General features: G+C 36.9%; 2 protein-coding genes, 5 long non-coding RNA genes and 1 pseudogene across 11 annotated transcripts; 4 read left to right on the top strand and 4 right to left on the bottom strand.

Annotated features, from left to right (window-relative positions):
• Positions 1-408: 408 nt before the first annotated feature.
• Positions 409-4607, bottom strand: LOC110893025. Its single transcript, XM_022140149.1, has 3 exons — positions 4530-4607; positions 3496-4486; positions 409-434 (listed from the first exon to the last, which is right to left on the bottom strand). The coding sequence occupies exons 1-3, from the start codon at positions 4605-4607 to the stop codon at positions 409-411; spliced, it is 1095 nt and encodes a 364-aa protein (XP_021995841.1).
• A 40124-nt stretch (positions 4608-44731) lies between these two features.
• Positions 44732-81977, top strand: LOC110895153. Of its 3 annotated transcripts, XR_004875204.1 has the most exons (8): positions 44733-44967; positions 45140-45213; positions 79050-79148; positions 79572-79649; positions 79724-79798; positions 80301-80491; positions 81062-81205; positions 81607-81977. It is a non-coding gene; the product is annotated as an uncharacterized LOC110895153 (long non-coding RNA). The 3 variants fall into 3 exon arrangements; XR_004875203.1 differs by having other exon boundaries at positions 44732-44967; positions 79572-79798; XR_002566924.2 differs by lacking the exons at positions 81062-81205; positions 81607-81977 and adding an exon at positions 80633-80872 and having other exon boundaries at positions 44735-44967; positions 79572-79798.
• Positions 81978-89634: 7657 nt separating this feature from the next.
• On the top strand, positions 89635-91024 carry LOC110896773. Its single transcript, XR_002568153.2, has 3 exons — positions 89635-89759; positions 90365-90421; positions 90784-91024. It is a non-coding gene; the product is annotated as an uncharacterized LOC110896773 (long non-coding RNA).
• A 1802-nt stretch (positions 91025-92826) lies between these two features.
• Positions 92827-95859, top strand: LOC110895154. Its single transcript, XR_004875202.1, has 5 exons — positions 92827-93031; positions 93455-93681; positions 94184-94374; positions 94945-95088; positions 95490-95859. It is a non-coding gene; the product is annotated as an uncharacterized LOC110895154 (long non-coding RNA).
• Positions 95860-101055: 5196 nt separating this feature from the next.
• LOC110892996 lies at positions 101056-102068 on the bottom strand (annotated as a pseudogene).
• Positions 102069-120216: 18148 nt separating this feature from the next.
• LOC110896776 (protein SPEAR4) lies at positions 120217-121969 on the top strand. Of its 2 annotated transcripts, XM_035981086.1 has the most exons (6): positions 120217-120487; positions 120584-120946; positions 121041-121166; positions 121283-121452; positions 121562-121712; positions 121793-121969. In XM_035981086.1, the coding sequence occupies exons 2-6, from the start codon at positions 120596-120598 to the stop codon at positions 121946-121948; spliced, it is 954 nt and encodes a 317-aa protein (XP_035836979.1). In that variant the 5' UTR covers positions 120217-120487; positions 120584-120595; the 3' UTR covers positions 121949-121969. The 2 variants fall into 2 exon arrangements, with proteins under 2 accessions (XP_035836979.1, XP_021999597.1); XM_022143905.2 differs by having other exon boundaries at positions 120217-120946.
• A 9152-nt stretch (positions 121970-131121) lies between these two features.
• On the bottom strand, positions 131122-132467 carry LOC110895155. Its single transcript, XR_002566927.1, has 3 exons — positions 132380-132467; positions 131712-131928; positions 131122-131582 (listed from the first exon to the last, which is right to left on the bottom strand). It is a non-coding gene; the product is annotated as an uncharacterized LOC110895155 (long non-coding RNA).
• Positions 132468-132550: 83 nt separating this feature from the next.
• Positions 132551-134601, bottom strand: LOC118484950. 2 transcript variants are annotated; one of them, XR_004875200.1, is made up of 3 exons: positions 134336-134601; positions 132705-132774; positions 132551-132622 (listed from the first exon to the last, which is right to left on the bottom strand). It is a non-coding gene; the product is annotated as an uncharacterized LOC118484950 (long non-coding RNA). The 2 variants fall into 2 exon arrangements; XR_004875201.1 differs by lacking the exon at positions 134336-134601 and adding an exon at positions 133256-133827.
• Between the last annotated feature and the right edge of the window lie 9578 nt (positions 134602-144179).

Raw genomic sequence — 144179 nt, 5'->3', positions numbered from 1 at the left:
AACTAATTTGTATATTTGTATATTTGTGTATATCAGAATAAAATCCAGAAATGGCTTCGAATGCTTATGGAATACATCTGGCACGTCGACAGCGGATGTTCAAGACACATGACTGGGTTGAAGGAACTGCTGAAGAACTTTCGCTTCATTGATGGTGATTTCGTATCTTCCGCTGGAGACGAGAAGGGAGGAAAGATTGTTGGTGAAACACCCCAACCCGAATAGGGCTGACGTGTCACTATTACAGATATCAAAAACCAAACTCAAGCCGTTTAACAAAAAAGAAGAAGATCCAAAAGACAACCAAAAGTTTCGAAAACAAACCAAGAATCCTAAGTATTAATTAATTCAAAATACAGAAATAAATAAAAGTCTTTATTCTAGAACCGCATTTTACTCTCATCATCACTAGTTCCCAACATTTCCCGGATTACCTGCCAACAAATAAGAAAACACAACAAAGAAAACTACGGCTGAGCCAAAGGTTGCCCAGTAACGAAAAAAATCAAATAGTACAAGTAAAGAAAGGACATAAAGAAAGAAATAAGAAATTTTTGAACACAAAGCCAAAACTGACGCTTGAACAAAAACTGAACATAATCTGAGGCAGAACATAATCAGACATACAAAGCATACCAGGCAATATTATTAACATATCAGATCAGAAACAGATATCAGAATATGTAACTACAAATAATAACAAGTACACCCATTGAGACGGAAACACCCGCGAGCCTAACAACCAAACAGGTACACAGCTAGCTTGTCCATGCACCTATGAGACGGTGAGTACGGTGTACACCCATTGTTCCATCTTCACAAACCAAACCAAACCGAACCGAACCAAACCAAACCAAACCAAACCAAACCAAACCAAACATGCTCGGGTGACAGAGTACAACAATTAAAGCTAACGAGAACATACAACAATGATTACAACTGCTAAAGTCTATTGCATGCTACTATGAACTTCTCAAATAATAAATGTAAAATGAAGCAACTAACGGAAACAACAAAATCCGTACTGCAAAGTAACGGATATGATAAAAAAATGCTCTGATGAGAAGACCAAGGAATCCGTACCTTAATTTAGCAATCAAAAGAGTTATCCCCAAAAGATCCTCTTCAAAACTTATGCAAGCCTATATCCCGCATTACGAGATCAGTTTATTATAGATATTTAATAAAATTCGTTCTTTAATTTCCGGACGACCATGGATTAAATGTAATTAATATAATTTATAAATACTGTAAGTCATAACTAAGATCGTCAATTCCTATTAGTTATTTTAAATCCGTATATATATCGATTACAGTAGATTAGTACTTGCGATATGATTTAGAATGAGAATATTATTTGTCGGAAAAAAAATATAAAAAAAACTATTGATGTATATTTCATAAAGTTCACCCAACTTAATAATTCTTTAACTTATACTCATATGCATAACATACTCACACATATCACCCACACATGACATAAAGTTTTCTCACACATAAACAAATGCAGACACACTACACACACATACATGCATATATTATATAACCCACATGTATTTACACATATGCATTACGTACATTATGTACATTATGTCTAACATGCATTTTCATTAGAGCATTAATGCACGCATTATATAATAATAATAATAATAATAATAATAATAATAATAATAATAATAATAATAATAATAATAATAATAATAATAATAATAATAATAATAATAATAATAATAATAATAATAATACCAAAAGACACACATGCATACACTCATATACTTTCGTAACACACAACCACAATTCAAGCACACATACTAAGAACACCTGCAACTCCATTTTAACACATACATACACATCTCATATACAAGAACACATGTTGCAAAGCATAACATACACCTATCAGCACCTACATCACTAATCCATGTTAACACACATGCATACAACCCAGTTTCGGAACACTTTCACTCTCTTCGTAACCCGCTAGCGATAACCCGAAACTGTTTATTTAAATGTTTAATTTCTTCTGATTAAAAAGGTTTTAGTTAGTTGTCCGGAGAATAGAAACGAGGTCAATTCCGCGTATCCATATAAATCACAAATACTTCGATTTGGTACCTTACTAGTCGAACAGAACCAATCGGAGACCAACGATGCAAAATTTCTAACCACCGAACGGAACCAAGCAAACGGCAGCAATGGTCGCGGGCTGCTGGTTGTGAATATTCAGACAGACTCGAACGGATCGTTAAGGCTACTTCACAGCGACGCTCCTGCTCGGAGGGTGTGGCGATGGCTGTTGGTATCGGAATGCGTTAATGCTTGTGAAACATGGTTAAGAGAATGAACAAAAGACGATTAACTGGTACCTACGGTTGCAACGGAACGGGTCAAGGAACTCGGATGGCAAATCTGACGGCGGCGGAACGAAGCTCCAGAGAGAGGTCACGGCGGAATACTACGGTACGGCGGTGCGGCGGTAAGGGGTGCGGCAGTGATAGTTTGCGTGGTTTTCTTTTTCGGAACGAAACAAGGTCGATGAAGAGGTTGAAAAAGAATTGTGGAATTGGTTTCTAGTTTCTAAATGGAGGCTTGATTTAGGTTTCTCATTTGACGGGATTTGTTATAATAATGGGAAGGATTCTTAATTGATGATAGAGGATGCAAACTGTAAATTGGACCTGTATATTTGACTAACTTAATCCTTATTTCTCATTTTATTTAGTTAATTATTATTATATGTATTTTTTTTTCGTTTGATAACAAGAAAGAAAAAAAACTAATTTGCAACTTTCAATTATTAAATTTAAACTTTATTGTGAACGTGTATGGTTAGTTATATGGAAGGAGGACATAGCTTATCTTATTTACTTATATTTTTTTATTATTCAGTTTTTTTTATTATAAAAACCAATTAACGTACAAAGTGTCGACCAATAGGCATAATGATTTATCGTATTACTTGTCTTATTTATTATATTAGGGTTGTAGAAGTTTCGTATGTTACAATTCTTCCCCCCTAAAAAAATTTCGTCCTCGAAATTGCTAAGTATGGATAAAGAGCAAAATTTAAACATATGCATAAGCTACGAAATTCAGGTATCATAGTTGTATAGCAAAACACCACGCACAAGAGCAAATTCCGAGTGACAAAATGACAGTTGGAGATGAACTTAAACTAGTGAGGACTTTTACGAGATCAGACAAAATCAACATATCAAACATCAGAGCAAGCAAACTGTTCAGATAGTGAGAACAGATAAAAGTCCAATTGGATGTTATGGAACGGAAAATGGACTATGTTCAAACTGGATAATCTTTATAAACATCAGAGATAACGTTGCCTCTTAAGGAGGTAGATATAATTAATGGGTACCCTAAAGTAGTGGGCCTAGTCATCAAGTACTTAGCAAGTAGAAGTGATATCACATATTGAGGCAAGAGTGTCAATTAGAGCATGCATATCACGTTAACTAATATGCAATTAACCGAAAATCATACCTGGGGTATTCGCTGCATCATTAGTAGCAAGTCTGGCATTTCCCCTAGTATTAGCTCTAGGGTTAAACTTAGGGCATTCTTTAACCAGGTGACCTGCATCTCCACAATTGAAACAGAGACGTTCCGCTCGGCGACAAACCCCGCTATGAGGTTTCCCACAAGTGGCACAAGGAGGGTCAAGATATTGTGGCAGGTTTTGTTTGTCTTGCTGTATCTGATTGTCGTAATTCCTGTTAGAACGGTGCCTACGGTCTCGAGATTGATCATTGCCACCTTGAAAAGAAGAATTACTCTGGTTATCTTCCCTTGGTCGCTTACGATTATCATCCAACGTCCTCTGGCGATGCTTCTTATCATTATCCAAGTTTTTGACCGCATCAACAATCTCATTAATATCAGCGAAACGAAGATTCAGAATAAACTTCCTATCACGGTCACATATAGCCCACTTGAAAGTGTTGGTTTGCTGCTCTAGCGTACATGCAGTCGGACCCAGAAAATTGACCAAACGACAGAAACGAGTTTTAAACTCCACAATAGGCTCATCGTCCCCCTGCATGATAGAGGAATACTCTCTTAGATATTCACTGCGGTCAGCATCAGTGAAATACTGCTGATAGAACAATGTGCGAAACTCATTCCAAGGAAGTGTGGCTGCATAATTATCTCCTCCACGAGCATTCTTCAAAGTCTTCCACCACCTATGAGCATCGTCCTCCAATTTGTAACTAGCAAGCCTGACTTTGAATTCGTCATTCACACCCAACACTTCAAAATTTTTCTCGATATGAGCAATCCAGTTTTCCGCCTCGACAGGAGTAGCAGCGGTACTAAACGATTTTGGCTTTAACTTTTGGAAGCGATCAAGCCAATCATGAATGGCAACAGGAGGATTAGCATTTCCGCCTTGAGGGTCGTTGTTGTTATTACCCCCTTGTGGTCCGTTGTTGTTATTACCTCCTGGTGGCCCGTTGTTGTTATTTTGCTGAAGCTTGCAACAAGTTAGGAACCAATCCCGCGATAGCCGTATTGACAGCGTTAGCAATGAGGGTCTCAATAGGGATGTCGTTATTCTCGTTACGTCGGTTGCTCACACTTCTTCTAGGAGGCATCTGAAAGGAGATATGTGTGAGAGGAGAAATTTCAAATTACATGAAGAAGAAACAGAGATATCCTAACCCGATGTCTACCCATTAACTCACACGTTTAATTATTAATATTAAAGTTTTCTACAGGAAGGAGCCTGGGCTCTGATACCATAACTGAAACACCCCAACCCGAATAGGGCTGACGTGTCACTATTACAGATATCAAAAACCAAACTCAAGCCGTTTAACAAAAAAAAAGAAGATCCAAAAGACAACCAAAAGTTTAGAAAACAAACCAAGAATCCTAAGTATTAATTAATTCAAAATACAGAAATAAATAAAAGTCTTTATTCTAGAACCGCATTTTACTCTCATCATCACTAGTTCCCAACATTTCCCGGATTACCTGCCAACAAATAAGAAAACACAACAAAGAAAACTACGGCTGAGCCAAAGGTTGCCCAGTAACGAAAAAATCAAATAGTACAAGTAAAGAAAGGACATAAAGAAAGAAATAAGAAATTTTTGAACACAAAGCCAAAACTGACGCTTGAACAAAAACTGAACATAATCTGAGGCAGAACATAATCAGACATACAAAGCATACCAGGCTATATTATTAACATATCAGATCAGAAACAGATATCAGAATACGTGACTACAAATAATAACAAGCCAAGTCATGTGAGACGGAAACACCCGCGAGCCTAACAACCAAACAGGTACACAGCTAGCTAGTCCATGCACCTATGAGACGGTGAGTACGGTGTACACCCATTGTTCCATCTCCACAAACCAAACCAAACCAAACCGAACCGAACCGAACCGAACCAAACCAAACCAAACCAAACCAAACCAAACATGCTCGGGTGACAGAGTACAACATCTAAAGCTAATGAGAACATACAACAATGATTACAACTGCTAAAGTCTATTGCATGCTACTATGAACTTCTCAAATAATAAATGTGAAATGAAGCAACTAACGGAAACAACAAAATCCGTACTGCTAAGTAACGGATATGATAAAAAAATGCTCTGATGAGAAGACCAAGGAATCCGTACCTTAATTTAGCAATCAAAAGAGTTATCCCCAAAAGATCCTCTTCAAAACTTATGCAAGCCTATATCCCGCATTACGAGATCAGTTTATTATAGATATTTAATAAAATTCGTTCTTTAATTTCCGGAAGACCATGGATTAAATGTAATTAATATAATTTATAAATACTGTAAGTCATAACTAAGATCGTCAATTCCTATTAGTTATTTTAAATCCGTATATATATTGATTACAGTAGATTAGTACTTGCGATATGATTTAGAATGAGAATATTATTTGTCGGAAAAAAAATATAAAAAAAACTATAGATGTATATTTCATAAAGTTCACCCAACTTAATAATTCTTTAACTTATACTCATATGCATAACATACTCACACATATCACCCACATATGACATAAAGTTTTCTCACACATAAACAAATGCAGACACACTACACACACATACATGCATATATTATATAACCCACATGTATTTACACATATGCATTACGTACATTATGTACATTATGTCTAACATGCATTTTCATTAGAACATTAATGCACGCATTATATAATAATAATAATAATAATAATAATAATAATAATAATAATAATAATAATAATAATAATACCAAAAGACACACATGCATACACTCATATACTTTCGTAACACACAACCACAATTCAAGCACACATACTAAGAACACCTGCAACTCCATGTTAACACATACATACACATCTCATATACAAGAACACATGTTGCAAAGCATAACATACACCTATCAGCACCTACATCACTAATCCATGTTAACACACATGTATACAACCCAGTTTCGGAACACTTTCACTCTCTTCGTAACCCGCTAGCGATAACCCGAAACTGTTTATTTAAATGTTTAATTTCTTCTGATTAAAAAGGTTTTAGTTAGTTGTCCGGAGAATAGAAACGAGGTCAATTCCGCGTATCCATATAAATCACAAATACTTCGATTTGGTACCTTACTAGTCGAACAGAACCAATCGGAGACCAACGATGCAAAATTTCTAACCACCGAACGGAACCAAGCAAACGGCAGCAATGGTCGCGGGCTGCTGGGTTGTGAATATTCAGACAGACTCGAACGGAACGTTAAGGCTACTTCACAGCGACGCTCCTGCTCGGAGGGTGTGGCGATGGCTGTTGGTATCGAAATGCGTTAATGCTTGTGAAACATGGTTAAGAGAATGAACAAAAGATGATTAACTGCTACCTGCGGTTGCAACGGAATGGGTCAAGGAACTCGGATGGCAAATCTGACGGCGGCGGAACGAAGCTCCAGAGAGAGGTCACGGCGGAATACTACGGTACGGCGGTGCGGCGGTAAGGGGTGCGGCAGTGATAGTTTGCGTGGTTTTCTTTTTCGGAACGAAACAAGGTCGATGGAGAGGTTGAAAAAGAATTGTGGAATTGGTTTCTAGTTTCTAAATGGAGGCTTGATTTAGGTTTCTCATTTGACGGGATTTGTTATAATAATGGCAAGGATTCTTAATTGATGATAGAGGATGCAAACTGTAAATTGGACCTGTATATTTGACTAACTTAATCCTTATTTCTCATTTTATTTAGTTAATTATTATTATTATATGTATTTTTTTTTCGTTTGATAACAAGAAAGAAAAAAAAAAACTAATTTGCAACTTTCAGTTATTAAATTTAAACTTTATTGTGAACGTGTATGGTTAGTTATATGGAAGGAGGACATAGCTTATCTTATTTACTTATATTTTTTTATTATTCAGTTTTTTTTATTATACAAACCAATTAACGTACAAAGTGTCGACCAATAGGCATAATGATTTATTTTATTACTTGTAGTATTTATTATATTAGGGTTGTAGAAGTTTCGTATGTTACAGTTGGAGTAGGAGATGTGGTGTCTGAAGCCCTCACGCTGGAGAATGTCAATTATGTTCCGGAGCTGTGCTACAACCTCATGAGTGTCTCACAAGTCTGCGATAAAGGAATATCGGTGCTTTTCAATGACATGGAATGCCTGTTCCTGAAGCCCGGTTATGTTGTTCCTGCAGAAATGATCATGCTCACTGCTCCAAGACAAAACAACACATACGTGCTCAACATGAAAAATGCCAAGACAAATGACAACTTGACCTGCTTAATCTCTAAGGCTTCAGAATCGGAGTCACTGCTTTGGCATAGACGACTGGGGCATGTTAATTTCAAAAATATGAACAAACTCTCTAAGTTAAACTTAGTTAGAGGTCTTCCAATTAAAGAATTTCCATTTTCTGAAAAATGTATTGCATGCGCCCAGGGAAAGCAGCATAAGAAACCGCACAAGTCCAAAGCAGTGAATACGATATCTGCACCACTTCAATTGTTGCATATGGATATCTTTGGTCCAATCAGTGTTAAAAGTCTTGCTAAAAGCTCTTATTGTTTGGTTGTAACAGATGATTTCTCTAGGATTTCATGGGTATATTTTCTTGAAGCAAAAAGCGAGACAACTGAAGTTTTAAAATCATTCATTCCGCTGATTGAAAACGTGACCAAACTAAAAGTGAAGTCTATCAGAAGCGACAATGGGTCCGAGTTCAAAAATCAGACCTTCATATCGTTCTGTGCAGAAAAGGGAATTCATCTCCAATACAGTGCGGCCAGAACTCCCCAACAAAATGGAGTTGCTGAACGCAAGAATAGAACGCTGATCGAAGCTGCACGAACTATGCTGGTGGACTCAAAACTTCCAATTATCTTCTGGGCAGAAGCAGTTAATACGGCATGCTACGTTCTAAACAGGGTACTCATCGTGAAACCTCATGGAAAGACAGCATATGAACTTCTCTTCAAAAGAAAGCCGCTTATTGACTTCTTCAGACCGTTCGGCTGTTCGTGCACCCTTCTTAACACACAGGAAAATCTCATCAAATTTGAAGCAGTGGGTGATATCTGCTACTTTATGGGATATTCATCCACACAGAAGGCCTACCGTGTTTACAACAAAAGAACAAAGATGGTGATTGAATCCTACTATGTCGATTTTCAAGAAGGAAACTACACCAACACCGGAAGTACTCCTGATTGGTTCTATGATGTGGGTGTGATCTTCAACAATTTTGAAATTCCGGAGGTAGTCCCAGACCATGAACCTGTTGAAGAAACTCAAGTTGAACCTCTGTTTGACTCATCCGACATTGGTTTAACTCCATTTACCACCCGTCTATCTCCATCAACTGCTGACCCGATTTTGGCGGTGAATGAAGCAACTGGTGACACTTCGCCTGAGAACACCCAAGAAAACGGTGCTTCTTCTTCACAGGCGAATGTGAATGAGCCAACTCAAGAAGATGATCCACCAGTGATTTATGTGGATGAACACTTCACCAACCTTCCGCAGCAAATAGAAACTCTGACAAATGCCGGATACAAGACAAATCGAAATCATCCTCTTGAAAATGTTATCAGCGCAGTGGAAGAAGGAGTACGTACACGCGGGCAGTCGTCAAGCATTAACAAAGGGTTATTTGCAGCTTTTCTGTCACAATCAGTTCCACGGGACATCGAAGACGCTATTCAAGACTCCAGTTGGGTTCAGGCAATGCAAGAAGAGCTATCTCAATTCAGGAAGCTTAAAGTTTGGGAACTTGTAGATTTACCTGAAGGAAAGTTTCCAATTGGCACTAAATGGGTCTTCCGAAATAAGATGGATGATCATGGGGTGGTGATCAAGAACAAAGCCCGATTGGTGGTACAGGGTTTTCGACAGGAAGAAGGAATCAACTACGAAGAAGTTTTTGCTCTAGTTGCACGACTGGAGGCAATCAGAATATTCCTGGCGTACGCTTCATATAGAAACTTCAAAGTTTTCCAAATGGATGTTAAGAGTGCGTTCCTGTATGGGAAAGTAAAGGAAGAAGTTTATGTATGCCAGCCTCCAGGGTTCGAAGATCCACATTTTCCAGGTCGCTACTTCAAGCTAGACAAAGCTCTCTATGGTCTTCATCAAGCTCCACGCGCGTGGTACGAGACTTTGTCCACATACTTGTTGGAGTGTGGATATACCAGAGGAAAGATCGACATGACTCTATTTACCAAAAAGATCGGGGAAGATGTAATGCTCGTGCAAATCTACGTCGACGATATTATCTTCGGGTCAACCAACGAGGCATTGTGCAGAGAATTCGAAACCGTCATGAAGGCGAAATTCGAGATGAGCATGATGGGAGAACTGAATTTCTTTTTGGGGCTAGAAGTGAAGCAAAAGGAGGATGGGATTCTTATTCATCAGGCTAAGTACATTCAGGACATTCTCACAAAGTACAACATGAACGACTGTAAAGTTGCAAGCACGCCATTCGCCTCTCAGACAGAACTCACCCTAGATCCTCAAGGAAAACCAGTAAACAAATCCTTTTATCGCTTAATGATCGGTTCTCTGATGTACTTGATGTGACACTCTAGGTTTTTCCGAACGAACACCTTGTAATATTTTGTGTATATAAATATTATTAAATGGAAATGTGACTTTTACATGATATGTGCGATATGTATGTAATATATATATATGTGTGTATGAGAGTCGAGACCACGACTCGCAACCACCCGGTTGCGAGTGGGCCGCTTGGTCCCGAGTGGGCCTTTGGGCCGTAACCGGTTTGGGCCGAAACCCTTAGCTTATGTTGGAACCTTGTATATAAACCCAACCTCCCCCTCATTCTTCATTCTTTAGTTACCACACTTCTCCTATTCTCTCTCAACTAGAAGCCCCAAACCAACAACATTCCATCTCTTCCAAATCTCGGTTCAAGCAAGGATCTCGGACAAGAACTCGGTCAAGATCATCCCTCGGACACTCCATCTTCTCGATTCCTTTCTCTTTGTTTTCGGCTCATTCTTCTTCCTCACAACCGGTTAGTGTTGTTATTATGTGCATGAGATTTATGTATGTTTATGAAACTAGAAATGCTTGATTAGTAGCATTATGCATGATTTTAGGATGATTGCGAAGTTTGACTATGTGTAAACTTTTATGTGTAAAATACTTGTATCATGTTCAAAATGACTAGTTGTATGTTCAAACTAAATGGTAGATAATTTGGAGATGAATATGGATTCTTATGACCAAACATGTTCTTGTATGGAAAAATGTTATTTAAAGAGGATGAACCTAGGATGGTGTATAGTTCATGAACTAGTTGGTGTGTGTTTCCTTGTTCTTGCATATTGATCTTGTTAAAATATGTGTGATTTTGGTTCATAAATGTATGGTATGTTTGAATATGAAAACCCTAGAATGATGAACTTGTGATGAACTAGTTGAATATGACTTGAAGATGTAAAAATGGCAAAGTTTGATCTAAGTTTACTAATATTCAGATTAGGCAAAGTGTTAGTAGAAACCTTATTGGTTGTTTCCTATCCTGGGTCTGAATTCTTGGTACAATTTGGACTGATGGTTCTGCATCATCACGTGTGCATGAAAGTGACAGCTTCCGACTCGCAACCACGGCACTACGACTCGAGACCACGCCGTTGCGACTCGCAACCAAAGCGTGACAACTCGAAACCACACGATTGCGACTCGAGACCACGCCGTTGCGACTCGCAACCAAAGCGTGACAACTCGAAACCACACGATTGCGACTCGAGACTACGACGGTTGCGACTCGCAACCACAACGTGACAACTCGAGACCACGGTTGCGACTCGCAACCATAACGTGACAAGCCGAGACCACCTGGTTGCGACTCGAGACCAGCTGGTTGCGACTGGGCTGTCCACTTTGGTTATTGGGCCATTATGTGTTATGGGCTATCTGTTGACTGGGTTATGTGTTGCTGTTGACTGCTTAAATGTTTAGGCCGGCCCAATAACCCCATGACTGTTTACTTGTATGCTATGTGCCAGTTATGTGTATAGATTTTTATGTGAATGCTTGTACACCGAACCTGACCTATACCGGTAACCATGTTAGGACGTGGTGACCAACGTGTTTGACAAGTAACATAAACCTACCGAGCAACCCAAGGTGAGTTCACAACTTAAAAGCATGCGTCCCGGTGGTTTGGGACACGAGACTAAAACAACCCTATCCCCTTGTAAAAGGGGATACCATTTACATTCCTTCCCTAGTTACTGGGAACAAACTTACTCTTCCTTCCCTTGTATTGGGAAACCTATTGGTTAATTACTGTTTATACGGATTGCAACTAACGGCACTAAACAAAACTCTATCACTCAAGTCCCTACTACATAATACCGATTAGTCGCCGGGGCCAGGCGAACGGGTTATTAGTTGATAGCGCTATTTAGGTTTTACCAGCCTCACACCGTGCCCTGGTTTGGGATCGGTCGTGAACTAATGTACTCAGGCATCCGTCAATGATGATAGAACATTGACATCGGGGCATCCTGCGGAAACGCAACGGTTACCTAGTGTTCGGTATTGGAAAAACAGTTTAGTCGCTAACTTTTGGGGTAGCTCCCCATGGCATGTATAAACGGATAAATTAACTGGTGAAACAAGTTTTTGGGTAATTAAAACTGGACAACTAGTGAACTCACTCAGCATTATTGTTGACCCCTTACTGCATGCCTTGCAGGTAACCGGTGACGAAGGAGCTTGCTGCTTGGGAATGAGTAGTGTCTGTCCACCCTTGTGTTGGGTGTTACCTTATTTTGAAATATGAACTTTGTTTAAACTGCTTTACTTATGCTTCCGCTACTTATTAACTGTTTGAACTTGAAACCTTAAACTCTGAACTTGATATTTGCTAATCTTATGGTTAGTAAGTATTACTTTTGTTAACAATTTAATTATTCGGTATAATTGGTGGCTGGATCCTGGTCAGTCACGCCCTCGAAGCGGGTGTTATCCGCAGGTGGATTTTGGGGGTGTGACAGATTGGTATCAGAGCCATTGGTTATAGTGAACTTGGTTTTAAAAAGGGGAAAATCTTTCTGGAGAAAACCAGACTATAACCCGTGACTCGCGACGACACTACACTCCAAGTGCAAGGCTCAACACTTTTGACCTCATAGCTCGGACCAGTGTTTACTTGTTTGCTTACTTTATGTTTCCTGTTTTACTGTATGTACTAGTGTGCCTAATTAGATAGATACACTTCTCTCTCTTCTATCTCATTCTCGTTACACTACGGCATCACACTCATACTGTGTTTTCTGGTTATGAAGACAATGAGTGGACGTGGAAGAGGAAACATCAACATGACACAGGCTCAGTTCACTAACCTGCTCAACACAGTGGCTGCAGCTTTCGCAGCTCACCCTATAGGTAAGCTCGTTGTTTTAGGATGTTTAGATCCTACCGCCACATCGTCTTTTCGCCTCTAAACCTATACGTTTCGCTTCTCACCCTATAGGTCAGCATGCACCTGCGCAACCACCAGTGTGTACTTTCAAAACTTTCATGGATTGCAAGCCTCTCCCTTTCAACGGCACTGAGGGTGCCATAGGTCTTCTGCATTGGATTGAGAAAATCGAAGCTGTTTTTGCTGTTTGCGAGTGTCCCCCTGCAAATTGGGTGAAATTTGCTACTGCTACGCTTGAAGGAAGCGCGCTTTCTTGGTGGAAGGCGCAGATTCAGATGTTTGGGTTGGAAACTGCTAATGCTACTGCGTGGGAGGATTTCAAGGACATGATAAAGGAGGAATACTGTCACCGGGATGACATCCACAAGCTTGAGAATGAGTACTATGAGCTCAAGATGGTTGGGTCGGAAATTGAAACTTACACCAAGCTGTCCAATGACTATGCTGCTCTTTGCCCAAACATGTCTCGACCCATGTATCGAAGAATCGAACTGTACATCAAGGGTTTGGCTCCAGAAATTCGAAGCCATGTGACTTCAGCCAACCACACTACCATTCAGCCGATCGTTCGACTTGCTCACAAACTTACTGATCAGGCCGTAGAAGAGGGCAGGTTGCCCAAAAGGATCAGTGCTACCGTTGGAACTTCTAGTGACAGTAAGCGTAAGTGGGAAGGAAGTCAAAGCAAGGATGCTAACCCCACTCAGGCCCCAGCACAGCAAAGGAAAACTGAAAACAACAAAGGCACTCAGCAACAGGGTGGCTACCGGGGAAGCTACCCTAAGTGCAACAAGTGTAACAGACACCATAATGGGGCGTGTAACAAGGGCCAGTGTCAGCGATGCCACAAGATGGGGCACGAAGCCAAGGATTGTAGAAGCCAGTTCCCAGCAAGACAGAATCAGCAACAACCTCCACAGCAACAGCAGCAGGGAAACGACCGAGCATGTTTTAAATGTGGGGCAACAGGGCACTTTAAGAAGGATTGCCCTGAACTGAATCAGAACCGCAACAATAATCAGGGAGCTGGAAACAACAATCAAAACAACAATGCTGGGAATGGTGCTAGAGGAAGGGCTTTTGTGATTGGAGCTGGTGAAGCAAGGAATGACCCCAACGTCGTGGCGGGTAAGTTCCTACTTGATGATCGTTATGTTTCTGTGTTATTTGATTCCGGTGCCGATGCTAGTTATGTGTCCCTACGTATTAGTAAGAAGCTTAAGCGTCCGCTTTCGTTACTAAGTTCTCCTCATATCGTCGAGTTAGCTAATGGTAGAAACATCGAGGCCTCACATGTTGTCAAAGGCTGCAAACTAGAGTTGTCTGGTCAGACATTTAATATCGATCTTTTCCCTGTTACTCTTGGAAGCTTCGATGTCGTTATTGGTATGGATTGGTTATCCAAACATCGCGCTGAGATCCTCTGTCAAGAGAAAGCAGTTCGTATTCCTCGCCGTTCTGGCAAACCCCTCATTGTACAAGGTGGCAAAGGTGGAGAAATCTCCGGCGTTATCTCTTTCTTGAAGGCCCAGAAGTGTTTACGAAAAGGGCACACCGCTATCTTAGCACTTGTCACCAACACGCAGGAAAAGGAAAAGAGGATTGAAGACTTTCCAGTAGTGCGCGACTACCCCGAGGTATTTCCTGAGGAACTACCTGGACTCCCTCCCCACCGTCAGGTCGAATTCCAAATCGAGCTAGCTCCCGGAGCAGCACCAATAGCTCGTGCACCTTACCGTCTAGCCCCCGCAGAATTGAAGGAACTCTCTAGTCAACTACAGGAACTTTTGGATAAAGGGTTTATTCGCCCTAGTTCATCACCCTGGGGAGCACCGGTACTCTTTGTTAAGAAGAAGGATGGCACGTTCCGAATGTGCATTGACTATCGTGAGCTGAACAAGGTTACCATCAAGAATCGTTACCCTCTCCCGCGAATCGACGACCTATTCGATCAGTTGCAAGGATCGAGCTACTATTCTAAGATTGACCTGCGATCAGGCTACCATCAGTTAAGGGTCCGTAATGAAGACATCTCCAAAACTGCATTCAGAACTCGTTATGGTCATTATGAATTCCTCGTTATGCCCTTTGGAATGACCAACGCGCCTGCAGTGTTCATGGATCTTATGAACCGAGTATGCAAACCCTACCTCGACAAATTTGTGATCGTGTTTATAGACGACATCTTGATCTACTCGAAAAGTCAGGAAGAGCATGAACAACACCTACGCCTTATCCTCGAACTCCTTCGCAATGAGCAACTGTATGCCAAGTTCTCGAAATGCGACTTCTGGCTTCGAGAAGTCCATTTCCTTGGGCACGTGGTTAACAAGGATGGGATCCACGTCGACCCTGCAAAGATCGACTCTATAAAGAATTGGCCTACCCCTAAGACTCCGACCGAAGTCCGCCAATTCTTGGGACTGGCGGGATACTATCGAAGATTTATCATGGGATTCTCCAAGATCGCTCAGCCTCTCACGACTCTTACTCAGAAGGGTATGGTTTATAAATGGGGTGAAGCTCAGGAAACCGCGTTTCAGAAACTAAAGGATAACCTCTGTAGTGCTCCTATTCTCTCGTTGCCTGAAGGCACTGACGACTTCGTAGTTTATTGCGATGCATCTATTCATGGGCTCGGTTGCGTGTTAATGCAACGCGAGAAAGTTATTGCTTACGCCTCTCGACAACTTAAGACACACGAAAGGAACTACACAACGCACGATTTAGAGCTGGGAGCAGTGATCTTTGCGCTTAAGATATGGAGACATTACCTGTACGGTACCAAGTGCACCATTTACACCGATCACAGGAGTCTCGAGCATATTTTCAAGCAAAAGGAATTAAACATGCGACAACGCCGATGGGTCGAACTTCTGAATGATTATGAATGTGCCATCAAGTACCATCCGGGCAAGGCCAATGTCGTGGCAGACGCCCTTAGCCGAAAAGACACTATACCAAAGCGCGTACGAGCATTGCAACTTACCATCCAGTCTAATCTCCCTACCCAAATCCGAAATGCCCAGATTGAAGCTCTGAAACCGGAAAACATCAGGGCTGAGTCCCTGCGAGGATCGAGGCAGCAGCTAGAACAAAAAGAAGACGGCGCCTACTATGTGGCAAGACGCATTTGGGTCCCACTTTACGGAGATCTACGAGAGCTTGTGATGGACGAAGCCCATAAGTCCCGTTATTCAGTACATCCTGGTTCAGATAAGATGTACCACGACATAAGGACTACTTACTGGTGGCCTGGCATGAAAGCCAACATAGCCGCTTACGTTGGCAAATGTTTGACCTGCGCAAGAGTCAAGATCGAGTATCAGAAACCAGCAGGCCTACTCCAGCAACCCGAAATCCCGAAATGGAAATGGGAGCAAATTTCCATGGATTTTGTTACGGGGCTACCTAGATCCCAACGTGGGAATGACACTATTTGGGTGATAGTAGATCGATTGACTAAGTCTGCACACTTTTTGGCCATTAAGGAAACAGACAAGTTTTCTACCTTAGCAGAAATCTATTTAAAGGAAGTAGTCTCCAGGCACGGGGTGCCAACTTCTATTATTTCCGACCGAGACGCTCGTTTTACTTCCGAGTTGTGGCAAGCTATGCACAAATCCTTTGGCTCACGTTTGGACATGAGCACCGCTTATCACCCGCAAACGGATGGGCAGTCCGAACGCACCATCCAAACCCTGGAAGACATGCTTAGGGCATGTGTGATCGATTTTGGCAAGAACTGGGAGAAGCATCTACCGCTGGTGGAATTCTCCTACGATAACAGCTACCACACTAGCATTCAGACGGCACCTTTTGAGGCATTGTACGGTCGTAAATGCCGATCACCTCTTTGCTGGGCGGAAGTCGGTGATAGTCAACTCACAGGCCCAGAACTGGTGGTAGATACAACGGAAAAGATTTCCCAGATCAGGCAACGCATGGCGGCAGCTCGTGACCGTCAGAAAAGCTACGCTGACAAGCGTAGGAAACCGTTAGAATTCCAGGTCGGGGACCGGGTTCTACTTAAAGTCTCACCCTGGAAGGGTGTGGTTCGTTTCGGTAAACGAGGCAAGCTGAATCCACGATATGTTGGACCATTCGAAATTACCGAGAAAATCGGTAAGGTTGCTTATAGATTGAACCTGCCTGCAGAGCTGAGTGCAGTGCACAACGTTTTTCACGTGTCTAATCTGAAGAAGTGCCTGTCAGATGAAACGCTCGTAATTCCTTTCAAGGAACTCACTATTGATGAACAGCTACACTTTACTGAGGAACCGATTGAGATCACGGATTGAGAAATCAAAACCCTCAAACGTAGCCAGATACCTCTCGTGCGAGTTCGTTGGAACTCACGACGCGGCCCAGAGTTTACCTGGGAGCGGGAGGACCAGATGAAGTCTAAGTATCCCCAGTTGTTCCCAAACGAAAACCCCAGCGCTGAAGCTACAACTGAATTTCGGGACGAAATTCCAAACTAACGGGGGGATGATGTGACACCCCGTTGAAACACGCTAGCGTGGCAGTGGCTGCCTTAACTTTCGGGACGAAAGTTCTTAAAACTTGGGGATAATGTGACACTCTAGGTTTTTCCGAACGAACACCTTGTAATATTTTGTGTATATAAATATTATTAAATGGAAATGTGACTTTTACATGATATGTGCGATATGTATGTAATATATATATATGTGTGTATGAGAGTCGAGACCACGACTCGCAACCACCCGGTTGCGAGTGGGCCGCTTGGTCCCGAGTGGGCCTTTGGGCCGTAACCGGTTTGGGCCGAAACCCTTAGCTTATGTTGGAACCTTGTATATAAACCCAACCTCCCCCTCATTCTTCATTCTTTAGTTACCACACTTCTCCTATTCTCTCTCAACTAGAAGCCCCAAACCAACAACATTCCATCTCTTCCAAATCTCGGTTCAAGCAAGGATCTCGGACAAGAACTCGGTCAAGATCATCCCTCGGACACTCCATCTTCTCGATTCCTTTCTCTTTGTTTTCGGCTCATTCTTCTTCCTCACAACCGGTTAGTGTTGTTATTATGTGCATGAGATTTATGTATGTTTATGAAACTAGAAATGCTTGATTATTAGCATTATGCATGATTTTAGGATGATTGCGAAGTTTGACTATGTGTAAACTTTTATGTGTAAAATACTTGTATCATGTTCAAAATGACTAGTTGTATGTTCAAACTAAATGGTAGATAATTTGGAGATGAATATGGATTCTTATGACCAAACATGTTCTTATATGGAAAAATGTTATTTAAAGAGGATGAACCTAGGATGGTGTATAGTTCATGAACTAGTTGGTGTGTGTTTCCTTGTTCTTGCATATTGATCTTGTTAAAATATGTGTGATTTTGGTTCATAAATGTATGGTATGTTTGAATATGAAAACCCTAGAATGATGAACTTGTGATGAACTAGTTGAATATGACTTGAAGATGTAAAAATGGCAAAGTTTGATCTAAGTTTACTAATATTCAGATTAGGCAAAGTGTTAGTAGAAACCTTATTGGTTGTTTCCTATTCTGGGTCTGAATTCTTGGTACAATTTGGACTGATGGTTCTGCATCATCACGTGTGCATGAAAGTGACAGCTTCCGACTCGCAACCACGGCACTACGACTCGAGACCACGCCGTTGCGACTCGCAACCAAAGCGTGACAACTCGAAACCACACGATTGCGACTCGAGACCACGCCGTTGCGACTCGCAACCAAAGCGTGACAACTCGAAACCACACGATTGCGACTCGAGACTACGACGGTTGCGACTCACAACCACAACGTGACAACTCGAGACCACGGTTGCGACTCGCAACCATAACGTGACAAGCCGAGACCACCTGGTTGCGACTCGAGACCAGCTGGTTGCGACTGGGCTGTCCACTTTGGTTATTGGGCCATTATGTGTTATGGGCTATCTGTTGACTGGGTTATGTGTTGCTGTTGACTGCTTAAATGTTTAGGCCGGCCCAATAACCCCATGACTGTTTACTTGTATGCTACGTGCCAGTTGTGTGTATAGATTTTTATGTGAATGCTTGTACACCGAACCTGACCTATACCGGTAACCATGTTAGGACGTGGTGACCAACGTGTTTGACAAGTAACATAAACCTACCGAGCAACCCAAGGTGAGTTCACAACTTAAAAGCATGCGTCCCGGTGGTTTGGGACACGAGACTAAAACAACCCTATCCCCTTGTAAAAGGGGATACCATTTACATTCCTTCCCTAGTTACTGGGAACAAACTTACTCTTCCTTCCCTTGTATTGGGAAACCTATTGGTTAATTACTGTTTATACGGATTGCAACTAACGGCACTAAACAAAACTCTATCACTCAAGTCCCTACTACATAATACCGATTAGTCGCCGGGGCCAGGCGAACGGGTTATTAGTTGATAGCGCTATTTAGGTTTTACCAGCCTCACACCGTGCCCTGGTTTGGGATCGGTCGTGAACTAATGTACTCAGGCATCCGTCAATGATGATAGAACATTGACATCGGGGCATCCTGCGGAAACGCAACGGTTACCTAGTGTTCGGTATTGGAAAAACAGTTTAGTCGCTAACTTTTGGGGTAGCTCCCCATGGCATGTATAAACGGATAAATTAACTGGTGAAACAAGTTTTTGGGTAATTAAAACTGGACAACTAGTGAACTCACTCAGCATTATTGTTGACCCCTTACTGCATGCCTTGCAGGTAACCAGTGACGAAGGAGCTTGCTGCTTGGGAATGAGTAGTGTCTGTCCACCCTTGTGTTGGGTGTTACCTTATTTTGAAATATGAACTTTGTTTAAACTGCTTTACTTATGCTTCCGCTACTTATTAACTGTTTGAACTTGAAACCTTAAACTCTGAACTTGATATTTGCTAATCTTATGGTTAGTAAGTATTACTTTTGTTAACAATTTAATTATTCGGTATAATTGGTGGCTGGATCCTGGTCAGTCACGCCCTCGAAGCGGGTGTTATCCGCAGGTGGATTTTGGGGGTGTGACACTTGACGGCCAGCAGACCAGACATCATGTGGGCAGTTTGTCTTTGTGCTCGTTTTCAAACAAATCCCAAGGAATCCCATGAAATTGCTGTAAAGCGCATCTTCCGCTATCTCAAAGGAACTCCGAAACTAGGGCTTTAGTATCCTAAAGATAGTAATTTTGATTTAATTGCATATTCTGACAGTGATCATGCAGGTTGTAAAGTAGATCGCAGGTCTGTATCAGGAGGATGTCAATTCTTGGGAAACCTTTTTATTTCATGGCAGAGCAAGAAGCAAACAACAGTATCCACCTCAACCGCTCAAGCAGAATACACCGCGGCCTACAGCTGCTGTTCACAAGTTCTTTGGATACAAAATCAGTTGCTGGATTACGGAATCAACATCATGAAGACTCCTATATTCATCGACAATGAAGCGTGTCTAGGAATTGTGAAGAATCCCATACACCACTCAAGAACAAAGCACATCGAAATTCGTATTCACGCAATTCAGGATGCTTATGAAAAGGGATATATTCAAGTGGTGCCAGTGGATACAACACAGCAACGGGCCGACATCTTCACGAAAGCTTTCGACAAAACCCGTTTCAACCAGTTGGTAACCTAGTTGGAAATGGTCAATTTCCTTGACTGGAAATGAATCTTGTGTTAAACGTCTATTAAAAAAAAGGGGCTTGTTGAGAGTAAAACAAGTATGGCAAAATGTCGCCCACCAAAAAGATTTTCTGTTTAAAATTTTATTTTCGGGCAAATGGACTCACGAAAATAAAGATTTTAGGGGGGATATTCAGAAAATCCTTGAAACAAATACTTATGTCTGACTCCTGTTAGAGGAAGTGATAGAAAATTGCTAACACTTTGTCACTTCTATCAACAGAATACAATATGAAATCGGGGTACCAAGCAACGACGTGTCGGTAGATTCAGCAACACCGACGAGTAAACTGCCGTTAGGGAGCAAAACAAAATGTCTACACAAGAATTCTGGCTTTTCTCAGGCATTACGCATCTCAGTGGGTAACACGTTGCGGCATATGGCTTAATGGTCTTGAATCTTGCGTTGACAGATTGCCAAAGTCTGAGATTTCGGGTCTTTATATTGGTATTTCATTCGGAGGATATCATAGTTGCTCTTCTGCTGCATCCAGATACATGCTGACCTAGACGCTATGATATTCTTTTAATAATAAGTGCCTTAAAAAAAGGGCCAAACCCTTTCTAATAAGCGCCATTTTTGGCCAAAATCCATAATAAGCGCCATTTTTGGCCAGAATCCTTTGATAGATTAGTTTGGCAACTCTGCTGTACGGTGGTACTGACCTGTTCGCCGAACTATCTGTCTTAGCCCTCGATAGCTCTTGGGATCTTTGTTGTACGAAAGTACAGACCTGATCTCCGTTCTATCATTGAAGAGAATGAAACCAATATACTCACCCGTTATGAGGAATCTTTGTGCATACCTTGATCGCGGGGGTATGTCCTGATATGGGACTCACGAGGGCGTAATGATTATATTCTCAATAGCTTGTGTGGGGGCCATCGAGGACTTGTCAATATTACCGAAAACATGATAAAAGCGCTCTCCGAAGGCATGTTGAAAGAAGGATGCATGGATTTAAGTGGACAAACATACTGGCAGTTTTTCTTGTGCCCTGGTTAGTAAAATAATAATAATATATTAAGAATTTGGCGAGTGTTGGCAATATGATCTTCTGCAGGTAAGTTCGACGAGCGTCAGATATTTCAAGGAAATCTGCATTAAATGGAACCTCCCAAAGCAAGAAATTTGAAGTTCGGAGTCAAAATGGCCCAATTTTTAGCAATATTGTAAATATTTCGAAATAAACAATGTTTTAAACAAAAATGGGCACGTTTTTCGAAAAAGTTTGAAATCAACGAGCGAAATTAAAAAAAAATGTTTGAAATTCTAACCCTTGGTGTCGCGGCCTCCGACCCACCCTGGACGGAGTCGGGGCCCGCGAGGCAGATTTCAGTGGTACCCGTGGTATTTAATTTATGCGACAGCGGAAGTCTTTTTACAACAGGATCTTTTCACCGGAAAATGCTCGTTTAATATATTACACAAAGTTTAAGGGATAAATCCCATAATTTACAATAAGTTGATTTCACACAGAGATCTTTATTTTCCAAAACATGTTTTATTCATTTATTTACACTGAGCCACTTCTCTGAGCTTGATAGTGCTTTACTGCACTTTTCCTGGATCACACAGATCACCTGAAACATGTTTGAAAAAGGTTTTGTCAGCGGGGAAATACTGAGTGAATCATTCCATTTTCTAAAACGACCCGTTAGTTATAAATTTACAGTATTAAGAGCGATTACAATGTTTCTATCAACCAATTATCAAGAATGGGTATTTGTCACTCGACCGGATCTGTGACTGTGGTCATATCACTATTGGTCCCGTTGCCCTAATAGTGACGGTTTACTCACACAGAGTAATAACTACTCACATAGAGTAATATTCACTCACATAGAGTGATAATAATAGTAATGTGCACAATACCCCACATACCAGCTGTAATTTGGTGATTACAAAGACTTAATCCCTGTAATTATAACCTTGAAAATAATTTGAGGTATTGTAATACTTACTCACAAACTGTGAGAAAACAATTTAAAAAGAAGAATGACTCACATTGCAGATTAACGAGCAATAGATATAAGCCTACTGATTAGCCTTGATTACACCTAGTTTAACACAATGCACACACAGACAGGTTAGTAACTAATACAGCAGTTACGACAATTCACGAGATTAAACCTTCACAACGATTAATCAGTGCAATACTCGATAATTCAATCGGATTCACAACGAATAACAGAGCATAGTCCGAATTCGAACAGCACTCTAATATTCAAGTCGAAATCACGACGAATAATCAAAGTACAAGCTCAATTGAGCAGCAGCTGGACTATCGTTGGATTAGTTATAATCGATCGGACGTTGAATCGTAATAGCGATCGAGTTATTACCCTGATTGCGGCAGCGTTTCGATAATCGTGTGTGTTTGTGAACTATTTCGTCTATATCTCAGAGAGTATTAAGAGTTGGGACGTCGAATGAACACCGAACTTCGAGTGCCAATCCCCTCTATTTATATCTGAAAAACACACTCCCTCGCGCCACGCGAAGAGACGGTTGTACCCGTCGCGTGGCGCGACGGGTCTATTTCTTAGCCTAGGTTGTTTCGTGTCCAAACTAGCCTTGGTGAGCAAGTTAAACGAATCAATTTCGTTTCTACAGCAATTTAGAAGATAAACATCACTAGGGTTTAACCCCCCTTGAGTTTTAGGGGCCCTGATCCTGATTTCGATTGTTACAAAAATTTTAGGGTTTACGCGGAATCACTTGGGTTTCTTAATTAGGGTTTTCTTATTACCTAATTACCATCTTAATTATGGATTTTAGTGGCAGTTGTTACATCCTCCCCACCTTAAGAAAAATCTCGTCCTCGAGATTTATTGGAATAAATGAGGATATTTGCGCTTCATTTCTGATTCTAACTCCCAAGTGTATTTTGGTCCTCTCTTTGAATTCCATTTAACCTTGACCAACACCAGTCGTTTATGTTTGAGAAATTTGACTTTTCTATCTTCGATCTGTAGGGGTTCTCTATAAACTTTAACTTTTCGTTCACCTCTACATCTTGAAGAGGTACTACCAGGGACTCATCTGATAGACATTTCTTGAGATTGGATACATGAAATACATCATGTACTCCAGCTAATTCTTCTGGTAGCTGTAAACGATAAGCTACTGGTCCTATTCGTTGAATCACGGGGAATGGTCCAACGTACCTTGGACTTAGCTTTCCTTTCTTACCGAAGCGTACTACTCCTTTCCAAGGAGAAACTTTTAAAAGTACTTTATCTCCTACTTGGAATTCGAGCGGCTTGCGACGATTGTCTGCATAGCTTTTCTGACGATCTCTGGCTGTTTTTATTCTTTCTTTGATCTGTGTTATCTTGTCAGTAGTTTCTTGTACAATTTCAGGACCTGATAATTGACTTTCTCCGATTTCTGCCCAACATACTGGAGTTCTGCACTTACGTCCATACAGTGCTTCGAATGGTGCAGCTTCGATACTTGAATGATAACTATTGTTATAGGAGAATTCAATTAATGGCAAATGGCTATCCCAATTACCACCAAAGTCAATTACACATGCTCGGAGCATGTCTTCTAGAGTTTGTATTGTCCTTTCACTCTGTCCGTCTGTTTGTGGATGATATGCAGTACTTAGATTTAGTCGAGTTCCCATTGCTTTCTGAAAACTTTTCCAGAAATGAGATGTAAAATGACTATCTCTATCCGATACAATGGAGAGCGGGACTCCATGTAGAGATACTACCTCGTCCACGTACAGTTGTGCTAACTTTTCCATGCTAAAGGTTTCTTTTATTGGTAAGAAATGAGCTGACTTGGTTAATCGGTCTACGATTACCCAAATCTCATCATTACCTCTTTTGGTTTTGGGTAACTTTGTAACAAAATCCATTGTTATGAGTTCCCATTTCCATACAGGCATTTCTAATTGTTGAAGTAGTCCTGAAGGTTTCTGGTGTTCTGCCTTAACTTGTGAACAAGTTAAACACTTGGATACGTATTCGGCTATATCCTTTTTCATTCCTATCCACCAAAAATTATTTCGTAAATCTTGGTACATCTTATTGTTTCCTGGGTGCATGGTATACCTAGATTTATGAGCTTCTTCTAAAATCTTATTTCTTAACTTTCCTTGCTTAGGTACCCAAATTCGTTTCTTATGGAATTTCCAAATTCCATCATTTCCTTGTTCTAGTTCTTTTAGGTAACCTTTCATTCCTTCAGCATCGTCTTGGATTGCTGTTTTCTGAACTTCTTTAATTTGTGCCATTAAATCTATTTGTAGATTTAACCTCAGAGCACGGACTCGTTTCTGTTTCTCATGGTACTTACGACTTAAGGCATCTGCGACTACATTTGCCTTTCCTTCGTGATATTGGATATCACAGTCGTAATCACTTAGCATCTCCATCCATCTTCTTTGTCTCATGTTTAATTCTTTTTGCCCAAATATATATTTTAAACTTTTATGATCTGTATAGACAGTAAACTTACTTCCGTACAGATAATGTCTCCAGATCTTAAGGGCAAAAATTATGGCTCCTAATTCTAGATCATGAGTCGTATAATTTTCTTCATGCTTTTTCAATTGCCTAGAAGAATACGCAATTACCTTCTTGCGTTGCATTAACACACATCCATAGCCTAACTTTGAAGCATCACAATATACTTCAAAGTCTTCTGTTCCCTCGGGTAAAGCTAAGATTGGTGCATTTGTCAACCTTTGCTTTAAAATCTTAAAGGCTTCTTCTTGTCTAGATCCCCATTCAAACTTAGCGGCTTTACAGGTTAACTTAGTTAATGGTACGGCTATCTTCGAAAAATCTTTGATAAATCGTCTATAGTATCCAGCTAAGCCTAGAAAACTTCTTATCTCCATAGCTGTTTGTGGAACTTTCCATTTTGTAATGGCTTCTATCTTAGCAGGATCTACATGGATACCTTCATGATTTACCACATGACCTAAGAATTGCACTTCTTGCAGCCAAAATTCACACTTTGAGAATTTGGCATAAAGCCTTTCTTTTCTTAACAGAGTTAAGAGAACGTGTAAATGCTCACAATGTTCCTTTTGGCTTTTGGAGTAAATAAGTATATCGTCGATGAACACGATTACAAATTTATCCAAATATGGTTTACAGATGCGATTCATCATGTCCATGAATGCTGCTGGCGCATTCGTTAATCCAAAGGGCATGACTGTAAACTCATAATGACCATACCTAGTTCTGAAAGCAGTTTTAGGTATGTCTTCTTCTTGTACCTTCAACTAATGATATCCAGATCTTAAATCTACTTTAGAGAAATACCTAGCTCCTTGCAATTGATCAAAAAGATCATCAATCCTAGGTAGTGGGTATCGATTCTTAATCGTAACCTTATTCAATTCTCTATAATCGATACACATTCTCATCGATCCATCTTTCTTTTTCACAAACAGTACTGGTGCACCCCAAGGGGATGAACTCGGTTGTATAAATCCTTTGCTTAGTAATTCATATAATTGCTTTTTCAATTCTAGCATTTCGGTAGGTGCTAATCTATAAGGTGCTTTAGCTATTGGTGCAGTACCTGGAATTAAATGAATTCTAAACTCTACTTCCCTATCATGTGGTAATCCAGGTAACTCTTCTGGAAAAACGTCTGGGTATTCTGACACTACTGGGATGTCCTGAAGTTCCTTATCTTTAGTGTTAATGATTACTGAAATCATATACACCATTTCCTGTTTTCTCGAATAACTAGCCAATTTCATTACTGAGATAAATTTCAGTGGCTTTCGAGGTTTATCTCCAGTAATTAAAATTACCTCTCCTGTAGGGGTTTGAATTTCTACTGCATTTTTATCACATAAGATTCGTGCATGGTTGGCTACTAACCAATCCATTCCTAAGACTACATCGAATCCTGCTGAATTCATTGGTAACAAATTTGCAGAAAACTTATGGCCTAATAATTCTATTTTTCCTTCTTGCCAGATTTTATCTATATTCACAGAATTTCCTTCTGCGGTTTCAACTGTGAAAATTTGCCTAAGAGTGGTTAACGGTAACTTAAGAGCTTGACAAAATGAAGTATTAATGAAACTTTGGTTCGCACCAGAGTCAAATAATACTTTTGCAAATACGTTGTGAACTAAGAACGTACCAGCTATCACATCTGGAATGAGTTCAGCCTCTTGAGTGGTCAGCTGGAATGCTCGCGCATTTCTCTTGGTTGCTCCTTCAGCTGGTTTGGCTTGGTTAACTACAGGTTTAGCTAACTTAGGACATTCAAATTGAAAATGTCCCCTTTCTCTGCAATTATAACAAACTCTTGTTTTCTTTCTGCAGTCGTCTTCCCGATGTCCTTTCATTTTGCAAAAATTGCAAACCATGTTGCATTGTCCATAATGCTTCTTTTTGCAAATTTTGCAGAAAGGAGATGATGAGGACTGCCCGGTTCCTCTTTTCTTGATATTACCCACACGAAATCCTTGGGTAATCTTTTGAGCTATTTCCTTCTTGCGATCTTCTTCTCTTGTGCGTACCAACTCATCCGTCAGGGAATTAGCTAATTCTACCGCATCGTCAATAGTACGAGGTCTCGCAGCTTTAACGATGTTTCGGATTTCACTAATTAACCCCCAGATGTAACGAGAGATAAGTACCGGTTCTTGCGAAGCCAGTGATGGCACTACCCTTGCGTATTCAAAGAATGTCGAAGTATAGCCCCGGCAATCTACACCTAACATACGATGACTCAGGAACTTGTTTGCCATCTGTTCCTTCTCGTATTCGGGACAGAATTTTCTTTCTACCAAACTCTTAAATTCTTCCCAACCTATGGCGTAGGCTATCCTTCTTCCTTTTGCCTGTAGGACCGTGTTCCACCATTCGAGTGCTCCTTCTTTGAACAGATTTGATGCATACATCACTTGATCCTCTGTGGCACATTTGCTTATTGCAATTACTGCCTCGGTTTTCTCTAACCAACGCAGTGTTGCAGTTGCTCCTTCGTTACCTGCAAATTCAGCGGGCTTGCAAGCAAGAAATTCTTTGTATGTGCAACCAGGCGTTGCAGCTTTCATTCTTTTAGGGAGTGGGGCCTGCTGCGGATCATGATCGTCATGATTGCCGCCTCCATTTATGCTGTTACTGCCGTTATCTTCTGGAATACGTTTACTAGGAATTAATTGTGGTTCGGCAGGTTTCTGAACAGCAGCTACAATTTCTGGAATAGCATGAGCTATCCCTTGGGCGATAAAGTGCTCGATATCTTGTCGAGTTATATATTGATCTTCCTGTTCTTGCTCAGATTGATTTTCTTCATTAATTGGTTCATTATTAGCGTTTTCGATCTGCTAATTGGTAAAATTATTAGTGTCTAACTTATCAATGACAAAATTCACATAGATAAACACATAGATTGTCACAACATACAAGCATAACCAAAATTGTCGATTTCTTGACTTTTACTTTGTTATGGTATATTGTATATGCATCCATACACACTGTATTTTACAGAGTTTTATTACCCATTTTACAGAATTTTGAGTTACTATCATACAATACGATTTTCTGTGGTATAACTGACGGTTCTAGTAACGATGCTCCCTCTCATCGTACTTCCAAGTTAGATGCTCCCCCATTTCCCTGATCCTATTACCTGTACCTATCAGTCCTTCACCGAACTGACGGAGTTCAGCTAGGTTTTCATTACTCATGGGAGGATTTGGGAGTGGTTCTGGGTCAAATTGTGGAAGGAAGCTATAAGGACTGTTGACTATGTTTTGAAATTGCCAGTCATTGGTCCACCATTCCTCCATTTGGCCTAATGGTCTGGTATGAACTAGTGGGTCTGGAATAGTTGGTCCTAGGTTTAGTGGGAATTGAACTGTTGCCGGGTAAGAGAAGAGATTATCATTGATAGGCTCTAAAACATCACAATTTTCCAGTAGGCGATCTATTTCGTCTTGGAACGTGAATTCCTCAGATTGTTTAGAGCTTTCGCCAATCTCTATTCCTTTTTGTTTCAGATCTATTCCTATTTCCTTTTCGGGTGGTTTTGGACTTTCTCCAGTTTCTATTTCCTTTCCCTTGCTCATGATCACAGGATTTTCTATTTTAGGGAGTCTCCTAGTGGCAGGTTTCCTACGGCGTACTTTCCTCCACCCTACGTATCTTCTCTTCTTTTTAGGTTTGGCTTTTTCCAGCGGTGGAGCTTTGAATTCCACAGGTTCTTCTATGTCAGCAATGTAACCAGTAAAGTCGTGAGAGACTTCGATAGGCACTGGATATAAGTTGAGATTCTGGAAGGCTTCCGACATCTCATTCATGCTGCATAGCATATATGCAAAATGCAATGTTAAAACTTTGGAACAAAGTTTAACAAACAAACACTGAAGTTTTATTGCATATTACTTTTTGTACAGAAATAACTGAAATAAACACACTGGGATTTTATTTATTTACGGGATTGTGATTTCTCTTACTAGACCCAACTTATCGGATATTTAGAGATTAGCATTTTCTGCTACAGTAGCTAGCATATAGAGATTTGCCCATTTCCCGTCTATTTTATCTTCCCAAGGTGCACTATTACCCAATTCTTGAACTTCTGGGTTAAACCTAACTCTCTTGGTTCGAGGTTTCTTTTTCTCCTGACTCTTTTTAAGTATCGAATCCCTTTTCTCTGGGGAAAGTGGATTCTCATAGTTTGCTTTGCGGACAAAGATTCCTTCTTCTAGGTTTACTGGGTTTCTAGAAGAAGATGCCACATCTAGTTTGTGGTAGATAGCAGACAGCTTTTGTTTACCCATACTGTCACTAAAAATAACCAGTTAATAAAACATATAATCACCGAATAATAATTAGTAAAATTAAGCATTTGGACAAAATACTTAATTTAGGCTTAATCAGTGGCTCGATCAGTGGCTCAATTTAACCATTAGCTCTGATACCACCTTTTGTCGCGGCCCCCGACCCACCCTGGACGGAGTCGGGGCCCGCGAGGCAGATTTCAGTGGTACCCGTGGTATTTAATTTATGCGATAGCGGAAGTCTTTTTACAACAGGATCTTTTCACCGGAAAATGCTCGTTTAATATATTACACAAAGTTTAAGGGATAAATCCCATAATTTACAATAAGTTGATTTCACACAGAAATCTTTATTTTCCAAAACATGTTTTATTCATTTATTTACACTGAGCCACTTCTCTGAGCTTGATAGTGCTTTACTGCACTTTTCCTGGATCACACAGATCACCTGAAACATGTTTGAAAAAGGTTTTGTCAGCGGGGAAATACTGAGTGAATCATTCCATTTTCTAAAACGACCCGTTAGTTATAAATTTACAGTATTAAGAGCGATTACAATGTTTCTATCAACCAATTATCAAGAATGGGTATTTGTCACTCGACCGGATCTGTGACTGTGGTCATATCACTATTGGTCCCGTTGCCCTAATAGTGACGGTTTACTCACACAGAGTAATAACTACTCACATAGAGTAATATTCACTCACATAGAGTGATAATAATAGTAATGTGCACGATACCCCACATACCAGTTGTAATTTGGTGATTACAAAGACTTAATCCCTGTAATTATAACCTTGAAAATAATTTGAGGTATTGTAATACTTACTCACAAACTGTGAGAAAACAATTTAAAAAGAAGAATGACTCACATTGCAGATTAACGAGCAATAGATATAAGCCTACTGATTAGCCTTGATTACACCTAGTTTAACACAATGCACACACAGACAGGTTAGTAACTAATACAGCAGTTACGACAATTCACGAGATTAAACCTTCACAACGATTAATCAGTGCAATACTCGATAATTCAATCGGATTCACAACGAATAACAGAGCATAGTCCGAATTCGAACAGCACTCTAATATTCAAGTAGAAATCACGACGAATAATCAAAGTACAAGCTCAATTGAGCAGCACCTGGACTATCGTTGGATTAGTTATAATCGATCGGACGTTGAATCGTAATAGCGATCGAGTTATTACCCTGATTGCGGCAGCGTTTCGATAATCGTGTGTGTTTGTGAACTATTTCGTCTATATCTCAGAGAGTATTAAGAGTTGGGACGTCGAATGAACACCGAACTTCGAGTGCCAATCCCCTCTATTTATATCTGAAAAACACACTCCCTCGCGCCACGCGAGAGAGACGGTTGTACCCGTCGCTTGGCGCGACGGGTCTATTTCTTAGCCTAGGTTGTTTCGTGTCCAAACTAGCCTTGGTGAGCAAGTTAAACGAATCAATTTCGTTTCTACAGCAATTTAGAAGATAAACATCACTAGGGTTTAACCCCCCCTGAGTTTTAGGGGCCCTGATCCTGATTTCGATTGTTACAAAAATTTTAGGGTTTACGCGGAATCACTTGGGTTTCTTAATTAGGGTTTTCTTATTACCTAATTACCATCTTAATTATGGATTTTAGTGGCAGTTGTTACACTTGGCGGTGAATTTAAGATACCAGCGAAATTGCAATTTCGCTGGTTATCTAAATTTTCATATATATATATATATATATATATGTATATATATATATATATATATTTAACCTTTTTTACCATTCATAACTCACAAATTCACACAAACGGTTTTCATTCTCTCTGTTGCCTATTTCCGGAAAATCTAACAAAAACAACACAAGATTCAGTATTCAGTCAAGATCATCAGGTAAGGTTGTTCACTCAATCGCTGCTTTCTCTTTGAGATCGATTCAAGTTATGATTCTTGTTCAGTTGGTGTGCGGGTTTTTGGTTTCAAATATCCTACATAGTGTTCTTGACTTGATAAAGATCTGTTGTCGTTATGACGATCGTATATGCCCGGTATTTTGTTACATTTGGAAACAACCTGAAATTTCATGTATCGTATGATGACTTGAGAAATCAGTGTTTATATGGGTAAATTTGTTAAGGGTTTAAAGAGGGTTTAGTAAGAAAACTTTGAATCCAGCGATTTTGTTGAAGAGTGCAGCGAAGACAGCGAAATAACCTAAATCATGGAAGATCAAAAGTCTTGAACGCGAGTTCGAGCAACTAGGAAGACAGTCTAATCCGCTCGAGTAGCGATTTAACATGACTGTCTTCGCTGGTAAACGGTTTCCGGTAACAAAACCAGGTCTTCGCTAAGTTCGCTAGCGAAATTAGCTAACCAGGTCTCGAGCGAGCTTCACGATGACACGAGCATGGTTGATGAGCGAACTTAGCGGTGACACAAATATGGTTGGTGAGCGAAGACAGCGAAGATGAAATGTCTCCGTTGTTGATCTAGACTTCAGTTGTCGATAACCAGTGTCTAATCAGGCCAGCGAAGTCAGCGATGATGAACCATCTTCATTGACTGATCTGGTCTCCGGATTTCGATAACTATTACCAGCGAAGACAACCATGTCTTGCCAGCGATTTTAACTTTGTTTTTAAAATTCATTAATTTAATTGATCTAACATCTAATATAATCCTATTTACTTTTCTTGTAAATTCTATCCTATGCACAGTTTCTCGTGTAATTATTCATTCTAACTTGCCTCGTTTTTCGTGTCATGTGCAGTATGGTGAAAAATCTTGAGTGGGATAAAACGCTGAAACACAATCAGAGTATCAATCTAGACGAAGTGCCTCAAGATTTTGAAGATGTAACCAGATGGGTGCGTTCCAGCAGAATCGGCTATGCTGTGGAGATAGCTGTTATAGTTTACAAGATCCACATTCAAGAATTCTGGCAAAACCAGAAACCATCAACAACAAACGAGGGATAGTATCGACGGTTCGAAACAAGAAAGTAGAGGTGACTGAAGACAGGATACGCCGAGTTCTAAAGTTTCAAGATAATGATCAAGATCCGTTAAGTCTAAGTCAAGATGATATCCTGGATGGTTTTAGAGGGATGGGATATGCTGGAGATTTCCGTCAAAAGAAAGAAATCAAGAGAGGTGAACTCACCAGAGACTGGAGATTCATCGTTCATGTGATCTCTGTGAGTCTGGCTCATCGAAAAGGTGGATTTGATGGTTTGAACTTGGAATGGCGGCGGCTATGTTGAATTTATGCCTCAATCAGAAGTTTAACTTCTCGGGCTTAATATTCAACTACATGCTTGAAAATGCAAGTGGAGCTACGTGGGCGATGTATCCTAGATTCATTCAGATGCTTATCAATGATCAACACAAGGATCTTCCAAATGATGAAAACATTTACAAGTTTCATGTCCCCACCAGCCGTCAGTACACTGAGATAAAGACAAATGAATGGGTGCTGCTGCATGATTGGATGTACCAGGCAGAGAGACTACCAATAGTCAAGGAAGCTTACAAGAAGTACAAAGAAGCTGTTCGGGAAAAACAACAGCGAGCTGCTCAAGCTCAAGCCGAAGCAGCCTCAAAAGAAGAACGTGCTAAAGGAAAAAGAAAAGAAAAGCACGTGGCTGAAGGAGAACCACCCAAAAGAAAAAGGACGACGGAAAGCACTGAACGACTTATGGAGGCAGGCATAAGGGCGGGCGAGTAAGAAGAACAACGCCAGCACATTAAAGATTTGAAAGCGATTCACGCTCTGCAAGAGAAGGAGAAAAGAGAGAAGAGTTTGAAACGAAAAGAGATATCCTCCTCAGAAAGACCAGAAACGGTACCTGAGGAAATTCAAAGAACGAATGAATTTGTTGACACCTTAATTGTCGATCCTGATGAAGTCCAAGCAAGTCAAGGCACCTCCAAAGTGTCCCCTGTAAAGCCAACAAGGATTTCAAGGCCTCCAGTACCTCCACAAAGGGTTCGCCCCTTTCAAGAACTGCACGACAAGCTAATCAAAGACACCGGGCCTTCAGTTGCCAAAGAAATTTGTCTGTTGAAAAATCAAGTGAACGACACAAACATCCTCAGGGAAAAGATCAAGGATCAGAGGAAGAAAAACAAAGAAATGACTGCATACATGGCTAAGCAGTCCAAATTCATCAGATTCCAGCAAGCAGGGCTGGAGAAAATGTATAGAATAATGCGAAATATGTGTGAGAAAATGAAAATCAAGCCAATGTTCACTTTTGATGAAATCTTTGACTTCGATGCCTTCATAGTAGAAGAAACAACTAGAAAAGAAAAGGAGGCAGAGGCAAAGAAAAGGCGTTTGGAGTCAGTCGACAGAGTATCGGAGGGAGACGAAAGTGAGGAAGAAGCTGTGGATCGGGAAGATATGCCAGCAAAGTTTCTTGAATGGGGTCTTGAGGACGAAGTTCTCTATGAACTAGAGAATGGAAAAACATTTGCTCCTGAGCACCCTGAATGGTTCAAGAAGGAAAGAGAACGACTTCCGGATTTCTATCAAGTTATCACAGTGGAAAAGACTGAAGCTACCGATAAGATTATCAGTTGGATGTATGATAATCTTCGAGGAATGTTCGTGGTGAAATGACGACGTGGAGTAATTCAGTATTTCCAAACCGGTTTTGATCTTTTCTCACTTCCTAGGTGGGATCTACGGGAACTTGGTCGTCTAGACATATTGAACCATGAAGAAAGAGGAATCGGGAGGGATTTCGAGCGAATAATTGCCAAAGAATGTAACAAAGGCTTCCCAAATCATGCTCCGCAGCGTCCAAGACGCAGAGTGTCAAAAACGACCATCGATCCAGTAACTGGAAAGGGTAAGGTGACGTGGGTAATCAACCCAGCAAAAGTTGTCACGAGGATCAAACTCCCAGAAGAAGTTCCTGTCGCTCTCACAAATTTCAAGAAATGGTTCTATGACAGCACGACCGGTGAAGCTGTAATAAGATCAAATGAAAACATGGATATCCGTATTCTGGATCCGATGGATGTCTTCATGTTTGGGCTCTCAGATCTGACAATACTAAACGCTAGCCATATAAATGTAGGAGCCGGAAATGCAAATTTGGAAGAGGCTGCGTTATTTCAGAGAGCGGTGGAGCGAGCATGGAAGTTGAAAAGAGACATGCTGGATTTGGTTGATAAAATTGAGAAGAGGAAAGAAAAAGATGATAAGAAAAAGGAAGCGAGAAAGAAGAAGAAACACGAACGAAAGAAGGAAGGAACTTCTGCTTCTACCACTGATCCCACGACCAAATCACCACCTCCGGCCTCATCCACATATGAGGCCACTAAGGAGGACCAACCAATTTGTGAAGCTACAATTACTCAAGAAATTCCAGAAGCACCAACCGAGACCGAGGCACCACCAGAAACAACAACTAACGAAGAAAATCCAACAGAGCCCGAGAAGCAAGCTACTGAGAATCCAGCCGCCACATCTGAAGAATGAAAAGACAAGTATGCAACGATCTAGGGGGATATTGTTAGAACTTTTGAAGATCGTTGATACTTGTGCTGGATTAGTTTAGTCATAGTTTGTAGCTAATTAGAATGTGCAAGGGCTTATTTTGTAATTCACTAATAGTATTGTTCCTGACTTAGTGTAGATAAGATTCCAGCAAATTTATAAATTTGCTGGCTAATCAGGAACACCCTATATATAGCTCATGTCTTGTAACAAACTTAAGCTTTTGGCTCTTGAATGAATATTGGTGTTGTTACTTTTTCTTGTTGATCTTGTGCTCAAATCTGATATCCAAGATTGTTTATTGATATATCTTATTGTTTGGATTCAATATAACACTTGTTGTATTCATTAATCCATTAGCTTCACCTTCATCTTTGATCTTTCTTAACTTTTCATATCTCAAACACCTAATCAATAGGTGTTATGGGTTAAAACAACCAACCACTGTGATCCGGATACGTTTTGGGATCTACAAGAAATGAATGATACGGTATCTACTAAATCTATAAAATTGTAAATGGCAGACACAGTGAATGTAAATGATGTTGATAATGATATTACCAATAATGATGGTAAAGATGATGCCCTATGATAAATGGTATGCGGTGTGGTCACGAAATGATCGTTAATACCGAGAATGATGAATGGTATGCGGTGTGGTCACGAAGTGACCGTTAACACCGAGAATGATGAATGGTATACGGTGTGGTCACGAAGTGACGTTAACACCGAGGATGATGAATGGTATACGGTGTGGGCACGAAGTAGCCATTAACACCGAGGATGATGAAAGGAATGCGGTATGGTCACTAAGTGGCTATTAACACCCGGAATTATGAAATAAAAGCATGATAACTATAATTAAAAAGGGCAAAGGTCAACAAGACCTAAATATGATGGCATGAAGTAATATATAACGAAGTGAAAATTATATAAAATTAACGAATGTGTAATAAGTAAGAGACTGAAAGTCGTTGAAAATATGTTAGGCATATTAACATATTTCCTAAACTATATTGAAGAGTATTTCTTAAGGCAAATCCAATAGTTTCGTTAGGTTTCCGAAAATGCAACCTATGATAATTAGGATTCTCTAAATGTCAACCAGGTCAAGTCAAAATGTTTCGAATTAAGAACATATATGATCGGAAGGTTGTGGGTGAAATTCTAGTTGGGTTTATCAACCCTATGATGAGAGATATGTGGTGTGGTCATAAAGGACCTTAACTCCTAGCATGAAAGAAAAGAAAGTATAAAAAAATTAAATGTTAGAATGAAGTGAACATGCCCAAAGAATAAACTTTAATAATGATCTCGAATGATATAGTAGATGGCTAATGAAAACGAAGAATTTGTTAACAAAATATGTTCCGAGTAGCGGATAGTGCGAGAAAATAAGTAAGAAGGATGAGGGATTCTATTCCCCTATGAACGAAAGGCATGCATGATGTGGCCTATCATGACTGATGTTGATGATGATGTACAAGTGAAATGAAAGATATTGAAACATGATTATGAATGCATGAATGTAACTTGAAATGACATGGAAAGTATATGAACTAATGAATGTAGAGAATGCTTAATGTAGATGACGGACGAAGGAAATACAAATGATATCAAATGGAACGGTAGGATGGAATAAAAGCAATGATTGCGGAAGAGGATGGTATGGACCTAGAATGTAATAAAAGGAAGGAATGATAATTATGATTAAGCTTAGAAAGTATTAAACATGAAAGGATGATAGAATTTCGAGTGTAGTATGGTTCAAAGGATGAAAATTTTGTCCAATAAAAAGTAAATGTTAGTAGAAAGAACAATGGGCTAAGACCTAGACGGATGATTTAAGCACCGACGAGGATAGAGATTTTTGTAAGAAATGGTAAAATGATAACAAGTATGATTGAATTCGAACATTTAAAAGATATGAACGAATTTCAAGAATGAAGGAGGTGGCTCAACATGTAAACATAATTACGTGATGGACTTACTAGTAGAGGCTTTAAAAGAAATGGGATGACAAGAACAACGTTTACATAAGTATGTCTAAAACCAATAAGGAAGTACAAATGTGCGAATTAGTCCATACTTTAGGAATGGATTAACAAGCAACTAATAGTAATAGAGTTACTAAATGTTTGAGGCAAGTATATGTATATATATATATATATATACACACACACATACATTAGTAGTCAAAGTTTTACGTCACAAGAGGATGTGACTAGGAAGAATGATGATATTGATAATAGAGGAATTAAGTAGTAGGCTCATGATGAGCATTATTTTTCTAACGGCATAGTGAAGGAACAAGTATGGTTAGTAACTTGGAAGGCAGAAGTAAATGACTTATAATGCTAGTAAATGAATTATAATCTTCATGTCAATACAGGAAAATTATGGCGGCTCTAAATTCTTGTTTATTGTAAAGTACGGTTATTAGATGTCTTGAAATGTCATGATGGAAAGATGGTAAGAGTCGACCCGCATATCAGAAAATGGGTAGTAGAAAGGAAAGAAAAGTGAGGAACTGTTAAGAAAGCGGGGTACACACTTAGCATGCCAAATTTAGAATAATTAGAAAGAACTGTATGGAAGATGTGAAATGTTAACGTCGAAGGAAGCTAGAATGAAAATATAAGAACGCGTAACTGTTAGAGGTGGAATGTTATATAAAGAGGGGTTGAGTGGAATGTAAAATATGATGAATATTTGAATGGATATTTGAATAAATCTTGCCCTCTGTCGAGTTCCCTATCGTATGTGATGAATTATTAGAAGATAAACCTCTAAAGAAATGTTCGAGAGTTAAAGTTTTTATACGCATGATTCTTGATTCGTATTATAAAACAACCCTACGTGGTAGAGTGTAAACTCAATTATCGAATGAATGGTTGTGCCAAGTTTTATGTAACTCATACGTAAAATGGAGTGGCATATGTAATAAGCTTGTAATCTCGTATGTAGCGGAACCTAGGTTGATAAGAATTAACCCTTTGAGGTACAATGTTAGGTAATTGCCTTAGTATTACAATTGCTAGAAGGAATGAGGTATGTTTGACAGCTATGAAATGTGATGACAAGTATAGCTGAGTATGACACCTCGAGTGTAATATGAGTTGCTCAAATGTAAGTATTGATTACACGATCATATTGATAGCGTGATTAAAGACTTATGTTGGCCCTTGTACCTAGGGATAAACGGTAAAAAGATTAGAGCAAGATAGTATGTACACGATTTGTATAACCATATACATCAAGTTGTGGTTAACCATGCAGTTATGATAGATCATCAGTGAAAGAAATTTTGGTCTCGGGTAAAGATTGTACGTAGGTATTGCAAGAAAAATATGAAAAGAACTATCAAGCAAGTGACATGAAAGAAATTTTGCTTGATATTGGCCCCGGAAGTGTGGGGAGTGTGTAGAAGCTAAATAGTTATAAACGATTGAATGATGTTTGAATTTTGATTTTATATGAATGAATAGGAATGAACAAGTATGAATATTATGATAATTATTTTCCCCTAAGTAGATGTTAGAGGTATGCGGGAATCAATAATCTGACATATAAGTTTTAAGAAATCAGCTTGAACAATTGAACGATAATCATGAAATAATGTAATAGGATCGCTTTGATTCATACAAGATTGAATTACCAAATGTATTAGACAAGTTTAGAGTAGTAACGACCGATTCATCACGAGGGATGATCGAATGAAAGCATGTTATCGAAGTTCGGGGTATGTAATTACGAAGGGATACAGATAAACTCGTCAAAATGTATGTATTCAGGTTTCGGGGACGAAACCTTCTTTAAGGGGGGTAGACTTGTAACACCCCAAATTTCGTATGTCATATTATAATGTTATAGTCACTATGTTTTGACGAAAAGAAATGGTAAATATAAATGGTTACCGTTTGAAAATGATGGTAAGTTTAAAATATATAAATATAACCTAAGTTAACCTAAGGAAAGATGACCAAGTTAGAATGTGAAGTAGGATGTGTTATGTTTTAAAAGAGAAGGGGGCAAAATGTAAATGTGAAATAAAACACCCTTAACTTAAAAAAATCTGGTCTGTGTTGGGGATGGGGCGTACGAACGAGAGAGGAGAGAGCCAGGAGAAATCAAAACCCTAACATCCTAAAATCCATCAAATTGAAAGAGAAAATGAAGGTTAATCGAATGCATGAGCCAGGAACTTTGATTATCTAAGTGTTCTTGACATCAAGTAAGTCTAATTTCATGATTTGGTAATGTATGATGAAGTGGTTTATGTGAAATTTGTGATTTTCTATGGAATCAAACATGAATGCAAGATGATATGAACATGTAGGAGTTGAAATTATGCTTGAATTTATCTATGATGATGAATTAGGGTAAAACCCACTTGCATGTCAAAAGATGAATAAAAATTGGTGAAATTCTACATGCTAATTAGATTAATGTTGATGATATTTTGATGAATAGATGATTTAGAACAATATGCATATGGTTAGGGTGGCAAATTGTGAAGTTGGGAATGCTTATGTTAATCAATGGTGAACTAAGGAAAAATATGCTTTAAGAACTTGTACTTTATGCTTTGTAATTAGTATGCACGCCATGTGTTCGATGAAATGCTTGAGTTGAATTGGTTATGTATGAACATGAGAAATTGAAGTATTGATGATCTAATAATGGTATGAAAAAATAAATCTTAGTGATGAACGTTATGGTAAATGATGTAAATGTGCGTAAGTGATGTATAACGCGAGAGCTAAACGCGTATGTAATGCACCTTATAGGGTCGAAGAAAGGAGTGGAATCAAACCTAGCAAAAGCAATAGGAGCGCACGACTCCTGTAAGTTCATATGAACTTCACTCATGTAGAATGTAGATTCTGTGTTAGTTCTCATTAAATAATTGTTCGATGTTTTATGCGGAAAATTTATAGTAAAATGTCTTAATGCGATTTGTTAGTAGAAAAAGGGAAAAGTCTATTGACGACCCGTATAAATGGGTCTAAAGTATGAGAATGAGATGTTCTTGGTGATGTATTGACCCGTAGTTAAACGGGTCAAGTAAGATGAATTTGTTATGAAGTTAAGATAGCTAGGGATGACTTTTTATAAGTCGAACTAGTGAAGTATGGAAAATTGAAAAGTAAGAATAAGTATGATCCGTGAGGACGGGTCAGATAAAATAGGATGATTGATGATGATGGAAACTAAGATGGTGCTATATCCATTAAATGAAATTGTCATATGAGAAATTCGAATGAAAAGATGTAAAAATATAATGACCCGGTAACGGGTTAAATAATGATGAAAAGCAAATTGTATTAGTAATATGTTTTAACCGAACTAACTTGTAAGTTTGTGTTATGGATGTAGGTGAATCTCACTCTTGATAATGGCGAGCTTGGATTGAACACACCACATCGCCCTTTATGCGCTTCCGGTTTAAGTCGTCTTTGTAAATGGGTCAAAACACTTTCATAATGTAAATGTTAAGTTTATGTCTAGGATGTTTCGTAAGTAAGTTAGGATTTTAAATCTTATTTTGGTAGTTCGGACAAAACACTTTTGATGGAATCTTGTATGGTTACAACTTTTATGTCTTTTGAAACGTGTCATAGAATTTAGTTTGAATGGTGATTGTTAAAAGCAGGGAATTGCTTATAGTACGAACGGGTCATGCCCAATTTTTGTTAAAATTGGTATGTGGTTACTATTATTTTCGAATGTGAAAAAGTGGGCGTTACAAGACGCATTATATTGGGCTATCACAAGACACTTCTTCTCAGCCTCGAGTCTGAATAAAAGAGGAGACCGCTCCTTAAGAGGAAGGTTGCACACCCACGGATCGAGCCAGAACCTAAAGCCTTCCCATCTCCAACTAGACCTTTGATATTTTGAAGAAGATGAACTCCTCCCACTTTGGTTTTTTCGACTTCCATAACGATACCGTTCCACACTCCTCCAATATTTTTGTTGACCGGAACATGGGCCTAGCTTCTATTAGAACTGTGGATGGACTCAATCACCTCCTTCCACAGAGCTTGACCATCGTTACAGTACTGCCAAACCCACTTACTCAACAAAGTGGTATTAATCTCTTTCAGCTTAGATAAACCGATGCCGCCCTTGTTTATCGGCGCGGTGGCCCGACTCCAGGCCACCCAGTAAAGCTTTTTATCCATACTACTGCCCCCCACCCCCCACAAGAACCTTTTTATGATTGCCTCCAATCCCTTAAGGTCCGTTACTGGGACTTTAAAAAAAAGACAAGTAATAATTATGCTGGCTTTCAAGAACCGATTTAATGAGAGGGACATGACCACATATAGACAACAAAGAAGCCTTCCACAAAGCAAGACGAGCTTCAAAAATATCGAAAATAAACTTCCAACTAGCCACTCTACTTATTTTTGCACCCACCAAAACACCAAGATGAATGAATGGGATCCTACCCACCGAGCAATTCATCATCGAAGCCTCCACATCGGAAGACTCCATCCCCACCACAAAAAGACTAGACTTTTTCATATTGATTTTTAAGCCGGAACATAAATAAAAACATCTAAGCAAGAGCGCCACATTTTTTATATTATTTCGAGCTCATTCTCCCATTATAACATAATCGTCGGTATAAAGGAGATGAGTTAGCACCGACTCTTCATTCGGAAGTATAATACCCCTTAAAGTACCTACCCGACTCACCTTTCTTATCATACTTGAGAAAGCCTCCATAACAATTAAGAAAAGGAATGGAGAGATAGGGTCCCCTTACCTCTTACCTTTGTGGCACGAGAACTCAAAAGTCGGAGAACTATTAACAAGCACCGAAGACCGAGCCGAAGAAAGAATACTGTGAATCCATAAACACCATCTAGGAGGGAAACCCATTTGTTTCATCACCGACGAAACAAAATTCCAGTTGACATTGTCGTATGCCTTAGCGAAATTGATTTTTAAGAAGAAAAACTTTACTTCCTTTCTTCTTCGCCCACGCAAGGACTTCATGGAGGATAAGAGGACCATCCAATATAAGCCTATCCTTAAGGAAGGCCGATTGATAGGACGGTATTCGCCTAAACCCCCCGGATCTTTCACTTTAGGAATAAGAGTAATGAAAGATGAACTGCATCCTCTAGAGAGACGGCCCGTCTTATCAAAGTTCTTGAAAATATTAGTGAAATCATCTTCAAAAAAATCCCAAAAAATTCTTAATAAACTTCATATAGAAGCCATCCGGACCCGGGGCCCGTTCACTACCACATTCAAAAACAGCTTGTTTAATTTCCATTCCCGAGAACTCCCCTGTAAGGAAATTGGCATCCACCTCCGACACTTTGTTATCAAAGGAACAAATCAACTCAGGCCGGATGGGGAGATCCTCTAAGAATTTATCCCGAAAGAAATTTTAAACCATCCGTTTAACCCTTTTCGGTTTGGAAACCCAGATGATATCCACAAGAAGGCCCGGGATCGCATTTGTGGATTTACGCTTATTAATCAATCCGTGGAAGAAATACGTATTGTTGTCATCGTCCATGGCCCATTTAACCCTTGCCCTCTGCTTAAAATCCTTGGCCTTATTGTACTCCGCCACCAACAACTTCTTTTTACACTCCAGAAGAACCCACTCCTTTTCCTCCGTTAGATCTCTGTACTCCATCTCCACATCTAGATTTTCGAGCTCGTTCCTGGCTCTCTCCTCCTCCTCCTCCCCTTCCTTAGACCGAAGATCATCTCTCAAAGCTTTAGTCTTATTCCACAGATGCTTGAACTTGTGAATTAACATCAGGTCCGGAGGCCCCTCAAAACTGAACTCACCGAGGGCCGAAGAAACCACTTGAATAAAGTCCGGCCTATCCAACCACGAGCTAAAGAATCCAGAAGGTTTCGGACCATAATTCAGATCCTTAATCACCATCAAGAGAGGTCAGAGTGAGCCCTAGGGAGGGCTCTCACAAACGCCTCAGGCCAAGTAGTTTGAAATTTTTTGCACACCAACCAGGGTCGACTCAACCATTTTGGTGGACTAAAGCAAATTAAAAACTTAAAGCCTTTTTCAAAAAAAAAAAAAATTACTATTTGAGAAAAATCCCCCTTTACCTGGACCGACAAAATAAACTAAAAGGTTTATTATTGGCGAAGTTAATTTTTTTTTGTATTTTTATACACTTTTTGTATGTGCAAAGTTAAGTTCAACCCAACCCAAATATCTTATATATATATATACATATATATATATATATATATATATTAAAGTTGGAGACCTTATTGATTTGGTGACCTAAAGCTCAAGCCTCAAAATACTTAGGCCTGGGCCGGCCCTAACACCAACACCCTATCAATCTTGATGAACTTATAAACTTCATCTTGATTTCTCACTCTTAATCAACTTTAGTATTGAATTAGCAACAACACAAAATAACCTTATATAGTTAAATGTTGGTCTTTAGTTAACAAAGTTTCTGTAAATATGAGTTATCAAGGATTGGAAAAGTAAATCACTATTTATACCTCTTAGCATGTATACACACAATGTTAAATGTAGATAGAAATCCAACTCCTTCCTTCTTCATCACTAAATGCAATTACCTGCAGACAAACATAAAACACTTATCATCAATTTCAAGAATTCATAATCTGAAAGTGAAATATATAAAAACTTACTTACTTCTTCAACTGGTTACTTTCCACTATTGACGACGAAGATTGAGGACCACGACTAGCCCGCAATCGGTCGTTAGCAATCGTCGATGGCCTGTGATTGTCACCGACACTTGATGAGTTGGTTGAACAGCACATCGGTGATGAGGAGGGCTTTTGGTAGTGATACGTGGCCTTGAAGATGATCAGGGTTTGAGACGCATGTTAATCTATGTAGCATGGGAACGGGTACGGGTACGAGACTGGGGTACGGGGAACGTCAAAACTCAAAAATCCATGATACGACCTACAGGTATGGCAAAAAATATATATAAAATATGTCTTTTTACCGGACCACTACTCGGACCGGATTCATAAGCGTGTGTCAACTACTTTTTCCTACGGCTAGTGTATTACAAATGCGTGAATGATTGCCGGCCTCTTTCAATATATTACTCTTATATTAAAATGTTTTTACAAATATGATAAAAAAATGGTATAGGCATAAACTACGAAATATCTTGACGACTGTATGTTTTAAATTACGTTATGTTTTATTCAACCCGTCTTTTTCAACATGTGCAATACATGAGTCTTTTTAAGAACATTTTTTTATTATAAATATATAACACTATGCTTATTTAACCTATGTAATAGACACAAACATCATGCCTAGAATTCATTGCCTTGTATCTTAGATTGTTATGTTTGGTGTTTTTCTTGGCAAAACAACCCAGAACATCATGCCTAAGTCCAAAACATGATGCCTACATGTCAATTCCAATGCCTTTTTACATAAACATAAATCTAAACATATGTATGGTTACTTATCTATACTTTCTATAAAAGGAGAAATCCCAATGACATAAGAAAAGCTGATGTGTCAGCAGGAGAGGCTGTCCAACAAGGCTTTTCTTATGTCATCAACGATGAGGTGGCAGCCATAGAGGGAGAATAGTGACATCATAATTCAAACCACTACCCCACTTTAAAATTTCAAAGGTGGCCCACATTCACCTTTTCAAAGGTTTGCCCACATACAAATGGGCAAACCTCTGCCCTCATTCATATTTTAAAGCACTGATGTTCATTCAAAATTCAAAAAACCTCTGCTCACATTCAAAATTCAAAATTGTGGCTCCACATCCTATCACATTCAAAATTCAAATTTGTGGCTCCACATATATAAGAAAAATCATTCAGATAAATCATTCAGGCTCCACAATCAAAATTCAAACCAGGTCTCCCTCTCTAAAACTCTCTCGCGTTGGAGTTTGTATACAAATTCAGACGCCATTAAATCTTATCCCTTTAACGGAACAATAACCACATCATGTCTTCTTCACTCTCCGTTTGATTCTTTCTCTCTGATTCTATCTACAGATCGATTCATTTGGTGAGTTTCCTTTTTCCAATTTAGGGTTTTCTTCTTCCTGTTTACCCTATCTTTGTTTTTACATTTTTTGTTTAATAATCTTCATTTGGAGCTTCATTAGCAGGTCGTTTAGTTGTATTGTTATCATCTATTGGTTTGATTTCACTCATTTTGATGCCCTAATTTTCATCAGGTTGCTGTTAATCTGTCTGGATTCATATCTGTTCGTTCTCATTGCTCCCATTTCTCCTCCTTCATCTCAATAAGGTAAAATGATGGATTTTAACTCTCTTTTATCTATATCTGATTCTGTAATTGATGGATGTGAATGCATATTGGGGATCTTAGCTTAATTTTCTAAAGTGGTTTAATAGTAGTTGATTATCTGCTTAGGGCTTATTTTGATTGGGAATTTGAGATTTCATCATGGATTGTGTGATTGGTTGGAAGTTTAAGCTTGGTAATGGATCTTTTAGACAAGGTAAAATTACTAATATTAGATAGAGATAGATTTTGATGAAATTTTTTTGAACTGTAATAGCATAATTTTAAACTTAGAATCCTTTTAGTGATTTTAACAAAGCAAGCATCCTTGATTTCATTACATTAAGTTCTGAACTACAAAAACACTATCAGTGGTCTTGGATGCTTAGGTTACATAGATTTTGGAAAACTCCTCGTATAGTGTAATGGGAAATGAATATTAAATTTATTTTAGGGAACTGATTGTCTGTTAAGACCATATCACATATCCTGGTTGTTTTTTCAGCAACAAATGTTTTAGCGTTAAGCTAATTTGAAGGTTTTATGTTCTTATGAAAGCCACGTGTTCTGGTTTCGAAGGCTAATATACGACACCAGGTTAAACCGAAAACATAAAAGTTGTTGGTTGTATTTTCAGGTTCAAATACCTCATTGGCATAGCTTAGCAAATATCTATATAGCACTTAATATGCTGGAATGGTTCAAGCATCTAAAGATATCTCTAGAAAGAAGGCCTTTTAGAAACACTATTATCAATCAGTATGTTCACGTCAGCTTTAAGTTTGGTGGTTTAATAGTAGTTGATTATCTGCTTAAGGCTTATTTTGATTGGGAATTAAGATTTCATCATGGATTATGTGATTGGTTGGAAGTTTAAGCTTGGTAATGTATCTTTTAGACACGGTAAAATTATCAATCAGTATGTTCAGGTCAGCTTTAAGTTTGGTGGATAAGGTATGCTGATAATATAACTAACTGTTGTTGTTGGTGTGGACATGGGGTTAAATATATTACTTCAGGTGAAATTAATAAGAAATGTCGGTGTTACCTTCTTAGATCTTGTTGGAAATTTGGTGAATGGATATTTAATATATTTATAATTTAATCAAATTATAAATATTAATTAGAATCTTCATGTGGTAAATAAAAGAGAAACTCTTGAGTAGAGGTTCTTAATGACATTTAATTAGTTTTGTTAGAGTTTTTAAGTCTCTAATTAAGTGAGTAATTAAGTGACTAATTAAGTGAAACCTTTCTCTAATCCTTAAGTCTTGTACAAATAGTAGGCTATATGCTTTCTTTTGTAACGATAAGAATATGATATTGCTTGATACATGAAGAATACTAGAAGTAGGATGAACACTTGAAGACCAACTAGAGAGATGAGTACTCTCTAATTGTTTACCACCACATGAGTTCAAACACTACAATTACCGGATGTAACCTTGGGCCCGTGAGCCATCTCCGGCAGTACAGACTGCTTCGGCTATTGTACCCTGGGAGACAGACGCGTTGTCTTTAGTAGAGGCGCGAAATCTGTTTTAAGGGAAGCGTGTTGAACACGTGCCTCAACCAAAATCATCAACGTTTTAGTGTGCTCTTTGTTGCAATCAAGGAGTATTTTTCAAGACTCAAGATGATGAATACTCGAGTTTAGGATGCTATCAAGTGCGCGTGAAGGACACACCAGAGATGCGGCTTGAATCAAGATTGGTATATATAATTATATTTTATATTCTTTTTGTTTAGTTATTGCAACCGGTATTGTACTATGATATTTCCTACGAATAACGAGAGTCTCGTTATTATATATTTTGTAATTATTTTTTTACAAAAGGTGAACCTAATTCCTACAAACTTAAAACAGATTTCATGAGATTGTTGGTACAATCTTAAAAACCTTATTTATAAGGATTTTGGGTTTACGAAAGGATTTATAATAGAATAAAAAAAATATTTTTAGAGGTTATGATCTTATAAATATTTTTTTTGGGGGAAATATGTATGTAGTACAACTTGTTGTGTTTGGATTTTTTGAGATTGAGATACAATCTTAAATCCTATACTGTGGTACAAAACGAATAGTTTTGGTTCCAACGTTTGGTTTTGAAACGATTTTGGGAATCGTTAATTTTTCTAACTTTTGTGTTAGATCGGGTTGATTAGTGTAAACCATACGTTTTTTGTAAACATTAAATTCTCTAGCATGTGTGTTAGACCGGAATTATTGGTGTAACCCATACGTTTTTTTTGTAAACGTTAAATTCTCTTAAGTAGAGTTTTTATGTCTTTAAATAAGAGTTTTATGTTACTTTATTAGAGTTTTATGTCTCTAATTAAGTCTCTATTTAAAGTAGACTTTTCATCCACCCATGGATTGATATGAACAAATAAGTCTTATAATGATTTTTGTAATCATTTGTCTTCTAACATATGTGTTAGAAACGTTCATGAAACGCGTTAGTTTGGAAGCAATTTTTAATCGTTTAGTTTCTAACGTGTGTATTAGAAATGACTTATTTATTTGAACCATATATGTGCTTTTAGCAATTCGAATTAACATTTTGTGAAAATGTTAATATTTCTAACGTGCACGTTAGAATTCTTTCATTTTAACATGATTGTTAAAAATGGTTAAAATACAAATGCTTTGAAATGTTTTATGTAAACATTTTATACAAGTAATTTGTTGTAGCATTGATTTTAATGTTTTGTATGATTTAGAAATAAAAGGTCATACATTAAAGTTGATATTTGATTGGCTTCAACAATTAAATCACCAAAAAGTGATGGTGTAGTTGGGTGGGATTTATCACTAACTTTAATTTGTGATTTCTAAATCCATTTAAGTGAAATTTTAATTACTAATTAAACTCTTCATATGGTGAAACTCTTGAGTAGAGTTTTAATGATGACATTTGATGAGTTTTATTAGAGTTTAAGTCTATAATTATTGAGACTCTTAACTCTTCATATGGTGAAACTCTTGAGTAGAGTTTTAATGATGACATTTGATGAGTTTTATTAGGGGTTAAGTCTATAATTATTGAGGCTCTTAACTCTTCATATGGTGAAACTCTTGAGTAGAGTTTTAATGATGACATTTGATGAGTTTTATTAGAGGTTAAGTCTATAATTATTGAGGCTCTTAACTCTTCACATGGTGAAACTCTTGAGTAGAGTTTTATTGATGGCATTTGATGAGTTTTAATGATGACATTAATGCTTTAATTTGGTCATGTTTTGTATATATAAAATGACTTAAGTTTTCTAACACGTGGGTTAGAAAATGTGTATCACGAATACGAGGTTATAGATTGTTCATAATGAATACAAATGTTTTATGTAAACATTTAATTGCCTCTATGTGCATTAAAAAAATGATTAGAAATGGTTTATTTTATAAACTATATCTTTGGAAAACGTTTTATGTAAACGTTCGATTCTATAATGTGCTTGTTATAACATTTTTTTCTAACATGCGTGTTAGAAAATGTTTAGTACATGTGTAGTAAGACTAAACAATAAAAAACCATTTGATATTTTGGGTTTGATCTATGTTTTCATAACCCTAATTGATATTATTAATATTGTATATTGCAAAACTAAGAAACTATTTTGAATTATTTTTAAAACAAAGTTTTGCATAACATTAATAATTCAAATGGTTCGCTACTCTTACTAGAAGTAGCATATGGTGAACAAAGTAACAGCCTGGTGGATGCTATTTGATGAAAAACAACTTGGTGTTGTTGCGAACAAATTTAATTGTTCAAGTTTACTACTTAAATGTAGTTTTGAGCATAATTGTCCAAGTTTAAAGTTTCAAGATGAAATGGGGAACTTGTACTTACAAGTGCATGGAGTCCTATTGAGGGAGTACCTCAAGACATGCCATGGGACAATATTGTTGAGAAGATTTCGATCAGATTATAAAGTGTTGAAGATAAAAGCACTTTGCTATTTGATGTCTACATATTGTCTATGCTTCCGTTTAAATTTCAAAAGTGATTGGCACTTATGCTTTAGTTTCCAATGTATCTTATTGTTTTGTGTTCAATATCTTCGGATAACACATTCAATTTTTTTACAAAGAAATAAATCACTAATGGTTGTGACGTATAAATTATTTTTGTGGAAAATAATTATAACGTCGGTTATACATTGTTTAAAAGAATATGGTTTTAAACGGATAGTACATGAAAATACTTGGACATAAACAACTTGAGAGTTGTTACATTGACTAAAAGTCAAAGACGAAACATCAAATGTATAACCACATCGTGAATGAGTAATGAAAGAACGTAGTGAGTGTATTGAGATGAAATACACTAACGACATTCATGTCGCATACTTCATTAGAAGTCACTGAAAAATTCACAAGTGTGAATTCTAACATATGAAAGCAAAAGTACTATATGTTATTGTATACCTTTAATAAATCTTGCGAGATTTATAAGTAGATGCGTCTACCACTTGATTATTGTTAGATCTATATGGAGATTTTACCTTCATTTGGGTGAGCATCCTAAATATACATATCTCCTAATGAATAACAACAGATGTGTGCAAATCACTTATGGCAAAATTATGAATGCCATGTTGTTGAGTGTCAATCTATGTCACACCCCCAAATTCCACCTGCGGAGTAACATCCGCTTGAGGGCGTGACTGACCAGGATCCAGCCACCAATTATACTAAGCATTGGTTAATAGTAAAGTAATTGCTATCTAAAGTAGTTAGCAACATCGTAGTTTGAGTTCGATAGTAAGTTTAAACAAAACAGCGGAAGCATAAACCAAATAGTTTTAAAAGATAGTTCATGGTTCAAGATAAGTAAAACCCAACACACGGGATTTGACGAACACTACACATCCCCAAGCAGCAGCTCCTCAGTCACTGGTTACCTGCAAAGCATGCAGTAAGGTGTCAACAATAATGCTGAGTGAGTTCACTAGTTGTCCAGTTTTAATTACCAAAAACTTGTTTCACCAGTTAATTTACTCGTTTATAGATGCCATGGGGAGCTACCCCAAAAGTTAGCGACTAAACTGTTTTTCCAATACCGAACACTAGGTAACCGTTTGCGTTTCCGCAGGATGCCCCGATGTCAATGTTCTATCATCATTGACGGATGCCTGAGTACATTAGTTCACGACCGATCTCAAACCATGGCACGGTGTGAGGTTGGTAAAACCTAAATAGCGCTATCAACTAATAACCCGTTCGCCTGGCCCCGGCGACTAATCGGTATTATGTAGTAGGGACTTGAGTGATAGAGTTTCGTTTAGTGCCGTTAGTTGCAATCCGTATAAACAGTAATTAACTAAAGGTTCCCAATAACAAGGGAAGAAAAGTAAGTTGTATCCCTCGTAGGGGATAGTGTTGTTTGTAGTTCCGTTTCCCAAACCACCGGGAACGCATGCTTTAGGTTGTGAACTCACCTTGGGTTGCTCGGTAGATTATTTACTTGGTCAAACACGTTGGTCACCACGTCCTAGTATGGTTACCAAATATAGGTCAAGTTGGGGTACAAGTAATCACGTATAGCAAACACGTATAGACACACTTAGTAAGCATACAATCAAACAGTTGGGTTATTGGGCCTGTTCTAACATTTTCACAAACAGTAACAGATACACAAGTAGTCCAGTCAACAGATAATCCAACAAGCTTTTGGCCCAATAACACTTAGGTAGCCCAGTCGAGACAAGGGCGGTTTCGACTCGAGAATGCACGGTTTCGAGTCGCAACCAAGGGTTCCGACTCGCAATCTCGGTCTCGGTTCATCACGCTTTGGTTTCGAGTCGCAACCAGGGGTTTCGACTCGCAACCTCGGTTTCGGTTCATCATGTGCTGCTTGCGAGTCGCAACCGTGAGATCTCGACGAATCACGTTTTGGTCTCGAGTCGCAACCAAGGGTTCCGACTCGCAACCACTGTTACGTGCACCTGAATCCTTCTAGAACCTGGCAATGTACTAACCAATAGCATTTTGATTTCATGAAATTTTGTACTAACCAATCAGAATACACAAACATGTTTCTTTGTCTATTTACCAAGCAAAACAGATCAAATCAGGCATTTTTGAATATTCATATCACATTCATCTAGTTCATCATATATTCAAGCATATCATTCAACAAGCACATCATCATTCAACAATCATTTCAAAGATCAACTTGTTAACATCACAACCATTCGGTAAATAGGCACTCTTAATCACACATTATCATTAGAACATGAATATCATCAACAATAACAACACTTGATTCGATTTCCACTTAGCATTAAAGATCATCATTCATGTTATCACAATACAAGGGGTTGTATAATATGTAAATCTTCACATTATAGCTAAAACACATTGTTTCTATCATGCTAAAATCCCTAATGCACTTTATCATCAACAACCCAAAAATCATGGTAAACACTTAAGACACTAACCGGTTAGATGGAGGAGTACAAGAGATTGATGAGCCAAGTTCCGAGTGATGATCTCGAGCTAGAATCCGAGAGCCTTGATGTTTCGGTTGGATCCGAGAGAGGGGAGAGGGTGATGCTTGGTTGCTAGGGTTTTAGGGTTTTAGTGAGAGGTAGAGAGTGTGAGAGTTGTGAGGGTGAAATGAATGAGAGTGTAAAGGAGAGTGTGGTGAGGGTTTTGGGTTTTTATACCCGTTTCAAGGCCGGCACCTTTGGTTCCGAGTGGCATGGCCCAACCGGCCCAAATGTTCATTGTTCACTCGAGACCGGGTGGTCTCGAGTTGGGCTTCGTGGTCTCGGCTCACTTCTACTCTAATATATATTTATATCATACATACATACAACACATTATCGGCACATAGCACAAAAGAAATCACAACTTTCATTTTATAACACATATACACGCACAATGTAATTACAAGGTAGTTGTTCGGAAAACCTAGAGTGTCACAAAATTCGGCTGTAGCTTCAGTGCTGGGGTTTTCGTTTGGGAACAACTGGGGATACTTGTGCTTCATCTGGTCTTCCCGCTACCAGGTAAACTCTGGGCCACGTCGCGAGTTCCAACGGACTCGTACCAGAGGTATCTGGCTACGTTTGAGGATTTTGATCTCTCGGTCCGTGATCTCAATCGGTTCCTCAGTAAAGTGTAGCTGTTCATCAATAGTTAGTTCCTTGAAAGGAATTACAAGCGTTTCATCTGATAGACACTTCTTCAGATTAGATACGTGAAATACGTTGTGTACCGCACTCAGTTCTTCAGGCAGGTTCAATCTATAAGCAACCTTACCGATTTTCTCGGTAATTTCGAATGGTCCGATATATCGCGGATTAAGCTTGCCCCGTTTACCAAAGCGAACCACACCCTTCCAGGGTGAGACTTTAAGTAGAACCCGGTCACCGACCTGGAATTCCAATGGTTTCCTACGCTTATCAGCGTAACTCTTCTGACGGTCACGAGCTGCCGCCATGCGTTGTCTGATCTGGGCAATCTTTTCCGTTGTATCTACCACCATCTCTGGGCCCGTGATTTGACTATCACCGACTTCCGCCCAGCAGAGAGGTGACCGGCATTTACGACCGTACAATGCCTCGAAAGGTGCTGCCTGAATACTAGTGTGGTAGCTGTTGTTATAAGAGAATTTTACTAGCGGTAGATGTTTCTCCCAATTCTTGCCAAAATCGATCACACACGCTCTAAGCATGTCTTCTAGAGTCTGGATGGTGCGTTCGGACTGTCCATCCGTTTGCGGGTGATAAGCGGTGCTCATGTCCAAACGTGAGCCAAAGGATTTGTGCATAGCTTGCCACAATTCCGAAGTAAAACGAGCGTCTCGATCGGAAATAATTGAGGTTGGCACCCCGTGCCTCGAAACTACTTCCTTTAAGTAAATCTCCGCCAAGGTAGAAAACTTGTCTGTTTCTTTAATAGCCAGAAAGTGCGCGGACTTGGTCAATCGATCTACTATTACCCAAATGGTGTCATTTCCGCGTTGAGACCTAGGTAGCCCTGTAACAAAATCCATGGAAATTTGCTCCCATTTCCATTTCGGAATTTCTGGTTGTTGGAGTAGGCCTGCTGGCTTTTGGTACTCTGTCTTGACTCTTGCGCAAGTCAAACATTTGCTGACGTATGTTGCTATGTGGGCCTTCATGCTAGGCCACTAGTATGTAGTTCTCAAGTCGTGGTACATCTTGTCCGAACCAGGATGTACTGAGTAGCGGGACTTGTGGGCTTCGTCCATCACGAGTTCACGTAAATCTCCATAGAGTGGAACCCATATGCGCCCTGTTACATAGTAAGCGCCATCTTCTTTTTGTTCTAATCGCTGTCTCGATCCTCGCAGAGACTCAGCCCTGATGTTTTCCGGTTTCAATGCTTCGACTTGAGCATTTCGGATCTGGGTAGGGAGGTTAGACTGGATGGTAAGTTGCAATGCTCGCACGCGCTTTGGTGTCGTGTCCTTTCGGCTAAGGGCGTCTGCCACGACATTGGCCTTGCCCGGATGGTACTTGATGGCGCATTCGTAGTCATTTAAGAGTTCGACCCATCGACGCTGTCGCATATTCAATTCCTTTTGCCTAAAGATATGCTCGAGACTCCTGTGATCGGTGTAGATAGTGCACTTGGTACCGTACAGGTAATGTCTCCATATCTTAAGAGCAAAGATCACTGCTCCCAATTCCAAATCATGCGTAGTGTAGTTCCTTTCATGCGTCTTAAGTTGTCGAGAAGCGTAGGCAATAACTTTCTCGCGTTGCATTAACACGCAACCGAGCCCATGGATAGACGCATCGCAGTAAACCACAAAGTCGTCAGTGCCTTCAGGCAACGAGAGAATAGGAGCGCTACAGAGGTTATCTTTTAGCTTTTGAAAGGCCGACTCCTGAGCTTCATTCCACTTGTAAACAATGCCTTTCTGAGTAAGAGTCGTGAGGGGTTGAGCAATCTTTGAGAATCCTTTGATGAATCTGCGATAGTATCCTGCCAATCCCAAGAATTGGCGAACTTCGGTTGGGGTCCTGGGTGTAGGCCAATTCTTTATCGAGTCGATCTTAGCGGGGTCGACGTGAATGTCGTCCTTGTTGACCACGTGCCCAAGGAAATGGACTTCTCGGAGCCAGAAGTCACACTTCGAGAATTTGGCGTACAATTGCTCATTGCGTAAGAGTTCGAGGATAAGGCGTAGGTGTCGTTCATGCTCTTCCTGACTTTTCGAGTAGATCAGGATGTCGTCGATAAACACAATCACGAATTTGTCGAGGTAAGGCTTGCACACTCGGTTCATGAGATCCATGAAAACCGCAGGTGCGTTAGTCATTCCAAAAGGCATAACGAGGAACTCGTAATGACCATAACGAGTCCTGAACGCAGTCTTAGAGATGTCTTCATTACGAACTCTCAGCTGATGATAGCCCGATCGCAGGTCAATCTTAGAATAGTAGCTCGATCCTTGCAACTGATCAAATAGGTCGTCGATGCGCGGGAGAGGGTAACGGTTCTTGATGGTAACCTTGTTCAGCTCACGATAGTCGATGCACATTCGGAATGTGCCATCCTTCTTCTTAACAAAAAGTACTGGTGCTCCCCAGGGTGATGAACTAGGACGGATAAATCCTTTATCCAATAGTTCCTGTAGCTGCGTAGAGAGTTCCTTCAGTTCTGCAGGGGCTAGACGGTAAGGCGCACGAGCTATGGGTGCTGCTCCGGGAGCTAGCTCGATTTGGAATTCAACCTGACGGTGGGGAGGGAGTCCAGGTAGTTCCTCAGGAAATACCTCGGGATAGTCACGTACTACAGGAAAATCTTCAATCCTCTTTTCCTTTCGTGGGTGTTGGTGACAAGTGCTAGGATAGCGGTGTGCCCTTTTTGTAAACACTTCTGGGCTTTTAAAAGCGAGATAATGCATGTGACTTCTCCACCTTTGTTGCCTTGAATGATGAGGGGTTGGCCAGAACGACGTGGAATACGAACCGCTTTCTCTTGACAGAGGATCTCAGCGCGATGTCTGGATAACCAATCCATACCGATGACGACGTCGAAGCTTCCAAGTTTGACAGGGAAAAGATCGATACTAAACGTGTGACCAGACAATTCTAGAGTGCAGTCGTGGATCACGTGCGTGGCCTCGATGTTCTTACCATTAGCTATCTCGACGATGTGCTTAGAACTTAATAATGCAGGCGGGTGCTTAAGTTTCTTACTAATGCGAAGGGATACATAACTGGCATCGGCACCGGAATCAAATAACACAGAAACGTAACGATCATCAAGTAGGAACTTACCCGCCACGACGTTGGGGTCGTTCCTTGCTTCTCCAGCTCCAATCACAAAAGCTCTTCCCCTTGCACCATTCCCAGCATTGTTGTTTTGCTCATTGTTCCCAGCTCCCTGGTTGTTGTTGCGATTCTGATTCAGTTCGGGGCAATCCTTTCGCATGTGCCCTGTTGCCCCGCATTTAAAACATCCGCGGTTGTTTCCCTGCTGCTGTTGCTGTTGGGGTTGTTGCTGATTTTGCCTTGCTGGGAACTGACTTCTACAATCCTTGGCTTCGTGCCCCATCTTGTTGCATCGCTGACACTGACCTTTGTTACATGCCCCATGGTGGTGCCTGTTACACTTGTTGCACTTAGGGTAGCTTCCCCGGTAGCCACCCTGTTGCTGAGTGCCTTTGTTGTTGTCAGTTTTCCTTTGCTGCGCTGGGGCCTGAGTAGAGTTAGCATCTTTGCCCTGATTTCCATCCCACTTTCGTTTGCCATCACTAGAAGTTCCTTCCGCAGCACTGATCCTTTTGGGCAATCTGCCCTCTTCCACAGCCTGGTTGGTGAGCTTGTGGGCAAGACGAACCACAGGCTGTATGGTAGTGAGGTTGGCCGAGGTCACATGGCTCCTGATTTCTGGGGCTAAGCCTTTGATGTACAATTCGATCCTTCGGTACATGGGTCGGGACATGTTTGGGCAAAGGGCAGCATAGTCGTTGGACAGCTTGGTGTAGGTCTCAATCTCTGACCCAACCATCTTGAGTTCATAGTACTCGTCCTCGAGTTTGTGGATGTCATCCCTGTGACAGTACTCTTCCTTGATCATATCCTTGAAATCTTCCCATGCAGTAGCATTAGCAGTCTCCAAACCAAGCATTTGAATTTGCGCCTTCCACCACGAAAGTGCGCTTCCCTCAAGAGTACCAGTAGCAAACTTCACCCAATTAGCAGGGGGACACTCACAGACAACGAAGACAGCTTCGACCTTCTCGATCCAGTGCAGAAGACCTATGGCACCCTCAGTGCCATTGAATGGAAGAGGCTTGCAATCCATGAAGGTCTTGAAAGTACAGACACGTGGTTGCACAGTCGCATGCTGACCTGTTGTGAGAGTGATACGAATGGGCTTAGAGGTGAAGAGACGATGTGGCGGTAGGATCTAAACATCCTAAAACAAGAGCTTACCTCCAGGGTGAGCTGCGAATGCTGCAGCCACCGTGTTGATCAGGTTAGTGAACTGTGCCTGAGTCATGTTGACGTTTCCTCGTCCGCGTCCACTCATTGTCTTCATAGCCAGAAAACATAGTATGAGTGTGATGTCGTAACATAGCAAGAATGAGATAGAAGAGGGGAGGCGAATCTATCTAATTAGGCAAACTAGTACGTATAGTAAGCAGAAACCATAAGACAAACAAGCAAGTAAATATGGGTCCGAGCTATGAGGTCAGATAAGTCGAGCCTTGCACTTGGAGTGTAGTGTCGTCACGAGTCACGGGTTATAGTCTGGTTTTTCTCAAAAAGATTTTCCCTTTTTAAAACCAAGTTCACTATAACCAATGGCTCTGATACCAATCTGTCACACCCCCAAATTCCACCTGCGGAGTAACATCCGCTTGAGGGCGTGACTGACCAGGATCCAGCCACCAATTATACTAAGCATTGGTTAATAGTAAAGTAATTGCTATCTAAAGTAGTTAGCAACATCGTAGTTTGAGTTCGATAGTAAGTTTAAACAAAACAGCGGAAGCATAAACCAAATAGTTTTAAAAGATAGTTCATGGTTCAAGATAAGTAAAACCCAACACACGGGTTTTGACGAACACTACACATCCCCAAGCAGCAGCTCCTCAGTCACTGGTTACCTGCAAAGCATGCAGTAAGGTGTCAACAATAATGCTGAGTGAGTTCACTAGTTGTCCAGTTTTAATTACCAAAAACTTGTTTCACCAGTTAATTTACTCGTTTATAGATGCCATGGGGAGCTACCCCAAAAGTTAGCGACTAAACTGTTTTTCCAATACCGAACACTAGGTAACCGTTTGCGTTTCCGCAGGATGCCCCGATGTCAATGTTCTATCATCATTGACGGATGCCTGAGTACATTAGTTCACGACCGATCCCAAACCATGGCACGGTGTGAGGTTGGTAAAACCTAAATAGCGCTATCAACTAATAACCCGTTCGCCTGGCCCCGGCGACTAATCGGTATTATGTAGTAGGGACTTGAGTGATAGAGTTTCGTTTAGTGCCGTTAGTTGCAATCCGTATAAACAGTAATTAACTAAAGGTTCCCAATAACAAGGGAAGAAAAGTAAGTTGTATCCCTCGTAGGGGATAGTGTTGTTTGTAGTTCCGTTTCCCAAACCACCGGGAACGCATGCTTTAGGTTGTGAACTCACCTTGGGTTGCTCGGTAGATTATTTACTTGGTCAAACACGTTGGTCACCACGTCCTAGTATGGTTACCAAATATAGGTCAAGTTGGGGTACAAGTAATCACGTATAGCAAACACGTATAGACACACTTAGTAAGCATACAATCAAACAGTTGGGTTATTGGGCCTGTTCTAACATTTTCACAAACAGTAACAGATACACAAGTAGTCCAGTCAACAGATAATCCAACAAGCTTTTGGCCCAATAACACTTAGGTAGCCCAGTCGAGACAAGGGCGGTTTCGACTCGAGAATGCACGGTTTCGAGTCGCAACCAAGGGTTCCGACTCGCAATCTCGGTCTCGGTTCATCACGCTTTGGTTTCGAGTCGCAACCAGGGGTTTCGACTCGCAACCTCGGTTTCGGTTCATCATGTGCTGCTTGCGAGTCGCAACCGTGAGATCTCGACGAATCACGTTTTGGTCTCGAGTCGCAACCAAGGCTTCCGACTCGCAACCACTGTTACGTGCACCTGAATCCTTCTAGAACCTGGCAATGTACTAACCAATAGCATTTTGATTTCATGAAATTTTGTACTAACCAATCAGAATACACAAACATGTTTCTTTGTCTATTTACCAAGCAAAACAGATCAAATCAGGCATTTTTGAATATTCATATCACATTCATCTAGTTCATCATATATTCAAGCATATCATTCAACAAGCACATCATCATTCAACAATCATTTCAAAGATCAACTTGTTAACATCACAACCATTCGGTAAATAGGCACTCTTAATCACACATTATCATTAGAACATGAATATCATCAACAATAACAACACTTGATTCGATTTCCACTTAGCATTAAAGATCATCATTCATGTTATCACAATACAAGGGGTTGTATAATATGTAAATCTTCACATTATAGCTAAAACACATTGTTTCTATCATGCTAAAATCCCTAATGCACTTTATCATCAACAACCCAAAAATCATGGTAAACACTTAAGACACTAACCGGTTAGATGGAGGAGTACAAGAGATTGATGAGCCAAGTTCCGAGTGATGATCTCGAGCTAGAATCCGAGAGCCTTGATGTTTCGGTTGGATCCGAGAGAGGGGAGAGGGTGATGCTTGGTTGCTAGGGTTTTAGGGTTTTAGTGAGAGGTAGAGAGTGTGAGAGTTGTGAGGGTGAAATGAATGAGAGTGTAAAGGAGAGTGTGGTGAGGGTTTTGGGTTTTTATACCCGTTTCAAGGCCGGAACCTTTGGTTCCGAGTGGCATGGCCCAACCGGCCCAAATGTTCATTGTTCACTCGAGACCGGGTGGTCTCGAGTTGGGCTTCGTGGTCTCGGCTCACTTCTACTCTAATATATATTTATATCATACATACATACAACACATTATCGGCACATAGCACAAAAGAAATCACAACTTTCATTTTATAACACATATACACGCACAATGTAATTACAAGGTAGTTGTTCGGAAAACCTAGAGTGTCACAATCTAGCTGACTCTATCTCACACATAATAGTGATTGTAGACGAGAAACATTCATCTTGTTGGTGATGAATGTGTTCACCAAGTGACTTGGATTAAGACTTATGTTTAAGTACTTATGAGTCAATGGTAGATTGTTAGAGATCAAAGGTAAACAAGTTATGTTCCTTAAATGAATGATGAAATTTGTGAGACCTTCCTAAAATAGAAAGATGTTTTAGGATTATGATTAAGTCTCATTATTTTGTCTTAACAAGGGATGAATGTTGCAAAGTGATATTATGATATCCTTATGGCTGTGAAGAATCAGAATGATGCATCTTCTGTTCACATGCTAAAGTATTGTAGTTGTTAGTGCATGCATCTTCGACTTCGTCTTGTATCGAGTCTTATACTAGATAGATTAGATCAGGGCACGAAGATCGAGAAAATAGGAGTTTATATATTTGATCTCGCTTGAAAGTGGATTGATATGGTGATTCCGCTTGAGCATGTTCAAGCGGAATCAAATCATTATAAATAGGTGATATGTGGCTCAAGAGAAATTAGTTGTGAAGTTTTCTGAATTCCATACCGAAGTGCTGTCAGTGTGACGTTTGATTGTAATTAGTGTTATATCAATCAAATCAGTGTTTAAAGTGAAGAACAAGCTGTGTCTAAGTCTGTTTCTTGTTTTCCACACCTGAAACAGATTATAACTCCTCTGAACGACTCATTCGGGTCATCTACACGATCCTACAATTGGTATCTGTTGGGATTGAACCCTACCAATTGTTCCAGGGGGAGATTGTTGGGATTGAACCCTACCAGCGGAACAGATAATGTAAAGCCAAAACCGGATCACATCAGAGGACTTCAATAAGCAGCAGTTTACACTTTGCTTTCCCCTTGACAGTGGTATTCTAATAGCTGATGGATCTTAAGTACTGCTCACTATAACCACTGATGAACCAAACACTGATGAGATCCTAAAGACTGCTGAAGACAAACACTGTTGTTCTATCTACTGCTGTTTCCTAAGTACTGCTGAAGACACAAGCACTGCCCACTCAAAGACTGATCACCTTTGAAGAAAGCACTGATGCTCAACATCAGTGGTCGACTGCAACAGTGGAATGAAGAATCAGTGTTTATACATCAGTGTTTTAAGTATAATCAGTGTTTGTATGATCAGTAGTTGTAGAACAGTAGATAGGGTTTGTTAGTCTGTTAGATGTCGCTTTCATGGTGACGTCAGCTGAGATGCCCAGTGGTTTGGACTGCCTATAAATGTAACAGTACTCTGTACTGTTACGTTTGATTGACTGAGTGGTTTCTTCTTCTTCAGTCCAATCCTTTCATCTTGTGCAACCAACCTTGGGGTATCAGGCTGAGGGGGAGCTTAGTTCTGTAAACATGCTGTAATCATTTGCTTTGTATTTCAATCATTCAACTTAATGTGAAGCAATTGTTTATCATACTATTCTCTTCTTTGGATTGTGTTTACAAAGTTTGTATTCATTTCCGCTGCACTTTTCACTGTTTAATATTCTCTGAATGATCAATTTATACAAACAAACACAATCATGAGAGTCTCGAATCTTAACAATTGGTATCAGAGCTTGGACAGTCAAATTCGATCTAACAAACAATTTGACATAACAGTTCAGCTCAAAATTTATTGATACTAAGGTTGATTGTATTTTGTTGAAAAACAGAGTAACGAGTAAGGACGATCAAAGTTGCTACTCAAAAACTCTGTAAAACAACCAAGATGTCATATGACACACAAACTTCACATAACAAGTGATATATGCATAAAACACCTATAGTGCTCAGATCTGAAAAAATGTCTAATAACTATGGTGTAAACTCTTTATTTTACAAAATTAATTTCAATTGTTGTTATGAAGTTGTGATGTTTTTATCATGACTGCTGCTAAGGTGTTTACCTCATGTCAACGAAAATCTATGTTCGGATGATAACATTAGTGTTTTGTTAGCATAAAAAGAGGAAAATTAAAACTTTAGCTATTTTAGATCTTATGTATTGAAAAACAGGTTGAAAATCCCCTAAAAGGACCAAAAGTCAACTATGTTAAAAAAAATACATTAAGAAAATCAGCAGTCAAAATATCCAGATCATGAGTAATGTGGAATTTGGGATAAGCAAGTGCAAAAATGTCCAAATCTCTCAAAACATTGCTGAAAATGATTTTGGATTGAGTATTCTTTCCTTGAAAACCTTCCAGTAAAAGTTTCAACACTCTTCTATGGAAAGGGTAAAAAGGGAAAGAAGAAAAATTACAAAAACTCAAAAGTGTGTTTATCTCAAAACTTTTGAATTCAGAAGAAAAGAGTATAAAACCAAAACACTTAAGAGTCCACAGGTTAATCCTACAAAAGGAAAACCAAAAATAGATCTGCATTTTTGGTCATACATAATGTCATCAATCAACCATGCTCAATTACTGAATCAGGGAAGTTCAGGAAACAAAAGTATCTCCAGATATTTTTCAATAAAGAGGAATAGGCCAAATTTCTCAGAAATTATTCACATGGTAATAAGGTTCACAAAGAACTTTCAAAACCTTGGTGAACGGGCTCCTCATGGTAACAATCAACTGACAAGGAAATGGTACCAAACAGTGGTTACAAGACTTTGGTTCAAACCACTGACCATTGTCCTAAGCTTGAGAATGAAATGATCTTGACCTTATTCGAAGTTACTTTAACTCTTGAGACACATCAGATCTAATTGGTTTTATTATCAGAAAACTTTTACTCTTTTTCTCTGTAAAGTTTTCTTCAAATAAAACAGGATATATTATTCTTTATTTTTCCTTAAGAATGATATACTTTGCACTTTTACTTGTTTTTTATAGCAAAAGTTCAATCACCTGTTGGGATATAGAATCCTTTTATTTTTGCATAGGGTGATATATTCCTTGATAATGAATCAAAAGGAGATGATGAAATAGTTAGGGACATTTCAAGCTCAAGTTTCCATCTCATATCAAAGTTGATTGTTAACAAATTTCAAACATCTGGTTGCTCATGTTTTACTCTAAGTTCTCAAAAGGAATATTAAAACACAAAATGGGTGATCAAAGCTAAATGTGATAATCATCTGGGATACTCAACCACTGTCAAAATCTATAGAAGTGTTCAAAACTTGAAATAGATAAGTGGTAAAACCTGAATGCAAGGGCCAGAAATTTTTCTACATTAAAAATCCTTGTTAACCCTGTTGATGTGATTAATTCTGATAAATTAGCATCTAAATGTGTTTGTCAAGAATTTGATTCTGCAGGTAACTCACATTCACCATCAACAAATGTTGGACGTGATACTAAAATCACTTCCATCATCAGAGCAGCAGATGTACAAAACAGCTGTTAAAGCTCATCCACTGATGAACAAACAGTGTTTGACCAAAATCCAGTATCTCAATCATCCATCATCACTTGACATCAGACACCACTTTGTGGGGGATTGCTATGAAAAAGGTTTGATTTCTCTGCATCATGTCCATCCTTAAAGATCAGTTGGCAGATGTACAAACCAAAGAATTTGATACATCTACCTTTGAAAACTTCATCTCTAGGATTGGAATGCTAAACATGGATCAAAGCAAGTTATCTTGTACTCCATGTGTAAATAGCGTCAAAATGTTTTCAGAAAATCAAAAATAACCTTAAAAATAGTTTAAAATTGAATTTTTCAATAAATCCTCAAAGTCTGTTCAAAGCACTGATGGCATTAAAACTCTGTTAAATAGTAAAATATATCCACTGCCAACGTGTATCCTCTGCTTGTGCAAAACACTGATTTACAACAGAGGTTACACGTGGACAGATGTTATTCAACAGTTGTGTGCATCAGTTGCCATTATCACTTTTTCAAATAAATGGCCTTACACCTCAAACATTCACAAGGCTATCAAAAAATTTCCAAAACAAAAGCAAAGGTGCCTGAGCAGATTTTAGCAGCTACCACTGCTCCTCAGGTATCTGCTGCTGAGCCCACTGCTCAAGATGATCACAACAGCAAAACAACTATTGTGAAACCCACACCTAAATCCACCAAAAGACCAAAACTAAAGAAAATTCAAAAGCCCCCCCTCAAACCTACAATAAAGGCAACTCTGGAAGATGAGATCCCAGAGCAACTGCTAGTGACAACACAAAAGTCACTATAAACCACTGTTGCTACTTCCTCACAGCAGATGGTAGAAAGGTCTCAACCCATGCCTCAAACTCATCCTGATTCTTCTCAAAAAGAACAGGTTGTAAGAACAGGGACACCAAATTATGATGCTCTGGAATCACTTGATTTCATCATCCACAGCCCACTGCCCGGGGCAAATTCACTTTCAACTCCCATCATCATTTCACAAATACCACCATCAATAATGACCTTGTTGCATGCTTTGGATATAACTCAGACATAAATCAGTTCCTCTCAACCACCTATCACTGAGAGTACACTCCAACAAGTGACTGAGTCTGATGCTTATACCTCTGCTATCCCAGCAACAGCTGAGGAGGTTACACCCCTTGAGTTACAAGTAACTCTTGGTGGTTGTTCAAGTGAAGCAGCTACTACAAGTGCTGAACCCACTGGTTTGCACTTGGACAGTAGTTTCATCAATAAGACTTCCTTGAAGGCAATTTCTTCACTGGGAACTCTTGTGTATCCAGTCTTCACTGGTTCACTAAACAGCGTTTCTCATTATGAAGAAAGAAGTCCCCAGTACCAAGAAAAAGGGGCATCAGTGGTTAATGTTTGGAGTACACTCCCTACCTCAACCACTGATAAAACCACTGCTAGTGGGAAATCAGATGATCCCATTAAATTGGGTGATGGTTTAGAGTACCAGGAATTGACGGAACATCTTGAAAAACTGGATATCTCTATTGCAGAAAACAAAGAAATGCTGCATCAGTTGTTGAAAGTTCAAAAGGTGTAACCCACTGTTGTTCCAACTCAAGCACTTGCTCCAACACAAGCACCTGCTGCAAATGAGTTATGGAATTTATTTCAACCCTTGCACCTATCTTCGAAAGAGTTGATGATGCCAAAAAGGGGGGAGAAACTGATTCTGAGGAAAATCTCTCAGTAACTTTTGCTGAAACATCTGTCAAAGAAAAGGAAAAGGGAGGTGATGAAACCCTGAAAATTCAAGTAGATGATGAAGATACACAAATGAGGATCGTTCAAAGTCAAGTCAATTCAGCTGGTCTCAAAACCACTGCTGATATTAAAAGGGTAAGGGATGAGAGCAGAGCTTTGGTTAAGAAAAAGAAGAGGTTGGTACTTCATTTAAAGAAGAGTCCTGTTAAAAACAAGGCAATCAACCACCACAACTTCTAAAACTAAGCCAGTTACTACTTCAACCACAACTTCTGTTCCCACAAAATCAATTACACCTCCACCATTAACAACATTTTTCAGCCAAACAACTGCCACCAATACCACATCAACACACTCCACAACCACTGCCATCCCTACTAAATCAACCACTGCCACATCTAATACATCATCATCATCACAAACACCACAACCACTACCATCCTTTATCAAAGAAGGAAACAAAGCAGATGGACGCAAAAATACCAAAAGAAGACCAAGCTTCAGAGAAATATATCATAAAGATGGTTCTTCAGACACTTAGAGCAGAACTACAAGAAACAGCAAAATCTCAAGACACTGCTCAAAGTTGTCATTACCAGGCCTCAATCTCCAAACTCGTCAAATAAACCTCTCCCAAGAAACCCATTGGATTCAAAAATACTAAAGTGGATGTCTGATCAAAAGACCCACGTATTGACTTTGCTCAGATCCAATGGTGAGGTGAAGCATATATCAAGGGAAAATGCACTTGGCCTGGGTGTAGAGGATTTACAAGATCTCCTTGAGCTTACACTGTGCAGAGATGAGGGTGATAAGGATTCCATGAACTTAGAATTACAATTCAAAGGTCAAGTAAAGGAACTTCTGATGAGACAATAAAGATCCTGAATAATGAAGTGTTTTGGCATCATCTGTTCCAGGGGGAGATTGTTGGGATTGAACCCTACCAGAGGAACAGATGACGTAAAGCCAAAACTGGTTCAGAACAGTGGATTCATCATAAGAAGCAGTTTGCACTAAACTTTCCCCTTGAAAGTGATCCAAACAGCTGATATGCTCCAAGTACTGCCCTTATCAACAACTGATTGTTCCTGGAAGCTACTGATCAAGTCAAAGATTGATGAAGAACTATAGCCCTGCTGCCCAATCTACTGCCTTGAGTCAAGCACTGCTGATCATGACAAGTGCTGCTGGGTTCACAGCAGTGGAAGGATGCAGCAGCAGTTTTCATTCTCTTTATGTAATGTAAAGCCAAAGCAATGATGTAGTTTAAAGGCTGAAGCTCAATCTACTGATGAATTCCAAGCACTGATGAAGAACCATAGTACTGCCCTTTCAAGGCCTGATCACCCTTTGAAGAAAGCATTGATGCTCAACATCAGTGGTCGATTGCAACAGTGGAATGAAGAATCAGTGTTTATACATCAGTGTTTTAAGTATAATCAGTGTTTATATGATCAGTAGTTGTAGAACAGTAGATAGGGTTTGTTAGTCTGTTAGATGTCGCTTTCATGGTGACGTCAGCTGAGATGCCCAGTGGTTTGGACTGATGAACCAATCCCTACAAATGGTAAAAACAAACTAATTTTCCGGAAAAATCATTTTGATTAAAACAAACTTAAGTGTTTTGAAATCATAAAGAGAACATGGTTTGTTGAAAGGGGGAGTTCTGATTGTTTATGCCTAGTGGATGGCGAATTGATGCGATTTGATATCGGTTGTCATTTTACTTGTATAGTTTATTTTCAAATTTTGTTTTTACAAAGTGGGTCAAGAGCTCAGTTTGTTTTTCAAATTTCTTTTAAATGTGTTTGCATTTTAGGGAGAGTAAAAATTTCAAAAAATCCAAAAACAAAGGCAGTGGTCCAGAAGTTGAAAGAAGCCCAAAAATCCAAACTGCATTTAGTGCTGGAGATTCATCTGAAAAAGTTGATCAGAATTCAAACAAAAGCAGTGGATTCTCTTCATATCCGAGTATTAATCCCAAGAGTTCATCTGAAAGTTTCAGTTCTCAAAGCTCAAAAACTGGAAATGGTTATGTGATACAATGCAACATTGCTTTGAATCTTCCTAATGGTCAAAGTTTCTCTGAAGAAGTTGCGAAAGATCACATGGCATTACTTGGTTCTCTGCTATTATCCTATGAAGGGTTGGTTGCAGGGAGGATTGGGAATCCTATGTTAGCAAAGGAGGATTACGAACAGATAGAAGCTGAAGAGATGGAGCTCATGGACATCAAATGGTGTCTAGTTAGTGTCCTGCGAAGAGCTAAAAAATTCAAATTGATTACTGGAAGAAATGACTTCCTTGATGCACATGTGTCTACTTTAGGTTTTGATAAATCTAAAGTTACTTGTATTAAATGCAGGGAGAAAGGTCATTTCAAGAGGGAATGCAAGAACAGAGAAGCTAGTGATGTGAAGAATCCGTTCGGAAAAGATGACAACTACCGGAAAGCCATTTACCAACAAGTTGGTCAACAGCAACAGCAAGAACCACAAGTGGCTCATGGTAGAAAAGTGATAGAGGATTCAAAGAGAGCATGTATGGGGAATCAAGAAAACTTTAACTGGAACATTTAGGATGATGAAAGACTACCTGAAGGCTATAGCTGGGATATGTTTACAGATGAAAAAGGAGATTTCAAAGCTTTCATTGCCAAGATTGTGAAAGAACCAGATATGTTCACCGAATGGATGAAATCTATTGGAGTTAGTGTGAAGAATGAAGATGAAAGTCTGTTCATTTGATGAAAGTTCACAGAGTTCTGAAGAAAGTTCAGAAAGAGAAGCTGTCTTTGATCAAACACCATCTGATTCTGGTTCTTCGGATGAGTGTTCTGACAAATCAGTAGAGTTTGATCAATCTCCGATTGATGACAGCAATGACGATGAAGAAGAAAGACATATTAATGTTGCAAAATCTCATCTTTCTCCTAAAAGTTTTCATTTCTATTTTGCAGATCGCTTGGAAAAACTAAAGGAGAAATGAGCAAGAAAAGAACAAAAACAAATGAAGATTGATGGTGTTGTTCAAAATGAAGAGATTGTTCAAATTGAAGAAGTTAAAAGTATTGCTGAGGAGATTGTTGAAACAAAAAGGAAATGTGAAAGTATGGATCAAGAAGAAGATTCTGATTTTAATGATAAAGTTCAATTTGCTAAAAAAGTGTTTCAAACAATCAAAAGAGTAGTTGAAGAAAATGAAAAAGTTGTAGAAGTGGAGAAAATTATTGAAGTAGAAAAGATTGTAGAAATCATCAAACCTTGCATAAAGTGTTTAGAACCATGCACGGAATGTGCAACAAAAGATGAGAAGTTGGCTGAGCTTGTGAAAATGAAGGAACAATTACTGTTCAATCTAAATTACGTGAAGGAATCTTATGATGTTTTGAACAGAACAGTAATTGGTCTTCAAAAGACAAACTCTGAAAGAGAAAATGCATTAACAATGATGAATGCAACGATGATGACAAAGCAGAAAGCTATCAACTTCTACATCGAAGAAAGTGCCAAATGGAAACAAGAGTTGGAAACAGAGAAAATTGAGAATGAGAGAATCAGACGCTTGTTACAAAGTTATTCTAGTTCTGATTATCTTATTGATCGAATTTATCCAACTGTTGCAGGTATGGAAGCTTTTCAAGATGACAAGCCAAAGAAAAAGGATACTAGTAAGAAACCGACTGTTAGCTATATCAAGTGTGCGCCTCCGATCTGGGAAGGTTATTCTCCCAGAAAGCCAAATGAGGAGCAAGTCCAAAAGGCAGTCAATATAAAACTAAAATCCGAAACAACTGATGAATTACGAGAAAACATTGACGTCACGTTCACCTCGTCTGACACTGATCATGAGTTTGAGTTAATCAAAAAGGTGGTCAATCTGGTGTTGGATACTGATGAGGAGTCTGAGTCAAAGTTTGAGTCTGAAGGGTCAAGTTCGTCAGTCAACAGTTCAAAACCGATGGATAAAAGGACTTACAGTAAAGAATTTTTGTTATCAAAATCAAACTTGAATGATGAAACGTTCGAAGTAGCAAATACCTTGAATGATTCTGACAAGTTATATTCTGACAAAGAGTTGCCAATAAGAAGTGTTCGTTTTTACATGATCAAAAAGGTTTTCAAAATGACAGAAATTAATATTTCTGAAATAAAAGATTTAAATCTTACTGGAAAACCTAAAAAATACACTTCAAGAGTTCAACAACGGATAAACAAGAAAAAGGGTTACAATTCTGGTTCTGGTTTCAAAAGAAACCAAACCATAATTGTAGCTATAAAAAGAAAGGATTGGGTTTTACACCACCTGAAAATTAAAAAATGATAAAATTTCTAAAACAAACACAGGTGGAAGTGCAGAAGAAGAACAGAATAAACCGTTCTGGAGACAATCAAACCAGGAATTTCTTGCTGAAAAGAAGAGAAAAGGAACCGGAGTCTTTCACAGAAAAGATACTCGAACCTGTTTTAAATGCAATGAAACTGGTCACATTGCATCAGTTTATTCTCAAATGGAAAAACCAAAACAGGGAGTATCTGAAAAACTTAAAGAAAAGGTTGTTGATGTTGAACTACCAACTGAAGAGGTCAAAACTTTTGAAAACTCGACTTATGAAGTTGGTGAGAGTTCAAAGAAAAATTTTTACAAAAAGAAAGCCAAAGACAACCAAGTGTGGGTTGTTAAGAAGGGTGATGAAAAAGTCGGCGATGAATCTGATTCCACAAAATCAGTGGAGCCACAAATTGAGGTTAAGGAAGAAAAATTTGTGCCTTCAGAAGATGATGTTGAAATTCCATCTTTGAAGTTTGAAAATATTAAGCAAAAAGTTGGTAAGGTTGAGATCTCAAATCAATTCTTTTCTGATCAGAAGGAATTTGATATTGAGAAAGTATTCAATGGGAATGTTAAGAAAATTTTTGGGAAAATGATTGATGGGAAAGTAAAAGGGGTTAAAGATTTTTACGCTACCAAGAAAGCAACTTATAACCCTACTGAACAAGAGCTGAAAACAACCAAGGTTGGTAAGACTTGGGTGGAATTTCTCTTTCCTTGAAAATCAGGACATGCCGGAGATCCCAAGTTTGTAATCGTGGATCAGGAATCGGCATCATACTTGTTATGATAGATTTTGTGAAAGATCTTAAAGTTGGTTAAATTTTACAGGTGATGGACTATGCCGGAGCTTCCAGGTTGGTAAGAGTGAAGCAGGAATCGGCATCTTGATTGGTAAAATGGTTTGTGTAGATGTTTTATTCCTACATGTGGTAAAAATGATAAGTCTTACAAGTGGTACAGAGGTTTGATGGTGCATACTTGCAACTAGTAAATCAGGGACATTAAATTGTACTTGATTTACTACAAGTGTTTAAAAAATAAACAAGATGATGAACCAATCCCTACAAATGGTAAAAACAAACTAATTTTCCGGAAACATCATTTTGATTAAAACAAACTTAAGTGTTTTGAAATCATAAAGAGAAAATAGTTTGTTGAAAGGGGGAGTTCTGATTGTTTATGCCTAGTGGATGGCGAATTGATGCGATTTGATATCGGTTGTCATTTTACTTGTATAGTTTATTTTCAAATTTTGTTTTTACAAAGTGGGTCAAGAGCTCAGTTTGTTTTTCAAATTTCTTTTAAATGTGTTTGCATTTTAGGGAGAGTAAAAATTTCAAAAAATCCAAAAACAAAGGCAGTGGTCCAGAAGTTGAAAGAAGCCCGAAAATCCAAACTGCATTTAGTGCTGGAGATTCATCTGAAAAAGTTGATCAGAATTCAAATAAAAGCAGTGGATTCTCTTCATATCCGAGTATTAATCCCAAGAGTTCATCTGAAAGTTTCAGTTCTCAAAGCTCAAAAACTGGAAATGGTTATGTGATACAATGCAACATTGCTTTGAATCTTCCTGATGGTCAAAGTTTCTCTAAAGAAGTTGCGAAAGATCACATGGCATTACTTGGTTCTGTGCTATTATCCTATGAAGGGTTGGTTGCAGGGAGGATTGGGAATCCTATGTTAGCAAAGGAGGATTACGATCAGATAGACGCTGAAGAGATGGAGCTCACGGACATCAAATGGTGTCTAGCTAGTGTCCTGCGAAGAGCTGAAAATTTCAAATTGATTACTGGAAGAAATGACTTCCTTGATGCACATGTGTCTACTTTAGGTTTTGATAAATCTAAAGTTACTTGTTTTAAATGTAGGGAGAAAGGTCATTTCAAGAGGGAATGCAAGAACATAGAAGCTAGTGATGTGAAGAATCCGTTCGGAAAAGATGACAACTACCGGAAAGCCATTTACCAACAAGTTGGTCAACAGCAACAGCAAGAACCACAAGTGGCTCATGGTAGAAAAGTGATAGAGGATTCAAAGAGAGCATGTATGGGGAATCAAGAAAACTTTAACTGGAACATTCAGGATGATGAAAGACTACCTGAAGGCTTTAGCTGGGATATGTTTACAGATGAAAAGGGAGATTTCAAAGCTTTCATTGCCAAGATTGTGAAAGAACCAGATATGTTCACCGAATGGATGAAATCTATTGGAGTTAGTGTGGAGAATGAAGATGAAAAGTCTGTTCATTTGATGAAAGTTCACAGAGTTCTGAAGAAAGTTCAGAAAGAGAAGCTGTCTTTGATCAAACACCATCTGATTCTGGTTCTTCGGATGAGTGTTCTGATAAATCAGTAGAGTTTGATCAATCTCCGACTGATGACAGCAATGACGATGAAGAAGAAAGACATATTAATGTTGCAAAATCTCATCTTTCTCCTGAAAGTTTTCATTTCTATTTTGCAGATCGCTTGTATTAACTAAAGGAGAAACGAGCAGCAAAAGAACAAAAACAAATGAATATTGATAGTGTTGTTCAAAATGAAGAGATTGTTCAAAATAAAGAAGTTAAAAGTGTTGCTGAGGAGATTGTTGAAACAAAAAGGAAATGTGAAAGTATGGATCAAGAAGAAGATTCTGATTTTAATGATAAAGTTCAATTTGCTAAAGAAGTGTTTCAAACAATCAAAAGAGTAGTTGAAGAAAATGAAAAAGTTGTAGAAGTGGAGAAAATTATCGAAGTAGAAAAGATTGTAGAAATCATCAAACCTTGCACAAACTGTTTTGAACCATGCAAGGAATGTGCAGCAAAAGATAAGAAGTTGGCTGAGCTTGTGAAAATGAAGGAACAATTACTGTTCAATCTAAATTACGTGAAGGAAGCTTATGATGTTTTGAACAGAACAGTAATTGGTCTTCAAAAGACAAACTCTGAAAGAGAAAATGCATTAACAATGATGAATGCAACGATGATGACAAAGCAGAAAGCTATCAACTTCTACATCGAAGAAAGTGCCAAATGGAAACAAGAGTTGGAAACAGAGAAAATTGAGAAGGAGAGAATCAGACGCTTGTTACAAAGTTATTCTAGTTCTGATTATCTTATTGATCGAATTTATCCAACTGTTGCAGGTATGGAAGCTTTTCAAGATGACAAGCCAAAGAAAAAGGATACTGGTAAGAAACCGACTGTTAGCTATATCAAGTGTCCGCCTCTGATCTGGGAAGGTTATTCTCCCAGAAAGCCAAATGAGGAGCAAGTCCAAAAGGCAGTCAATATAAAACTAAAATCCGAAACAACTGATGAATTACCAGAAAACATTGACGTCACGTTCACCTCATCTGACACTGATCATGAGTCTAAGTTAATCAAAAAGGTGGTCAATCTGGTGTTGGATACTGATGAGGAGTCTGAGTCAAAGTCTGAGTCTGAAGGGTCAAGTTCGTCAGTCAACAGTTCAAAACCGATGGATAAAAGGACTTACAGTAAAGAATTTTTGTTATCAAAATCAAACTTGAATGATGAAACGTTCGAAGTAGCATATACCTTGAATGATTCTGACAAGTTATATTCTGACAAAGAGTTTCCTATAAGAAGTGTTTGTTTTTACATGATCAAAAAGGTTTTCAAAATGACAGAAATTAATATTTCTAAATAAAAGATTTAAATCTTACTGGAAAACCTAAAAAATACACTTCAAGAGTTCAACAATGGATAAACAAGAAAAAGGGTTACAATTCTGGTTCTGGTTTCAAAAGAAACCAAACCATAATTGTAGCTATAAAAAGAAAGGATTGGGTTTTACACCACCTGAAAATTATAAAAATGATAAAATTCCTAAAACAAACACAGGTGGAAGTGCAGAAGAAGAACAGAATAAACCGTTCTGGAGACAATCAAACAAGGAATTTCATGCTGAAATGAAGAGAAAAGGAACTGGAGTCTTTCACAGAAAAGATACTCGAACCTGTTTTAAATGCAATGAAACTGGTCACATTGCATCAGTTTGTTCTCAAATGGCAAAACCAAAACAGGGAGTATCTGAAAAACTTAAAGAAAAGGTTGTTGATGTTGAACTACCAACTGAAGAGGTCAAAACTTTTGAAAACTCGACTTATGAAGTTGGTGAGAGTTCAAAGAATTTTTTTTTACAAAAAGAAAGCCAAAGACAACCAAGTGTGGGTTGTTAAGAAGGGTGATGAAAAAGTCGGCGATGAATCTGATTCCACAAAATCAGTGGAGCCACAAATTGAGGTTAAGGAAGAAAAATTTGTGTCTTCAGAAGATGATGTTGAAATTCCATCTTTTAAGTTTGAAAATATTAAGCAAAAAGTTGGTAAGGTTGAGATCTCAAATCAATTCTTTTCTGATCAGAAGGAATTTGATATTGAGAAAGTATTCAATGGGAATGTTAAGAAAATTTTTGGGAAAATGATTGATGGGAAAGTAAAAGGGGTTAAAGATTTTTACGCTACCAAGAAAGCAACTTATAACCCTACTGAACAAGAGCTGAAAACAACCAAGGTTGGTAAGACTTGGGTGAAAATTCTCTTTCCTTGAAAATCAGGACATGCCGAAGATCCCAAGTTTGTAATCGTGGATCAGGAATCGGCATCATACTTGTTATGATAGATTTTGTGAAAGATCTTAAAGTTGGTTACATTTTACAGGTGATGGACTATGCCGGAGCTTCCAGGTTGGTAAGAGTGAAGCAAGAATCGGCATCTTGATTGGTAAAATGGTTTGTGTAGATGTTTTATTCCTACATGTGGTAAAAATGATAAGTCTTACAAGTGGTACAGAGGTTTGATGGTGCATACTTGCAACTGGTAAATCAGGGACATTAAATTGTACTTGATTTACTACAAGTGTTTAAAAAATAAACAAGATGATGAACCAATCCCTACAAATGGTAAAAACAAACTAAATTTCCGGAAAAATCATTTTGATTAAAACAAACTTAAGTGTTTTGAAATCATAATGAGAAAATGGTTTGTAGAAAGGGGGAGTTCTGATTGTTTATGCCTAGTGGATGGCGAATTGATGCGATTTGATATCGGTTGTCATTTTACTTATATAGTTTATTTTCAAATTTTGTTTTTACAAAGTGGGTCAAGAGCTCAGTTTGTTTTCAAATTTCTTTTAAATGTGTTTGCATTTTAGGGAGAGTAAAAATTTCAGAACATCCAAAAACATTAGAAAAATTTGAAAAAGCCAAAAACATGATAAAATCAAAATTGACTTTTGTTGTATATAAGAGGAAATGATAGTACATCAGTGGACTGTCACAACATGCTAAAGAAATGGAAAGTAAAATGTGATAAACAATCTCACTGCGGATATGCCAGTAGGTTTTTGCACATTTAATAGATTGTAATGAGATATAAACCTAAAATTCAAACTTGCTTATATCGTGGGGAACAACTTCTTGGATATATGGGTAACCCCCGAAATCTTGTTTGAAAGGTCCCTCTTTCTGAGATACTAGGTCTTTATACTCAGTGATATCTGGGGTATTATCCCGGGACTTCTGCTGAATGGAAATTCTGACTTAGTCCCCGTATAATACTTTCTGCAAAAGCTTTGAAATATAAGCTCGTCCTCAGCAAAATGATGAAACAATAAAATTGATAATCATTGTTGTGGAAGAAAAGATCCTCTAAAGGGGACACACCTAAAGTCGAACCGTCATCTTTCTGCTGAACGGAAGTTCTGACCTGAGCTCTCACGGTTTCGCATCTAACCCCTTTACAGATATCATTTGTGGTATACTCACCTGTAAGACTGAATATTGGGATCTGGATACGGGAGTATATTCAAGTAGTGGGACACGCTAATAAGTTTAAGTGCTTAAAACATTTATATCGTATCTCGGAACAGTTGAACTTTGTGTGAAAATTTAAGTGGACCAATATACTGACAATCTAGGTGAATTGTTTATAACTTAAAATGAAATGAAGTTTAACGATGTTGGTGATTTGTCTCATAAACTGATATGATCCTCTTAGACAAACTCACAAAAATATTGTCTGTAAATATTTCTTTACTGCATTGCTTTATAATCAAAAAAATCCAAAAAGATTTTTAGTGTGTTTTAGCAATAAACTTTTGAATAATACAAAAAGATTTTTGACAACTGGTGTTGAAAAGCTGATTTTCAAAGTTCCAAGTGCTAAACATGATGACATTTATGTGAGGGAGAGTATGTGTTTGAAAATCAAATGTGTTAATCATTTTTACAAATGGTTCATCAAGATTATGGAGTTAATTTTAAAGGGAAGTCTGAGTTAGTGCATGCATCTCACCTATATTTTAAATGTGTGAAATTTACTTTGAGGTAGAGATTGTGCAAGTGTAAGTTTGAGCCAGGTGATGATCCTAAGCTGGATGAGAGCCAGGACACGATCTTGGAACAACATTAGTAGAGCCAGGCTGATTGATACTAATAAGCTTATGTTTAGAGAGCCAAGTTCCGATACCTGAGGACTCTGAATTGAAGAATAGAGCTAGGTGATCTTGGGAAATGAGCCAGATTACGATCCTGATAAAGATGATGCTGATGAACTTAAGGAATGCCAGCACATTATTAGGGAGAGTCTGAAGACATGCAAGAGAAGATAGAAAGAGTGAAGCCCAGAGACGGATCAAGACTGAAGTTGCAAAGACTCGACATGTAAGACTCGTCAACATCTGAAGGGGAGTCTGTTAGTGCATGCATATGTCGACTTCGTCTTGTATCGAGTCTTGTACTAGATAGATTAGATCAGGGCACGAAGATCGAGAAAATAGGAGTTTATATATGTGATTTCGCTTGAAAGTGGATTTGCATGTGATTCCGCTTGAATCTGTTCAAGCGAAATCAGAAACATGTTAATTCCGCTTGAGTAGGTTAGTGTGTGATTTAGCTTGTATGGTGATTCCGCTTGAGCATGTTCAAGCGGAATCAGATCAGTATAAATAGGTGATATGTGGCTCAAGCGAAATTAGTTGTGAAGTTTTCTGAATTCCATACCGAAGTGCTGCCGGTGTGACGTTTGATTGTAATTAGTGTTATATCAATCAAATCAGTGTTTAAAGTGAAGAACAAGCTGTGTCTAAGTCTGTTTCTTGTTTTCCGCACCTGAAACAGATTATAACTCCTCTGAACGACTCATTCGGGTCATCTACTGTAGATCCCAAAACGTATCCGGATCACAGTGGTTGGTTGTTTTAACCCATAACACCTATTGATTAGGTGTTTGAGATATGAAAAGTTAAGAAATATCAAAGATGAAGGGAAGCTAATGGATTAATGAATACAACCAGTGTTGTATTGAATCCAAACAATAAGATATAGCAATAAACAACCTTGGATATCAGATTTGAGCACTAGATCAACAAGAGAAAGTAACAACACCAATATTCATTCAAGAGCCAAAAGCTTGAGTTGGTTACATGGCTTGGACTATTTATAGGGTGTTCCTGATCTGCCAGCAAATTTATAAATTTGCTGGAATCTTATCTACACTAGGTCAGGAACATTAGTATTAGAGAATTACAAAACAAGCCCTTGTACATTCTAATTTGCTACTAACTACTATTAAACCAATCCAGCACAAGTATCAACGATCTCAAAAGCTCTAACATCTACACGATCCTACAGTAGTCTAAAGCATGCTAGACTAGTACTTGGTTAATTATGGGTCTTGAAGGAGACTAATTAACTCTAAACATTCAAATGTGTATGAACACAAAAAGAATTTGTGTACAGACAAAATTAAGGGAGAATTTTTCATTCATTATAAGGAAAAGACATGTAACTTTTGAAGAGTTTGTTTGAAAAGCTAATGAGGAGAACTCATTGTCTAAGCTTATTCTAGATGTTAAATTAGAATTATTCTAAGTTGGTGACAAACTTATGACAATGGCATGTGTTGCTTTGGTTAGCTCAGAAGCTTTTGCAAGCTAATGCAGTATGAGTTAAATCCACTGATACAATGAGGTTGATCTTGTTCAATCATATGTGTATAAATGTCGCCATAAGTGGTGTTACGGAAATATTGATCAAATGGCAAGAAATGTGGGGGAGGATCCATTTAGAAACAACCCTATAAGGGTATGTAGAAATGGTTTTCATTACCCCATCTGGATGATATCCTATAATACTTAAATGTGGGGGCGTCTTGCATTTGTATCATAAAAGTTTGGCAATAAGGATTTTGTAATCCAGTCTAACATTGCAAACAGACGACTATGTGGAGGACACAAAGGTCGTAGTGTATAATGGAGATGTGTTTGCCTTAAATGAGAAGCGTATCTTACAAAGACATATATTATAACCAGATTCAGATGGCCACTGAGGTTATAGTCTTAGAAGTTGACAATAGGCAAAATTGACTTACGAGTTAAGAACACATCATGACAATTGATCTCAAATACGCAAAGTTATTTGTTAATGTTATAGATCCAACAACCTGAGGGTTTATTAGAGATTAAGTTGTGGAATGAGATTGAAGCCCATGGAAAAAGGGTATGTGAAGGACGCCTAACTTAGTTGACTGGAGATCCCAATATCTAAGTTCAATAGGACAACTAACTCATATGCCTAAAGGTGGTCACTGTGGGGGCATAAATGATATGCACAAGCTAGTATATATGGTTATACATACCCCCAAAGTATAAAAGGGTGTTTAAATACGTCCTAGTCTATTCCTATGATATTCAGTGACAAAAGTGAGGCTAAGCATAATATGTGGTAAATGATTTCGATAAATCACGATAACCACAATGCTTTTAATGATCTAAGGAGAATCACCTATGTTAGAGAGAAGTAGGGTTGCTTCGAATGGAATTGGGGGCACAATTCCTAGAGCTCTCGCAGAACCAGGAAAGTGTTCCAAGACCATTATTGGACACGACTATGAGGAGATGACCCGGCTAGGGAGAGTCTTGTGTGAAGTGTATTGTCGTCTACACAAACGGGGGATGAGTTCAAAGACATCGAGATCTACTCAGAGCTAGTGGGCTAAGTGCATTTCATGAGCGAAGGTTCAAAGGGTAACACCTACCTATCGTATGCAAAACTCAACTGTCGAGGTTACATTGGAAATTTTAAGTGTTTTGAACGATCTCCATTCATGTGGGGGATTGTTGGAAATTTGGTGAATGGATATTTAATATATTTATAATTTAATGAAATTATAAATATTAATTAGAATCTTCATGTGGTAAATAAAAGAGAAACTCTTGAGTAGAAGTTCTTAATGACATTTAATTAGTTTTATTAGAGTTTTTAAGTCTCTAATTAAGTGAGTAATTAAGTGACTAATTAAGTGAAACCTTTCTCTAATCCTTAAGTCTTGTACAAATAGTAGGCTATATGCTTTCTTTTGTAACAACAAGAATATGATATTGCTTGATACATGAAGAATACTAGAAGTAGGATGAACACTTGAAGACCAACTAGAGAGATGAGTACTCTCTAATTGTTTACCACCACATGAGTTCAAACACTACAATTACCGGATGTAACCTTGGGCCTGTGAGCCATCTCCGGCAGTACAGACTGCTTCGGCTGTTGTACCCTGGGAGACAGACGCGTTGTCTTTAGTAGAGGCGCGAAATCTGTTTTAAGGGAAGCGTGTTGAACACGTGCCTCAACCAAAATCGTCAACATTTTAGTGTGCTCTTTGTTGGAATCAAGGAGTATTTTTCAAGACTCAAGATGATGAATACTCGAGTTTAGGATGCTATCAAGTGCGCGTGAAGGACCCACCAGAGATGCGGCTTGAATCAAGATTGGTATATATAATTATATTTTATATTCTTTTTATTTAGTTATTGCAACTGGTATTGTACTATGATATTTCCTACGAATAACGAGAGTCTCGTTATTATATATTTTGTAATTATTTTTTACAAAAGGTGAACCTAATTCCTACAGATCTTATATTGAAGACAATAGAAAGGTATACCATTTGACGTTAATCTTATTATCGGGTTACTTGGCATGTATGTATACTAAAATATCTATCGGAGAAGCATTATAAACACTTTCTTTTACCTTTATATTTAATAAACTTTCTTTCATATTATTTCTTTTTTTGTTTAATCTATTTTAGACAAAGTGGTGTCCCACTTTTGTTCAATAGGTTAAATAGTTATTAATATTACAAAGATTTGATTATTTGAACAATCTTTTACATGATTAATTTCAAAGTGACACCAAAGAACCTTTCTTCTTGTAATTTTCTTTTTTTGTTATCCGATGCAAACCCAGGTGAATCAGAGGATGATAATGATAGGGGAGATGATGTAGAAGAAGAGCCGCATGAAGAAAATAACGCATTCTTTGACACTCCGAACTTTTTACCATCAGGTTCTTACAGAAGTAGCGTGTCTTCACATCTGATGATGAAGATCTTCAATTTAATGAACTTAAATTTTATGCTTTGATCAAATCAGTTGGTACTGATGTATAATCATATGCATACACCACAATCTGTTATTTATTTGATTAATTATAATGGATAAATCAATGATGTGAACAACAAAGTTTCTTACGGAAATTGATGGATTTGTTTACAGTAGTCCAAGATTAGGAAAATAAGGAAATTGATGGATCATTTTTTGTTACGGTCAACTTTATTTGGCATGAACACCGATGAAAAAAGATTGGCGGTGATTACAGTTTTTCACGTATCATATAATTATATCATTTATATTATTTAACCCCCTGTTTAACTTAAACTAAATTTTATTTGTTGAGGGTTATGATTATGATTATGTTATGATTTTTCAGGTGAACTATTCCCGAAGCCAAGGCTACGGCAGCCACAAGTGTGTTATGATTCATAATTTGATGCAAATTTGATCTATGGTTGAAGTTTTCTTTTAATTTGTAACAATTTGTTAAGTAGCAATGCGTTGATCAAAGATAGTCAAAACATTCAGATAAATGGACGACGAATCCGAAGTTTTTGGGGAATGCTAAGTGGAAGTTTCGGCAGATTCAAGTGGCGTATTCTGGTAAGGGTTGGTTTAGTTCAACTCAAATGTTAGAAACACAGTATTTTGGGTTATAAAACAGATGTTAGAAATAAAACAGTGTTTGAAACCACTGTTGGGTTAAAACAGTATTTTGAAACCACTAATGGGTCAAACAGATGGATGAAAACAACTGTTTGAAACCACTGTAGGGTTAAAACAGTTTTAAACAGTGTTTTGAAACCACTTTTGAAACCATTGTTGGGTCAAACAGATGGATGAAAACAGCTGTTTGAAACCACTGTAGGGTTAAAACAGTGTTTTGTGGAGAAAACAGTGGTTGAAACCACTGTTGCGTTAAAACACTTGTTTGACTTTGGTCAAACAGACTTTTAAACCACTAAAAGAGTGCTACCTGGCTAGAATATGAGATCATCGAGGTGGATGAATCTGACCCTGAGTCTGATTCTAAAATATCAAACATCCGAGTTATATTGATTTTAATGTCTGGTTAGTGTTAGTAACTGATTTGATTTCATTTTAGACTGGATGACAGTTTATCGGCTAGCTCACCGGAATCTTCTATTGATGAACCTTCCAGAAGCAAACAAGCTGAGTTGGTAGACGAACAAAGCTCTGGTTCAGTTTCTCCCGGTTCAAGGACATCTGAACCACAATTGACTGATAAGGTCGAGTCATCAAGCCCACAAAACATGGAAAACTACACCAATATTGGTATGTAACTTTTGTCTTCATCTGATATTGTAAAGCCTCCGTCTTCGCTGTAGAAACCACAGTGTACAGATGCGGTTTCATTCACCTGTATTATCAGTTATTAATAAAATTATTAATGAAATAAGCCAATGATAATTACAGGTAGCAAAACTTGAGTACAAAGATTGCCTTTGGTTAAAAATGCTGACTTCTGGATGTGTTTGTGTTACTTGCAAAATGCTGGAAATGACTTAATCTTTAGGTCATGTCTGTTTTTAGTAAAATTTATATCGAAATGACGAAAACGAGAGATAATTTGGCGGTTATTGTTGAAAGTCTTAGGATTTTGAGGTTTGTAATTTGGGGATTTTGTGTTTGTCAGATAATTGATGGTTTTGATTGTGATGTTGGTGATAAAAAGCGGTGCAAAATTATTCGGATCATTCGTAAAGTACGACTAATATTCGAATAATGTTAACCAAGTCGTACAAAGTTATTCAAACGACTTGTAATTAGTGGGATAGGTGTAATCCTGTTATCTTAACCTGTTATTTTTGGTTCTTTTTATGAACTATTTGTAAGTACAACCAGGATAAAGATTTCGCAGACTACTCAATTGCACAAGAAAAATAAATGTTGACATTAATGAGCAATTGGAATTATCTGAAGCAATTTGTGAGGAAGATGCTTGCAATAATACTCGACTGAATTCTAATAAGTTGGCTCAAAAGCAAGGTATAAGTACTCACTGTCTTAGTGTGGTGTTTAGGATTTGCTTTTTTTAGTGCTTATTCCTTATTAAATAAGCAAATTCAAGAGAGTATATGCCCGGTCAAAGCATTTAAAACCGTTTTATCTTACCGTATGATGATATCAAGTGTTTACTATCATGTTGTGGCATTCAGCCTTGGTTTAAAAAAAGTGATTATAAATCAGTGATGAGGCTTAGAATAGAAGTTAGAGAGAATGGACAAGTTGTAAATGATTACTTGATGAAAGGCATGAATGAATTGTGTAGGTTCGTGTGTGAACTATGAAGACCAGATTTGTTGTTTCAACTGTAGTTGTTGACAGCTGCGTTCTTAAGACATTGATGTTTGCTTAATATTAAGGTTTCTTTTTCCTTAATGCTGCAGAATCAAGTCATGCGCGTGAAGAATGATGACACTAGGAACCGCTTTTTGGATGGCTACAACCTAGGAACATTATGTAACTGAAAGCAAAGCCTGACATAGGCCGTAACGCCTATCACCATCGTGTACCACAGATATACAATAGGGAAACATCATTTCTACAACTTATCTTCGTAACGCAGCTGGTGTTAGTAAGATAGGTTATTTATGAATTGATACAACAATATTTTGTATACACCAGGTAGAGGTAGATAGGGTAGGTAATGTTAATGAAACCCACCAACTTAATGTAACAAGCATCGGGCTTTCATCCATTGTAATATATATAGCAGATCCCCGCCGAATGTGTGTGTCTGCTGGTGATGATAAAATAAGCTATAATGGAAAAAGAGAAATCTAATATGGATCTTTTCTTTTCTCTAAAAACGACCCGTGTTTGCACACGAGTCTTACCGCTAGTCTAATTCTAATAAAAGATTCTCAATAATGCCACATGGCATTTTCTCCATCAATTCATTAATATTAATGATATTATTAATTAATTAATATCTAATTCTAATTTATAATTAAAAAATATATAAATTATCTATAATTTTAAAACCTTTGATTTTATTACTTCTTCAAATGGATAAGCATAATCACACATGACATTTTCTCCATCAATTCATTAATATTAATGATATTATCTAACTTATAATAAAAGGCTCCAAATAATACCACATGGCATTCTTTACTTCAACCTCATAAATTTTATTTATAATTATTTAATAAATTTCTTTTAATATTAATATTAACATTAATAACTAATATACACTAGGGAGAACACCCGTGCGATGCACGACATGCATAATAGTTATTGTTTTTTTCTGGAACGACAGGGGGAAGGGTTGTAACTAACATAATAGTTATTGTCTTTATTTTGCCTTTTGAGACCACGCTATAACGGGTTAAACAATACAGGGGGAAGGGTTGTAACTAACATGTTAACAACTTAATTATATCAAACAAAGTAAAACCACATAATAATTGTTGAGATATAATAACCCAAAAAGCAAAGTAAGTAATCTGTAGTAGCAGTGTATGCAAGACAAAGACGCATATAAAGAGGCATGCTAAAACTTTATTAAACCATGGATCGTAATTTGTTCTGTTAGCATAACTCGTGTGCCAAAAAAAAGGGGGAAAAGATGTCTTCCAAAATAAAAAAACATGAAACATAAATGGAAAAACGTAGTAGCTGTCGCACGCCTCCCTGTCTTATTGGATAACACATGGACCGAACTTTAGTTAACGCATGGCACTCTCATCCCCAATCCCATCACCAGTCGACTGCCTGCAGTGAATTAACAAAAGCAAGACCGTTAAAAAGTGGTAGGTTATGCATTTTTTTATCTAATGTATGGAGCCTAACTAAGAATAAAGTCAAATGAAACTGTTAAATGGACTTTGGTATTACAAGAAGGTTTCAACGGTGCATGTCATTTATATACACTGTGATACATGAGTTAATGCTAAAGGATAGCTAGTCTCCATATTAAAAATTTGACATTTAGTAATGAAATATTGAAAATATAACATAGGCAGACAAAACACCTACCAATAGGCTTGTAAATTAATAAAAAGGTACGGTGGACCATTGGGCGGAATATATATATTTTTGTTACAGAGGAAAGTTTTCTTATGCTTGTTTATTTAATAAACAAATGAATATGAATAATTTGTTTTCACTCAATTAAGGGAACGAATACGAATATATGTGTCATGATATTCGTTTATTTAACACTATAAAAGTGAAATCTAAAGGTGTATGTTTGTGTCCAAACGGTGTACCTTTCATGTGGATCATCGCCAACGTTCTCTTCTGAATCCGAATCTGTATAAGTAGTCCTGCGAAGGAAAGAACGGGAACTTTTCTAGACGATTTAAAAAAGCTATAAGCTTGCTTAAAAAAAGCTAGGCGAAACATCTCCTATGAAGCAAACTACCAAAACTATTTTGAAGTCAAAATCAATGATAAACCGAGATATACCTTATGGTCGTTTCAATGTGCTTAACTGGTGTCGGTATCGACACTACCCCATTGTCTTTATTAGGGAGCGAAGGAGGTGTTGAAGAACCAACGCACCCACAACCATCTCTGTCTGGAAGAACATTCTTGCAATTAAAGCTTTCAAAAGAACCATGATCATAGTACGTACATGAATCAAGCTGGAGGGTCTGATTCACACGCCTTGCAAATGAAGTAACCGTCCTCTCTTGTCAGCCCCTTATGACACCTGCTACTGGAACACGCGAAAAGATACCAGCTGTTCTTGGTTCTAATAGACGTAATCTCCACAACGTTCCGGAAAAGGATGACCTATAACGAACAAAATAATAGGGGTAGTTTAGCGAGGTAAACGGGGTGGGTGGGGAGAATGTATGGATAGTGTCTTCACACATGGTAGGTCCATGGGTAGGTTACGTCGGGGAGGCTAATCCCTATTATCGCACACTCGGCAGGTCAAACAGTTCTGTCGACCAGATCTATATCCTAGTATGACCTAAAATCCAAAACCCTTACGTAAAAGTCAAACCCCGTAAATCCAACGTTTCCAGGTATTAAGCTAAACCCTCTCAATCTAAAATGATTCCAGCTTTGCTGGAGGTGACGTCGATTCCAGGTACTAAAAGGCCTCATTTTGGTTCAATTCAGTATCAATTTTCTCTAGTCAGTTCTATTTTAAAACCAAAATTTGTGGTTGTTTTAAGATGGGTTCTTCTTTCTCTCTCTCACTCCACTAAATTAATAGTGGTTGGTGTTTAAGGATTATTAACCGATGATAATTGATGGTGATTACGTATGATTATATAAAATGTTTATTCAAAATAAGGAGAAAAATAAACATAAACTTGCCACCCACCCTCCTTGACCGGTTGGAAATTCTTGAAATGTTGACTTTTCATACACTACTTTTCTAATCTTGGTTGGCTGGCCACCAACTGGCATATTCACAAAGAGAGTTTGATAATGAATCCCTTCATTATGTCTTTTTGCGTTTACATACTCACAATTTAGACCATTAAAATGAATTACCTAATGATTTATTTTTTCTTTTCTAATTCCACATAGAAAGTGGTTTATATACAGCAAATCGACATCAACTGGTGGGGATGGGCGTTTATGATTTTAAACTAACCAATTATAATTCACATTTCAGTTTTAAATTAGTTATAATATCTGTATTGTTCTGTTAAAACAGGTTAGTTATATCAGTTATTAGAAAAAGCACATTTCTGAATTATGAGTTAATCTAAAATTTAGTTACATGTTCTGTTTTAAAATCAACATTTATGATGTTTTAAATGCAGTACTTAAAATAATATTGATTAAAATAATATATTACAAAATCATAAGTCCGCCTCCATCCACCTTATTCCTTTTAATTAGGGTTTTGAACATGGAAATTAGGGAAGCTGTGGAGAAAGCCATCGACTCTCAACCTCTGAAGCTGTGGAATCGATCATCCACAAACAAACCCCTTCTCAATGAATTTTCACGGAAATCACCAATTTGTCATCATCTAATTATCCTCCACAAATTCCCCAAATTTCGTCTTCAACACACTCACAGTTGGCCTAATTTCCAATCGCACACATTTCACCTATATATCACCATCTGCTTTCCGATCCACAATTCTTCACAAAATTCGCTAATAATCTGTGAAAATGGAGAACTCCTTTGGATGTTCAGCCTCCGGTGAATGGTTGCTATCGGCTGCTAGAGATGGAGACTTCGTTGAGGCGAAGATGTTGCTCGATTGTAACCCTTGTCTTGCGAAATACTCCACTTTTGGTGGATTGAATTCGCCTCTTCACTTTGCCGCTGCTAAAGGCCATAATGATGTATGAATTTATCGTTTTTCACCTATTGATTTTTTGTTTAATTGTTGAATTTGGTGTTTATGCTGTTTTTTTTTTTTTTTGGTGTTTTGTGGTTTTAGATTGTTGCATTGCTGCTTGATAATGGAGCTGATGTTAATTCTAGGAATTATTGTGGTCAGGTAATCATTCTTCGGTTTCGAAATCGACATGGACATCCAATACTAGCTCCGAAGATATGCTCACCAAAGTTCCGAGCGATTCTCTATTCCTTGTCGATAAATCCAAAGGTTAGATTAATAGCTTAATTACTTGGCTTAATTACAGCTTAATTACTTGGATATTAACAGTTTAATTACTTGGACATTATTGCTTGATAATGGTGCTGATGTTAATTCTAGGAATTATTGTGGTCAGGTAATCATTCTTCATATTATTGAAATTGTGTCATTATATCATATTATTTTATATACGTGCCACGTTGAGTATTATGCGTGTACCCTCCGACGACCAACTATCCACGTAGTCTGCCAATAACGACAGCGCAACAGCTATATATGTGCCACGGGTGGTGGGAATGTAAGTCTTTCCGGTTTCCACTAAATTTTGAAAACTCATATTCTTTTTTATTTCTTAGTTTTTTGTTTGTTGATTTAATTTAGATACATGGGTTGGTTGGTTTATTTGTCTATTTTAGGAAGAAAAAGCAACGATGATTCAAAGACTATTGTTTGTTGCTGGTTTGACACATTGACACAAACACATTTTGGGACACGGTTGCCAGCTGTCGTTGGGGGGGGGGGGGGGTCATACACTTTCGTGCCTACTACTATTTCAATCATTTTGGCTGGTCAATATAGCGACATCGTGGATCCTCAAGAGGTGGTTACACACTTACACATCAACCTTTTATGAAACTTATAGTGTTTCGTTTAATATTACATCCAATTCACTCCCACATGTTGATGATTATATAGAAATTTTAGAGGATTATGAGAAGGACTCAAGGAGCTCTTATTGTTGCTTCAACTCTTCAAATTGTGCTTGGTTTTAGTGGACTTTGGCGTAATATCACACGGTTAGTTTTGAATCATGTTACACATTCTATCTTTTACCATTCAGAATTTAATTGGTTGGAAATGTTTTGGTTTTTACGATTTCAGATTCATGAGTCCATTATTTGCAGTTTCATTGGTGGCTCTAACCGGTTATGGATTATATGAGTTTGGTTTTCCCTTGGTATGCATATATAAATATGTGCGTGTATATATATATTATCTGCATATAGGGGATATGTATATAGAATGATGCTAATTATGCCTAAAAATATTAGTTTTATATACTTGCTTAATGTTCTGTAGGTTGCTAAATGTGTTGAGATTAGATTGCCACAGATTATGCCTAAAAATATTAGATTTATTATTATTATTATTATTATTATTATTATTATTATTATTATTATTATTATTATTATTATTATTATTATTATTATTATTATCAATATAATTGTTTACAATTATTACCAAACGATTTTCAAATAATATTTTAACCAATTAACTCATCCATTTTATTTAATAATATCGATTTATAGAGTTAGGATCCTATAAAAAAGGCCCAAAGTGTGAGAAAGGTAAGAAAGAATCTCAGCCATTAGATCTTTTGATCTAATGGTTGAGATCAATAGGGACCAAAATGTAAAATATTTTTATTAATTTGGATTGAATTGAAATATCTAGGGGCAATTGTGTCTTTTTATCTTCATTTTGTAAATCAAAATCCCTGCAATTTCGTTCTCTCTCTATCATAGGTTCCTAATTTCTCTCTTTCTCTCTCTTTCTTCTTCCATATTCAGAACAGAATCCCTGCAAACAGAAAACGTAGATAGCATTAGACGGAAATAGTTGTGGCCCATTTCAACCTCTACGAGAAGGATCCGCAGGAGACATTCCAATCGGAAGATCCAACAGCACAACTCTAAGACCACCACGAATCGGAAGATCAAACATCAATCGGAAGCGGACCGGCAGTGGTGGTCGACGACGGCGGTGGCGGACCGGCAGTGGTTGGGTTCGACGACGGCGGGTGGTTGGGTTCGACGACGGCGGCGGCTGGGAACCATGAGATTTTACTGTCGGGTGGTTGTGTTCGATGACGGCGGTGGCGGACCGGCAGTGGTGGTGCCGGCAGCGGAGAAGAAGAAGATGATACAGAGATATAAGGATTATTGAATGGTGTTATTTTTCTTTTCATTAATGGTGTTATTTTCTTTTTCTTAATGGTGTTTTCTTTTTCTTTTCTGAATGGTGTTATTTTCTTCTCTGAATGGTGTTATTTTTCTTTTCATTAATGGTGTTATTTTCCTTTCTTAACGGTGTTTTTTTTTCTTTTCTGAATGGTGTTATTTTTCTTTTCTTAATGGTGTTTTTTTCTTTTCTGAATGTTTTTTTTCTTTTTCTGAATGGTGTTATATTTCTTTTACTGAATGGTGTTATATTCTTGTACTGAAGGGTGTTTATTTTATTTACTACTGAATGGTGTTTTTTTTTGTGCTGAATGGTGTTATTTTTCTGCTGAATGGTGTTATTTTTTGTGTGAATGGTGTTTTTTTGTGCTGAATGGTGTTATCTTTTTTGCTGAATGATGTTATTTTTGTGTGAATGGTGTTTTTTTGTGCTGAATGGTGTTATGTTTGTGTTGAATGATGTTATTTTTGTGTGAATGGTGTTCTTTTGTGCTGAATGGTGTTATATTTGTGCTGAATGGTGTTATATTTTCTGAATGGTGTTATATTTAAAACACCATGTATGAACATGCTCTGAATGGTGTTATATTTATGGACGGTTATAAGTCCTTAAATCAAGGATTTTCTCTCTCCAAATCCTTAAATCAAGGATTACCATATTTGAATTTGTTAATGCATTTACAATTATACCCTTTTCAATTAATTTAGATCTAATGGTTAAGATTTTTTCTTACCTTTCTCACACTTTTGGTCTTTTTTAAAATAACTTCACCCTAGATTTATATATATATATATATAGACTTCTCATATTCAGATTCCATAACATCAAAATATATGCTATCATCATTTATTATTATTATTATTATTATTATTATTATTATTATTATTATTATTATTATTATTATTATTATTATTATTATTATTATTATTATTATTATTATTATTATTATTATTATTATTATTTGTTGTCATTAATGCAATTAGATGTGTGAGCAACTTTACACCTGATGACTTCTCATATTCAGATCCTATAACATTTTTGCATTTAAACTTTCATTAAAATGAAAACTGCCACATGTCATCTCAAGAGCCAACTTATCATGTCTCTATAAATACACAACCACATTCAAGCATCCTCCCTTTCATTATGCAACCTGTGACTGAATATCAGAAGACACCTGCCAACATGAAGAAAACCACTGCTGTTGCTAACTGTTCAGAAAGTTTGGCGACTCTTGAAGAAATATTACACCATGGTCGAGAAAATAAGAAACACACAGTATTAACACTTTCTATAATTTTGATTGTTTCCCCCGGCATTATTATTATCCATACATTAAATGTGTTTCTTCTAATCCATGCAGAATGCTGAGTTCAATTGTCGTGTGGTGATTAAAGGCGTACGTAATAGCGAAGAGTGGTTCCGACTTATGTGTGGAGGAGGAAAATGCATGAAAGGGTATCGCGTGATCACGGGGAGCTGTGGTGTGCTGGCTGTGAAAACCCAGTTATGTTTCCCCGAGCAAGGTTCAGTTTTGGTATTCTATAGTTATGTGCGTTGGCAAATGCCTTTATACACTTTCACATCTGAAAAAAAAAACATTCAACAGGTTCCATCTTGAACTTGATGTGCTCGATTCCACGGCAAATGCGGTCATCGTGTGCTTCGATGACACTGCACAGATTCTAACAAGCACCACTGCTCAGTCTATACTCAATGTGGAATCGGGTCTCTCGCATATCTACACCGTTTATTCCGAAAGCATCCAGGATAGCTTCACTCCAGTCATGATACAGAACTCTAACGGTAGCATCTCAACGCTCCCAAACTGCTTACACTCACTTGTGGGCACCACCCGAACCATCCAAGTTGATACATCCACATACTACCTCATGGGGCCTTTGAGAGCTTCAACTGCAAACGTGTGCTCCCAGACGAAACCAATTGTCAATCCGTTGGATCTACCACTCCTACTCCCATGACTAGGAAGGGTAAAGGGGTGATGACAATACCAACACCGGTTAAGCTCAAAGAAACAATCAGAAAGTACATGTAAGTTTCTATATATACTTTTGACTTACCAAATTCCATGAACCACATAACTACATATCCATTTGTGTTGTGTTTAAGTAAATGTTCAAAATTGAATATTATATGATACAAACATCATGTTTATTTCTTTATGACTAACTATAAACAAGTACAATGACACCATTGGTTTTGATATGTGCTTTTTCGATTTGAGAACGCATACGAGCCCATCGCTTTAGTGTTGAAATGAATTGTAATGGAACTTACCCGCGGCAAGTCGGCAACGCGCGGGCATTACCACTAGATTCCCACATTCCGTAAGGTTACCTTTCTTTATGTCGATTATGATGAAATTTGTAGTGAATTTGTTTATGCTTTTTTGTTCGTTTGGATATTTAAGTTAAATCATTAGTTATGCTTTTTTTTTCCCTATTTATACATGCCAAATAGCTAAATGGAATGAATTGAACTTCAACGAGCTTGAACTGCAGTTCATAAATGGGAATTTACTTGAACGGAGTTACATTCTATCAAGTTTTTAGTACAAAATAATGGAATATGAACTACTAATATATACATCATCCAAGTTAAAGTTCTGCCTAACATTTCCTTTCTTTCTTTCACAGCCCTACTTATGAAGGTTCTGATTCAGATGGTTCTGTGGGTAGCGCTCCAGGTGAAAGGTATGTATTTAGCCTATAAGCATATACGTTTTAGACATCATATCCATTTGTGTTGTGTTTAAGTAAATGTTCAAAATTGAATATTTGTCGCTATGTCACTACTTGAACGAAGTTACATTCTATCAAATTTTTAATACAAAATAATGGCATATGAGCTACTAATATATACATCATCCAAGTTAAAGGTCTGCCTAACATTTCCTTTTTTTATTTCCCAGCCCTACTTATGAAGGTTCTTATTCAGATGGTTCTGTGGGTAGCGCTACAGGTGAAAGGTATATATTTTGCCTATAAGCATATAGATATTTGATTTGACTAGCTCATAGCCGTTGCTTATGTTTACTTCCTTTAACCTGTTGTAGACAAGAAACTACTAAGGGGAACGTCGACTACATGGCCATGCATTAGCGGCAGAAGATTTCGTGAATTATTGAATAAAACCGGAAGCTTTATGAACTCCTTTAAGTTTTTTTTCCTGTAATGTATGTTTTTAGACTTGGCATACATGTTTGTTCTTAAACAGATTCCGCAAACAAAGTTTCCTGTGCTATGCACGCCTTAAATTTTGTGTGGCCGGCTTATGGTACAAGCTCTTATCACGTTTTGTATGGCTTCTCTTACACTGTCTTTTGGCTAATTATCTTTTATCCATACATAAACATTTTCCCCGAACGCACAACAAAATGAAGGACACTAACTGTTGGTTATGCCGTGCATCGCACGGGCCTACCCTCTAGTTTAATATAAGAAAAAAGATAGAAAAAATATGGTTTTGTTACCATTTAATAGGAGAGAGAATGATAAAATAAGGGTGTGACAAAGTAACATGTATACTCAATAGTTTTATTTATTGTTTAGTATGTAGATAGATATAGAAATATAGATATAGATATTGTTATGCTTACCTAAGTAACTAAAGTTTAGTGACATACATTGATCCATGATTATTTCTGAGTTGAAATTTAAAAAGTTTATATGTATTTTATCGTTCATTATTTATTATGTTGTCTCATATTATCTCTTCTTATGTTTAGTATAAGTTAGGGTTAAAGATTGTTTAATTGTCTGTTTTTTTGTTGGTGATTTAATATAAAGAATTTTGTTTTTGAGTCTTTTGGTTTCTTTTATCATCTTTAGTTAAGCGTACTTCACAAGGCCGTCTTTGAGGGGGTGTGGGGTGGGCGACGGCACGGGGCCCAAACTCTTCAGAGGCCCAAATTTTTTTAATTTTGTATATAATTTACGTTGTATAAGCTGGAATATATATATATATATATATATATAGGATTAGGATCATGAGTGAAAAACTTCTTGAGAGTGAACTAAGTGAACTAATCTTGGCCCTTGATCATTTTTTAGATTAAAAGGGCAAGATTGACATTAGCCAAGTACTTTTAATTAAAATCCCTTAATTTTCTCCTCTCTTAACTCTCTCTCTCTCTCATTTTTACTTATTTCTCTATTATTTTAATTATAAGAGATTGAAGGGCTAATATTTTTTTTTAAATAAACTGTTATGTTCCTCTTAAAATTAAATATTAAACCTAATTAAATTATTTAGTAAATAAATATATAGATTATATAACTAAACACTTGAAGAACTGTTAGGATTTGTTAATTTTGTTGGTTTATAAACTGTTTTCTGATCTATAAAAGGGAACAAAACCTGCAATCTGACTTTTAGATGTTAAAACTAAATTTATATGTATATGTGTATGTAGTATAATATGTATATATATAACATCTATTTTACACCATTTAAAACACAATGAAAAAGAAAAAATAAAAAAATTTGAAAACTGTGACGTCTTTTGAAGAGGATTGAGAAACCACACGTCCATAGATTTGAAGTTTTGTGAGACCACATGTGGTGGGGCGCAAACCTCTCTCAAAGCGTCTTAAAAACGTGGGGGAACACTGTACCCTCGGGTGTTTTGGGCCTTTTTTGACTGGTGGTGCTACCACAAAGCGCCGCATGAGGAGTGGACTTTGGTCAAAATAACCATGGTCAAACGGCTAACTTTAAAAAAACCCAGTTTTTGTTTTAAAAATCTATACTATATTCGCACTTTCGTACCATGTTATTGTACTATGATATTTCCTACGAATAACGAGAGTCTCGTTATTATATATTTTGTAATTATTTTTTACAAAAGGTGAACCTAATTCCTACAGATCTTATATTGAAGACAATAGAAAGGTATACCATTTGACGTTAATCTTATTATCGGGTTACTTGGCATGTATGTATACTAAAATATCTATCGGAGAAGCATTATAAACACTTTCTTTTACCTTTATATTTAATAAACTTTCTTTCATATTATTTCTTTTTTTGTTTAATCTATTTTAGACAAAGTGGTGTCCCACTTTTGTTCAATAGGTTAAATAGTTATTAATATTACAAAGATTTGATTATTTGAACAATCTTTTACATGATTAATTTCAAAGTGACACCAAAGAACCTTTCTTCTTGTAATTTTCTTTTTTTGTTATCCGATGCAAACCCAGGTGAATCAGAGGATGATAATGATAGGGGAGATGATGTAGAAGAAGAGCCGCATGAAGAAAATAACGCATTCTTTGACACTCCGAACTTTTTACCATCAGGTTCTTACAGAAGTAGCGTGTCTTCACATCTGATGATGAAGATCTTCAATTTAATGAACTTAAATTTTATGCTTTGATCAAATCAGTTGGTACTGATGTATAATCATATGCATACACCACAATCTGTTATTTATTTGATTAATTATAATGGATAAATCAATGATGTGAACAACAAAGTTTCTTACGGAAATTGATGGATTTGTTTACAGTAGTCCAAGATTAGGAAAATAAGGAAATTGATGGATCATTTTTTGTTACGGTCAACTTTATTTGGCATGAACACCGATGAAAAAAGATTGGCGGTGATTACAGTTTTTCACGTATCATATAATTATATCATTTATATTATTTAACCCCCTGTTTAACTTAAACTAAATTTTATTTGTTGAGGGTTATGATTATGATTATGTTATGATTTTTCAGGTGAACTATTCCCGAAGCCAAGGCTACGGCAGCCACAAGTGTGTTATGATTCATAATTTGATGCAAATTTGATCTATGGTTGAAGTTTTCTTTTAATTTGTAACAATTTGTTAAGTAGCAATGCGTTGATCAAAGATAGTCAAAACATTCAGATAAATGGACGACGAATCCGAAGTTTTTGGGGAATGCTAAGTGGAAGTTTCGGCAGATTCAAGTGGCGTATTCTGGTAAGGGTTGGTTTAGTTCAACTCAAATGTTAGAAACACAGTATTTTGGGTTATAAAACAGATGTTAGAAATAAAACAGTGTTTGAAACCACTGTTGGGTTAAAACAGTATTTTGAAACCACTAATGGGTCAAACAGATGGATGAAAACAACTGTTTGAAACCACTGTAGGGTTAAAACAGTTTTAAACAGTGTTTTGAAACCACTTTTGAAACCATTGTTGGGTCAAACAGATGGATGAAAACAGCTGTTTGAAACCACTGTAGGGTTAAAACAGTGTTTTGTGGAGAAAACAGTGGTTGAAACCACTGTTGCGTTAAAACACTTGTTTGACTTTGGTCAAACAGACTTTTAAACCACTAAAAGAGTGCTACCTGGCTAGAATATGAGATCATCGAGGTGGATGAATCTGACCCTGAGTCTGATTCTAAAATATCAAACATCCGAGTTATATTGATTTTAATGTCTGGTTAGTGTTAGTAACTGATTTGATTTCATTTTAGACTGGATGACAGTTTATCGGCTAGCTCACCGGAATCTTCTATTGATGAACCTTCCAGAAGCAAACAAGCTGAGTTGGTAGACGAACAAAGCTCTGGTTCAGTTTCTCCCGGTTCAAGGACATCTGAACCACAATTGACTGATAAGGTCGAGTCATCAAGCCCACAAAACATGGAAAACTACACCAATATTGGTATGTAACTTTTGTCTTCATCTGATATTGTAAAGCCTCCGTCTTCGCTGTAGAAACCACAGTGTACAGATGCGGTTTCATTCACCTGTATTATCAGTTATTAATAAAATTATTAATGAAATAAGCCAATGATAATTACAGGTAGCAAAACTTGAGTACAAAGATTGCCTTTGGTTAAAAATGCTGACTTCTGGATGTGTTTGTGTTACTTGCAAAATGCTGGAAATGACTTAATCTTTAGGTCATGTCTGTTTTTAGTAAAATTTATATCGAAATGACGAAAACGAGAGATAATTTGGCGGTTATTGTTGAAAGTCTTAGGATTTTGAGGTTTGTAATTTGGGGATTTTGTGTTTGTCAGATAATTGATGGTTTTGATTGTGATGTTGGTGATAAAAAGCGGTGCAAAATTATTCGGATCATTCGTAAAGTACGACTAATATTCGAATAATGTTAACCAAGTCGTACAAAGTTATTCAAACGACTTGTAATTAGTGGGATAGGTGTAATCCTGTTATCTTAACCTGTTATTTTTGGTTCTTTTTATGAACTATTTGTAAGTACAACCAGGATAAAGATTTCGCAGACTACTCAATTGCACAAGAAAAATAAATGTTGACATTAATGAGCAATTGGAATTATCTGAAGCAATTTGTGAGGAAGATGCTTGCAATAATACTCGACTGAATTCTAATAAGTTGGCTCAAAAGCAAGGTATAAGTACTCACTGTCTTAGTGTGGTGTTTAGGATTTGCTTTTTTTAGTGCTTATTCCTTATTAAATAAGCAAATTCAAGAGAGTATATGCCCGGTCAAAGCATTTAAAACCGTTTTATCTTACCGTATGATGATATCAAGTGTTTACTATCATGTTGTGGCATTCAGCCTTGGTTTAAAAAAAGTGATTATAAATCAGTGATGAGGCTTAGAATAGAAGTTAGAGAGAATGGACAAGTTGTAAATGATTACTTGATGAAAGGCATGAATGAATTGTGTAGGTTCGTGTGTGAACTATGAAGACCAGATTTGTTGTTTCAACTGTAGTTGTTGACAGCTGCGTTCTTAAGACATTGATGTTTGCTTAATATTAAGGTTTCTTTTTCCTTAATGCTGCAGAATCAAGTCATGCGCGTGAAGAATGATGACACTAGGAACCGCTTTTTGGATGGCTACAACCTAGGAACATTATGTAACTGAAAGCAAAGCCTGACATAGGCCGTAACGCCTATCACCATCGTGTACCACAGATATACAATAGGGAAACATCATTTCTACAACTTATCTTCGTAACGCAGCTGGTGTTAGTAAGATAGGTTATTTATGAATTGATACAACAATATTTTGTATACACCAGGTAGAGGTAGATAGGGTAGGTAATGTTAATGAAACCCACCAACTTAATGTAACAAGCATCGGGCTTTCATCCATTGTAATATATATAGCAGATCCCCGCCGAATGTGTGTGTCTGCTGGTGATGATAAAATAAGCTATAATGGAAAAAGAGAAATCTAATATGGATCTTTTCTTTTCTCTAAAAACGACCCGTGTTTGCACACGAGTCTTACCGCTAGTCTAATTCTAATAAAAGATTCTCAATAATGCCACATGGCATTTTCTCCATCAATTCATTAATATTAATGATATTATTAATTAATTAATATCTAATTCTAATTTATAATTAAAAAATATATAAATTATCTATAATTTTAAAACCTTTGATTTTATTACTTCTTCAAATGGATAAGCATAATCACACATGACATTTTCTCCATCAATTCATTAATATTAATGATATTATCTAACTTATAATAAAAGGCTCCAAATAATACCACATGGCATTCTTTACTTCAACCTCATAAATTTTATTTATAATTATTTAATAAATTTCTTTTAATATTAATATTAACATTAATAACTAATATACACTAGGGAGAACACCCGTGCGATGCACGACATGCATAATAGTTATTGTTTTTTTCTGGAACGACAGGGGGAAGGGTTGTAACTAACATAATAGTTATTGTCTTTATTTTGCCTTTTGAGACCACGCTATAACGGGTTAAACAATACAGGGGGAAGGGTTGTAACTAACATGTTAACAACTTAATTATATCAAACAAAGTAAAACCACATAATAATTGTTGAGATATAATAACCCAAAAAGCAAAGTAAGTAATCTGTAGTAGCAGTGTATGCAAGACAAAGACGCATATAAAGAGGCATGCTAAAACTTTATTAAACCATGGATCGTAATTTGTTCTGTTAGCATAACTCGTGTGCCAAAAAAAAGGGGGAAAAGATGTCTTCCAAAATAAAAAAACATGAAACATAAATGGAAAAACGTAGTAGCTGTCGCACGCCTCCCTGTCTTATTGGATAACACATGGACCGAACTTTAGTTAACGCATGGCACTCTCATCCCCAATCCCATCACCAGTCGACTGCCTGCAGTGAATTAACAAAAGCAAGACCGTTAAAAAGTGGTAGGTTATGCATTTTTTTATCTAATGTATGGAGCCTAACTAAGAATAAAGTCAAATGAAACTGTTAAATGGACTTTGGTATTACAAGAAGGTTTCAACGGTGCATGTCATTTATATACACTGTGATACATGAGTTAATGCTAAAGGATAGCTAGTCTCCATATTAAAAATTTGACATTTAGTAATGAAATATTGAAAATATAACATAGGCAGACAAAACACCTACCAATAGGCTTGTAAATTAATAAAAAGGTACGGTGGACCATTGGGCGGAATATATATATTTTTGTTACAGAGGAAAGTTTTCTTATGCTTGTTTATTTAATAAACAAATGAATATGAATAATTTGTTTTCACTCAATTAAGGGAACGAATACGAATATATGTGTCATGATATTCGTTTATTTAACACTATAAAAGTGAAATCTAAAGGTGTATGTTTGTGTCCAAACGGTGTACCTTTCATGTGGATCATCGCCAACGTTCTCTTCTGAATCCGAATCTGTATAAGTAGTCCTGCGAAGGAAAGAACGGGAACTTTTCTAGACGATTTAAAAAAGCTATAAGCTTGCTTAAAAAAAGCTAGGCGAAACATCTCCTATGAAGCAAACTACCAAAACTATTTTGAAGTCAAAATCAATGATAAACCGAGATATACCTTATGGTCGTTTCAATGTGCTTAACTGGTGTCGGTATCGACACTACCCCATTGTCTTTATTAGGGAGCGAAGGAGGTGTTGAAGAACCAACGCACCCACAACCATCTCTGTCTGGAAGAACATTCTTGCAATTAAAGCTTTCAAAAGAACCATGATCATAGTACGTACATGAATCAAGCTGGAGGGTCTGATTCACACGCCTTGCAAATGAAGTAACCGTCCTCTCTTGTCAGCCCCTTATGACACCTGCTACTGGAACACGCGAAAAGATACCAGCTGTTCTTGGTTCTAATAGACGTAATCTCCACAACGTTCCGGAAAAGGATGACCTATAACGAACAAAATAATAGGGGTAGTTTAGCGAGGTAAACGGGGTGGGTGGGGAGAATGTATGGATAGTGTCTTCACACATGGTAGGTCCATGGGTAGGTTACGTCGGGGAGGCTAATCCCTATTATCGCACACTCGGCAGGTCAAACAGTTCTGTCGACCAGATCTATATCCTAGTATGACCTAAAATCCAAAACCCTTACGTAAAAGTCAAACCCCGTAAATCCAACGTTTCCAGGTATTAAGCTAAACCCTCTCAATCTAAAATGATTCCAGCTTTGCTGGAGGTGACGTCGATTCCAGGTACTAAAAGGCCTCATTTTGGTTCAATTCAGTATCAATTTTCTCTAGTCAGTTCTATTTTAAAACCAAAATTTGTGGTTGTTTTAAGATGGGTTCTTCTTTCTCTCTCTCACTCCACTAAATTAATAGTGGTTGGTGTTTAAGGATTATTAACCGATGATAATTGATGGTGATTACGTATGATTATATAAAATGTTTATTCAAAATAAGGAGAAAAATAAACATAAACTTGCCACCCACCCTCCTTGACCGGTTGGAAATTCTTGAAATGTTGACTTTTCATACACTACTTTTCTAATCTTGGTTGGCTGGCCACCAACTGGCATATTCACAAAGAGAGTTTGATAATGAATCCCTTCATTATGTCTTTTTGCGTTTACATACTCACAATTTAGACCATTAAAATGAATTACCTAATGATTTATTTTTTCTTTTCTAATTCCACATAGAAAGTGGTTTATATACAGCAAATCGACATCAACTGGTGGGGATGGGCGTTTATGATTTTAAACTAACCAATTATAATTCACATTTCAGTTTTAAATTAGTTATAATATCTGTATTGTTCTGTTAAAACAGGTTAGTTATATCAGTTATTAGAAAAAGCACATTTCTGAATTATGAGTTGAGAAACTGGAAATTTGGATTGATTTCAGTTATGTTAAGGGTGGAGACGAATGGCAACAGCCAGTTGGCATACATACCTTCTTTTTAGATTTGTCGGCACGGACCCTGTCCACAAGCTCTTGTAGCGTACCAACACAGACCACATCCTCGGTGATTGGATCACTAGTATCTCCAACGGCAACACAGCTGGGAATCATAGTTGGATATTCAGCCAGAGCGACAAACGCATAAAAACAGATAATTAAAGTGTATGTGACCAAGGTTGTACCAGTACCTAATGGATGTCTTGAAAGTTTGGAGGGCGGGTACCTCGGGCGAATCAATGATCATAGTTGACGATGAGCTGGAAAAACCAAGGGCGCCTGCGTTGCGCCAAGGAAGGTAAGGGGTTTCGAAGTAACACGCATAATCATAGACGCATCAGGAAAGCAACCGTGCCTAAGTAAAACTTTGCGCTCATGGAAGTCAAGATTAGAGAATAGACAGCGGGGTTTTGTTCCTTCTTCTTGAGCATAGCATCACCCAGCTGACCCCACAACGTCACTCTAACTCCGCGCTTGCTGTGAAATTTATAAAAAGGCTAAAAAGTGAGATTTAACCAAGCAAAAGTAAAAGACCAAACGGGCAATAAGGATGGGATACTTACCGTTCATTTCTTAGGTTGAACTCGACCGTGCGAGCACCCGATGCTTTCACAGACTACGGCCCCACCTCAGTAACATATCCTACAACATCTGCAACACAATGTTTAAAAAGGACACAACAATCAGGGGCCATTCAAAAATGGGACCACAAAGAGGGGGGGACCAGGCTAAGTTGCGGGACTTTGTGGCGAAGCTATCGAGTTCACGATAGTAAAACCCTGATTTAATTATATTCTCAATGATATTCAGCATCTCATCAGCCACACCACGTAATTTAACAGTAAGATTCAACACAAAACTACATGTTATTAATTTGATAGCAATTACTTTAATACATAAATTCTTCTATGTCATATTTAGTAATCAGTTTACATGATTAATGTAGCAGCAACATTAATATATGTTAATCAATTACGCTACATAAATTCTTCTATGCCGAAAGTGGGATGTCACAGTGATACATAAGTTTTCCTATATCATTCATTAGTAATCAACCGATCATATCTGGTAGCAATAGTAATTTTACAGTGTTTTAAGGCGTTACGAATGTCGGTATTGTGTTAGTGACGGAAGGACTTGATGGGGCGGCCATTTGCATATTGACAAATTGACACACTTTAAATTGACAAATTGACATACTTTAAATCTACTTGCTTAATCAAAATAAAACATCTTGTAATAAGAATTTATAAAGTTTTTTCTAAGAAATATTATTATTCACCATACCTACAAAAACTTGCTCTCAGTTGGTTGGAGGTCCTCAAACGTCGCAAGTAAGAACGGGTAGCGCGTAAAGGAACCACTGGCATCGTCAACCTTCTTCACAATCGTGGAACCATTTAACCCAATAACAAAGGGGCTGTCTTTCAGAATCCGGTATTAATCGGTGTTCTGTACCGTAAAACCCTTGAGTAAATATATCCCGCCCTCTTTGAGTTTGTCAAAGAAGTAGTGCGCAATGTTATTTCTTGCAGTACAATGCATCACACCTCCCTGTGCAAACCAAACAGCATAATTTCAATAACAACGAAACCGGTAAAAAGAAAACAGAAGGGGGGTTAAAAGGGTGAGACTTACCTTTTTATCACTGACGACATAATCGGTGCTCATGTAGCGTCCATTGACACTTGTGACATCCCACTTTCGGCAAACCATAACTGTGATGGGGCCGGTACTCCCTTCACGAAGGTCAGCAAGGGCCATCTGGCAGCCAACACCACTTCCCGATGTATTCATATTAAGGGAGCTGGACATGTTAGTAGAGTAGCAAGGTTGAATATGTACCTACAACAATAGAGAAGGAGATATAATAGACATTCAGACCATTCACCTCCCTAGAAAAAACCTTAGAATAATCAATGCAATTGAAAAATCCTATTAATTGCATTTAATTTACTTAAGCATTTGAAAAGTCACATTGATGGCGAGGATAGTTGTTACCACTTTGCCTTTTGGCTAATAAGATTACTTTGCCTTTTGGATTTTCTAATTCAAGAATTCGAATTCTTAAGAGTTATTGAGAGGATATGATATTGGCTAATAAGAATACTTGAATTAGAAAATCCGAATTTGTCATGTTCAGTATAACAAATCCGAATTGGTTTTTATAAACACATGTAAATTATTTAAAAAAAACTAAAGAAGAAGAGTTGACTGTTTACCAGAATGGCAACCATGTTCAAATTCATTGATAAGCTCCTGAACACTTGTAAGATCAGCAGTTTCTTTCGGATTTCTCCTTTGCCAGATTGAAGACCTGCAGTCAGGCGACAGTACATGCAAGTGTGAGCCCATGAGTGTTTATTTGAGAAAAAAAAAAGTGTTTTCTATAAATACTTCAATGATTATTATAACCTCAAAGAATTCAAACCACAGTTTTTTCAAGTTGCCTAGAAGGCCTTACTTGCATGTAGGCATGCAACCTTCCAGAAGGATCCTGTGAATCCGTCCGCACCATTTTATATGCATATACTTTTTGGGGCCCTTAAAATAAATACAAAAAGAAGTTAGAATATTAAGAGATCCATGTACAGTTATAGAGCTAGAGCGATATACATCAAAAATCAAAAGGAAAGAGTAACAATTTGCATACCGGGATTTGATATGTTTATAGGAGAAGCTTTGTTTGCAGCTACTTTACTGGATGGAGAGCTATCCACTGCCTGTTCACCACATAAAATAAAAACCACAATCAATATAATATTATGTAACCTGATATAAATTCAGTTATTCACAAACTAAAAATGTAATAATAAAAGACTACTCACTACATGTTCTTGATACGTGCTCGAGTCGTTGAAATTTCTTAGCTTCGATTCTATTGTTGACTGTATTTTCTCAACAATGACCTCCTGGTTCAAAAGGCTCACCTGCATGAATATTATAGGTTATGAGTTTTGGAGTCAAAAGGATTATCCATCACTTAATAAGATAAAAAATCTAAAGATGATAAAAAATGAAATAGCATAGAAATTACGCAAGAAACAACATTACCTCTCTCTTTATGGGATGCACATTAACATCAACGTGTTCAGGAGGTAAGATAATTGACATATATACGAAAGGCTTTGATGCTTTGGCAGAGTTGCAACATATACAATTTCAATTGCCCTCTTCAGAGCAGTACACTCAACTAATCTTTCTGCAAAAAAGGGAAGTTATGTATAGATTCTTATTAGCCAATATCATATCCTCTCAATAACTCTTAAGAATTCGAATTCTTGAATTAGAAAATCCGAATTCGGCATGTTCAGTATAACAAATCCGACCCTAGTTGTCAACTATGGGCACGACCTCCTTTTCGCATTGATTTGTGTCACCAAGATCAAATATCTTCTCTCTAGATTTCAACTTTGAACGCTTCAAACCTAGCACAGATTACATGGTCCAAAATTCCAAATTAATATATACAAAAAAATATAGAAAGTTGGGGCCCCTTGGAAATCGGGTACCCAAAGCTTATGCTTTGATACACTTACCCTTGGGTCGGCCCTGGGCATAAAAACTAACCAGCATGCATCCTTAATACCTGTAGATTGACAAACAGAAGAACATGATGTTGTAAATACCAAATGCCATTAAAAATTCTGCTAGAGGTTGGCTGCTGACTTGCTAAAAGTGTACAGTACCAAATGAGAAGCGGAAGGAAAACATAAATGTCGAAGATTCTGACTTTGCTATTGCTCGTGTATGCAACTTGAATGCCGAATTCTAAACCAAACCACTTAACTGTGTATACTATAAAAATACTCAACATTTTATCACATTTGAAACTTTAACGTTGGATAAGTTATATAAAGAGGAAAGCTTCTCTTAAATAATCAGTATCCACACAATCATTTATTGTATTCGACAAAGGCTAGGAAAAACAGACATAAACGATACCTTAGCCTCGGCCACCATAGCCCCGGTGGTTCGGATCCAGTCACCAAGAATGGTCCCTCATCAAGATAAAATACATCAAAAAATCTGCCATGTATTTTTTCTTTATCAGCCTACCCCAGCCCATTCGACCCACACCAAGATGTCTCGCTACTTTTGGGCTTGGTCCATACGGATTTGGGTCGAACCTGTGGAAACGTTACTTTTGCGGGTCATGTTCTTGTCAACCCAGCAGGTTCGCAAGTTGACCCGTTCAACCCATTTGTTTGTTTTTTTTAGAATTTTGACCAATTATAAAACTACATGAGGCGTGCATCATGTACCATCTGTGTACAACTAAACTAAATAAGCTTCATTTACGACCATAAGCTACATCTCTCTCATCTGTTTAACATATCAACCTATTTATCAAGCAAACCTTTCATAATTTCTTCTTCTTCTTTGACCGTAACTACACGCCTCGCGAAGGCGCACCTATTTAAACCAAGCTAACATTTGATTTCAACAGTTGTGTACCAGGTTTCCTCACCTAGTTTAAAAGCATCCTTTTCAAGTTAATAACTTAATACCAAAGACATTTACAAAGTCTTAACTCTAATTCTCACTCCCTCAAGCCAAATCAAAGTCAACATGCAACTTCTAAGCGGCAAATAGTCAATTCTCATCTCTAAAACCTACAAAACTCCTTACGTTGCTTAAAAAACACCTAATAAACCACATCAGAACATAAACCCTAGGTCAGGTTAACAACAGATTCTAAAACCTAAACCTCCGATTCAAATTAACTAACATTCACGAACAATCAGAGATCGAACTCTACATATAATGAGCATAATAACAAAATCAATCAATTACAGAACACAAACTACAAACAAAATGAGCTAATCAACCTAGGGTTTCAAAATTATCATAACGAAGGTGAAGAACAGTGTACCTGATGATCGTTGTGAAGATTATTGCAATATCAGAGCATGAATTTGTTGAATAATTGTTGAATGTGATCGATTGTTGAAGATATTTTGGAGAAGATGAAGATGCAGTTTCGAGTGGAGGGATTTGGGGGAAATGTGGGTTTTGCAGGTAGCAGTTGTAACAATCCTTAAACACCAACCACTATTAATTTAGTGGAGTGAGAGAGAGAAAGAAGAACCCAATTTAAAACAACCATTAATTTTGGTTTTAAAATAGAACATATAACTAAACTTTAGAATATATATAGATATATCATTTGTTTTTATCCTTATCTTTATCTAAAATTAATAAATAACTTCAATCTTACAATTTAGACCCTTTGTTTTCTTACTTTTAACCCAAAGTTCTTCATCTTTTGCAATTTAATCCCAACTCTTTTTTTATTTTTAATTTTGGTCCACCATACTTATCATCTTTCCCTAGTTTTTCGTTTTATTCTAAATTTTGTAAGTTAATGCAACGCAACGTGCGTGTGGGGTTCAACATTTTTTTCGTATATTTTTTCCCGTTTGACTGGCCCGTCGCAACACATCTATTTTTCTCCGTTTAACAAGGACCAATGCGCAGTTCCTGGATTGACCTAGTTATTTTTTTCTATGTTTTACGTTTCGGTTTAATTTCTCTGCAACGAGCGTTCGTGATTCAAAGATTTCATGTCTGCTTTTCCCTCGGCATTATCTTTTTTCATTTTTATTTAATTTGTTTTTACGAGCTTTTCCGGTGTTGGTGGTCGCTGACAGTGGTCTAGCATTGGTACTACTTGACAGTCTTACAACAATCGCTGCAACGCAAGGGCTTAATACTAGTTAATTAATATCTAATTCTAATTTATGATTAAAAATATATAAATTATCTATAATTTTAAAACTTATGATTTTATTATTTTTTAAAATGGATAAACATATGGTTTAGTTTATGTTATCTGTTTTGCGTAACTCAAGTTTGAGAAAAAATAATTGCTATTATCTAAGAAACATGGTGTTACAGTATTAAAATATTATTTTTATAGTGTTACGTTATTAAAATGTTATCTTTTTAATTATATGCATCAATATTTCATATCAACATCACAAAAAATATGTAAAATAATAACACTCAGATTTGAGTTTATATATTAGAAATAATGTAGTGAAGTGATTATTTTAAATAAATATTTTGTGATGAATTTATCTTTTAATTCAAACAAAATTTAATTAATTAATAATTTTATTAATGAATTGAAAAAGAGAATAGTATATGACAATAACTGAAATTTTTTATTAGAATTAGATATACCATTACCCATCACAATCCATCTCCATCACCACCATTTTCAGCCACCAACTCTATCTCAATTAAGATTTAAGAGCCTTCTCATTATCATTCCAAAATTTTAAAGAAACCTTTATGTGTTCGTCGTTTTTTTTTTCAACTTCATCTCATTTCCCAAGATAAGGATGACATTTAAGAATTTTCTTCACATTCTTTACGTATCGTATCATAACATAATATAGAAATTTAATTGTTATATAAATATATATTTTATGTATATCTAATTTTTATTACTAATGTAACAAATAGATATAAAGTATTTGCTTAAACACGTCATGTTAGGGTGATATGTGTTTATATCAAAACTTACTTTTAACATGTACAATATCAAGAATAATTCAAATTTTCTAATTATTATGTTTTTTGAATACAAACAATCTTATCATTCAACCCGTGTAGGACACGGGACTATAAACTAGTTACTAAAATATAGATATTTCTGTAAGCCGCCAAATAACTATTTTTTTAAGTCTTGAGTCTCCAAATAACTAAATAAACTTATTTTTTTGTTTACTTAAATACTTATATTTAAGTCTCAAAATCTCACAAAGTTAAATTTATATATATTAACATATTAAAAAAAGGGAAAAATAATGATAATATTTGCTTCTTATGAGTGATTTCTAAAAGTTTTTAAGTATTTAATGTAGTTAGATTGTTTCAATCATACAAATACAATAAAAAAAATAGGTGATATTAAAAAAAATCCAAGTTTTAGTTCTCAATTTTATATGTATTTTTTTTTCTTTACCCAAAAAATTTTATATGTATTTTAAATTGTAGTTTATGTTAACGAACTAAGTCAACTTTAATAAAAAAAAAAATGTGGTACCAAAAGAATATTTAAAGAACTAACTACACTTTAATTGAATTAACATTTATTAAATTATATAAAAAACTAACGCCCAATTGAAATGAAAAGGTTTTAAATCAACTTAACATAATTTAAAAGTGTCACATGAAACTTGATTTTCAAAAGATATATCTTGACGACTGTATTCGTTTATACATTATATTATATTATCTTCAACTAGTATGTAATACACAAATTTGTAATGTACGATTTTTTTTAAAGATACAGTTATATTCAAACTCTTTATTACCCAAGATTCTAACCTTATTCATGGGTAACTATTATTTTACTGTATTTATATTGAATCGTAGAAAACTTTACAACAAGGCAGAATAATATAACTTCATATACCCCAATAAACAAAAAACAATGATGACATGAGAAAATCTTTGGTTATATTAAATACCATGACACATGCATTTAACTAGTTGATTTTCTGCCTGCGCGTTACGGCGGGGACCCAATGACTGCAAAACGTGTGTTAGTAACGGCAAGCAGATACCGAATATCAAAACATAAATAAAAATATCGTGAAAAGCATAGTCACTCTGTCCTAAAAAAAACGATTTTAAATAACCTAATATATAATAATAGGACCCACACGTCCTACACGTTGGAAATTCGGTCGTTTTCAGTTCAGTTTTACGGTGCTAATACGTTAAAATATGGATGAACCCGGTATCGGTGACGGTACCGAAAGTACCGATCCGGAAAATCATGGAAATTAGGTACCGGCACCGAAAATGCTCGGTACAATACGGTATGGTATTTGAAGGTAAAAATCAATAAATACAGGTATGGTGCTAGACCGGTGTCGAATCGCAAGTAACGATTCTGAAAACGCCAAAAGGTGGGTACCAAATTGGTACCGAAAATGATTTGGTATAGTAAATTTGGTACCGATACGATATCGATTTGATTACAGGATTTGATACGATTTGTTCATCAATAATCTAAATATCCAAATTAATTTTACATGCTACAATTCATTCATTACAGAAAAAGACAAAAAATAAAGCAAAATAAGTTGTTGTGTATATAAAACCTCATTCAAACGAAATACAGTTTACTTACTGTGTGTATGAAAAGTAATCTAAACGGTGCAATTACTTGCATTGCTACATTGCTACAGGATTTGATGAGCTCGGTACCAACCGGTACCGAATATACCTGGTACGGTACGACTCGGTACCGGTACATTGATACGGTTACCTAAATCCCCAAAAGTGGGTACCGGTACCGAATATACCTGGTACGGCTCGGTACCGGTACTGGTACGAAAATACACCCGGTTGGGTAAATTTGATACTGTACCCGATACTAGCTCATTCCTTAGTGATGTTACTATTCATTCAATTCTATTTTTATTACTATATTCATTCAATTTTTTTTACTATTCATTCAATTCTGTTTTTAACATATAGGTAAACTAGGTTAATGCCCGCGTAATACGCGGGCTTCAACCAAAACCATATTAAAACTCATATATAATCTAATATTCCATGATACGTCTGTAAAGTTTATTAATACATAGTCTTGTAGTTTTACATAAAAAAATTCTGTTGATTAATCAATATACACCGGTCGAGTAAAAAAGAAATTATCAAAATATGAACCAAATGTTATAAAATGTGAATGTATTATATAGTTGAAAATAAAGAACATTATATAAAAAACATAAGGTCATTTGTTCATATATAACAACTAATTATATAATTTTTTTCTAAAATATATTTTCAAATCAAGTGCTAAAAGGAACTAATGATTCATCACAAATTTGAATCAAATAATTTTACAGCATCAATACACAAATCATATTAAGTAATAATTGTTATAGAAAGTGGTTAAGAGCATGAATATCATCTAAACACTTGCTAGTTGCTTGAACATCTTGACAATTTGAGATCATTCGGTTTCTTCTTTGTACCTAATATGAACAAAATAAACGTCACACACAATGAATCTAGTCATATAAAAGAATTGAATTTACAATTGTAAGAAATCTATGAAATGAAAGGTAAATGAATAAAATAAAAATTAAATGTTCCAAGGACTTACATATCTTTTCACAAAAATCACAGATGAAACCTAGATGTAGATTAAGATGGCTATACAACTGAATTAATCCTGAAAGTTAAAAGAAATAATAAAACGAAAAAATCTGATATTCAACAGCAAGTAATGAATTCAGAAGATCAATAAATCAAACCCGAAAGTTGCAGCGTAATATAACCAAGCCTACCACACCCGACCCGGGTGACAACTTGTACACATCAAGCATCAACTTGAATGATCCAATAATATACACGATCCAAACCAAATGACCAGTTGTCCTCATCAACCATCAACCCGAAAGATCTAGCGTGATATATAACCAACCCGACCAGGATGACCAGTTGTATCCATTAAGCATCAAACAATCAATCTTGGCCCGTTTAGTACAAACAATTTTTAACAGAATAATCCAAACATAAAAACATATAAAAAAGATGCCAAAAAGAATATACCTTATTAATGTTCTTGTAAGGCTTCAAAATTTAGCAAATCATGAGAATTAGTCAAGGTATAAAATAAAGCATCTAAGGTGATCAAAACTGAACCGATCGATTTTCAAAATCAAAAAAATCCTAATTTAAACTTAATGTAACAATACATACAGGGTCAGCCAACACATTTCAGATGATACAGGTTTAGCCAAAACATTTATATTGTCAGACTGTCAGGCTCAGATTGTGCATAAAGATGACAACACCATGGCTGCAAGAGAGGTTGCATGAAGAACTGCCATCCTACGACCTTGCCATACCATAATGCTATCTTCATTCAAATTTTACTCTGATCTACAAAATCATCATAGCCTTTTGTTGAAAGGACAATAAAAATGCACATTAAATTCACTTTTTCATTCATCTTCAAAATCAACACTAAATGATTTGCTAAAGTAATTCAAATGATTTGAAAATGTCAGACCTCGCTTATTCGGGGAGACGGTTTCATGCAGGCATAGTTTTAGTCTCAGGTGAGAAGCATCTCATCAACATCATTGACTGAATATCCCTTAAGAGACATCGATCTAATTATCATCATCCAAACATCGATTACACCCAACGCTACCTTGACCAGCCGCGAACGGCAGCCAACAACGATTAGGGCATGTTGCAACAACACGGCATATCTACCCATCATAGCCTCATGTGACAAAAGCATCTGTGGTGATCAAAACTGAATCGATCAATTTTCAAAATCAAAAAAATCCTAATTGAATCTTCATGTAACAACACATACAGGGTCAATCAACACAGTTGAGATGATATAGGTTCAGGTAATAAAAAGAAACCCTCTGTTGTAGAAGCAACCAGTGAGAGAGTTTTGAAGGAACTTTTAAGAGGGGTCGGTGACATTGTCAAGGAGTTTCAGGAAATAATATCACTCCTCATTTGCTGACACTCCTCGACAACATCACCGACCCCTCCATGTTTCCTGCAAAACACTCTCACTGGTTGCTTCTTCAACAGAGGGTTTCTTCTTATTATTACCTTGAACATGTATCATCTAAACTGTCTTTGACACATCCTTTGTGTCTTCCTCTCTCTTTTAATAACTAACAACGTGACACGTAGGCAAATCCAAGCCATCCACAAATCTCCTTTAATAGATAGTATAGATTGTGAAAACACTACATGTAATAAAAATTAAAATATTAGAACTGGTTACTACTAAAAGGTAATCATAATATATAAAAGTGAACACTTGTAATTAGATAAAACATTAAATTCATTCAAATTGTAAAACAAATAGCAATTGAGTCATATCCCAATTACTTTGTATTAATCAGAAATCAACATATAAAAAAAACTAAATTTATATTAAGAAGTAAACAATTTGAAAATTTCCTTGAACAAATTAAAAGTAGTTACTATAAACAACAATATAAAAATTAACCTACATTTTAGAAAGCAAATGAGATTCAAACATACCTGCTCATCCATGCCCACCATCTCAATACCAAGGGTTTCTCCTTCTCTTTTTGGATTCACATGAATCCAAAGTCTTAACACATTAAACTTGATGGTAAACAGCTTGGACCTCCAATCAAGCTTGTTTAAGAAAGTAACACTGTTTCATCCATTGATTAAGAGATGAATGAAGTTAGAAAATGATCTGTAAGTGAATAAAATGAATAAATTAAGTAAATATATATACAAATTTCGTTTAGTTATTTTTTCCAAGTAGAAAAATCAGTTGAGTAATATAAAAAATTGATTCCGAATAACAAATTAGTATTTTTAGAAATGGATTGACATTTCTAAAAAAACTACAAATCTCAAAAAGATTATGCAACATCTTTATTCAATAACTAAAAAATGAAAGAAAAATCAATTATTTAAAACAACTTACAGATTTATATATGCTTACAGAAAAATCAATTATTTAAAACAACTTACAGATTATGCTAAATCTACACTATAAATCAATAGATGAAAACAACACAAAATGCAATACCACCACAAAAAAAATAACCACATAACATACATCAAATTTAATATTTAAAAGGTAAACTCCTAATGTAATAAGGATAAAAAATAAGGTTTGTGAATCCACATAAGAAAATTAAAACATGCCATATAATTTAAATAACGGTAGTTTAGTATTTTTGGTAATAGGTTGTAGTTAATTTCGCTTTTTTTAATTAAATTTAATTGACTAATTAATTATGGCATGAGTCTAATGGTTTTAAAATCTGTTTTTACTTTCCAAATTTAAATAAAACAACCTTAAGAATGTTTTATTAAAATATAAAAAAAACGGCCAGAAATATTTTAAAATTTTAAAAATGAAACATTAAAATTAAAAAATCAATTTGATATACATCATTATTTATACTGTATATCAAAAAACATTTCAATTATATTGTGTATAAACTTTAATTTAGTTAGACTTTCTAATTTATGAAATCAAAAAGTCAATTTCTATACATTATATAATACATTCCTACATAACTGATTTAAGTAACTTATAAATAAATACTAATAAAACAATTTGGTGCAAATTTCAAACATAAGTTTAGTGATTATGTTGTTGAAATTTTAATTTCTAAAATTTTTATTTCACTAAACAAACTTTTTTTTGTATAAAATAGTAGAGCATTTTGAATCAAACATTTTGTTATCTAGATATTCAATAAAGGTAACAAAAACTTTAAATTGATTTAAATTAAAGGTTTTTCTTTAAAAATAATATATTATCAATTATATAATTTAAAAAAGGAAAAAAAATAATACTAACTTTTATTTTTACATAATTTTTTTTTAAAAAGTGACGGTTTACTATAAAATTTGATGAAATACTACAGCTGGCACTAACCAAACAAATTAATTAAATGGTGTTAAATTTGATGAATACTTTACTTGATTCTTAAAGTAAGATACATACAATTTCGAACCATTAATTATTTCACAAAAACATAAAATATTAAGCAAAAACAAGTTGCAAAAACAGTAACATCAACGTCTAGTATCTATCATCCCATATGTTCAAAAACTAAGTGCTTCGGCCACACATATAAACGGCCCAAAAAAAGGATCAGCAACATCTAACATCACATATGTTCAATGTAACAACCACACCAAAAAACATACCTTTAAATGTATTCTACCAACCACACCAAAAAAAATACTACAAAACAAACCATGTACCTTCACCAAGTCAGTTATAAAGCAACATACCTTTACTTTTAACAAATACCATCTGAAACGAAGAACCATACACCAACCGTTTGACTCTAACAAACTCTCTCATACCGGTAATATTGAATCGCGGACAGCCTTGGGAGAACTCCTTACCAATAGCTACATCCCAAGTTAGACCAGCGCTGTCCTTGATGGTCAAATCCATCTTTCGATCCAAGCCATGAGTTTGTGCCCACTTCTTCTTAAGACGCTACAAATCAGAATATAAATGTTAATAATACATACAATTAAAACTGGTTTTCGTACAACTAATGATTTCAACTGGGTTCACTAAACATAAACTAATGGTATCAAGAATTAAATAATAAAAACTTACATAATGATTGTCAACAACAAAAGTAACCGGTACTTCGTCATCAACACTCTCTTGTCCACCAGCTGCAGCAACCGCATTAGGCACCTCATCATCAGACACTTCAAACACCTCATCACATGGTTCCTTTTTCATAACACAAAGTTCAGGCGGGTAAGTTAGAAGGGCAGACTTACAACTAAAAACACTCAAATCAAACGTATGCTTATTAAGCATTTCAAAAACCAACAAATGATCATCCGTTATCGACATCTCCTCCTTGATTCGACACCAACCTTTGGTAATATAAATCTCATGGTCTATAATTTCCATCCAAACCACCCATTTATGAGTCCTAGCAGAACGAACCAAAACCGGATCTGAAGGACAGGTATTCAGCATGGAGTGATGAACAAACAACCTGTTCACATACTAAACAAAGAAGCAAACAATATCAGGATCGATGGTATACACGAAATAGAAACAAATATATGAATGCAAGGATAAAAAAATTAAAAAATGTATATGTTAAAGTACCATGCAGTCGTCTCGGTCTTTAAAATCATTTTTAGGTTTGTAGTAGAAGTAGTTAGATGGAGCTAGAGAAATGTCTTGATAAAAGTGGAATAGCCAGAACGAAGATAAAGCTTCTTCATACTGACAAACAACCCATGAATCGTCAGGTAATTTCAATGACGTGACGACATCAAATCAGCCATTGTAAAAGAAATAGTCGCCTGCAAGTTTGAACACTTTGACTGGAAAGGTCCTCCCATCGAGGGTCCTGATGATTGCATTCTTCTCAGGATTGCCAAACTTCTTAATCCATTCACCATAACCAGCAGAAAGTTTCTGTAAAATGATAATGCAAACTCGTTAATGGCAATTATAATATGGGTGAATCTATGAATGCTTTTAATGACTATACAAACCAACGATTTTTTGTCGCTCTTCCACACACGGGCAGCAAATCCGTACACCATCTCGCCTACAAAAGATGTATGGTAATTGATAAAATAATCTTTGATTATTAAAAGATAACAATCCATATGAATATACTTTTCAAATAAGATTCCAAATGTAAACAAAAAACAACATAATTCGATGTTTAATTGTCAACAATAACTTCAAACAGGGGCTTTGTTAATCAAAAGTTGTATAAAAAAACTTTAAATCAAACCAACATATTTTTTGTGAAAAAAATGCCAAACAGACAACATAAATTGAATATTTAACTAAAATTTATTCACTAAATTAATATTTAACACTAATATCGTCAATTAACAACATAGACATGCGTCATAAAACATTTAAAAGTTACCAGCTCAAATATGATCAATGATATAGAATGTGTAGTATAATAATCAAATAAAAAATTTAGCAATCCAATATGAAAAACAATAATGTACATACATTGATCAATATACATTCATCAATTATGAAGTGCTGGAATCATATAAGAAATTCAACATCAAATTGAACATGAGTACAGCTGATGTTAACCATACATAAATAGCACATGAAAACAGTAATTGTAACCTTAATACACAAAAAGCTTCAAACATAGAATAACATAATGACTAAAATAACAGTATATCACAGTTTTTCAACAACATAATCACTAAACTAACACATCATACTGCATCGAATAAAACTTCCAACATAGAAAACAGTTAGTTATTAACGACTTTATCTTGGTAATATGATGATCAGATTTCAAAATTCAAACATATAGAACTGCAAATCCTTAATACACAAAAGATACATACACGAACTTCAAAAACATCGATTGTAAACCCTAATAAACAAACGGTAAAGTAAATCAAATATCAATAGGCTACCATAATCCAACCAACAGAGATTAAAACAAAACATACAACAAACTGCATCGAACAAAACTTCAAGCTTCCTTTAGGGTTACTTATTATCAGATTATAAACTATTTTAAATCTGAAGATCCCTAAAACAAAAAATTTATATACACGAACTTTAAAAAACCCGATTATAAACCCTAACAAAGAAATGGTAAACATAAACAACATCAAATAATCCAACAAACAGATATGAAAACAAAACAAAGAAATCAGAAACAATAAATCAAACCAAAAGGAAAATGCATGTAAAGGAAGAACAATCGATCAATAGAATGATTAAAAAACAGTAGATGATTAACTGAATATCGTTCGAAAACATTGATCAATATACATTCATCAATTATGAAGTGCTGGAATCATATAAGAAATTCAACATTAAATTGAACATGAATACAGCTGATGTTAACCAACCAATTAGAGTACATGAAAACAGTAATTGTAACCCTAATAGAATAAAAGCTTCAAACATAGAATAACATACTCACTAAAATAACAGTATATCACCGTTTTTCAACAACATAATCACTAAAGTAATACATCATACTGCATCGAATATAACTTCCAACATAGAAAACGGTTACTTATTAATGACTTTATCTTGGTAATATGATGATCAGATTTCAAAATTCAACATATAGAACTGCAAATCCTTAATACACAAAACATACATACACGAACTTAAAAAAAGTCGATTATTTACCCTAATAAACAAACGGTAAAGTAAATCAAATATCAATATCAATAGGCTACCATAATCCAACCAACAGAGATTAAAACAAAACATACATCAAAATGCATCGAAGAAAACTTCAAACTTCCTTTATAGTTACTTATTAACAAATCATAAAACCCGATTATAAACCCTAACAAAGAAACGGTAAACAAAAACAACATCAAATCGGCAAGGATAATCCAACAAACAGAGATGATGAAGATATCAGAATCATTACCCTAACATATCCAGCAAATCCGTATAAGAAATAGATCTTCAAATCATATAAACAAACAATATAATATCGGCTTTCAAAACCCTAAGAAAAAAGGAATAAACTAATCGGTCTTCAAATCATGTACAATAAATTCATACATCATCACATAACAGTAAATACATAACAAATCAAAGTAAAACAAACCATTCAAACAGATTCGATCAATAAGATTATTAAGAAGATATCGGAATCATTACCGTCGATGATGATGACTGTTGAATATTTGAAGATTGATTAAAACTCCTTGCACAGGATCGATTGAGAACGCATGAATAGGAATCGGCTATTAGGGTTTATTTGAACGACTTGGGATAATAAGAGAGAGAGATGAGAGTGCGTATGTGAGAAGCAATTGAATCCCCATCAGAGACCAATGCTACTTGTCAAATTATTTGAGTCTAGCCACATCATTGCTTATGTGTATGCTTAGTTGGCTTGCACCATTGGGTGACATGTGTTCCCCAATGGTTTGCTTTATTAGAGATATAGATTCACATGCTACAATTCATTTATTACAGAAAAGACAAAAAAATAAAGCAAAATAAGTTGTTGTGTATATAAAACCTCATTCAAACGAAATACAGTTTACTTATTGTGTGTATGAAAAGTAATCTAAATGGTGCAATTACTTGCACTGCTACAGGATTTGATGAGCTCGGTACCAACCGGTATTAATACCGTTACCCAAATCCCCAAAAGTGGGTACCGGTACCGAATATACTTGGTACGGTACGGCTCGGTACCGGTACTGGTATGACACCGCCATTTGAGGGTAAAACCGATGAATACTGGTGCTGAACTGGTACTGAAAATACACCGAGTGTGGTAAATTTGGTACCGGTACCCGATACCAGCCCATTCCTTAGTAATGTTACTATTCATTCAATTCTATTTTTATTGCTATATATTCATTCAATTTTGTTAATATTCATTCAGTTCTATTTTTAATATATAGATAAATTACTATTCATTCAGTTCTGTTTTTAATATATAGGTAAATTTTATTACTATATTCATTCAATTTTATTTACTATTTATTCAATTCTGTTTTTAATATACAGGAAAATTACATTATTATTATATATATAATAAGATGACCACTCAGCTAACTTTGTTCATAAATTTTTTATTTTGTTTTTTATTAATTTTGAAATTCACCCCTTTAGTTTTAAGCATTTAAAATTATACATCCTCAACTTTCCAAAATTTTGTATGAATGTTATTTTGACCCTCTCGAGTTTTATGTGTTTATTTTATATATGGGTATGTATGAATTCAACTTGTTTTATGATTTGACGTATTTTTTTTTTCAAAAATTAGTCACACCAAATATAATATGTTTTCATGTTTATTTTCATGGGACTATTCAATTAGTGTACGTTTTGACGTAAATTTTATTTGGGAACAAGTAAGGTCAAATATAATATATTTTCATTAGACGGTATAAATTCGAGCAAATTTTCGTTTCATGAGTCATGTCAAATATTAATACGTTTCCATACTTATTTTTATTAACGTTTTCAGTTGATTTACGTTTTGACGTTTATGTACGTGTCGTTATAAATTCAAGTTTGTTTACCTTTCGACGTAATGACATTTTGACCCCCTCGAGTTTTACGTTGGTATAACTTCAACTTGGGTTACGTTTAGACGTAAATTGTTTTTGAAAATGGATCATGCCAAATATAATACATTTTTGTGATTATTTTTATGGATGTTTTCAGTTGGTCTACGTTTCATCATTTCATCGATAAGCAATTGCAAAAAAAAAACAAAAAAGAAATTAGCAAGCTCAAATCACGTTAAAAATCGATCCCCGCAACGCGGGGAATCAATTCTAGTTATATATATAATATATTAAGTTGTTAGCTACAGTAATTTCATTTTTTTTGTCTTTTTAATTATGAATTTCACCATTTAGCTTTTAATATCGACATTTAAATCCTTTAAAATTTATAGAAACTTTGCAACATGTCTTATTAACCACTCTCGATTTTTACATGCTTATTTTTATATACACATCGAGTATAAATTCACGTTGTTTTACGTTTTAACATATTTTTTCATTGAAAATGATTCATGTCAAATACAATACGTTTTTGTGTTAATTTTTATGGACATTTCAGTTGGTCTACATTTTAACAAAAATTTTGTTTTGGAAACGAACCGGTCAATATAATACATTTTCTTTAGACTTTATAGATTCGAGTTACTTTGGGTTTTATGAGTCATGTCAAATACGATACATTTTCGTACTTCTTTTTATGGACGTTTTCCTTTGATCTACCTTTTGATGGTTAATCAATTATAAAAAACCAGTATGCTCATATCATTTAAAATCAATTGTATTATTACATTATGGAAATTCATATCATTTAAAAAAAATTAGATGGGTCAAATGACTTAGATCCTAAAGGAATTAAAATTTAATACGAATAAACTGAAATAGATTAATTGTTTAGTTGTAAAAATTATAATAGAAATCATAATAATGTATAAATATAATTTAGAACTGAAATACTGATAAATAACTGTACTATAATAACGACAGTAAATGTTTAAACTTTCAACATCAACAAAAGAGTAAACTGCCATTTTGGTCTCTGTGGTTTGGGCAGTTTTAGCATTTTAGTCCAAATCTCAAACTTTTTAAATCTGGGTCCCTGTGGTTTGCATTTTGTTGTCATTTTAGTCCAAATCTCAAAAACTCTCATTTTTTACTGTTCCAACATCCTTTTTTTGTCTTTATCTACAGGGGTAGTTTTGTCCATTTAATTTTCATTAAAACAATTTCTTTATTAAAAAACCCCACAAATATAAATACCCCCTATCAGTTCCCAATTACATCAAAACCCTAAAATTAACTTCAGCCGTCGTCCCGTCTTCTTTTTTTCCGATGAAACAATGTATCCCGACAACAATCAGACGATGATACAAGTGAAAACCATCAGACAATCAGGAAGATGGAGGTCCGATACAGGAAGATGGAGGTGGTGGTCGCCGGAGATGTTGCAGGTTACCGGTGAAGTTCAGAGACGATGATGATGACGATGAAAAAGAGTGATGATGACGATTGAAAAGACTGATGATGACGCAACAGTTGCCGGAGAATGCGGTGGTCGGAGTAGTGGTTATGATGGTGCGACGGTGAAGGTGATGGTGGCCGGAGGACTCGTCGGAGAAGATGAAAATAGATGGTGATTATGAAAGTTGCAGGTTAACGAGATCGACGAAGACGGTGATGGTGAACGTTGAAGATGAAGAGTTTGGAGATGGTTCGATGACCGAAGATGATGACGGACGGTGATAGAACGGTGAAATGTGTTACAGGATCTGGTGATCGGTGGTCTGAGTTCGCGTCGGAGAACAGTGATCGGTGAACGATGAACGATGATGAATATTAAGAGGTCCTGTGGGCTAGGGTTTTTTTTTGTGTTAATCTTTGTGGGGTTTTTTAATAAAGAAATTGTTTTAATGAAAATTAAATGGACAAAACTACCCCTGCAGATAAAGACAAAAAAGGGATGTTGGAACAGTCAAAAAGGAGAGTTTTTGAGATTTGGACTATAATGGCAACAAAATTCAAACCACAGGGACACAAATTTAAAAAGTTTGAGATTTGGACTAAAATGGCAAAACTGCCCAAACCACAGGGACCAAAATGGCAGTTTACTCTCAACAAAATAATAATGTACAAAATATAATTTTAGAGCTGAAATACTAATAATTAATTGTACTATAATAACAATATAGGAGGATCATTTGAAAACAAAATTTAAATGAGAAGAAAAATAACAAACGATACAAAAGTAAAACATCAAATATTTTTCCTCTCATCTCATTTATTATTATATTTGACTAATTAATTAGTCATAAAAAGTATCATCTTCTGCACTAAATTTTTTTACCTACACATCAAAATATATTTTACATATTTCAAAATTTATCCTACACATATTGAAATTTATCCTATATTTTATCTTACGCGGCTCGTAATTTATCCTACATGCCTCGTAATTTATCCTACAATCTAATTTTTATAAATATATATTTTGAAAATAAGTTAGAAATTTAATATAGTTAACTATTAAAAAGGAAAACTAAAAATTAATGATCTATACAAGTTTAACAATATACTCTTTTAATAATATTAAATACAAATATTAAATGAAACATTTTTATTGGATGAAAATTTTTTTTTCTTCTTACAATTTTTTTTTCTCATTTGAACCCTCCAATAACGATATATAGCAAGATTTAAAGTTGGTTTAAAGTTGTTTAGTATTGTTGAAAATAATTCTAAATCAATATTGAAAGTTAATAATAATAAAATAAAAATAATTATTAAAGACACCATGTCAAGTAGTAATAATACTAATATAGTATATAGTATTATATAATATGATATGATGTTGTATGATATGATATTTTTAAATAATACAAACAATAATAACAAAAAAACACCACTAATAATAGTCATAACAACAAAAATAAATATTATTATTATTTTTATTATTATTGTTGCTGCTGCTGCTGAATAGTGAAATTACAAGGTTTTTTTTTTTTTTTTTTCAATTTGCTATTATAGTTCAATCTAAATTGATAAAACATGGGAATTTATATCATTCCGGTTACCAATCAAACACGTCATAAAATAAAATTAACTAAAATTAAGTTTCAACTTCTTATATATGATAAACAAAAAATCGTTCATGAAGGTAGCAAAATTCACATAAAATAGTTTGTATTTACTAGAGATATGATAAATAAAACATTGTTCTGTTGGTAGCTAAAACTAGAGAAATGATAAATAAAACATCGTTCATGTTGGTAGCTAAATTCACATAAATATTTTTGTATTTACTAAAGGGAAGCGACATTCTTTGAAAACAAAAATTCCTCTTTTTACAAAGTATATATTTTTTCATATTAAAGTATTAAACGTCATATCATCAATATTTACATTGGGGTTTAATGCAAAATTTGTTTTCTTTTTCCCAATTATAGTCAATGTATTATTCTCTTCTATTTTAGTCAATATATTCTTTTTCTTCTGTTTTTACCAATATACCTTTTTGGCTTTTTCAACCATACAGACAGCAACATTTTCTTTTTAAGAAAATATATTATTAGCCTTTGACCACGATTAACTTATGTAATTTAAACAAAAAATTAATTCGTTCAAAAAAAAAAAAAAACAACAATTAATTTTCATACATTTAACTTAACCTTTACACAATTAATACCATCCGTTATAAAAAAAAAATATTATTTTTCCAGGGACCCCGGGATATGAAAGCTGCCACCTTCACCTCTATATAACAACAAGAATCATACCAAAATGAAAACTGAGAGTTGCCTTTAGATTGGTTTGTGTGTTGAAACTTCAAATAACTTTATGGTTGTTTGGAGCTCAAAATTCATATGAAATTCATGGTGAAAAAAGGAGAGTTGATCTAGCAGTTAAAAAGGTGGATTTGGGCTACAAATTCGATTGACAATTCAGAAAGTAACTGAAATTCAAATAGTTACTTTAGATTTTGCAAATTTTTATTTAATTTTGAATTACTATCAGAAGTTATGGTATGATTATGTTGTGATCATACACATAATCTGCTTTAATTGTTGCTGTTTTTCTGTATAAGGTATGGAGATCTTGTGTGATCTATACAATTAGATGCACATTTCAGTTTGATGGTGTGTGATCTTTTAGATATGATTTACCATCTTCAAATGAACAGGCTGTGATTTAGATGGCAGTGATCATGGCTAAAGATGAGCAAACATCTAGGTGTAGCAATGGCAGTAGCAGTGGTGGCGGCGATGGCGGTGGTAGTAGTCATAGATCTTCCAAGAAGTTGAAGCATAAGAAAGTGCCACAGAGAGGAATGGGTGTGGCTCAGCTTGAGAAGATTATATCGGAGCAACGACAGAAAAATCAAAATCCCCAAAGTCATGGGTTGGACCACCCTAGATTCACTGCAGGCTTTACGGCAAATCTTGGTGGTTTCAGTTACGAATCGAATCCACCTTTCTGGTCTCCTGCCCCTAATCTAATGCTGCAAAGATCACAACAATTGCAGCAACCTTTTTCTTCATCAATGGTACGTAAACCTTTGTTGTTTCCGCTTCATTGTTGTTCTTGTTGTATATGTTCTTAGATTAAATTGGATGATTAAAATCTGTGCCTATTTGCAGGTGAATGTTCCTGTAGGAACTTCATCAACGTCTTCGTCATCTGTTCTAAATATTCAGATGGAGCCCCCTTCAAACCAAAGCTATTATGGCATCAACTACCATCCTTTGTGGCAGGAGGAAGAGAAGGTGATGTTGTTGTTTTCTATAACCTTTTTCAATTATCCGTATATGTGATTATAATGATCTTGGTTAGAGTTTATGTATGCGAAAACTAATGCACGTACATTCACGCTTTTTGATAGATGGTTGGCATGAAACGGCCATACCCCTTTTTGTTGGAAAACAGGCCGATGCCATCTTTTCACGGCAGATTTCCTTCTGCATATGTGTCTCCAATCTCCGGATCAGATGAATCTGCTTCTTGTGGCAATGGAGGTACTACTAGCATAGAACTCGCACATCCATATTTCAGGTGAGAAAACCTCAAGTTTGGTTCATGTTAGATATTTGCATTGGTTTGAAACTAATTTGGAGGTATGAAATTGTTGTTTGATGGTTTGTGTTTTGGGACTCCATTGCAGAGAAAACGCTTCAAGCTCAAGTGCCAAATCTGATGCGATTACGATGAAATTCATCGAAGAAAACCAAGTTCTGAGTAGAGATTTTCTCAAACTAGCTCCTCCTCAAGCACCCCAATCAAATTCAAGTTCGAAAGAAAAATTATATCAAAATGTATAATTTTTTTAACAAAGTTTTATATATATTTTTTTCTATCCTTTGGGGTTGATAACTTTTTCAATTTTTTTCTTTAGGACCAATCAGAAGATCCTAGCCATTTGTCTGGAAAAGGCGGATCAAACCTACCGCCGTTTCATGGTTTCTTTCCGGCTGCAATAACACCTATGGAGCAGCCAGAAAACAGCAATGGTGAGGCAGAGGAAAGTGTTGATCTGAATTTGAAGCTATAGAAGAGTTTCTTTGTTTCTTTAGTTCTTCATTGTTCTTTATTTATGTTGTCAAGTTGGCTCCTTTTTCATGCTAAAACTGCTACCATGAAAGAGTAATAAAACCTCAATAAAATCCTCTTCTCTTTATGTTTTGAATGCCATTTAGTTAAATTTGAGGCAAGTTCAAGTTCTAAATGGAAAAAGATTCAGCCAAACACATCTTAGCTATGTTTGTCATAACATGTGGGTCATGATTCACAAACAAATCAAACCATGGTGGATTTTTACAATTCACGCCTAGATACACTCTCGTTCGTTTTGATTTACTTTGAGTATTCCTTTTATTTCAGTATGTTTGTTTCATGGCTATAGATCTATTTACTTTTCGAATTAGACAACCCTTGGTTCGTATTTGGTTCATGGTCCCGTTTGGGACCAAGCCGCCTAGTACTAGATGGGTTTGGATCGGTCCGGTTACTAGTCCTCTTATGAACACCCTTGGTTGGTGAGAGGTTGAGTTATCTGTATAACTTGGGGAGAGGAGTGAGGGCACCACCATAACAAACTTATGCATATGGGTTCATGGAAATTTGGTCATATTGAATTATATCATTCTTCTAGTTATATATGTGGATATTGAGATCTTAACTTCACATTGTGATTCTAGATTGGTGATGTAACAATTGACCCACCAACAACAACAAACACAGAGGAATCATTGTATGATGACAGAAGGATATCTTACCATTTGATTTGTTGTGCCAACTCTTTGTCCTAAATTAGTACCAATTCCAAGCTGGTAATTAACTTTAGTATGGTATGTTTTACAATTATAGAAAAGAACCAACAAACAACACAACTATCTCACCTTAAGAAAACAAACCTCTGATATATTTCATCAATATAGTGAACCTTTGATACATATCTTAAGTAACTTATTATTTTGTTTATTTTAGACAAGAATAACTAGAGTCAATGACCAACCAAAACCATAGTTGAGAACAAACACATATATGAGTGACAACAAGTAAGAAAGCCAAGAACGACCCCCATAGAAGTAAAGTGGCCTGGCACATAGGCTTGTAAACGAACCGAACGTTCATAAACTGTTCGTGAACTTGTTCGGTGGGAAGTTCGTTTATGTTCGTTTGTTTAATAAATGAACGAACATGAACACAATTTTTTGTTCATTAGTCTACACGAACGAACATGAACACAAGTTTAGTTCGTTCATTTATGTTCGTTTATTTACATTTGTTTACGTTTGTTTATTTATGTTCGTTTCAGTTTAATTACATAACGTAGTTATAAATATTAAACATAAAAGAAACTTTCCAACTACTTAATATAACTAATTGGTAATTAGGCTTTCTAGTAACAAATATGAGTTTTCCAATGGAATTTATCGTAATCAATTACTAATTTATATTATAAATTATTTTATGTTTAGTAAATCGTGTTCATTTATTTTTCTTCAATTATGTTTATTTGTGTTGTTTTATTGTTTTTTAAGTTAAGTTTGTTTATTTATGTTCGTTAACTATTCGTTTAGATTTTTTAAATGAATGAACATAAACAAAAACAAACATGTCCATTTTCTTAATAAACGAACATGAACAAAAGAATGTGTTCGATGATATGTCTGTTTTCATGTTCAGTTAAAGTTAAATGAATGAACACGAACACGAACATGTCTTTTGTTTGTGTTCATTTGGTTCATGTACATGCTGAAAAATCCCATATCAATCTCGGAAGTATAAACATGCTAAGAACAACGATCAATAGAGTAGAGTGTTCTAGTTTTATGTGATACAAATTATTTTATACATTTTTCTGTTTAAGTTATTGTAATGAATTAAAAAATTGACATCCACCTTGATGAATAAGAAAAAAAATGTGTGAACTTTAAATACTTTAAAACAAAATCTTCCGTCCCATGTTGACGAGGGAAAAAAGTGGTGTTAAAGGAAATGTCTTTAACTAATATATGTATATAAAATGATCAATATGAAACATTTTCTTTTTTGTGTTTTATGAGCATTTGACCCGATAAATTTTATGGGAAACATCAAGAAAGTGGGTGATAATTTTATGATAAACTTTGTCATGAAACCTTTGATTAAAACTTAGTTGGATACTTGGACGAATATATGTAACTAAGTAAAAGAGCAGACATAACTTAAAGTTACAAACAATGATACAAAGAATCATTTCCCTTTTTGGTATTTAATTTAGCTGCGGTCAAAAGTTTTAATGTTCCTTCACTATAAGGCCTATGGGTGTACCATGACATGTTAGGTGTTAAAAGATGATGTGGAACTTTAACATTTGTTAAAAACAATTCTTCTGATGGAGTTAAGGGTGTTAATAGCCTCTTGTGTTAACATGTTTTTTTTTTTTTTTTTTTTGAACGGCCAACAAATTCAATCCCAAGCATTCTCGGGGCACCCACTGGACAAACGGAGTACTCCGAGAGTAACCCGAGTCCACCACCAACTCGGGGAAAATTAAGATATTTCAACGGCTCTTTTGGTTGATTTTTTAAATAAAAAACCACTACTATATATAACTTAAAATCTTATTAATTTTCACACCAAAACAATCTCCATACTAATTTTTAAACAATGTCTTTTTCATCATCAACATTCGAATCCGATGCCACTGAGGAGTTTTGTTGGGATTGAACCCTACAAAGGAACAATTGATAAAGCCAAAACGGATCAGATCAGTGGATTCATCATAAGCAGTTATTTGCATCAGATCTTTCCCCTTGAAAGTGGCCCTAACATCTGATGACCTATAAGTATTGCTCTTCACAACAACTGCTGATACATAAAGACTGTTGAAGATAAAGCACTGATGCTCAATCTAGTAATATGGTTCAAGTACTGCTGAAGACACAAAGCATCGCTGGAGCTATAACGGTGGAATGAAGAAGCAGTAGTTTACTTATTCTTTGTATTATACTTGTAATTAGTTGTTTAGATATCAGTTGTTGTAATAGTCAGTGGTTAGAGGTTGTTAGGAGGTTAGATGTCACTTTCATGGTGACGTCAGCCAAAAGATGCTTAGTGGTTGTTCTGTACTATAAATAGAACAGTGGTTACGTCAATTATATTTTCGTCTGAAATAAACTGGACCTTTTCGTTATGTGATGAGTTGGTGGATTGGGTACAAAAGACGGGAAAGGACAATGGTTACGTCATTATGATTAAAAGATCGAATAAAAGAGGAAATAATTTCAAGGTTTGGTTTCAATGCACTCCTGGTGGGGAGTATAAGAGTGTAGCTACAGTGAGGAAAATAGGTAGCGAGAAAATAGGTTGCCCGTTTGAGTTGATAGGGTTTACGAAATCAAAGGGAAGTGTTTGGAGGTTAGAAGTGATGAACCTGACACACAACCACACTCATATTGAAAACTTAGAGGGTCACACGTATGCGAGAAGGCTTTCTTCGGAGGATAAAAGATTGATTGAGCAGCTGGCAGAGCAAGATATTCTAAACCGTAGCATCTGGCGAACGTTGACGAAAAAGAACTCGGATAAAAAGATTATTCCGAAAGATATACACAATGTTGTTTAGAAGATCAATGCTGTAAAGAGGTTCGACGAATCTCCAATGCAACAACACAAAAACCTTTTTGTCAAAAATAATATTTCACTTATTACATACGCAAGAATCAGACCACGAACGCAGTTGAAGCTATTTTCTTTGTCCACAAACTTTCATTTACTATGTGTTGTGCATTCCTGCATTTGTTAATGATTGACGTCACCTACAAAACAAACTTGTACAATCTTCCATTTGTTCAGATTGTAGGTATGACGTCGACAAACCAGTGATCATTTTCGGTTGCTCATGAGTTAATTTTTGCTGAGAAGGTAGAAAACTACATATGGGTGTTGGAGAGGATCAAGTCTATGTTGGTAGATTGTATGGAGCTGCGTGTCATTTTATCAGACATGGACTTGGCGCTAACGAACACGTGTGAACAAATTTTCCCAAAAGCGTACAAGTATCTTTGTCAGTTCCATATTCATTAAAATATTAATAAGAACATCAAGGAGAAATTTAATGAGAAGGAGTGGAAAGAATTTCTTTGGTCATTTTCGACATTGTGTAAGTCTTCGACAGAGGAAATATACAAGTATAATTTGGCAAAACACTGAAGCACAACTGAAAGAAGTTGGTCGTGGACGTGAGTATTTCTTACATAATTATGTACATACTTTTTTACATACATACCTGACAAGTTATGGTTATATTTTTAGAGGTTTTTAAGTATATGAAGAAATCCTGGTTGGATCCGTACCATGAAAAGTTTGTAGCTGCGTAGATTTACAAAACACTTAAGTTTCACAAAACTACAACCAACAGAGTTGAGGGCATGCATGCATTACTAAAAAGTCACCTTCCAATTCATCACAACACGCTGGTTAAACTTGTGGGGTTTGTTGATTATATTGTTGAGAAACACTATACGGAGATAAAAAGATGTTTTGAAACAAGCCTTAGAAAAGTAATGAACCACCACAAGGTTCACCCCATGCTTGCAAATATTCTTCAAAAGGTTTCAGTATATGCTATTGAGTTTATGACTTTCAAGCTACAACATAAGGAAGACGGGTTGAGAGCCTATGGTACAACTTGTGGTTGCCAGCTTTTTACCAGTTGTGGTTTGCTATGTGTTTGTTGTCTGGAAAAGTTAGAAAAAAACAATAATTAATCCTATTGACCCTTGGCTTTTATGATTTCCTTACCTAATTTATAACCATATGTTTTTGTTCATAGTTCACCAATCCGAATCAATTCGACAGATGTGTTTTGGAAGAAGCTTGACTTCAAGCCGACAAGGAGTAAGATTGAAGATATCGATGTAGACGCAGAACTTGAAAAATTGAAACAACAAATTAATCCAACATCTCCTCAAGTGAAAAAGAGCTACCTTGAAAAATTTAAACAAATCATCATGCCAGGCAACAATACCAAAAAACCTCCTATTGTTCAAATGAATACCCATGGTCATCCAACATTGAAGATGCAAGAACAAAGGACAACAGAAGCTGCAAGAAAAAACTCGTATATACCGTCGGAACAAAGTGGGTTCGACGCCTCGGACGATCTTCCCCGTCACAATTCGTACGTATCATCCTAAGACTCTCAAAGACAAAAAAACAACCGATCAACCTTTACCACGATTTCCCAATGATCACGTTGGGTCCTAAGTCAGATATAGCTATCAAGAACTATGGATGTAAAATTCCAAAAGTATTTCACCCATACATCTCGAAAATAAAGGATGTGAAACCAGATGGTCTTTGTGGGTTTCGATCAGTAGCTGTGGGGTTAGGACAGAAACAAACAAAGTATTTGTCTATCCGGCGACAACTTTTAATGTAGTTGCATATGAAAGAGGGTATTTGGAGGCAAGTCTTCGATCCGGAACACTTAGGATATTATGCTGAGTTGATTAATAGGATATATTTTCATGGAATGGGTAGAGCAGAGAGCCAAAATTATATGTTGATTCCTGAGAGGGGATTTCTTATTGCTCAAAGATATGGTGTGATTGTTCACACTTTCGACATTCATGGCAACGATACAATTTTCCCTCTGTTGGGCGGTCCAGATGAAGTTGAGAAACCTCATCAAGTGATTGCGGCTGTTTTCATTGACGGTGGATATTTCATCCATGTAAAGCTTGAAGAATCGTATCCAATGCCTCCCCTGAACTATCTTTGGACTTTGAATAGAACAGAGAGTGCAACATCCTTGCATGACTTATACAAGGATCGAATCAACGCGTATTAAAGGATAATGTACACACCTACGGACCTTAATGGTTTCCCAAATGTTCAAGATGTAGGTTAGATATGTATAATTCTAATCCAATTAAATCAGTTATAATCCAAAAGTATGTTTGTCACACCCCCAAAATACCACATGCGGAAACACCGCAGGACGTGTGACGTACCAGGATCCAAGCCACCAATCACATTGAACTATAAATAATATGTAAGCCAAAAAATTCCATTCATTTCATAATATAATTCCAAGTCACAAGTTAAAACCAAAGTAAACGTTCAGCGGAAGCATAATGTAAATTGTTAATCAATTGTTTCAAAATAAGTGTTCAAAACCAACAAGACAAGTATCCAAGAGTCTCGACCCATGACCACTCCAGCACTCCCAGATAGCAAGTCCATATCCAAGAATCTAACGACCTGCAAGCATGCAGACAAGTGTGTCAGACGACGCTGGTGAGTTCAAAGTTTGTTAACACGTTTTAGTTACCAGATATGAGTATAAAACATTTCAACGATTTGATGCTGTTAATAACTCGATTCCTGCAGATGGCTCTAGATTATTTGCCCTATTCCCCAAAGCCTTTATCAAAGCAATGGTCAGGATTGGGGTCATTAGTTCATTCCCGACCTCCTCGGTGCGGTGTGAGGGTGCCAAACCTAAATACCGCTATTAACTAATACCCCGTTGCCTTCCTGGCAACAATCGGTAGAAGGGACTTAAGTGATAGATATGAGTGTATTAACCAACATCCCAATAACCCGACATTCCTCCCTGGAACGTTTACCAGAGGTCCCTCCCTGGGACGCATGCTTAGAAAAAGAGCAGTGAACTCACCTTGGTTTGCTCGGTATGATTAGTTATTTGTTCACAATTAATGAGTCAAAGCCTATGGCATTCATGTATACGTAATCAGTTTATATTCGCATGGTTCACGTATAAGTTATAATCGTATTGCAGCGATCACCAAGTCACACATTGCAGCTATTCAAGCTCATGCAAATTCACACCTCATATGAAAGTTTCATATCAGCACATAACAGTTAATTGTGCCATACATATAAAAATCAATTTATATTTCCACAATCATAACTAACATCCTTAACAAGCATTAACATAGTCATTCAATAACATGCTCATTCTAGACCACAGTCTGTTGATCAGGGCGACGAAACATCAAGATATTTCGTCGATATGGAGGTGGCGAAATACCAAGGTATTTCTTCGACATGCTGTGTGACGAAACACTAAGGTGTTTCGTCGATAGGGTATTTCGTGGGGAGGGGACTTTTCGTCGTCAAACACAACAGTTAATCATGCACACACAGAAACCCTAATTGCTACTATTCCATTCATGCCGAAACGATTAATTGCAATCATCACTTAATCATCCTAATCATCAATTAATCATGAACACACACACCATTCAAAACCCAGTTTCCTCATCCCACATTTAGATCACAATAACAGTTGATTTATACCCTCAGATCATCAACAGTTTAAACATACTAGTTCTAGATCTACCATTCTATGACTACGAATGCAAATCTAGCGAAAATCTTATGACTCTAACACATTAACACATAACCATACAATTAGCACAAGAAGAGAATCACGATGAGTAATGATCGGGACATACTAACCGGTTACGAGATGAAACTAGCGAGAGCTTCGAGAGGGATGATTGCCGTCGGGTGCAAGGGAGAGTTAGGGTTTGTTAGTTATTGCCTTACGAATAATTGTGAATACCAAACAATATATCAGAGTCATACTTGGGCCTCACTTGGGCCACAAGCCCACGACAAATCAGGACCTCGACGAAGAAGCAGTCCTTCGTCGAGTATAGGTCATGACGAAATCCCTATATTTCGTCGAGTAGAGGTAATGATGAAAGTCTAGTATTTCGTCGGGCAGAGGTGCATGTGTTAAGTCTATCTAATCATAAACAGTTCATAAGTTTTCATTATTTAACCAAACAATAATACATTAATCATAAATCAACCGTGCACATGCTATAACGCAAACAAATTATGAAAACAGAACTTGTAAACAAGTAACGTGTCGAGGAAAGACCTTGAAAACTCGGGTTGTCATAATGATTGTGATTGTTATTGTTCAAAAGATGCGCTTCTATCATGTGTCATGCCAACCCGAATGTCACCGACACGACCTGTACGGCCAAAATACGCCATAATACGACCAATAGAAACATAATACGCCATAACAAACAATTTACGCACTAATTGTCACACCCCAACCGATGGCGGAAACATCGGGATGAGACGAAGTGTGTATAGATTGCTAGAGACTTCATAACACTATGTGACAATATTTAATTAAATACAAATTTCATTGCAATACTAAATTGTCATACAAGATTCAAATAGAAATAACAACATTTTTTCAAATTGTAACATAACAACAAAAGATAGATTAATCTAGGTGTGTATCTAGTCCACCCTAAATCTCGTTTCATCATTTGTTCATACTTCAATAATTAACCTGCAACATGTATTAAAATAGAGTTCAATGCAAAAGCAATGGCGAGTATATAAGTTTGACTACATAGCATAATAGAATAAAACTCATATCCAACATGTTACATAATGTGTAAATTACTAGCAATGCAATTTTTGGCGTACAGTATGATCAAACCCAAGAATACAACGCATAACAAGCCTAATCCCAAAAGTTTAGCTGGGTGGTAAAGTTTAACATAACAATACCCACAAGAATAACGGACGGGGCGTCAATCCTATAGCGCTATAATTGTTAAGGTGGGCTAGCAAAGTTAATGAGCATATAACGTTCCAAATCGTTCATAGAGCATATAAGCATAGCAAATATTCACAATAGTTTCATGTTTCGTTCATAGATAGAGTATGTTTTGTTTAAGCATACAAGTTGTTTTAAATAGGCATACATGTTGCATCCACTACAAGAAAATGAAGCTAATGCAACTCTGGTAAAGTGTTACATTAGGCCTTTTAAAGGTTACATTAGGTCTAATGTAACCTTTTAACAAAAGCTGCGTTAGGCGAAGTTGCATTAGACCTAATGCAACTTTTTTGTTAGATAATGCAACTTTTTTTGAAAAGGTTGCCTTTAGTATTCAAATGCAACCTTTTTATAATGCAACCTTTTTTACAAGCTAGTGCAACTTTTTTACTTTTAAATGCAACCTTTGATGCGCGAAAGGCAACATTTGCGACACTAAAAGCAACTTTTGTTTCACTCAAATGCAACCTTTTTTTTATATCAAATGCAACGCTTTTAAAGATTTTGGTTATAACAAATGCAACTTTTTTCTACAATCAAATACAACTCCATAGCATCATTGTTTAAGTACTAAAATTTATATTATTATCTCAATTACACCAATACAATAGTAAGAAAAATACAAAAGATACCCTTATATATATTAACATATGTCCAAACTCAATATTACAATGTAATCAAATAAAAAATAAAGGGGTCAATTACAATGGAAAAGGCAATATAAGGGTTTGATAATAAAACCTTCCAAACAGCCTTGTGATGCTACTGATTTGTGGGTTTTTTTCTATACTTGGAGCAGTATGAAATATTATTATATATGCCTGATGTTATTTTACATGAACAATTTGGCAGTTTGGTTGCCGGTTGTAATGTCCATTGAGCTTTATGTCCTTCCATAAGTCCTCGGGCAGCTTGTGAACAAGAGATTCTTCATTGACTTCCCGTTTTCTTTTGTTCATAGAGTGTCACACCTTCCTTCAGATCCTCAGGAAGCATCTTGTGGGACATCCATACCTCTGCATCCCTCCTTTTTACCCTCATTTCTACTCTTAATGTCATTGAGTAAAGATATCTATGTTGCACCAACCAAAACAATCAAAATAAAATATGTGCATATATAGTTCAATAACACAATGTGTATGCAAGATATACAAACAGTTCCCACTTACATGTTGCCTAGAAGAAGAAACTAGAATAATACCTGTCCAAGAATCCCATAAGTAGGTACTTGTCTTGAGGTTTTATCCAGCAGAACTCAAGGATTAGTCACATGAATCACAGGTAGGGGTGCAAACGAGTAGAGCTTAAGCTAGCTCAAGCCCGAGCCCAAGCTCTGCTTATCGAGTTTTAGCCAACTTGTGACTGCTAAAAGAAGTGGAATATAGAAGATACCATGTCTGGCTTGACCAATTGAAATGCTAAAATAAAAAAAGGAAACGGGTCAAAACTCAAAAGTGCCCAAAGTGTAATTTTAGTGCATAAAACCTCCAAAATCAGTTTATTCATATAGTTGAAATAATATAACTTTTATAATCATATCTGACAGCTTAATAGGTTATTAAAAACTTTAAAATTATTTTTGAACAACAGTGTTGCGGCCAACCTGGCTTTTGTAAAAGTTACCCGTTTTGACCCCTTACCAACCTCTTTATCTTAAAAAATTCTGAAACTAAAGTTTTCCTCTTAAAAGTAAACCTCGTGATTCTTTAAGATTAAATATCTAGGTCAACCTAGCAAGAATTGAGGAGACCAACAGGGTTGTGATAACGTATGATAGTTGTTTTTCTATTCGATCTTCTTTTCGTCTAAGGGTCATTGAAATAAAGATCATATGGATCTAATACATCATTTAAGACATGAAAAACTCACCAGCATTTGACTTTTCACACTGAAATATCCATCCTTATCAGCAATAGAAGTAGGCTTTGAAGCTCCAACAGCCATAATAGCCCCCTACAACAAATAGACATGTTAATAAGACTAAATCTAACTTGGAAAGAAAAATGTTTTGAAAAAAATCACACTATTTGTTAATACATGCCTGCCCAGGTGGTAGAATAGCATCAAAGCGATCCACTCCAAACATTCCTAAGTTGGAGAGAGTGAAAGTCCCTGCATCCAGAACCACATAATTCAATACCATTTTGTCCATAAGTTTTTGTAATGAAACAAGATCCAAATTACTGGTTGTTACCTGAGTTGTATACATGGGGCTGTAGCTGCTGAGATCGTGCTTTCTCCACAAGCTCCTTCCATCAGAGCGCCTTACGCAATTTAAAACCAAGCTTGTCAGCTTAAACAAGCCTACTGTTTATATATTTATAATTTATATATAAAATATGTATTTAAACAATAACAATTGTTTATTATAAAATTATGAAAAAAATTTAACTAAGTTATATATTAAATAATAATTATAATAACTAATTTATAAATAATAAACAAGCCGAGCTCTAGCCGAACTCGAGCTTGAAAAACTACCAACGACCCAAGCTCAAGCTTCAAGGTTCCATAAGTTAAATGAGCTCGAGCTCAAGCCTAGTCAAGCACAGACTCAACTCGGACCAGCTTGTTTGCACCCCTAACCAGAGCATAAACAAAAACAACATAGAAAGATTTTATCTTTTACAATCATCAGTTTATCCCCTTATAAATCAATTCTATAGTCGCCAAACCAATCACCGATCACACACGTTATATTTAATCTAATAATACAGTACAAGAACAAGAAAATAGAATATGTACCAAGAAACACAAACAGGACAAAACTGGGGCAAGTTTATCATGTTACTCAACCAGATAGAACATATGAATATTTAGAGACAAACTTAGAATTGGAATGAAGCAATCTATTTCCATACAGTTGCAGTTGCAAATCAATATGATTACTTCAGATGTAAATCAAAACAAGGAACTTGACCACTTAACGTACAATGATTAAAATAATGGTTATCATTAAAAAATCCAAGATTTATCAACATCATATTTTCTTTGAGAAAACAAAAAAGCACATAGCATGTCGTTGAAGAGTTGATGTCATGAAAAAAACATATTAGTTTTGGCTTTAACCTTTAATTTAATGGACTATTCATATATTTAAACCATAATATAGATAATCCGAATACAAAAGTCTTTAAGACTGCAGACAGTGGAGGGGCTTGGGTTGGGGGCATTGCTCGACACGTGATGAGGGTAGGATCCACAAGCTTATGGTGAAAAATGAGGGGCGTGGCGTGGCCAGCCATGTGAATTTTTTTTAATTAAAGTAGCCAACCAAAACCAGCCTTATTGAACCAGCCAACCAAAGCCAGCCAAGTCCCCCCCCCCCCCCCCGCCCCATGCCAAAGGAGCACCGCCCCAACCAACGCCAACCCAGAATAGAGCAGCCGACGTTGAAGGGGTTTACCCGCCCCAACCAACGCCCCACTCCCTGCAGTCTAAGGAAAGTTATTAAAAAGAAGCCACTATGCTAACTAATGAAACTGAATACTAGACAGATTATTAATTTTAATAGTAACCCCACAATACACTCATCATCTTATGATTCTTTTACATCTGCGGAAAATACATTCTATGTATAAAATTATGACAATAATAAACATACAAAAATTGTTGGACTTGAATGAAAGGGTAGGTGAATCATACAACTTTCACAATACAATAAAATCACTTAATTTATAAAAGGTAGCAAAATTACAACAACAAACAACATAAAATTGGGAACAAACATGGCATTCAAATTAGCAATAAGAATATCAACGCGACTAAAAATTAAGGGGGTTTATGATGATCCTAGTAAATGTGCAGAAACGAGAAAAGTCTTACAAAATTTGGACCTGGCTGGCAAATCGTAAAGGGGCAAGGGCATTGGGACGTCAGATTGCAGCAGCATACGGTGGTCAACAGTCAGCGATGGTGGTGAGGTGGACAAAGGGAGATAGAGAGAGAACGCCGGTGGTGGTGACTCCCATTGGTGCGATAGTTATGTGCTCCATTAACCTTGGTGGAGATTTGCCAGTTTAGTTCAAAGATTTCATTTTTAACATCTGGATCCAAAAAGGTTTCATCGTTGCCATTTTGGTCCAACTGACTTAACTCCATCCATATCTGTTAAGTCTGCCAAGGGCATTTTTGTCATTTCATTTAAAAGAAAAAGCAATAAAGAAAAAAGGGTTAATAAAAAGAAAAATGAAATGACAAAAATACCCTTGGCAGACTTAACATATATGGATGGAGTTAAGTCAGTTGGACCAAAATGGTAACGATGAAACCTTTTTGGATCCAAATGTTAAAAATAAAACCTTTGGACTAAACTGGCAAAATGGCCCAAACCACAGGGACTAAAATGGCAATTAACTCTTTCGTTTTTTATATATTAAACATTATAGGTAATAAAATTAAGGGGCAAGCTAAAGTTAACGTTGTTATTATTATTATTATAATCATTATATATACTTACATATATTATATATTATAATATAATGTATATTGTATGAATTAATATTATATATTAAAATGTATATTGTATGAAATAATGTGTTTCTAAGCTTTAAATTCATTGTTTATATTAGTTTGAATTTTCTTAACTAATTTGTATTTGTGATGTATTTAGTTTTTCTTTCGATCAGTATATATTTGTTGGAAAAGAAGTTGTATTGAGTATTTTTTGGTATCATAAGCTGTATAACATTTGTCAGTATGGCACTGGTAGTGTGACAAACCGAACCAATACCGACCCGACATCAGTTTTGGTAATAGTATTTTCAGAATCGGTACCGGTATTTTAGTATATTACTTTTGATCGATGTAAATCATACACGTTCAATATCCTTTTGGAAGCGACTTTATTTTTTGAATTTTTATCTTTCATTTGCTATACAAAATGTATTTAACTTCCAACAATACAACCTTTAAAATAAGAGTTTCATTTAACTTCTAACAATGCAACCTTTTAAAATTAGAGTTGCATTTACATTTTCACAATGCAACCTTTATAACAAAAGTTACAATTTCAGTAAAATTTGCAACCTTTTAAGAAAAAAGTTGCAATTTTTAGTAAAAATTGCAACTTTTAAATAACAAGGTTGCATTAGATCTTCTAATGCAACCTTTATGTTCAATGAAGTTGCATTAGAGACAAATGCAACTCATTTGAAAAGGGTTGCTTCTAAAAAGTTGCATTAGACCTATTTTCTAGTAGTGATCCCAAAGTGTAAAGGGGAAAAAGGGATCGAGTATACTCACGATTTACAAGTCTTGACTTGAAGATACGAGAGTAAGTTTGGTGGATGATTTAGCTTGGAGCACCTAGTCCTTCTACACGAGGAAACGTAGGTGTGTGAGTTTGGCGTTTACGGAGGATTAAGAATATGGAATAACTTGGCATAAAGGAAATATATATATATATATATATATATATATATATATATATATATACAATCATCTTTTAAACCTTATAACCATCATATGACACTAGGTAACCAATATGGTTATTTAATGTTTTTCATGGGTAGTATACCCATTAGAATCATATTAAGGCTTAGGTCTTGGATGATGTTCTACTTCTTTAACATGTAAACATAAGTTTAAAATCAAAGGTTCGAATGAGTATGTGCTTATACTTAGGTTAAATATTACATATTATTTAGGTCCAATATTTCAAGTAGGAGGTAGAAGATTAAATCTCCATTTAGGCACCTCTAGTTACAAGGATGTCATGTATGGGGTAGGAAGACTAAGCTTACATTTAGGCACCCCTTTGATGTTCACCATTACACTTGATGTAAAAACAACCAAGGAGGGTCATGAACTAAGGTTAATATAAGCATGTAAGATAAACTATACTAATAGAAATCATCAAATCATGTAAGGATTGTATGTTTGGACAACCCAAGTTGTTCCATAATCACTCATGCATCAAAGTCTAAGTTTGACATGACTTGTGGGTTAAACCCTAAACAAAACACCAAGTTTGTGAGGTTTAATCCTCTGATTTTTAAGTGTCTCAACCTTGTTTTTAAGCTTAACCAACCACGAAAAGTGTTGTAAGCATTAGGACATAGGTGTGAGATGAGTAGGCTCAAGTTTGATAAGAAATAACAAATTGTTGAATAAAAATAAACAAAACAGAAAGTTTTAGTCCATTTTTGGGCAAATCCAAGCATGCTTCTTCCAAGGAAAAACCAAGGATTCAAACCCAAGGACATAACAAAGCATTAGGAAGAAGAACCAAGTGATTTGGTTGAGAAATGAGCAAGTTACACTCACTTTTGTGAAGATACAAGAATCTGTCCAAAACTCAGATTTACTGCAGATTAAGAGTGATTTTGTGAAGATTAGAGAGTTGTGAAAGTGTAAAATGGGTTGGAGAAGGTGGGTATTTATAATGGAAGAGGTTAGAGATGATTGGAGGTGATTAGAGGTGCATTAAAGGTGAATGGGTGGGTTAGATTAATGGGATTTCGTGCAACCAGCTCAAAGAAACACATTCTGCCGAAACAAGGGGCTCGCGTGACGCCAAGCCCCTTCGCGTCACGCAGCGGGTATGGTTCTCCAAACTTTCGTTTTGTTACACTTAGGCCCCTGGAGTTTATGTTTGATTCATTTTGATGCCTTTTTGGTAGTTTATGGACTTGTTTGGTCATAAAGGCATAGTATAAGGTGAAATCAAGTACGACGATCATAATCAAAGTATAACTAAGCGTATAGATGTCATACCCAAGTATCGTTCTCATTCAAAACACGTTCAATGCATAAGTTTAGTTTAATTACAAGTTTAGCACATAGTTTCCAAGAAATACGTTCAAGCACAAATTGATTCACCAATCGAACATACGAGCATAATTAGAGTGCGTACAACATAAATGTAACAAAATACAAGTTTCATTAATGATCCAAGTCTCGTTTTGACAATGATTACAAAGAGAGGAACGATTACAAGAATACAAGGTTTCCAAAAATAGAAATACGAACAAAACTTTCTATAAATGGAAAGTACAAAAGAGCCGGGCATTACAGTCTCCCCTCCTTTAGGAAATTTCGTCCCGAAATTTAGGAAGATGTAGGGAAAAGATGAGGATACTTCGACTTCATATCCTTTTTGAGTTCCCAAGTAAATTCGGCGCCACGTTGTCCTTCCCATCTAACCTTGACGATAGGAATTTTATTGCGCATCAATAACTTGACTTCTTGTGGAACGTTGGATGCACGTTGTTGAGCTCTTGAGGTAAATCGAGTCGATAAGCCACGTTACCAATCCTTTCGAGTATCTTGAAAGGACCAACATAGCGAGGGGCAAGTTTTCCCTTTTTACCAAAACGAACCACTCCTTTCCAAGGGGACACCTTGAGTAGGACATGGTCCCCAACGTTGAATTCCATTGGTTTTCGTCCCTTGTCAGCATAGCTCTTTTGACGACTTCGAGCCTTGAGTAGATTGTCACGGATTTGGAGAATCTTATCCGTTGCTTCTTGTATGATCTCAGGGCCGGTAAAATGCTTGTCACCAATCTCATGCCAGCTTAAAGAAGATCAGCATTTGCGACCATACAATGCCTCGAAAGGAGCCATTTGAATACTAGAGTGGTAGCTATTGTTGTACGAGAACTCGATCAAAGGTAAATGCACATCCCAACTACCACCAAAGTCGATGACACAAGAACGGAGCACGTCCTCTAGGGTTTGAATAGTACGTTCAGTCTGTCCATCCGACTGAGGATGAAAGGCTCTACTGTGATTTAAATGAGTACCCATAGCGGACTGAAAAGTTTGCCAGAGACGCGAAGTGAATCGACCATCATGATCAGAAATGATGTCGAGGGGAACACCATGATGGCGTATGACTTCATTGGTATAGATACGAGCGAGTCGTTCAACCTTGAAATCCTCACGAATGGGAATGAATTGAGCGGACTTGGTCAAACGATCAATGACCACCCAAATACTATCGTAACCAGAAGGTGTACGAGGGAGCTTAGTTATGAAGTCCATCGCAATGCTATCCCATTTCCAAATGGGGATTTTAGGTTGTTCGAGTAGGCCAGAAGGTCGCTGATGCTCGGCTTTGACTTTCGAACAGGTAAGACACTTGGAAACGTACACAACAATGTCTCTCTTCATACCGGGCCACCAATAGGTTGTACGTAGGTTATGGTACATCTTGTCAGCGCCAGGATGAATTGAGTACCTAGATTTGTGTGCTTCGTTCATGATGAGGTCACGAAGATTGTCACGATCTGGTATCCAGACGCGATCACAACAGTAGAGGAGACCATCAGGTTTCGAAACGAGTTGACTTTCAGATGCTCCATGTATTTCTACAGCCATGGAACCTTCGTTGATAGATGAGTACTGCGCTTCACGAATGCAATTGTGAAGATCGCTCGAGATATGAAAACAACGAATGACATCTACATGAGCCTTACGACTAAGTGCATCGGCCACGACGTTCGTCTTACCAGGGTGGTAGCGAATCTCGCAGTCGTAGTCGTTGAGCAATTCCACCCAACGCCGCTGTCGCATATTGAGTTCTTTTTGGTCAAAGATGTGTTGTAGGCTCTTATGGTCAGTGAAAACCACACACCTAGTACCGTATAGTAGTGTCGCCAAATCTTTAACGCAAAAACGACTGCGCCAAGTTCGAGGTCATGGGTAGTATAATTCTTCTCATGTATTTTGAGTTGACAGGAGGCATAAGCGATGACCTTGTCTCGTTGCATGAGCACACAACCAAGACCACGATTCGAGGCATCACAATACACCACGAAATCATCATTCCCATCAGGGAGAGCGAGGATAGGAGCGTCGCAAAGCAAGTCCTTGAGAGTCTGAAAGGATTCCTCTTGCTCAGGACCCCAAGCAAAAGGTTTCTCTTTTTGAGTCAACGAGGTGAGAGGGACGGCGATTTTTGAAAAGTTTGAGATGAACCGGCGGTAATAACCCGCCAATCCTAAGAAGGAACGAATTTCAGAAGGAGATTTAGGCGCGGTCCAATTCTTCACGGCTTCGATTTTTGAAGGGTCAACGTGGATTTCTTTTTCACTAACAACGTGTCCAAGGAACTGAACTTCTTTAATCCAAAACTCGCATTTAGAGAACTTAGCGTATAAACGTTCAACACGCAAGAGTTCAAGTATAAGGCGAAGATGACGTTCATGATCGGCTCGAGATTTAGAATAAATGAGAATATCATCAATGAAGACGATCACGAAGCGATCCAAGTAAGGCTTACAAACACAATTCATGAGATCCATTAACACGGCGGGTGCGTTGGTCAGACCAAAAGGCATAACCACGAACTCGTAATGTCCATAGCGAGTACGAAAGGCAGTTTTGGGGACATCCTCTTCGAGAACTCGAAGTTGGTGATAACCAGAACGAAGATCGATTTTGGAAAAACAGGTAGCGCCTTGAAGTTGGTCAAAGAGGTCGTCGATATGCGGAAGAGGGTAACGATTTTTAATGGTGAGTTTGTTGAGCTCACAATAATCGATGCACATGCGGAAAGAACCATATTTCTTTTTAACGAATAGCACAGGAGCACCCCAAGGTGAGGTACTTGGACGAATGAAACCCTTATCGAGGAGTTCTTGAAGTTGCGTAGACAATTCTTGCATCTCAGAAGGTGCAAGACGATAAGGAGCTTTGGCAACAGGAGTCGCACCAGGTACGAGGTCAATACGAAAATCAACAGATCGAGGAGGAGGAGGGCCGGGTAAATCTTCAGGAAAGACGTCAGGGAAGTCGCGCACCACTGGAACATCACTTAAACTTTTTCCCCTGCCCTTTTCTTCCACAACGTGGGCTAAAAAGGAAAAGTACTGTTTGCGTAAGTACTTGTTCGCTTGTGTGCAGGACATCAACTTTAGTCCCTTTGAAGGTCGGTCTCCATAAACGTGTAAAACGTCACCGGATGGAAGGGGTAAGCGAACGAACTTCTCGTGACAAGCGATTTCGGCATGGTTCTTTTGGAGCCAATCCATGCCTATGATGACGTCGAAACTACCCAATTGCATGGGTATAAGATTGATAGAGAAAGCATGCTCGTTAAGAGTAAGACGACAATCGAGGAGAATGGAATCGACTAAGATAGACTTGCCATTGGCGACTTCAACGGAAAACGACTTAGGTAGCTTAGAGCGTGCATAATTTAACAATGATTCGAATTCTAAGGACACAAAGCTTTTGTCCGCACCAGTATCAAATAGTATCCAAGCATAAAGATGGTTAACGAGAAACGTACCATTAACGACGTCATTGTCGTTGCGCGCTTGATTTGCGTTTAAGTTGAAGGCGCGTCCAGGAGGAGGCTGCTGCTTGATGTATTGCAAAATACATCTTTATTCGCATCCGGTTTTAGTCGTTAGATAGTTGTTTTTGTCCGTTTTTAGCATAGAATGTATATACTTTTGATATTTTGTGTTTTCCAGGTCTTTACAGCCAAAAGGAGCAAAAACGAGTTAAAATCTGGAAAGGCGAAAGGCTGGAACGGAAATCGAGGACTCGGGAGCAGAAACGAAGCGAAAATTCAGTTCTGGAGCTTCCATGCGGGCCGCGTAAACTTACATGCACATTTACGCGCCCCGCGTCAACTTAAAATAGAAATCCAGGATTATTTAAGTCCGGGCGGGCCGCGACAACTTATGAAACACCTTAACACGGGCCGCCTGAACTTAAGATTTGTTTCCGGATGATAACAATGAAGCAGGCCGCGTAAGCTTTCTCCTATATCTTACGCATGCCGCGAGAACTGTTTAAACGTGCAACCTAATCAACAGCAAATGGCTAGTAGGGTTTTTTGAAGTTATAAAAGATCATCATCATCAACAGCCGTGGATATACGAATTTTGGGAGTTCTTTGGCAATTTTGAAGGCTGTTGAAGCATCTTGGAGCATCTTGGAGACGTGGAATCATTCGGGTAACATCTTGGAGCATTCGGGAGTGAAGATTACGGGTTTAATCATCCTTTTTCTCGCGTTTTTGTTTGTTTTACTTGTAACTCAATGAATTCAGATTATACTATGATTATGAACATGTTTCTGATTATGTTTTCCGGCTAAACTTCAGTAACTACCTAGGATAATGACAATAGTATAACAAAGTTTGGATTTTTATTTGATTTTTGGCGTGGTTGTGGATTTTTCTTGTATTGTAAAAGCTATGGGAATTTAACTTGGTGCGTATGCGTGCTTGTGACTATTTTATTATTGATTATTGCTTCGTATGATCCTTGGTGACGGTCTTTATCACATAAAAGGGTTGTGCTAGGGTTCTTGATTTAGGTGTGTGTCTATATCACGTAATAAATCATTAATCTTTTAGGGTGAAAACGCGTAAGTAACCTTAGAAACAATATTCGGTAATTTGATAAAATCAAGTGTTCTGCTAAACTCGTCGCTGTGAGGCTCGAGGGTATTAATAGGTCTCGGTTTAGTTATAAGTCCTTAATGTTCCATTGTCTATTAAACCAAGATTAAAACCCATAGTTTCTTTAGACGTTCGCGCTGTGAGGTAGAGCGTCTTATATAGGCACTTTCAAGAAACTAGAGGACTGTGAGGAAATCTAGAAAACCGGTAAGCGTAACAGCCTAGGTAGTGCCACAAGAATCGCCTTGAGAGTGTTTGAGGGGCTTAGTGGTGTCTTAATAGGTTTAGTATCTAAAGATCCCGGTTCCACACCACAAAATCATCAAATAGAAATCCATTCTGAGTTTAACTTGCGTCTAGCCTAGGTAGTCTTCATCATCTCTGGTCAAAGTCTTCGTTCTAGTTCGTGTTAGTTATTTAGCTAATCTAGTTATTCGTTATTTGCATTCTTAGGATTTTTAGAACCCCCCCCCCCCAATCAATAAAAAATAGTTTGAGTCGTGTCAATCTAAGTCTAGATAGAGTCGTTAGCGTAATTAGTAGAGTCTCTTGGGTTCGATACTCGGACTTCCTTAGACTATACTGCATCAATCGGTACACTTGCCGGTCATGTGGTTTAGGGTTTAGAGAGTCTTAGTTTTATAAATTTAAAGCTTAGAGAGTCTAGTTTAGGGTTTAATTTAGTTACTTTAGTTAAACCACTTTTAGCACATCAAGTTTTTGGCGCCGTTGTCGGGGACTCTTTGGCGATTGCGTTGATTACTTTGTTTGGATTTGCTTGACATATTACGTGCTAGTTGTTTATTTTGTTTGAGTCGTAGGAGTCTAAGTAGTCTAGTGTCTTTTATAGTTAGTCGAGTCGTTTAGTAGAGTCTTCTTACTTGTTTGTTCTCGGTTTTTGCAGTGGATGCCCCATACGCGCTCGTAGGGACCGCCGCCGTTTCCGTTTACACTCAAGTCATCCTTCTCGTCTTCTGCGTCCGAGGTAAGTGCTTCTAGCTCTACTTCGTCTTCACATTTCACCCCCGAGTTCGATTTTACACCAAAGTCTTCACCCCATAATTCTCTGCCACCCACCCGTCCACCTAGTCCACCACCCGTAGTTCAAATGGCCCGTAGGACAGTTTACGATCAGGCGACCACCGGCTTCGCCGGTGGGAATTCACCCATCACCCTTCCAGACATCCCAAATGATCGTTCCTGGCAGATTCCTTCCTACATTATGACCGCCATCACAAATTCTTGCCAGTTTCATGGTCGTGACGACGAGGATGCCCCTGCTCATATAAATCGCATCACTCGTCTCTGCAGCACCTTCTCCATTGAGGATGTCAATCTCGATTCTAGGTATCTTCAGGTTTTCCCGTTCTCACTCGCTGGACGCGCAGCCGTCTGGTTCGATTCTCAGCCCGCTGGCACTTTCACTACTTGGGCAGGACTTCGCGATGCATTCTCAGCCAAATACTTTCCGCCTGCCAAGGCATCTCGCCTTCGTGATCAGATTCACTCATTTCGTATGGAGCATGATGAGCCGTACCACTTAGCTTGGGAGCGTTTTCAGACCTTGATCTCCTGTTGTTCTCAGCATGGTTTGTCTGATTGGGCGTTAGTCGAAAAATTCTACAATGGTCTTACTCCTGAGATTAGAGCTCGCTTTGATACTTCAGCAGGAGGTCAGCTTATGGGAAAGAAAACGGTTACTGAGTGCAATGACTTGTTTGAGAGCTTTGCCCACTCTGATATGGATTACAGCACTACCAGCAGGACTTCCATTCCTGTGCGTACCACCTCGGCCGGTCGAGGGGTAAACCAAGTTGGCTTGGATTCATCAGTAGCTGCTATGGTCGAGAGAGTTAGGGAAGAGTTGAGGCAGGAGATGAGGCAGGAGTTGAGTGAGATAAAGAAGAAAGTTGATAGGTGCGAGGTTTGCAGAGGAGGTCATGATACTATCGAGTGTCCCACGCTTACGCTCGAGGAGGTCGAGTACATATCCGGTCAGTATAGGGGTCCCATGAATCCGTTCAATAATTCTAACTCCAACTGGCGCGGTAGTGGTAATACGAGTGGTTATCGTTCGTCTGGAAATCCTCTTGGGTTTCCATCTGGACAGTATCAGAGTAGAGGGCCTGGTATTTACACGAGTTCTGGTTCAGGTCAGGGTGGGCAGTTTAGTGGGTCAGGTTCGAGTGGGCAGTTTGCGAGTGGGGGATCGACTCAGGAGAGTCAAGGTAGTGGAAAGGCTCCTGAGTGTAGTATGAGTAGGGTGGAGGAGATGTTCGCCCAGATGATGTCACAAAATCAGGCG

The sequence above is a fragment of the Helianthus annuus genome, chromosome 12, assembly GCF_002127325.2.
Source record: "Helianthus annuus cultivar XRQ/B chromosome 12, HanXRQr2.0-SUNRISE, whole genome shotgun sequence".
NCBI lineage: Eukaryota > Viridiplantae > Streptophyta > Magnoliopsida > Asterales > Asteraceae > Helianthus > Helianthus annuus.
This window is presented reverse-complemented; position numbering and strand designations above follow the sequence as displayed.

What these genes read in the sequence shown, in the direction of transcription:
- LOC110896776 (XM_035981086.1), top strand. Translation starts at nt 120,596, where the DNA reads ATGGCAGTGATCATGGCTAAAGATGAGCAAACATCTAGGTGTAGCAAT. An exon ending in AACCTTTTTCTTCATCAATG is followed by an intron (nt 120,947 to 121,040) that starts GTACGTAAACCT and finishes GCCTATTTGCAG; the next exon opens with GTGAATGTTCCTGTAGGAAC. An exon ending in AAGAAAAATTATATCAAAAT is followed by an intron (nt 121,713 to 121,792) that starts GTATAATTTTTT and finishes TTTTTTCTTTAG; the next exon opens with GACCAATCAGAAGATCCTAG.
- LOC110893025 (XM_022140149.1), bottom strand. Translation starts at nt 4,607, where the DNA reads ATGCCTCCTAGAAGAAGTGTGAGCAACCGACGTAACGAGAATAACGAC. An exon ending in AGACCCTCATTGCTAACGCT is followed by an intron (nt 4,487 to 4,529) that starts GTCAATACGGCT and finishes ACTTGTTGCAAG; the next exon opens with CTTCAGCAAAATAACAACAA. An exon ending in TGATGCAGCGAATACCCCAG is followed by an intron (nt 435 to 3,495) that starts GTATGATTTTCG and finishes ATTTGTTGGCAG; the next exon opens with GTAATCCGGGAAATGTTGGG.